At 33.5% G+C, this 144179-nt stretch overlaps 5 protein-coding genes across 8 annotated transcripts; 3 read left to right on the forward strand and 2 right to left on the reverse strand.

The window, feature by feature from the left end:
* Positions 1 to 22797: 22797 nt before the first annotated feature.
* Positions 22798 to 25377, reverse strand: LOC127717699 (toll-like receptor 4). The gene has a single exon (XM_052223455.1). The coding sequence runs from the start codon at positions 25375 to 25377 to the stop codon at positions 22798 to 22800; it is 2580 nt and encodes an 859-aa protein (XP_052079415.1).
* A 28082-nt stretch (positions 25378 to 53459) lies between these two features.
* On the reverse strand, positions 53460 to 66079 carry LOC127717702 (death-associated protein 1-like). The gene is made up of 4 exons (XM_052223462.1): positions 65929 to 66079; positions 59522 to 59624; positions 57907 to 57964; positions 53460 to 55510 (listed from the first exon to the last, which is right to left on the reverse strand). Exons 1-4 carry the CDS (start codon positions 65978 to 65980, stop codon positions 55394 to 55396), a joined length of 330 nt encoding a protein of 109 aa, XP_052079422.1. The 5' UTR covers positions 65981 to 66079; the 3' UTR covers positions 53460 to 55393.
* Positions 66080 to 66289: 210 nt separating this feature from the next.
* Positions 66290 to 84754, forward strand: LOC127717700 (pre-mRNA-splicing factor CWC25 homolog). 4 transcript variants are annotated; one of them, XM_052223457.1, is made up of 10 exons: positions 66299 to 66379; positions 67863 to 67987; positions 69175 to 69249; positions 70812 to 70924; positions 72160 to 72250; positions 76975 to 77044; positions 77949 to 78605; positions 81547 to 81674; positions 83066 to 83224; positions 84582 to 84754. In XM_052223457.1, the coding sequence occupies exons 3-10, from the start codon at positions 69200 to 69202 to the stop codon at positions 84697 to 84699; spliced, it is 1386 nt and encodes a 461-aa protein (XP_052079417.1). In that variant the 5' UTR covers positions 66299 to 66379; positions 67863 to 67987; positions 69175 to 69199; the 3' UTR covers positions 84700 to 84754. The 4 variants fall into 4 exon arrangements, with proteins under 4 accessions (XP_052079416.1, XP_052079417.1, XP_052079419.1 ...); XM_052223456.1 differs by lacking the exon at positions 67863 to 67987 and having other exon boundaries at positions 66290 to 66379; XM_052223459.1 differs by lacking the exon at positions 67863 to 67987 and having other exon boundaries at positions 66299 to 66480.
* An 8330-nt stretch (positions 84755 to 93084) lies between these two features.
* On the forward strand, positions 93085 to 101898 carry LOC127717701 (uncharacterized). The gene is made up of 5 exons (XM_052223461.1): positions 93085 to 93586; positions 95139 to 95267; positions 97459 to 97594; positions 99535 to 99777; positions 101007 to 101898. Exons 1-5 carry the CDS (start codon positions 93153 to 93155, stop codon positions 101181 to 101183), a joined length of 1119 nt encoding a protein of 372 aa, XP_052079421.1. The 5' UTR covers positions 93085 to 93152; the 3' UTR covers positions 101184 to 101898.
* Positions 101899 to 121880: 19982 nt separating this feature from the next.
* Positions 121881 to 143908, forward strand: LOC127719044 (cytochrome P450 3A4-like). The gene is made up of 14 exons (XM_052225104.1): positions 121881 to 121954; positions 126511 to 126607; positions 129735 to 129787; positions 130859 to 130955; positions 131683 to 131799; positions 133245 to 133333; positions 134896 to 135044; positions 135761 to 135888; positions 138213 to 138327; positions 139191 to 139348; positions 141004 to 141092; positions 141800 to 141937; positions 142372 to 142534; positions 143769 to 143908. The coding sequence occupies exons 1-14, from the start codon at positions 121881 to 121883 to the stop codon at positions 143841 to 143843; spliced, it is 1542 nt and encodes a 513-aa protein (XP_052081064.1). The 3' UTR covers positions 143844 to 143908.
* Positions 143909 to 144179: the final 271 nt, after the last annotated feature.

Below are 144179 nucleotides of genomic sequence, written 5' to 3' on the forward strand. Positions count from 1 at the left end.
ACAAACAGTCATTTTAAACTTAGAAACAAATGCAATTGTTCAATAGTGATGGGGACTTTTTTTTATTATTTAATCAATAAAATTGAGAATGGAAATGGGGAATGTGTCTAAGAGACAACAACCCAACCAAAGAGCAGAAAAACAGTCCAAAGCCACCAATGGGTCTTCGACACAGCGAGAAAATCCCACACATAGAGGCGGGCTTCAGCTGACTCCTAAACAAAAATGTGTACTAGTTCAGTGAAAATGGACATCACACTAAATGCTGTTTATAATTCGTGTCCATAAGAAACAAACCATTTTTTCACTCCGCTTTATTAAAAATCATCTATTTTGAGAAATTCAAATAAACACCAAATTGAATGCATTTTAAAAAAAAATTGAAACCCATTGACAACTTTAATTGTACAATGCGTAACACGAGGTCATTATAAGTAATATAACTTATATATATATATATAAATATAGGAAGATGTGGTATGAGTGCCAATGAGACAACTCTCCATCCAAGTTACAATTTATAAAAGTAAACCATTATAAGTCAAGGTACGGCATTCAACACGGGGCATTGGCTCACACCGAACAGCAATCTATAAAGGACCCCAAAAAATTACTAGTATAAAACCATTCAAACGGAAAAACCAACAGTCTAACAGTCTAATCTATATAAAAACGAGAAACGAGAAACACGTATGAACTACATAAACAGACGACAACTACTGTAATCAGATTCCTGACTAAGGACAGGTGCAAACATTTGCAGCGGGATTAAACGTTTTAATGGTACCAAACCTTCTCCCTTTTCTGAAACAATAGTATAACATCACAACATAGAAAAACACACTATAAAATATCAATTGGAAGGCTTAACTCAATCAAAAAACGTAAATTAACACACAATGAACGAATAAATTTGACATGTGACAACTGAATGCAAATACACAGTTAATAAAAAATTACATGGGATAAATAATTAAAGTCAAAAGGAAATAAACAGGTTTAAACAAAGTTAAAGTATGATATAACTGTGAAATGTCAAACAATTTTTAGAAAATCATCACTTTTGAAGAAACCTGCGTCATATTATACACGGATAAATGAAAATAATTTTGTTGTTAGGTATGCTTCTTCTTCTGTGTGTATAAAATCTTCCGTTTTGCAGACTTGATATAGGCACAACATGTAGTGGGGTTACATTATGTTTGTGTACAAATACCCTACCCCCTTTGCGTATCTAGACCGCATGTAATAAAATTAAAACGTACAATAAAAAATCTACATTTTTTAGATACGAACAGGATTACCACTGAATTGACAAAGAAAACAAACCCCAAATCTATGAAGGTATGGATGGGTGTTTACAGAATAGAGAACAATGGGCAAGAACATGTTAAGAATAGAGAAATATGGAATAACAAAATAAAGAATAGAGAATAATGAGGTGATAAAATATAAAGAATAGAGAATAATGGCCTAAGAAATTAAAGAATAAAAATAAAGGACCATCCATCCATACCCTCGTGTATTGACAACTTGATGCCTTTTGGTCTATTTGTTGTTCTGTCGTTGTGTTGCTGTCTTATTAACGTTTACACAACTTCTCCTTTTTATCATATCTACTTTATCGTTTGGAGTTCACATTCATAAAAAAAAAAAAAAACGGAACGGTTAACACGGGTTTGCTTTGCGGTATGGGTTTTGCTCATTGTTGAAGGCCGTACGTCGACCTATGGTTGCTTTTTTCTACGTCATTTAGTCTCTAGAGGAGAGTTGTCTTCGTTTGAAGAGTTGTTTTTCTGTTGAAGAGTTGTCTTTTTTGCAATCATATCACATCTTCTTGTTTATATATTTCGTAAAGAGATTTTATTCAAGTGTATGATTTACGAAAAAATATATATATTAATATTTGAGGTTCTGGATGGGGTAAAAATGCATAATAAAGGAAAAAGAAATATAACGAATAGAGAATAATGGCGTGTTGAAATATAAAGAATAGAACATAGAATTAAGGAGAAAAAATATAAAGAATAGAGAAAAAATGAACTAAAAGTTTCAAGAATACAGAAATGAAGGACCCCCCATCCAGGCCCTCATATATGTTTTATACGTGTAAGTTCAATAATAACACAATCAGTCGAAGTAAAATAATAATTATGGTTTTACTTACTTCGGTGAATTATGCGCATTTTTTTTTTGCGATAATGTCTTCCTCTTGAGTTCTCAGAAGAGCTGGATGTAATGCATACTTCAAACACGTAGCGTTTGCGTCGGCGTATGTCATACCTGACACAACTGGCAGATAGTTTACTATAAAATAAAATAAAGAAAATAAAGGTGTAATCTTAGGCACCGACCATTCATCTTTGGGAGGGGTACGCATCTTTTTTTTTTTTTATTTTTTTGGTTCTAAATTGGTTGAAAAAAATTAAGTAATAATTAGCCAATAAACACTTAAAAAGTGTACAAAACAACACCAATATTAAAAAAAGTAAACATTAAATGTAAATATCTATATATTTCGGATAACAGATATCCTTCATCAGTATGATTAGGATGTAAAATGAATCATATTAATCTATTCTGATTGAACTATAACAATCTTGAAAATTATACAATTAAAACCGAACACAGCAACGCTTGTACAATTCTAAAATTTCAAAAATGACGTAGGTTAGGTATTTACAACAGAGACTGCATAGATATGCTACTAACAAAAATAGTAATGTGCGATATGAACGGGTAAACTTCTAAAATTTCAGCAGTTTGCTAAAATTAAAATTTTAAAACAGGTTAAGTAATTGAACGTGGCTGCGTACTTAAACAACCCAAATGAATAACACCCTTCGATTTAAACTGGTTTGTTTCTAGAATTTTAGAGTTGACATAGGTTGAGGAATAACAACAGAGACTGCGTAGTTATATGAAATATGACCCAAATGAAAAGCAATGTATATATATATATATTGCCTTCGGGTTTATATGATCCGTTCATCCTATTTTGACTCCTCAAAATTCAAGAGCCTATCCTAAATTGAGGTAAATTGTATGGCTTTCCAAATACCGTTTCGATTCCTAACATCACTGAAGAGACATTAATTGTCGAAATCCGGATATGGTGTACAAAAACCTTTGCACCTTTTGTTTGCGGTATACCATCTTTTCCGCAAGTTTATTGTTTTCTGTTTAGTATTAAATTTATAATTAAGATCCATTTATTTTATCGGTGATCCGTTTATTTGGCAATCGCCAATGGCAGTCAGCAGGGTTTAAGAACATTTGTTGTTCGACCTGTTAGTCAAATGCGTTTTGTTAAAATATACTTTTTCACTTTTTTGGTCTTTTGGAAAATGTTGTTTGTGCTGTATTTAGACCCCTCTAACAAGTCCAATTTGGCCTTCACAACTGCTACCCCAGTATACGTCTGCGGTGCAGTGGTATTCCAGTTGGCGTAAGATACTTCCTCGGCCATGTTTTGCCAGACCAAGTTGGTCCCATTACCATACAATCCAATCCATATGTCGTTTGTAATAGTCCTAATATATAATGAAAATGATTTATAAACCAATCGTATTGACCTCGATTGTTTTAGGCCGTCACCTCATATTCCATATACGTATTCAGCGATAATTCAGAAGCAATGATTTCTAGTATGTACCTTTCGTAAATCAACTGACTGCAGTTAAAAGTGATTTGTTTTTTTGCGCCTGTCCCAAGTCAGGAACCTCTGGCTATTGTAAATCTAGTATGTTTTTTTTTTTAATTTCGGTTCATTTATATGTTTCGAAATCTAGTGTGAAGTCCATTTTCTATGAACTAGTATACATTTTTGTTTAGTGGTCAGCTAAAGCCGGTCTCCGGGTGCGTGATTTTCACGCAGTGTTGAAGACCCATTGGTGGCCATTGGCGGTTTTCTGCTCTTAGGTCGAGTTGCTGTTTCTTTGTCACATTCCCCGTTTCCATTATCAATTTTATTATTCCTCCACCTGTTCTTATGTCTTTTTGTCCCCCGCGTAACGAGTTGCGGGGGGACATGGAAAGACCGAGCGTCCGTCCGTCCGTCCGTCCTGTTAGCGCTCTCACAGGTACAATTCTTGCCAGATTTTTATAAAACTTTTACTATAGATTAATATCATCAATATCTCGGACAACTTCTATAATGGTAACCGGTAGACTTTTTTAAAAGAGTTATGCCCCTTGGAAATACCAAACTTTAGAAAATGGCATCGTTAGCGCTCTCACGGATACACTTTTTTTATGTGAGTTGAACAAAAATTCATTCACAAAAGGTTGTGTACTTTGAAATATTTAGCACCAGAACTAAGTAAAATATGTTGCAATGGTTTAGTCACGATTCTCCAACATTTGAAAAATCCAACTCACGTTTATCCAGCAAGTTTCAAACATTATATGGGCTTGGTGTTTATATAACAATTAAATTGTTGATTTTGGAAAGTATAGTGAGACCTGTTTATGATTTATAAAATAAATTTCATTGATAAAATTTTAATAATAAATATCAAATAATAAGCAAATTCAGAAAGAAAAAAAAAAAATAATGGGATGAAGTAAAATGGAAATTCGACATTAGTGTGAAGTGTATTGTATTGACAATTTGTTAATATACTCTATATATTTGTAAAGTACATGCATAACAAAAATCTTGTCGTTTCATTGTGTCCAACTTCAAAATTTGATGTAATGCTACTTAAGTTTCGCTATATAAATGCAATTTCCTGTCAAAATTCATATTTTCAGTACATGACTTAAATTGTATTTAAAAATATACTTTTTGTGTCTGATTTAAGGTCTACAACTGGTTGAATATTTGTCTATTAGTGCTTATATTGTTTATAAAACAAAAAGATTCTGCTGTTTGTATGATATGTGTCCTCTTTGATGCAAAAGATATATATATACTTTTCTAATTATTATATTATTAAAAGTTAGTTTGGTTGAATTATACTATTAATTTTCCCTCAACTTAAAACATTTTAAGATGTTTTAGAGTATTTGTCTATTAGTTAATAGTTAATGCATTAGATATATATACTTTTCTAATTTTGACTTTGACTTCTTTGGTATTATTATATAATTAAAAAGGTTCATTTAACCGGGATTTACTGTAACTCAATTTACAGGTACATTCCGTTAATCCCTAATGTAAAAAAATCACGTTTCTCCAACAAGAAATTCTTTACCTGTAATTAAAATTTCAAATGTTGGAGAAACGTGATCACTTCGTTGCAATATATATCGTTACCTACATGTCATATAGCTCATCCATGACACGGTTCATTGCCTCAGGATTATTTAACACAGCATGTTGTCCTCCTATATCCTGGCATTCTACTGAAGCGTCATAGAAGTTGTATAATCCAGAGAGAAAGCTAAAGGAAGGCTGAGCGGGAGCTGTAAATAATATTTTACCGTTTACTAATAATACAAATAATATTCGTCAAATAACTTTAATATCTGACAAATTATTATGTCATATTATTTCAATCTTTCGGCTGCTTTCAAACGAAATTATTCATTTAACCTTAGTTTTCTAAAATATAAGCCAACTAGTTTCGCACATTCTCTCGGCATTTAAAAAAACTTGATATTTCCGTAACATTTTGAGATAGTCCCGAAATTAAATTTATAACTTTACTACTATTCATACCATGCTGGTTTTTTTTTCTCTCTCCAATTAAACCAAACATATCAATTTATATATAATATTCTTTTTGGTTTATCTTTTCTTGAATTTCAAACGAGCAGTCATGAAATATGACACGAGTTTGTTAATTCAAACATATTTTGATCTAACCTTTCCATCAACTTTCATATCTCTGCGAGGATAAATTTCTTTAAAAAGTTATCTATAATACACCATTTTTCGTTGGTTGCTACAGTTTTTTACAGCCCTACCTTTGATTTTGAATGAAAGCGGGGGTTGCGAGTACTTTAGACTGGTTTAACCCTGTCACATGTCGTTGCTGTATCAACCCAAGCTACACGATCTGAGTTTGGTTTTTGTTGTTTATCTTGTTTGTATGTCTACTTTCTACGAGAAATTTTGTGCTGGTGTTTGGTGTTGTCTGATTTATTGTTGAATATTATCTAATACCCTTTTTAACCATTACACTATGTAAGAAATTAAGCCTTCGCAAAGTTTTTCAACAGACCCGCCTCTTCAAAAAGAAAGTTCTCGTTATGGTAAAAACTCACCCTCCCCCCTCTTCACAGAAAGGTCAGTGTTAAAATTTCCTGATCGACTCTTCCGTCCCCCACTCCCTCCCGTTGAAAAGGCCCCTTAACACTGTTACAATGTATATCGTATGTGTGATGTTTAATACTATTTCACCTTTTTTTCAAAAGATACTCGAACCTTTTAATTCATTACCTATGCACAATGAAATGTACGGATCCAAACCTTTCTTGATCGCCAAGTTGAAATAGCAGATAGTTCGTATTCGTATACAAAACATTCATACATTGGCTCATCAACTGTTTGCCAATTTGACCAATCGAGAAATCTCCATCACCCCATTGGCATTGAAGAGTAGGACATCCATACTCTTTCAGCGACTTCCTGAAATATTTCATCTAAAAAATTAAAAGATCTTTTTTTCATTTAGGAAATACTTAACTACATGTAAATGGACTTCATTTACAATACAATGCTTAAAATTTGAAAAAAGATCAAAATTGGACACGAATAATAATAAAATATTACCTGAACAAACGAACGGAATATAAATTTAATGTCTAATACTTTTGTGAGAGTTTGGTTTTCTGTCAGTCTATAGACTCACAAGAACCCGTGAGCCAATCTCGAATTGATATTGTGGTTGTTTTCTAACGGTTGGGCTTACCATCAAGTTACAGTTCGAGTTTTAGTTGATAAACTGCCGTATATAATCAGTACATTGCTGCAGTTTATAAAATTATAGTTAAATTATATTTTATGTGGTTCTTTTTCAAAAACTTAGGCACCGGCCATTCATCTTTTAAGAACGGTAGCAAGGTTTTATTTTCTTGGGGACAAACAGTTATTTTAAACTTAGAAACAAATGCAATTGTTCAATAGTGATGGGGATTTTTTTTTATTATTTAATCAATAAAATTGAGAATGGAAATGGGGAATGTGTCTAAGAGACAACAACCAAACCAAAGAGCAGAAAAACAGTCCAAAGCCACCAATGGGTCTTCGACACAGCGAGAAAATCCCACACATAGAGGCGGGCTTCAGCTGACTCCTAAACAAAAATGTGTACTAGTTCAGTGAAAATGGACATCACACTAAATGCTGTTTATAATTAGTGTCCATAAGAAACAAACCATTTTTTCACTTCGCTGTATTATAAATCATCTATTTTGAGAAATTTAAATAAACACCAAATTGAATGCATTTTTAAAAAAAATTGAAACCCATTGACAACTTTAATTGTAAAATGCGTAACACGAGGTCATTATAAGTAATACAACTTATATATATATATAGATATAGGAAGATGTGGTATGAGTGCCAATGAGACAACTCTCCATCCAAGTTACAATTTATAAAAGTAAACCATTATAAGTCAAGGTACGGCCTTCAACACTGGGCATTGGCTCACACCGAACAGCAAGCTATAAAGGACCCCAAAAAATTACTAATGTAAAACCATTCAAACGGAAAAACCAACGGTCTAATCTATATAAAAACGAGAAACGAGAAACACGTATGAACTACATAAACAGACGACAACTACTGTAATCAGATTCCTGACTAAGGACAGGTGCAAACATTTGCAGCGGGATTAAACGTTTTAATGGTACCAAACCTTCTCCCTTTTCTGAAACAATAGTATAACATCACAACATAGAAAAACACACTATAAAATATCAATTGGAAGGCTTAACTCAATCAAAAAACGTAAATTAACACACAATGAACGAATAAATTTGACATGTGACACCTGAATGCAAATAAACAGTTAATAAAAAATTACAAGGGATAAATAATTAAAATCAAAGGTAAATAAACAGGTTTAAACAAAGTTAAAGTATGATATAACTGTGAAATGTCAAACAATTTTTAGAAAATCATCACTTTTGAAGAAACCTGCGTCATATTATACACAGGTAAATGAAAATAATTTTGTTGTTAGGTATACCCTCTTCTTCTGTGTGTATAAAATCTTCCGTTTAGGAATAACCAAGAAATTTCTTTAATATCAATAAAACTAATCTAACACTTGGTACATATCGGGTGAATACCAACAATACAACTATATAATTAGTGCTAGACAAAACTTCCTGTACAGGTCCAAGAACAGCATCTAAGGAAAGATGAAATAATTTTGATGTTCATAGTACGAAGAAGTGAAAATTTGTAGTAATACTAAATAATCAAAGCTGGTATATAGACAAGATCCATGTTAACATTAAATAACAAAAAAGCATTACAAATAGTATCAACAGGTCAAATTAAAAAGAAAATACGATTTGGGAGTACTCGCAGTTATTGACAGCTAGTTAAAAGCCAAAACAATTAATAATAAAAAATCATGCATCAGAGACTAAAATCAACTAAAATACATCCCAGGGATTTAGTATTTTAACGTAATGAACAGTCAAAGAAGACATGACTTGTGCAATGCCAAAAATAAATGTATCGACAGGTACAACAATGTAGTAGGATAGTTAGGAGTGACTTCTTTATAGATAAAAAAGAACGTGTGTGTGTCTCACACCCCGTTTGAAAAGAAAATACAAAATTTAATTTAGTTATGTTTTAATTTGCTAATGACAACATCGATATTAGTGCCAATTTAAACTATATACAACATTGGCACGATAGCCCTTACTAATAAGTTTGTTCAAAGGTTTGATGAGTTAACACGGATCACATAATGATTTCCGCGCTTTAAGTACAATATTACCATAAAATTTAGGATGTGAAATACTATTTTTAATAAGTTTTCTACAGGTACAGCCAAATTTACTAATCAAATCTTTGTATCTATGAAAGAATTTAGTAAAAGTTTTAAGTAATTTATGGTAACGAAATCCCTGACTTAATAATTTACCAGTGATGCATTGATTACGTTCGTTAACATCTATGACATCACTACACACACGGGCTTACCGAACGAGTTGGGATATATAAACACCGTATGATGGAGCCAAAGGCAAATCGCCGTCTAAAAAAGGAAAATTAACAATAGGGAATGAAAAATCGTCTCTTTTGTCGTAAATTTTAGTATGGAGTTTCCCTTTAGAAATTGAAATGTCTAAATCTAAACAGGACAACTGCTGCTGTTTATGCTAGATTTAGCTAAAGTAAGTTCTTTTGGGTAAATTTCGGTAGTATATTTATAGTACTCTGGAAAATATCATCCAGATAACGGTCGGTATTTTTGAATGTATCAACCAAATGTAACAATGATGTGTCTTTACTGAGATTGGTCATAAACTGTGATTCATAGCAATACAGGAATAAATCTGCTATTAAAGGGGCGCAGTTAGTGCCCATAGGAATACCTACTAACTGACGATACACTTTATCGCCGAAACGTACATATATGTTATCTAGGTGTAACACCACTAATTCGGGCCCGGCCAGAAAGCACATACCAGAAAGTAGTACATATTTAACACAAAATAGTTCCTACGCATGAGTGTAACTTTAAAAATATGTAGAACATTTAGGTATTTTTGGTATCAAATGAAAGCTGAATGACTGGTGATCATTGTAGAACACTTTTCGACTTATAATTTTGAATATTAAAAAAACTGCACCAAATTTTTAAAAGAGGGTACATTTTGCCTGTTTGTCAGATCCGAAGTACCTGTTTTGGTACATCCGAAGTTCCGGGAATTAGTTCTTTCTTATATGCCATTAAAGGTATTTTGATTTTTTCTGTACAAGACACCATAAAGTGTTGCTTTGACATGCAATGATTGTCACTTTATTTGAACTTAAAGTAAAAGAGCTGTGCCTCCTTGAAATTGAGGAATTTAACATAGAAAGCAATGGGGCCATGAATTAGTGGTGTACTTCCTCTAGGCGAAAATTTAAAGCTTCAATCATATCCTCACATTTCCAGTAAGTGTATCGAGCATACTTTCCTTTTTCGTCACAGAAAAAGGCTTTAAACGAGTTACAGCAAATAAATTTACAATGTGATTTTTCGAAAGACCATTTTATTAAATATGAATACGCATGACCAAATAAACAAAACAATGTATGAAATAGATTAATCGGCGAAAAATAACTTGAAGATATTTATCTAACGCAGAAAAGCTATTTTTAATAGATAATATTGATTCTAAGTGATTACTCAAGTGAAATGATTAGAACATTTTTAACGTCAATACTAGAATTCGTACAGATGTGTTTATTAACATTTGTATTTGGCTAATAGTTATCGAACTAGAATATAAAGAAATCCTTTGTAATTCAAAATATTCAATTAACTTTTTATTAGATCTTTTTATTATCTTTTTGTCAAATGTCCATTCAAAGAAAATATTTAGAAATAAGCAAACTTTAATTTGTAAGGAATTACATACACATAACTGATGCAATAAGAATAAGAATAAGAATATTTATTGAATCCAATTAAAGGGCCCGTTTCCGAGCATATACATATATATATAGTATTAATTATACAGTAATCTTTAAGATATATTACATTAAAAAAAATGATTAAATAACTATACTCACTACCAGACGGTGTTTGAGAATAAATAAAATAGAATATTAACCCTCTCTAATACATAAAAATAAATAAACTACATCACTACTACATATATATTTAGTTAGTTACTGGAATGCAAATTTTCTCTTATTTCAAAACAAGTACTTATAAATCTTGACACTGACATAATAACATTTTCTGACTCACATGACATTAACCAAATAAATTGTTCATATTTTGAAATATAAGGGAAGTTTTTACATTGAATGAATGCTGCATTAAGAATAAAACTCCGTTCCTTTTCAAATGCAGTGCATTGCATTAGAAAATGAAACTCGTCGTCATCCTGCATATTTTTACACTGCCCACAAAAAAATTAACCGCCCAACGTGTTGTCATATGAAAACGTCAAAACAAATCACTACATACGTTTTTTTAACACGTCTGACCCCTAGATATTCAGACGTCATGTTGTCGGTGCTTTTGAACTAGTTATGACTTATTAAATACATTTAGATTTTTTTGTAAAGTATTAAAACACTTATTACTTCGGTAAAACATGGACTTATCTATTTTTGCACGTTTTTTTTTCTATGTTTTTTTCTTCTCTTCGTATTTCCATTATTCTTTTACTTTCTTTATGACACGAAATTTTAGGAATGAAGGCTAGTCCATAGCTTTGGTAATAAAACTAGTTTATGAAGTATCGTTCGAAGTATTCGTAATGAAGGCTTTTGAGTAGCTTTCGTGATGACACCAGTCCATTTTTTTACTTGGGATGCTCAGTCTAGAGCATTCGTGATGAGGTACAATCTAGATCAATCATGATGAAGGCTATATAGTCGAGATACATTTTGCAAGATCTTCGAATGCAGCAAAATCGATATGTTTGTGATTAATCATGATACATAGAGACCGATACCACTAATGATTGAAGTATAATCTTCGAGGATATGACATAAGCGGCCTGATCGTCATTCGACAATTGTTACAATGTTTTGAATATTCATGTCCTTTGTGTCAAATTAAACGTTTTTATTTCTTTGCTCTCAGGGAGATAATTCATATTTGCCGAGGGCATCAACAGGGGGAGTTACTACATTTCGACGGTGAACATTTTTCAAATAATTATCAATACGGCAAGACAAACTTGCATATTGTTCCACTACATATATATTTTTTTTCATTTACTGAAAATAAATCTTCAGGTACATGGAATTTCTTATATCTATTCTGTTTTGATTATCTCCTCCAAAAAATGAGCCTAAATCTTTACATTATTATTGCTGTGTATAAGCAGCATTGAAACGTTGCATAGACTGCGCTCTAAATCGCACAGATGTTGAGAGGGGAATATGCTGTTATGTTCAATGTTCAATGTTTACTTAGAAATATCCCCAAACAACATACCAACATATTGATTTTGTACCTTTTTCATCTAAAACTTACTGGTCAAGTAGGAACTGTTCAGCTGATTTATATAGTCCGATATTATCTATCTTAGCTAATTGCATACCAATACTTTTACAATAGTAAGTGGCACCATAATAATCCGATCTTATGTAATTAATTTAAAAATATGCTCCAAATCTGAAAAAATAGACGGATATTAAACACTTAATTAATTGAAGGTATTTTTAATAATGATATATAACCCCAAAAAAAATATAGGAAAAAAAAGAAAATCCCAGATGAGCAAGAAGGAATTTAAACTAAATAAACAAAACGTTTTAATCGTAAGAAAATAAAGCATATTTTTTAAGACATTTTCGGGAATTCTCGACAATCATTTTCTTTTCACCCACACCGATAGGTAAGAATATGATGTAATGTGTGTGATTGATTTTTTGATTGCATGATAGATGCTTGCTATTTGGCAATTATTTCGTGCATATTCGATAAAAGAGCAAATAATTAATGTGATACGTTGATTCCGCAAAGTATATCGACCGAGATAAAATCGCGGGAAATATGGACTAATTATAAACACTAGACAGATGTAGGTCCATGAATGATCATATGCTATTCCAATGTCAACACAAGGGTCTCATTCTTATTGAAAGAGAAAGCACAATTATGAATGTTAAAAAAAAAAGTTCCACGATATTGTTTTTTGTTTGCAATTTTATCTTAAAAGTAGTTTGTTTTACCCACAATTGAAAAGAGATACACATTTTCTCAAATTACCATCGGTTTATAAATGGATGACACAACATCCGGTTAAGATATGTATTCAAGATAGATGCTTGGTGTCTTGACGTTATTTAAGAATTGAATGCTTCTTTTTGTAACTTCATTGGGGTGTAAAAGCGTTGACCGCTTCATTCTAAAAATGTGCACACGGTCAACGCTTTTACAACCCTATGAAGTTACAAAAAGAAGCATTCAATACTTATAATTACATTTTTTAGCTAGGATCATGAAAACACGATTTTTATTAAGTTGTTATTTAATTTACCTGTGCACTTTATTGTGGGACCTCGTGTCATCATGAATGATAAATTTTATTGTGTAATGAAGTTGATTAAGGAATATTGCGAGATTGCAGTGTAGCCAATAAGAATAACGTATTATAATGAAACATACGTCTAATGAATTTATTGTAATATAAATAAGAAGACGTGATATCAACGCCAATGAGACAACTCCCCATCCAAGTCACAATGTATAAAAAGTTCGGCCTTCATCACGGAACCTTGGCTCACAGCGAACAGCAAGCTGTAAAGGGCCCCAAAATGACTACCCTTACAGAACTGAAATGTTTGCAGCAGGTCTGCAGCAGATTTGCTGCAGGTTTGATGCAAACAAAAAGCTTGCAGGAATCCATTGAATAATGTTTGCAGAAGTTTGCAGCTAGCTGCGAACCTCCTGCAAACATTGCAGTTTTTTGCTGCAAGCTTGCGGCAAGTTTGCAGAAACAATTATGTTTGCAGTAAGATCGCAGGAAAAACTAAAATATAAGGAATGTTCGCAGCTTGATTGCAGAAATCTTTGACAATTCTATATGTTTGCAAGAATTACATAGAATGACTGAGCATGCCTATTAGTAACTTCCTGGAAGATAACGATTTGAAATTTGAAAATGTTGATGGTATTTGAATCATGTAATAACTAAGTAATCAGGGAGTATTTTAGGTTGGAAATTAAAAGTTTAGTTTTTTTAAAAGACAACATTTGTAAGTACAAATTCTTTTCTTTGTACATGTGCAAACATATAAAAATCGTCTCCACAAATAACTGCATGAAGGTTTGAAAAACATTTTCAAACATGTTACACATATACAGTACTGTCAAATATATTTCGAGAGTATAACTTAATAGATATTATGTTTTTATAATTCAAGTTGAATTCTGTGACAATATTAATTAAATAGTTGTCTATATGCACACATTAAATCTAAAATAATTTGTTTTTTGTATTTTAAAATAGATAGTCATGCATGCAATATCATTTGAGCTAGTACTTAAACAACAAAGTAATACCATAATGTTAATATTTATTTCAGTAATTGTAATCTTTATCAAACTGAATTTAATTTAATTTAATTGTGATAATATTTGTGACAACTTTGTACTAATAACATAGAATCTTATGCTTGTGTTGACAGAGACTATATCTTATGATTTCAATATCCTTTCTGTTAGAAGTAAAGTCTTCTAAAGAATTTCCTGTTTTTCTGTGCTTTGGACCAATGCTAATGGTTGATTTTTACTGCAATACACGTTATCAAAAAGTAAAATCACAAAAATACTGAACTCCGAGGAAAATTCAAAACGGAAAGTCCCTAATCAAATGGCAAAATCAAATGATAAAACACATCAAACGAATGGACAACAACTGTCATATTCCTGACTTGGTACAGGCATTTTCAAATGTAGAAAATGGTGGATTGAACCTGGTTTTATAGCGCTAAACCTCTCACTTGTATGACAGTCGCATCAAATTCCATTATATTTACAACGATGCTTGAGCAAAAACAGAAATAATAGGTAACATTGTCAAAATATGGGTACAGCAGTCATCACTGTGTCACATTCTCAAAACAAACAAACATTTAACAAAGAAGCACATAAAGCATCTATCAAATTTAACAATGTTTGACGCCAGAAAATATAAACGTCCCACAGAAAGAAATATAAAATGATTTTGACGTTAAAAGTATTTTCAAAATTATAATTTCAAATGGGTAATGGTGGTATACAGGGTTGAAAATCAAAAGTTAGAACTTATTTCAGAAAAAGACCGAAATTTAAAATTATCCGGAAGTTCTTTTTTTAAGAATCCACTTGTGGTTTATACCACTACGCGAGTTTAAATTATTTTTGTCGTTCAAAGTATTTTCAAAAATATAATAGAACAATAACATAATGTTATTATAATAGAACAATAAAATAGTGGGATCTTTGATAGTACATAGCCACGTCATATGTACCAAAGAAACACATAAAGTCACACGTACAAAACACACCAGCAAAAATGAAAGATAATACAAACACATTGACGGGATGTTTAAGTACCGAGCCACGTCAAATGGATATCACAGAAAACACACCAAAAGTTCATTTATCAAGATTTTTTTACATGAATCTAAAAAGAAGTTGACTTCTAATGAACAGACATTCAGTTATTCAACTAGATTTTTAGGAATTTAAGGTGCTCTCAGAGGTAGGATCAATATCAGTGTACTCTATCATTATATATATAAAAGTATAACAAAGATACTGAACTCCAAAAAGGGAAAGGACATACAAACTGACAAATTCAAACGTTATCAACCAATGGAACGAGTGGAAAACAAATATCACCACATGCACCAGGAACTCACAAAGTCAAACGTTATCAACCAATGGAACGAGTGGAAAAAAAATATCACCACATGCACCAGGAACGCACAAAGTCAAACCGTTATCAACCAATGGAACGAGTGGAAAACAACTATCACCACATGCACCAGGAACTCACAAAGTCAAACGTTATCAACCAATGGAACGAGTGAAAAACAAATATCACCTCATGCACCAGGAACTCACAAAGTCAAACACATGATAGCGGAATGTATAAATACCCTGTCACTTCAAACCTCATACAAATAAAACAGAATAATAACACGAAGAAAACTGAAATGAAAACTGTAAAGTAAATAAACAGATACAACTTATGAATCTAACATATATCTAACAAAATATTTCATATTTTTGTGATTTAAATTAAATGAACAACGAAATGTTTTTTTGACGAAATAAGAAAGAAAGAAAAAGCCCATACGACTGACACAAATGGATACCTCGTTATACATGTATATAATTAACATTTTATATTGTTTTATTGAAATTTGTTGTTTTTTTGGAAATCATTTTAATAAGGAATGTATCTTCCTCGTATTGCTCGGTTTAGGCTTTGGATTTAAAATGTTTTGGTTATGAGCATCACTGAAGAGACATGAATTGTCGAAATGTGTATATGGTGCAGTAATATTGGTACTGTTTATATTATTACACATTTACGATAATAATCATTATTAACTTTTATGAGTAATTGTTAAATCATTTTATTACTTCATTAGTTAAAAATATTTTCCATAAAGATATGACATAAAAATGATTTTTTTTTTTAAAGTTTTAATTTTTTATAAGATATATTGAGAAGAAAATGATACAATGCTTAGTCTGTTTAAAAATGCATAATTTAAAAAAATGACGAAATGTAATTGTTATGCGAAATATGAAAAAGACACATATTTATACAGTAAAAAAAATGCATTTTAAAAATTATTCTCACCTGATATAAACAATAATTGACTCACTTTCGATAATCTAAAATAAATATTTGAATGTAGGACTATCTATTTAAAGGTGTAATATTGACGTAAAAAGTGAGGCTGTCAAAATGATATTAGAAAATCGATCAATCGTTTTTGGTCAGCACAGAGTAAACATATCACGTGACTGTTAACAACACCGACTGCGTAATTGAATAGTTCCCCGCTTACTTTATATATGCATTTTAAATTGTGAAATTATTTCTTGACAAATTGTTCTTTCACTGTAAAAGACAAAATAAAAATAATGAAAAGAGCATTTCTCGGCGAGAAAGTTTACGGACGCTATCACGAGTTGGTTGACCGTTATGGAATAACCGTTTCACAGATGATATCGGATATGTTCCTTATGTCGTAACTACAATACCCTCCCTTTTCACGAATGTGACTTACCGAATTAGACTATTTACCGGATTTGTAATAACATAAGCAACACGACGGGTGCCACATGTAGAGCAGGATCTGCTTACCCTTCCGGAGCACCTGAGATCACCCCCAGTTTTTGGTGGGGTTCGTGTTGCTTAGTCTTTATTTTTCTATGTTGTGTCATCTGTACTATTATTTGTCTGTTTGTCTTTTTATTTTTGAGCATGTCGTTGTCAGTTTGTTTTCGATCTATGAGTTTGACTGTCCCTCTGGTATCTTTCGGCCCTCTTTTTTTATTTTCAACAGACGTCAATTCCCTATAAAATAATGTTTATCTATATTTCCCTCATAGAAACCGTTAATTTATCGGATTCATTGTATCAAAAACCTACAAAGTTTCTCAGTATTTGTATTTATATCTTCATTTATCTGGGGTTAAGAATTAGGATGTATAGATTCGCAGCCACGTACGGTTAGAATGGGGACGTTAAATTTGATGTCTTGATATAGATAGTGCCATGATCTCTACACACGACGAACCCTAGCAACAACTCTTTGAGGGGTCCGTATGAGGTATGTTGCAAAGCTGAATTTCTGTCCCTGTCCAATATACTCTCATTTTTTAAAGGACTTCAAAATTCCCCGTCTATTACCATAGTCGACCTCCTTTTGCCGGACTACCTATAGTGTTTATGCTTTTTATTTTTAATTTGTTATCGTTCAATATATGCGTGAAATATATGCAACTAGATGCTTAACAAACAGGGACCAAATAGTCTTTAAATATCTAGGGAAATAAAACCAAAACACCACATGAGTGTTTTCCATTTCAGATTCATTGTCAGTTTCTATATATTTGCAGTCTTGGCGAGCTTTATCTATAAATGTTTAATTGAACAAATACCATACGTAATTAAATATGTCACGTTTGATACTGTTACAAAATGTAAAACGCAATGCCTGAGTAAGTATTTCCAGTAATTTTATCTAAAGAGTATTAAAGAGACGTTAGTACAAAGGACATTTATATAAGTTTCATCACCAAGACGGAACGCAATACGTGTCATTACGTAAGCAGTTTTGATTTTTCGTCATACAATCTTTTTTGACTTGCAACTAATCATTCTAATTTCCACATGTTCCATATTGTAAACTGTTTTACCTGTCAAAACTCATCAAAAATAGCAGGCTTATAATGTTAACACCTGACCGTTTGGTCATAAAACTTTCTACAGTATTCGGCGTACAACATTTGTGCTCGAAACATCAACTCCAGTGTTTCCATTGGTTGATGCTGGGTCTGAGTACCGAACATGTACTCGAAAGATGCATGACCGTGAGTTTCGTCTACGTAAGACTCATCTAGCGCTCGGATTTAAGATGTTGGATAGACAAATAAATCACGAAGTTGAAGATTACTGGAAATCAAATATTCTAAATTTATGCAAAATCTGGCGATCTATGCCCAAGATAAAAAAAATTTGACTACGTTATTAATTGATTTATTTGTTATTAAGAATAAATCTAAATAAAGATTCTACCACTGCATCGACTGTGATACGATATTTATCCACTCGAGACAGTTAAATTTTCAAATTTAAAACGCAAGGCTCGACGAGCGTTTCAAATATTTAAAATGTAACTGTCGAGAGTTGATAAATATCGTACTGCACGTGATTAGGTAGTGGAATCTGTTTCTCTAATGATTTTAAGACGGTATGCAAACAACCTGAATCCTTTTTTTTCGAATGACTTGCGAAAAGATGTGTTCTTTCTACGTGACGTCATCAGGCATATTCGTCTTTTTCCATGACGGCACAAAAGGAATTTTAGAGGAAAGCAAGAAAATTTGACGTCATAATCGAATTTCGACAAATGAAGAACTGAGATCAAACGAACCACATGTTGATTAAATATAGATTCTACCACTTAGTCGAGTGTGACACAATATGTATCCACCCGAGACAGTTAAATTTTCAAATTTAAAACTCGAAGCTCGCCGAGCGTTTTAAATATTTAAAACTTGACTGTCGAGAGTTGATAAATATCATTTTGCACGTGATGTGGTGGTGGAATCTGTTTCTTTAATGATTTTTAGACGATATGCAGTAAAATTCAATCTTTCCTTTCGAATGATCTGCAAAAAGATGTGTTCTTTCTACGTGTCGTCATCAGACATGGTCGCCTTTTTTCATGACGGCACAATAGTAATTTTAGAGGAAAGCAAGAAAATTTGACGTCATAATCGAATTTCGACAAATGAAGAACTGAGATCAAAAGAACCACATGTTGATTAAATATAGATTCTACCACTTAGTCGAGTGTGACACAATATTTATCCACCCGAGGCAGTTAAATTTTCAAATTTAAAACTCGAAGCTCGCCGAGCGTTTTAAATATTTAAAACCTAACTGTTGAGAGTGGATAAATATCGTTTTGCACAAGATTTGGTGGTGGAATCTGTTTCTCTAATGATGTTTAAACGAAATGCAGAAAAAATCAATCTTTCCTTTCGAATGATCTGCAAAAAGATGTGTTCTTTCTACGTGTCGTCATCAGACATGGTCGCCTTTTTTCATGACGGCACAATAGTAATTTTAGAGGAAAGCAAGAAAATTTGACGTCATAATCGAATTTCGACAAATGAAGAACTGAGATCAAAAGAACCACATGTTGATTAAATATAGATTCTACCACTTAGTCGAGTGTGACACAATATTAATCAACCCGACGCAGTTAAATTTTCAAATTTAAAACTCGAAGCTCGCCGAGCGTTTTAAATATTTAAAACCTAACTGTTGAGAGTGGATAAATATCGTTTTGCACAAGATTTGGTGGTGGAATCTGTTTCTCTAATGATGTTTAAACGAAATGCAGAAAAAATCAATCTTTCCTTTCGAATGATCTGCAAAAAGATGTGTTCTTTCTATGTGACGTCCTCAGGTATGATCGCCTTTTTTCATGACGTCACAATTGGAAGTTAAAAGGAAAGCAAGAAAATTTGACGTCATAATCGAATTTCGACCAATAAAGAACTGAGATAAAACGAATCACACATTGATTAAATAAAAATAATCAACAGGCCAGGAAAAGGATAAATTGAGTAAAAATTAGAGAAAGAGAAATACCTAATCAGTTATATTACAGATCCTGTGAAAAGAATGCCCACAATGTAATTAAAAGCAGCGTGCCAAATTACATCTAAGAGATTATTCCTCGCCAATGTAAACATAATTGCATAATGTGTGCAAATTAAATATAAATATACACGTCATTAGGACGTGAAACCAATTATAACAAAAAAAGGTAGATTAAATAAGGAAAAAAAAAACGACTACGAAATATAAAACTTAAAATTGAGAATGGAAATGGGAAATGTGTCTAAGAGACCACGACCCGACCATAGAGCAGACAACAGCCGAAGGCCCCCAATGGGTCTTCAATGCAGCGAGAAACTCCCGCACCCGGAGGCGTCCTTCAGCTGGCCCCTAAACAAGTGTATACTAGTTCAGTGATAATGGACGTCATACTAAACTCCAAATTATACACAGGAAACTAAAATTAAAAATGATACAAGACTAACAAAGGCCAGAGGCTCCTGACTTGGGACAGGCGCAAAAATGCGGCGGGGTTAAACATGTTTTTTGAGATCTCAACCCTCCCCCTATACCTCTAGCCAATGTAGTAAAAACAAACGCACAACAGTTCGCACAGTAAAACTCAGTATAAGAGAAGTCCGAGTCCGATGTCAGAATAGGAAACAAAAGAAAATAAACAAAATGACAATAACAACAGACTACTAGCAGTTACTGGCATGCCAGCTCCAGACCTCAATTAAACTGATTGAAAGATAATGTCTTCATCATATGAAAATCAGGCACAATCCCTCCTGTTAGGGGTTTAGTATTATACCGTCATAATATGAGAAGAACATAACCCGTGTCATGCCAACAACTGGTTTTAGAATAAATGTGTTTAATTCCGATGCAAAGACCCTATAAGTGAATCAATATTAAAGCCAAAATATGCAATCTTTAATGACCTGACAACAGTATCGTAACTATATCCCTTCTTAATAAGTCTGTTTAAAGGTTTTGTTAGCTTTTGAGGTGAATACTGACATTTTTGTGCTTTGTAAAGAATATTACCATAACAGATTGGATGTGAAATACCCGAACGTATAAGATGTCTGCATGTTGAGTTATATTTACGAATGATGTCCTTGTACCGATGATAAAATTTAGTAAATGTTATGACTAGTTTTTGATATCGAAAACCCTGGTGTAATAATTTTTCAGTAATACATAAATTTCTCTCGCTAAAATCTAATACGTTGTTACATACACGAGCGAATCGTACAAGTTGAGATATATAAACACCATAAGATGGTGACAAGGGAACGTCACCATCTAAAAATGGATAATTAACGATAGGAAATGAAAAATCATCTCTTTTATCATAAATTTTTGTATTAAGCTTCCCGTTAATGATATAGATATCAAGATCGAGGAAAGGACACTGGTCATTGTTAGTATTAGCTTTATTTAACGTTAGTTCAACAGGATAAATTTCTTTAGTATACATACTGAAGTCGTCATTATTGAGAGCCAATATATCATCCAAATATCTAAAAATATTGTTAAATTTTTGTATCAGATGTTGTTTCGATGGGTCTTTGCTGATTTTAGTCATAAATTGTAACTCATAACAATACAAAAACAGGTCCGCAATAAGTGGTGTACAGTTAGTCCCCATTGGAATTCCGATAACTTGACGATATACGGAATCTCCAAAGCGAACAAAAATGTTATCAAGTAAAAATTCAAGGGCAGATATAGTATCAAAGCATGTCCAATTGACATAGTTCTTTGCATGTTTATAGCTTTTTGGTGCACATGTAATATGTGACGTTCTCTTTTCCTCGTTTTTGATGTCGTCGAATAAGACTTATCATCTAGTTTTTACATATCCAGAAATCAACACCACTTTGCTTATTTGAATATTATCCCAATGAAATCGGATACGAGTCACGGAAATTATATTGAAATGATAGAGAATTTTGAAAAAAAAATGTCTGTTTTAAATATAATTTAAGTGATAGACAGGTTGCGGGGACAGAAAATAAATATACACAACAATATACACCATTTAAACGAAACATAATGACTGTCGTTGCAAAAAATCAAGGTTCCTGATCTATTTTAAAAATCGAAGCGAGAGGCTTTTAACATTGCAGTAATAAATACAGGCTAAAATGGCTGAAACGTCAAATTTGCAAACTTCGTGTTGAAAAATGGCTAACAAGGTAAATACAAAAACAGGTTGCGGGGATGAAACTTGAAACTTGAATGTCCAAAGAATAAGCAAGCCCAAACCTTGTATGTGTAGTCGTTGAACTCTAGGTTCCCACGTAAAGTTAAAATGCCCCAATTTCAAGAAGAATAAACTCACGAAAACACGAAAAATTCACTAAATTCGCGTTCAATGTTTTGATTTTGACCGCCTGACAACTTTACGGAAATATCAGACTGATTATAAACAAGAACTCTGTGACTGCAACTTATAATATCCGTGTTTTAAAGATTTTAATGATATCAAGCCAGTCCAGTTCAAACTATTATCACGTGGTACAATTCTCATTGACATATTATGAATATTAATTAGCAAAATTACTACTAATTTCTGGCTATGTAATATTATGATCAACATGACGGGTTACACATGTGGAGCAAAAATTCCTTAACATTCCGGAGCACGTAAAATAACCCCATGTTTGCTAGTATTTGTGTTGCTCGGTCTATTGTTTTCTATGTAGCTTTTTGTGGGCTTTCTTGTCGGTTTTTGTATTTTTCGTTCTCATGGAGTTTTTAATTTCCCCTTGGTGGTATCATCATTCTATTGTTTATATAGTTGAAAGGAATAAGATAAATCAATACATTTTATTTCAAGGCATTCACCAACTGGTCCCAAAAAACTGTATCTCCATATTCATCATTTGGATATTCTATATAAGACTTGGATTGAATCATTTCAAGCACATTCAGCGGAAGATCACATGAAGACATTTGTTCATAAAACATTAAGAAAAGCACGTTTTCGTTTCTTCGTTCGTATATGCTTTCCATCCGTGCCATGTTATATTCGAACATGCACCAGTATGATTTTAAAAAGTTATGAGACACTATTACTAGAGTTCTGCGACTGTTATGAATTGCGGATGTGATATTAGTAGCAATGTCATTTCCGGGCAGGAAATTTCTCTTGTGTAAGCATAATTGAATTCCGTTTTGAACTTCCAGTTTTTGTAGAAGCGTATTGTGAACAAACATTCGATCTTCATCTGCATAAGATACAAATGCGCCATACATGTAAGAATATTCTTCCTCGGTTTCCGAATGTAAGCTGCTGTACTTTACTTTCACGATGTAATATAAGTAACGAAGCTTCCACCGGTATCTGTAAAAGACTGCTACTACAATAAATATAATTAAAAGTAAAATTCCAGAAACTAAGGCTATTTCCAATGGTTCATATGATGAACAATGTTTTTTTAATATATCGTAAGTTTCCTTTAGATTGTGAAGAGCAGTGATTGTTCGATTCCATAACATGCACTTATACTTTTTTATATTCTTGAGACGGACATTGGTTGTTGTCATCCATTCAATAAACTTAATTGATATACAATTACACTCCATCATATTATCAGTCAAATCCACTGAAAAGTTGTGTTTTCTGGCTAAAGATTCCCATTGGAATGTAATAGGGTCACTGATGATTGTTATTCTGTTTCCACTCAAATCTAATTCCTTTAAATGCATCATGTGTGAAACACGAAAAGTTATACTTGTAAAAATATTTTCACTTAAATCAAGTTTTTGCAGATTTCTTTGTGATTTGAATATATTCTCTGGTAGATTTGGAATTCTATTATTAGATAGCACGAGCTCAATAAGTGATTCCAAATTATGAAAAATTTCACCATCGATGTCATCAGGAAGAACAATACCAAGTAAATTATTATGAAAGTTTAAATGCTCTAAGTTTTTAAAATCAGAACTAAAGAAGGATTTTGAAATATTGCTGCAGAAATTAGTAGACACATTTAGAATTTGTAGACTATCTACATTATAGATAGGGCCATTCAATGAATATAATATGTTATTACTAAAATCAACAGTTTCCAGCTTATTAGTTGAAAGCTTTAATGTTGGTACATCCATTCTTAGACTGGCTGAGCTGTAATTTATATGTTTTAAATTATTTGGAATCGGTATCACAGCAGGACTAAATAAATCTGGAATATCCCCTTTATTGAACTCGTCTATGGCATAACGGGAGGTGATCCCACTTCGATCCATATAACTAGGTTTGATAGCAGAGTCTTCTTTGCATGTGCATATTGAATCAGCAATACAGTTTTCGGGATGAAGGTCCGTTTTATGACGAAACAGATCTGAAACGTCTGCAGTTTCTAAATTGATAAGCAAAAATACATTGAATATATACGATCCAAACTTCAAAGGATTTCCTCTAAGGGACACAAACTTCAAAGATTTTGGAAAATAAGTCAATGCGGTTTTCTCTATAGTTTGTAAACGATTTCCATCGGCAAACGCATATTGAAGCGACGTGTTATGTAAACCCTTAATATGAGACGCTTTCAATACTGTGGTTAAATCAGAAATTTTGTGAAGATTGTTAACCTTTAATATTCTAATGTTTGAAAATTGTAAATCACTTGTTATATTTTTCAGTCCTTCAAATTTAATACACGTGTTATTCGACACGTCGAGATAATTTATATTTTTCAAAATCTTCAATGCTTCTTGATGAATTTGTTGAATCTTGCAGGTTGATATGTCTAAGTAGTGAACTTGGGAAATAAACTGGAAGGAATCGTTTTTCAAAATTGGCAGTGAACATTTTCCAGTTGACCCTGAAAGATCGAGCACTGCAAGTTTATGTAGTTTGCTATATTGTTTGCTCAGGAAGGGAATTCCATTTGATATGAAGTCAATATGTAAACTTTCAATTGAAACCAATTTCGAAATGTCCGGTTGATAGTTTTCGACGAAATTGTTTTTTAAGTTTAAATACTTCAAATTCTTTAATTGTGAAAACGTTTTGGCACCGAACGAATTATTTCCTTTTGACAGATCATTGCTTTGTAAGCTTAATTTTAGCAAATTCTGAAGACCGTTGAACGACATTTCTGTTAGTCTATGAATTCTGTTATGAGACAAGTCTAATTCTGTAAGGATTGTATTGTTAGAAAAGACACCATTTGGTATTTCATCAATGATGTTATGTTTAAGAATCAACTTTATAACATAACTAGGAACGGTTGGGATATTTTTTAGCTTTAAATGTGAGCAGTCGACATTCACAAAGTTTTTGTGATGTTCTAAGCTGCATCTACATCTTGGAAAAAAGCTGCATGGATGGTGCTGTATATTCCCGCATATTGTAGTTAATGTGTTGTAACAGATTATTACATATATGTATTTGCTTCTCATTGTGTATCTGCAATGAAATAGAGAAATCGTAGTATTAAATAGGGAAGCATGACATTACAAATCGAATTTTACAATTCTTTTCATACAACCACCAGATATTGATCTGATATGATATGATAGTATTTTTACTACTATCTCATAATCGACGGAAACAACTTGTTAAATCTTATCGTTAGAATGTGTTGCCATGATCTGTTAACTTTGAACTTTACGATTATAGTTTCAATTTTTGTTACCCTTTCGCAAAACATTTTAAAAAAAAATGAAAGACGCAGCATGTAAACATATGTCAGAATTGATTCAGCTTAACGTGATTGATGCAAAGAGTATTTTTAAAGATGATTAATCTTATTTAAAATATTCGTAACGAATGACGGAGTGCACTTATCCTTACTTTAGGATTGATAAAGGGGTGATCGTCACCCAATATAGTCCTTCAAATGGTTATATTAGAATGTGCACAATTACTACACAGACAAAATTACTAAGTAAGCGTCTTTTATCTGAAGATCAATATGTTCTCATCGTAACAAGGTTAAAACCTGGATATGGTGGAATGTCTATTAAAGTACAACCTCCAAGGTCGTTGCAACAGATAAAGATGGGATTAAAAGATAGTATCGTAAATAAAAAAAAACAATAAAGAATAACATTAGCTTTCAAACAAAATTCGCCTCTACTCTACACATGTAATATAATGTACAATTGTGGAAAACATGTATGTTTCGCCCTTTTAAGGGTGTAAATAAAAATGATGATGTCACATCATTGGAACGAAACAAAAATCAATTTACACACATTTTCTCTTTGCCTTTTGTTACTCGATCGTTACTAATAAGTCTTTTACAGACGAAACGCGCGTCTGGTGTATAAATTTAATCTTGGTATCTAGAATGCGTTTATTTACAACCATGGCGATGGTATCACTAGCCCGGTAGTCAGCACTTCCGTGTTGATAAGAATTATCATTGATATGGGCATAATCATACATTAATCGTTTCCAAAATTTGAACTTTTCGAAATACTAAGATTTTTTACCCCATGAATAACTTACCTTTAGTTAGCTATATTTGACAAAACCTTTCTGCATTTTGGGTCCGCAATGCTTTTCAACTTTATTTGGCCTTTTGTAGACGAAACGCGCATCGAGCTTATAAATTTTTATCGTGCTATCTAATGACGAGTTTATATAGCAACACGACTTTAAAGTGTATAATACTTTCGGAATTTTGGATCTTCAAAGCTCCTTAACATCCTACTTTATTTGGCCCTCTAAACTTTATTGAATCGAGCGTCACTGATGAGTTTTTTGTAAACGAAATGCGCGTCTAGCGTATACATCTTAATTATGTCATCTATGATGAGTTTATAATACTCAGCAACTCCAGGGCACAATCTATGTACGTCAAATATATATAGTTCTTGCATCATTACTTTGATGTGTCTGTAGGAGACTTGTCGCAAGACAAATATAACTGCCTTTCCAACATAACATTTTACCACGGACTGTATAAATTTAATACCTGTTTATTAAGATGACATTACTTGAAGACATTTCACAAATATGCAAGGTGTATTTTCCACTCGTACGGATGCGCCTTTACCATGTTTACTGTACAATGTCCAAAAGGTTGACCACTAAATAATCATTATGGCTGCACAGTATTAAAGGTCTATGATATTTCTTTTTTCCCAAATTTACTTCACTATATAATAAATCTGAAAACAGTTATATATTGTTATACGGCTTACCTGTCTATCAGCCGCTCCACCAATAATAACAAAATTTTGAGTACACTTTAAATCGTTTATCTTTACATTTCCAATCTTATTTGTCAATGCACCACTGGTTAGGATTAATATTATATGTTTGAAAATTTAACCTAATGGTTTTTGATATAAAAGCGTCTAAAAAGTAAGATAAACAAACTACGACTTAAATAGCATTACCGTCAATGGGACAAATATTTAGTACTTTGTTTTCTTAATGTCCAAATATAGGAAGCTGTTGAGGGAGGTAACAAGGAAGTTTTGATTAAAACATAACAAACATCCCGATTGCCAGCAGACAACAATCACATGGAAATTTACTGTATTTGCATCAGTTGGTACTGTTGGATTTCACGATAAAATGCCCTCTTAATTGCAACTGAATGATATTTCAATGATTACGAATCTAGGTCTTTCAAAAATGTTCTCACAAATCTATTATAAAAAAAAAAACTATTTAGGGATTTCACCATGCCAGTGTAACCTGACTGATGTACATTTGCGAGGTGTGGTTTGATTTTGTATTTACAATTTGCATGGCATTGACCATGTGACACATCTTTTACTTCACTGTATAAGACATAGACTGTATTCAATTCTTTTCAAATCCAGCAGTAAAGTAAAGTAAAACTTCTTTGGCGAATGTATCTTTAGAATAACACACTGAACATCAAAAACATCTTATAATTATAGAATTTCAGACAATGTAATTTGAGAAAAATTTAACAAAGTTCGAAGTACATGGTCACATTAAGATGAAGCAACCAAAGCTAATGAACGGACTTGATATGTGCCCTAAAACCCACTTGGCTGTCCAAATGAATAGTATGAACGGATAATGATATATATCTATTTACAGGCACGATGACATTGTCCTGGTGACCCCAACACCCATACAGGTATTCATATATATAGTAAGCATCAATAAAACAATCAAAGCCGTCAACATTATAATATTGTGTTATGTTTATAAAACAGGTTTTAATTATTCGAACCAATTAGGCTCTTCTACCATGAGGCAAAGATGGCTTCAGCTGTATTTGACACAACTTTTTGAGATTATTGGATCACAATGCTTTCAGCTTCGAGTTTGATTAAGCCTTCTTACTTTATTCATTTGAGCGCCAATGATAACTCTTATACATACAGAGAGTGGCATATGTCCAGTATTCAGCATTTTTTGTTGGCATGAAAAAACATTGATATGCTCATTATTTCTGAAAATCTTTGTTTATAACATTGACATTTAATCGAAACAATTAGGTTATTCCTTGTAGATAGATAAACAGGGGCATTCAAGCGAATGTTTTTTTTAATTTTGTTTGTCATGTGGTTAGAACTTCGGACTTGAATATGTCGTGGAGTACCTGTTGACCAGGGAAATCGTTTGAATTATTAAGTATAGGAAATTGAAAAAATCATATTTCATCCATCTTGACTAATAGTAAATTTCAAGGAAAACACCGAGGCAGGCATGATCTTGGTGGTCAGAAAAGCGACAAATATATTAATCCTGAAATACTCTAATGCCATTTAAGGTAATATCTGTGTGTTGTTTGTGAAGAAAGAGTACATTTTTTTTAAATTAACGCTAAGACATGGATTATGAACATTTCTTGGGTTATGAAGTAAATATTGTAAAGTTCTTGGTGTAAAGCGTAACATTTGAATCAAAATTACAATAATTGGATAGATGGTGCTGCATTGGCGATGGGTAAATGGTCTCCAGATCGTCACAACTTTAATTATCATAGAAATCCTACCATTATAAAAGAACGAATCACCGAAACAATTGTGTTTGCTCTAGTTTTTTTTTTTTTTAATTTTCATTTGTTCTCGGTTCTTGGAGCAGACATTTTCGAATTTATCAGTATTTGAGCTGGTGCGATAAAAATCGACCTTAAGCAAGTCCACGTTTACATGTGCATGTATAAGAATTTGATTGGCTTTTGAAAATTCAAATACAAAATGAAAATTAATTTTGGTGTATTCTGTACGGTTTTTATAACAACTCAATTTTCAAACAGTTACAGACTTTCCAACCCAAAATAGATTAACAGATGTACTGATATTCATTTGTATAATGTCGATTTCTATATGACGCTGCTCATTTAATGGTGAAATATTGTAAAAAATCGTTTCATAGAAAGTTGATACTTGAATCAAGTTTAAATGATATAATTTAAATTGAACAGATATCGTTTTAATAATTATAAGATCCCATAGGGGATCCACAAGGTCCAACCTTATGTGCCTTCAGGATTCCTATGTTCGACTTCATTTTTTTTCCGTATTAATCAAGTGTTAAATTATAAAATATAAAACTCATAAAAGAGCTTATAATTATGTACGCATTTCGTCTGCTAAAGCCTCATCGTGCAATAAATTTCGAAGTTAAAGAGCATTGAGATCACAAAATTCAGAAAAGTTTTTGCCAAATACAACTAGTGTTTTCTATTCCTAGGGTAGAAATCCTAAGTATTACGAACCTTCAAAGTTTAGTTGAAACAATTTATGAATATGTCAACACAAAGTAAACTATTTGGATGTATTTTTATATCTATTCAACCAATACGGAATTATTAATTTATTGTCACATCTTCCACTTTTTCAATAATATTATCCACATATATGACAATGTTGACAATGACATATTTTTTTGTTGATGTCTTTGTTTAATATACTATCGACTCACAAACTTTGTTGTCGACGTCTTTTTTTATATATATATATTTGTATATTTGTTTGAATTTTGAAGTCAGTTGTGTTGTATGTTTACCCCTGCTTGATCCGAAATATTGTCACATTATTCGTTTATGTCTGTTTGTGTTGCTCATCAAATTTTGTCAATATAACGGAACTCTAAACAACTGTCATACAAGTGGGAGGTTAAGCTAGCTATAAAATCAATCCAATCCACCATCTTCTTTTGAAAATGCCTGCACCAAGTCGGGAATATGCCAGTTGTTTATCACTCGTTCCGTTGATTGATAACGTTGGATTTTGACAGTTTTTATAGATTTCCCATTTTTGAATTTAACTTGGAGTTTAAGAAAACGGTCTTAGATTCGGCAAAACACGCTTTGTATTTTTCAATATGAACGAATAAGGACATATGTTACGATTGCAAATGAGACAACTATCATCCATAGACTAACCTTATGTGAATATAAGGAACTATAGGTCACCACAGCAAGCAAAACCATACAATATAGTAAAATGTAAATGGCACCAAAAGACAATTTTTTCAACAATTCAAAATAGAAAAGTACTTACATTTATTCACAAACAGTAAACGAAAAACAAATATGACACACACCAACAAAAAGTAAAATACCGAGCTCCGAGGAAAATTCAAAACGGAAAGTCCCTTATCAAATGTCAAAATCAAAAGCTCAAACACATCAAAACAACTGTCATATTCCTGATTTGTTACAGACTTTTTCTTTTGTAGAAAATGGTGGATTAAACCTTGTTTTATAGCTAGATAAACTTCTCACTTGTAATAAAGTCGCATAAAATTCCATTATATTGACAACAATGCGTGAACAAAAAAAACTAACAGACATAATAGGTAAAAATGTCAAAAATAGGGTTACATTAGTCAACATTGTGTTATAATCTTAATCACTATAAAAACAAACAAATATGTCAACAAAGAAAAACAAAAAGGAATATAGCCAAAGCACATTAGGAAAAACGAAAGCATGAATACAAAAATTTACCATAATACAATAACACAATGACGGGATGTATAAGTACCAAGCCACGTCAAATGGATAATACCAAAAAAATAGACTAAACAGTAAAAGTAATAATTTACAAAGACTTTTAAAAGAACACTATAACACGTAATTAAGATGATTAACAACGCCAGTACTTCAAGACCATCGTGTATTACTTGTGAAGTTGATACAGAAAATTTATCAACCAGGTCTTAGAATCTTCCGATGAACTTTTTTAGAAGACGTTCTTAGAAATAACCCTGGTTCATCAACTTCTTGCTCAGACACTGGAGACGTTTTGCAAGCTCTTGAATACCGAATGAGTTGGGAAATGTATATCCCATATGCAGGTGAAGTTGGTATACTGTTACTAAGGTGGTGGAAATTGATAATTGCAAAATCAAAATCGTCTCGTTTGTCATAGATTCAGGTACTAAGACGACCACTTATGTCAAATTCAAGGTATAAGTATAAAAATGAGGCGGAGGAAGCCGTGTCTGTTGTCTCTTTAATTTTTAGTTCTGGAGGATATATTAATGGAACCCAATCAGAAAAGTTTGGATTTTTAATGGAAAGAACATCATCAATATATCTGAATTGAAATTAAATGGTCTACCTTTTTTTATCTTCTTGTTTTTGGCTATGTCTGAAGGAACTCCGACTCATGAAAATAAGAAGAGGTTGACAAGAAGATTAGCACAGTTCATTCCTATACGAATGCCGACAATTTGTTGAAATAGTCTACCGCCAAATTCAACATATATGTTGTCAATAGGAAACTCCAGCATACTGATCACTTATTCTTCTGTGCAGCATGTTTTACCTTTTTGTTCATTATCAACAAAATATGCCATATGGTATCCAAAAGTAATACATTTATATCGTATGCTACCACTTTTATGTTTAAAAGCATTGTAAATAATGCCTTTTAGACGAATTTTCAATTTCACATTGGGAATGGTGGTAAACAGGATTGAAAAATCAAAAGTGTTGATAGAACTTATTTCAGAGAAAGATCGAGATTTAAAATTATCCAGAAGTTCTTTAGAGTTTTTGGGAATCCACATATGGTTAATACCATTACGCGAGTAAACAGTTTCACAGTATTTCAGAAGACCCTCTTTCACTGCGGACATAATTTTCGTCAATTTGAATGGCAATTCTTTCGTCGCACATGCAGATGAGACGGCAATGTACCGTTGTTTTTAACGTTTTGAAACGACAGCTACTGAATTACAGGTTATTGACTTGGGATTAACATACAAAAACAGAGATGGTGTTTAACATTTTTGCTCAACCTACATAACAGTTGTGTAACAGCTAAACATCAGAACTGACTGTACAAATCAGTTGGAAAAGACTTGACCAATCAGATCTGCACAAGGCACAAACACAACTTACATAAAAGATTGAAGACACAAAAAACGATACAAGACTACGCGCAGTCAACGAAAGTTAATCAAAGCGATATCACTACTTACATGTAGTAATAAATATATCAATTATGTTTTCCATAACTAAAGAATCAATAAGTAGACATCCAGCAGATTTCCTTTGAAAACTACATATTATTAAGCAATCTGAAAAATTCATGACAAATATTTAATGGAGACGTTTTTATAAATAATGACAGAATAACAACAGGCTCTGCCAAATTTCGAAATCAAATATATGTATCTATTAAGGAATTTAGTAAAGGTTTTAATTAATGTGTAACGAAATCATTGACTTGATAATTTACCAGGTAGATAAAGATTATTTATACAACGTAACTATATACACGGCCATATCGTAATAATTGGGAAATATACACACTGTAGGATAGGATCATCAATGTTCAAAAATAATATACTACAACAGAATCGAACGAAAAAAACGTCTCTATTCGTTACGGTAGTTTTCTAAATTGAATTATTTAATATTTTTCATGTCGGTGCCTTTTTTAGACGACTATACGGTATAGGTTTTTTATTGTTGAAGGCCGTACGGTTGCCTATAATTGCTTACATCCACTTCAATTAAATTTGGGTGGATAGTTGTCTCATTGGCGATCATACCACTTCTCCCTATTTTTTTTATATATTTTGTTCATAAACTTGTCTATGGAGTTTCCGTGAAAACTGTTATATTCAAATATGGAAACGAATAATAATTGCTCTTTGTATTCTATCAATTTACAGTCAGTATCATAACGTGAATTTCTACAGTTTGATTGGATAATTCTTGATTATTTAGAGCACAAATAAAATCCTGGTAACGGTAAGTGTTGTACTGTTTACAACTAGATGGAGTTTAGACAGGTCTTTACTGAGTTTGGTCATACATTTTGATTAATGTAATACACCAACATATCTGCTACCAACAAGGTGCAATTGTTGCCATAGGAATAACTACAATCTATCTACAAACGGTAGATGAAAATTACATAGATGTTGTCAAGAAAGAAAATTATTTACAGTGTTGATAATTTCATCGCAATCTAGTCAAAATATCTAGCATATTTAAATTTTTCATTATAGATGAATGCTTTATATGACATGCCAAAAATCAAAAAACAAAACAAAACATATGCAAAAAGATTAGTTGTAAAAAACTTACTAAAAACCATGATAAACCGATATTTGGTTGATTTTTTGCAGTGTAAGTAGACAATACTATTCTAGTATTTCGTCCTGGATGTGATTTAGGATGACATGTCGACTGAAAAACTCAATACAGATAATGAAACGGAGCCGTGAACATTTTCATTTTCCCTTTAATTGATAGAATTGCGACATTTCAATTTCTAATCTGTCTGCTTATACTTAGACTTGTTTTACGTTAAAAACACCGGAAGGCAAACTTCTGAAATTTTTATATAGATTTACAGGATGTCAGAGTATATCAAAAGTGTATTAAACAAATAGGTAAAATGATCAACTTATTTCTAATTGATTTTGCTTTTTGTTTATTCTCACGAATAAAATGTTCACTATTTTAGGTATTCAATATGACGGTTACATTTTTATATGACTACATTTTTAAAAAAAGATAAAAGATATGAAACGATTAATATCACATACGCACGCACAACACAAACAGAAAAATCACAGAGAATTAAAATAATTATCAAAATGAAGGACCAATGATACTAAACTCACTAAAAACTGAAAATGATGTCACAGTTTTTATGCATGCTCTTCGTCGCATACAACATCCATCCTTTTACCTGCAGTTTGTTTGCAGTTCTTTGTCATATTATGTGAGATTAGTGACATCGTGAAAAATGAACTGCAAGGATATTCCACAATCATAAATCTGCGTTGTTTATATCCATATTGTACTACCTTGGACATTATTTACTGAGCCAGAATTGAACAAGGTGTACAGTAAACATTGCGAACCACTGAATACAAACGCTACGCATAGTTGGTCCCTTAAACAATAATTAGCGCAACGAACATCGCTTTGGCACTGTGTTACGTGATATGGTTGATTAAGAGGTTTGGTATCTACGGCATCCAATTGAAAATATCGTTTTATATGACCTGAAACGAGAAAATTTCAAGAATTCAATAGAATTGTCTATCAAAAAAAAATATTATCATAAAATTATAAATTATTTGTGTTTTCTGGATGTGAAATCTTGTAGGTATTGAGTGTGTGTACAATATTTATGTAAACAACTACATTGTATTTATTTATGTTTTTCTTTGTATCTTATATAATTGTTGTAAATAAACATAACATATATGCCTATTGGCCTGTAATTTTGTTTGAAGTACAATCATATAAAATCAAAAAATATAATATTATGAATGTTGAATGTAAAGCCAAGACCTAGCGTGTTTGATGTTGCGTTAAACACCAAACATAATACAAATCTTAATGTTTAATTTTATGTATGCCTTTTTGTGCTTCTGGGTTACATTAACTTTGTTTGTTTTTATTGTGATTAAGATGATAACACAATGTTGACTGCTGTACCCATATTTTTAACATTTTTATCTATTGTGTCTGTTTGTTTTGTTCACACATCGTTGTCAATATAATGGAATTTGATGCGACTGTCATACAAGTGAGAGGTTTAGCTAGCTATAAAACCAGGTTCAATACCACCATTTTCTACATAAGGAAATGTCTGTACCAAGTCAGGAATATGACAGTTGCTATCCATTCGTTTGATGTGTTTGAGCTTTTGATTTTGTCATTTGATTAGGGACTTCCCTTTTTGAATTTTCCTCGGAGTTCAGTAGTTTTGTGATTTTACTTAAACTGCAACAAACTTAACATTACCAATTTTACTGCACCAGTTGTGCATTTTGTCAATACATGTCTCTTCATTAATGCACGAGGCCATAATTTTTAAAAATCCACCATCTAATAAATATATATTATTAATGTGTTTATGAACATTGACTGCACTAATTTTAATGCAACAGATCTGCTTTTAAAAACTAATTTCTCTGCAGTGATGCCAGACAGAGGCAGAAATATTTGTAATTTTCCACAACATTATACAATCGTTTGACCGATAATAGCTATGATTTAATCTTTCTAAACCCTCAATCAACAGCATTGAACATAATGGTACATGTTTATAAGGTCTTACATTTTAAATTTATATATTTAGTATGTTAATCTTATACCTGAGCTTAATGAAAGCGGATACCTGCCACCGATGTTTGTTGTAGTTTCTGCATAAACTTCGGTTGTCATGGTAACGTCACCAAACTGGTCAATATCATGGGATATTGGAAACATATTGTTTGTTGGATCTGTAAAAATATATTTTAGAACCAAATCAGAAGTACTTTAACAGTTTAAGTCATACACAACTTCAGGCGTATGAAAACTTGAAAATAAATTGCTGTATAAGATCGCCATATTCTTGCAATAGTCATGATATTTTAATAACAAAAAAAGGAGACGTGGTTTGATTTTCAATGAGTTAGCTATCCACCAGAGTCCAAATGAGGTAGATGTTAGCGAATAATGTTCACCGTACGGTCTTCGACAACGAGCAAACCCCAAACATATAGCCAGCTATAAAAGGCCCATTAATGACAAAATATGAAACAATTCAAACGAGAAGACATGAAAATGATAAAGTTATCTTACACTGACAAAGAAAATTGTAAAGTTTACTGCAGCCTGTTATATACCACTGGTGATAAAAAAGATAAGGTTATCTTACACTGACAAAGAAAATGGTATGGTATAGTGCAGCTTGTTGTATACCACTTGTATTCAGTGTTTCCACGTGTCTTCACACAATGGGATGTTGCCATGTTGTTAGGTTCACCGTTAGCTACCATCCAATCCGTAAACATTGCCGGTGTTCCATCATTCCAGGAGAAGTTAACTCCGTCTGTTGTTAACCCAATCCAGTAATCATCTGTCAGAAGGCTTCAAGATGAGTGTGAAAATATCATTAACGTATAATGTTGTATAAACCACTAAAGCTATTATTTTTCCTTTTTTTTCTTTGGAAAAATGATAATATATATATATATATATATATAATAATAATCAATAGGTTTGAACGTTGTTTTCAATTTAGACTTATAAATAATAATAAAGATAGACAAAAACTTACATTGAAATAAATAACCGTGTACCAACATGTTTGATACATGGTCTGTTGAATTGGGTGTGTTTTTTTTTAATCTTAGCAATTTCTGTTATTAATGTTCATGTAATGTTCGAGTTATTGTCTATATATTAAAATAATAGTTTTAGTAACGACGACATAGAAGGGGCGTCAAAAGAAACGGAAAACCTTGTCAAATAAATCATATATCGAATTTATGAGAAATACAATGTTACAGAGAAAGAAAAAAAAGCGAAATTATACTGTCGATTTGTTATCATTCGTGGGATACCAATTATCATGGATTTCGTTGGTACTGGTGAACCACGAAATTAAATGTTCAACGAACGACAAATTTTATATAGGCTTGTATGCAGACTTCGGCAAAACTTCGAAACTAAATATCCACGAATATGCAAGTTTTCCTTAATCAACGAAAATTGGTACCAACGGAAATAAATGAATCCACAGTAGTTTTAAAAAAGGAGGGGTAAGATTGATTGGTGATTGTTGCTTGCTTAACATCCATATGCAATTACTTCGGGCATATTCAACAAACAAGAGGAAAAACATAGCCAGCGACAATTAAAACCCATCAGTTGAAGAAACACAAGAGCTGAATTGAATCACCAACCAAATAAAGACGGAAAACGGTTTAAAATACACCACGGTGAACTACGTGTCAGCAACACGAACCTCGACAAAACCAATGATGACCTGAATAGGTGATCCATTCCATTAGTAAACGTTAACATCTACTCAAGACTATATTTAACATAAACGAATTGACAGTTGAATACACAGTGTCGTAGCACCAGTTTAGCAGTGTAGACATGTGCTTACAAATAATTTTATAAAACATTTTTTTTTCAATAAGAATTTTACTATAATCGTTCAGCTTCTTGCGTCATTACTGATGGATTTTTGACGTCATAGACTTAGTTAAAAACTAATTCTTTTTCATAATTTGGCAAAACTTATGACAGTTTTCTGAAAAAAATACCAGTGGCCCACAAACATGTTTGCTGAAATATTCTCTATATAACATATTCTTTACTTTTCAACCAAAATTTCAACGGGCGAGGGGTGACGACTCATTTTTAGAAAAACAGACTTAACTGATATCTATTTCTATTTCAGTCTAATATATCTATATATATGAGGCCGGTAAAAATTTTTAAAAATCTAGCAAAACATACATATTACAATCGAATTTTAAGAAAAACAGCATAACAATATAAAAAAAGAAGATGTGGTAGGGTTGCCAATGAGACAACTCTCCACAAGAGACCAAATGACACAGAAATGGACAACTATAGATCACCGTACAGCCGTAAACAATGAGTAAAACAGTGTAAAACAAATTAAACTAGAAAACTTACGGCCTTATTTATGTACAAAATAATGAACGAAAAACAAATATGATATACAGCAACAAACGACATCCACTGAATTACAGGCTCCTGACTTGGGACAGGAACATACAGAATGTGCCGGGGTTAAACTATTGTGAAGGTGCGCCAACCGTCCCCCTAACCAGTGGTGTAACAGTACAACATAATAACAAACTATAAAAATCAGTTGAAAAGGTATTAACGCATAAGATCGATACAGAGCAAATACAAAACAAAAACACAGTTCCGTTTATTGGGGTTCTTTGCTCTACTCCTTTGGGGTTGATTTCTTACCATTGATATCTCCGTTATAATGTTTCAAATATGTCCACTTTCAGATCGATTGGGACTTGTTTTTGTGTAGAAGAAGTATATTACGATATAAATGTGTTTTTATGTTAATTTGCGTTTACTCAATAACTCACTTTTTCATACAACCCAGACAAATTAGAAAAGAAAAGTTGTCTTTACAGCTTATGAAAATTCGAAATCACTTACTTTTGTGTTAAAAGCGCAGTTTTAACGATAATCGCCTCCTCTTGAGATCTCAAAAGCGCGGGCTGTAATGCGTATGTCTCACATTCAGATTTTGCAACTGCGTATGTCACACCCGTCAGTACAGGCATCAAGTTTACTATAAACAAAAGCCGAACATAAAATCATACTCTTAAAATGTTAATTCTATACATAAAAAGCACTCATACAACAGCCAGAAGAGCTTCGTTATTTGTTATTCATGTATAATATTTGTTTTGGAAAATTTATATTTTTATTTTTAGATTTTTATCCTCCTTTTTTCGTACTCTCTGTCTTTATTTTCTAATACAATCTAAACATTATATTGAACCTTGACATAAAGCATGGCTGGTTTGGTCCGTCATCGGTCGTTCTGTCCATTTGAAGTTCGGGTTGGTCATCACAACCGCTACATCCTTAAAAGTGTTTGGTGAAGATGTATCCCAGTTACTGTAAATCACTCCTTCTCCCATATTTTGCCAGACTAAGTTGATCCCATTACCATACAAACCAATCCATATGTCGTTTGATATAGATCTAATGATAATAAATTTCATAATCAATAGGTAAACACATAGATTTTGTCGAAATACTCATCTGGTACAGTAACATAGGTATCGATAAGGCTTTTTTTATCATCGGGTGAATGTCTCATTGACCTTATCCCATATTACGTTAATATGTTAATGTACTATGAACCTACCAAGAAATTATCCAAAAGGATTATGATAAAGACGCTAAATTAAATTGAGGAACTTATTACACTTGCGGAGCTTTATTACAAGAGTGGAATACTTTACAATGCATGCTATATTGATTAAGGATGTTCGATTGTTCTGTCGGCCATCTTAGTTCCATCATTTTGAGCTCAGCTTGTATTAGTGATTAAGTAGCATTATTCATAATGTTGTCGAGTAGCCACCGCTATTCTTTTCATAATTTTATCGTATACACTACAAACTTTATTCCCCTGCATTTTCTTAAGAAATGTCAACAATGAAACCATTATTGCACAAAACAAATGTGAAAATATAGAAAATATTTGTTTCTCGCTTTGTTTTTTACTGCTTATACATTAGTGGATACGACTAATCGGGAATATATAGAAGGACCAATACAAAACATCTACTATAGTTATTGAAATATTCTAAGTCTTTAAATGAAAAAAAAAATCTTATCGTTATTAAGGTACGGGAAATCATCAAAGAAATTGTCTATTCTCAGACACGATGCATTTTTTTGTTTCGATTGATGCGAGTTCTGAATTCGTCGTTCGTCTAAGTGCTACATGTATGCTTACTCAACTTGATTTATCAAAAAAATACAAAGTAACTTGGAATATGAGGAAGGATTAATGATATTTAAGCTATCCTTAAGATCTGCGGTCCTGGCTTACTACTAATAAGAGGATAGCAAGTCGGATTATAATGACGTGTATCCGTATATTCGGTGTTAGAACGATTCATTGATGGGTTAGAATCCTTTCTTGACCTTTGCCGAGGAAAACTTAAAATGTAACAATGAGAGGTTGTGACACTTTCCCATTTCAAATCGTTAAAAAAACAAAGAAATATAATTAAAAACAGCACATTTTAAATAAACCATTATGAAAAACCAGTATTGGACATCAAAATACGTCCACAGATTGGTCATTTTAAAACATGTGGACGGGATTTGCTTAGTTTTCTTTGTTGTGTTTTGTATACTTTTGTTTGTCTTTTGGTCGTTTTCTTTTTTTTACCATGGCGTTGTCAGTTTATTCTTCTGTAAATGTACTGTTTATAAAATGTTGAAATATTAAAAACACTAGGGTTTATCTATATCCAGGTATAGATTGTCAAACCCGTATTTTGTGTAACTTTTCGAAATTTCCGGTTTTTAATGCTCTTTTATTTGATAATATCGTATTTGATTTGGCTGTACAACTGTTTTGATTCATGGATCAATGACGAGTCTTACGAAGACAAATTATCAGCCTGGTATTTTCCTGAGTTTTTACATTATACTGACACATACATGCCATATAGCTCATTCGTTACGCGGTCCATTGTCTCGGGATTGTTCACCACAGCTAGTTGTCCTCCTATAGCCTGACATGCAACTGAAGCTTCATAGAAGTTGTACAATCCAGAGAGAAAGCTAAAGGAAGGCTGAGCTGGAGCTGTAAAAAAGCATAGTATATACTTACTAAGAAAGGATGTGCTCTTCGAGCTCCCAAAGAAAAATGTTGGCACAAGTTGGTCCCATTCTTATTCCCATAATAATATTGTCAATCTGTAACTAGTTTCATGGGGATATAAAAACGAAGAAATAACCGATGCTTTCTGAAAGCTCAGGAAAACACAGAAATGACCTTGTAAAGTATGGGACAATGTTTCATTTGTTGACCACACGAACTGGCGTCATATCAAAATTCGTCATTCCTGAAGATATTTTCATTGCCTCTTGTTATGGTTTACCACAAGATAAAAAACTCAAAATATATACTAGTTACATCTAAAGTGAGAAAACAAGAACCATTAAATGGTAGAAGGCAACCATTGGTAAGAAACAATTGTATGTGCTGTTAAGCCGTCAACACCAAAAACACTTTTATCAGCACATTAACAAAGCAGCGGCACGACGTCTACATTGTATATAATCTCTATATGTAAAATGGAAAACTATATTCACGTTCTCTCTTACAATCTGCATTATGTCGTTTAAACAGAAACAAAATTTAACACCTGATTAAACAATCATTGTTCTTTGAAAACAGTTAAAATTAAAGAAAGAAGCTGTCCAATTAAAGGCACCTCTTATGAACAAGACATTTTTGTGAAATATAAAAATTGGAACAAAATATTGAAAACAGAGAGAGATTTTTTAGTAACAAGGTGGACTCAATGAGAGAGATAAAAAACTATACTTCAAAGAGATAAATCTTAAACCAGCGTTGAAATTGTAGGGTATACTGCAAACATTTTACATCTTAAATCACTGCTGCACGCCTTATAAAGATAGTTTGTCTAGCAAAATACGGTGGGAATGTATATAGAATATTACAATTATTCTAAAACTCACTAGGGTGTTCACGATACTTCGGTATTAATATAGTTATGCATATTCTATTAAGTATTATCACTTATTAAGTTTTTCTCCTCCAATTAAATTTGCTTGAATTTCCCATTATAAGTTTCATAAGACATGCGTTGTCCGTGAACTAAGTAACTGTACAATTGGTGACCATAAGGGTAAGATTAAATTATAATATCACACAAAACGTTGATGATAGTAATTAATAAAATTCCTAAAAAATGTTTAAGAAACTTGATTCCTAACATCATTAATTAAAGCACAGTGACTTTGGTATTTTCTGCAGAAAACTCTCCACAGTACAATGCATCTTTATTTTGATAAATTAACAGAGCTTCGGTTGGTATGTGAAATTGAAAATCTTTACTAACATGCAGAGCGTCTATGGCTAGTAGTATAATTCTGGGAATGTACCTGTCATTGTTACAATTTTGTCCTCTGGACATATAAAGAACAGGACATCTATATTATTTTTTATTTTGGGGTCAAGGGCTTTTATAAAACACAAATTGTTATGTTTGAATAATATTAATTCCGACAAACTCCACTTATTCACATCTGCAGCATTTAGAAGCTCCGATTCTGTTAAATCCCTTCCATGCGCTTCATGGAACGCAAAAGTACAGATATGAGAGCAATAAAACTAACATATAGATTTTTTACAAACTCCAAAACTCAGTTACAGTTACTGAGTTCTGGTCACTCTTCTTTTTATTTACTGCTCTTTCGATCACCTGTTAAATTAGAAGTCGACAAAGATCAACTGTCTAAGAGTAGATCAATAATAAGATTATCCATGCAGGTTATGAATATGTTGGTTTGTTAGTGTAATGAAGTATACTATTACAATAGGTCATATTGGCAAATAGCCTCCTTATCCTTAAACTAAAAAATAACAAAAATAAATAAATAAATAAATAAATAAATAAATAAATAAATAAATAAATAAATAAATAAATAAATAAATAAATAAATAAATAAATGAATATTACCTATGCACAACGAAATGAATTCATCAAAACAGTCTCGTGTTCGCCAATTTGGGTAGCCACTGCTTTCATTTTCAAGTACTGCACATGCATTATCAGTCGGTTCCGAACTTGATCTCCAGTTTGACCAACCAAGTACTTCTCCATCACCCCATTGGCATGGAATACTGTGACATGTTACAGATATCCACACTCTCTCATCAATAAGCCTGAAATAATTGATATTAAAAGAAGAAATAGAAATTAAGAAATGTAAATACATGTAAAACATGCTCTTAATATGAAAATAGGAAGATATGTTATAATTGACAAGGAGACAACAAGTCACAATGACTAAAGATGAAAGATATTAGCAAACAGCAGAACAGAACGTGAATCAATCTGATCAAATTACAGATTTGTGTTCGCGCTTTGATACAAGGATGTAACACTGCTCCGTTCCACTTTCTGTTAAAAAAAAACATTTTGGGATCCTTTGGTCAATGAAACACACCTTTCAAAATTTTATGGCTGACATTGCATTGGGTGATATAATAATTGCCAGAACAGAAGTGCTGTCAGATTAATGTAAGCGAAGCGTGGACACAGGATCTGTATTGCAACCAGAGTGAGCGGGAACTGCCTTCACTTCTGCAGCATCTGAGCGCATCTCCGGTTATTTGATAGTGGTCATGTTATTAAATCTTCAATTTCCTGTGTTTTGTTTTCTAAATTATTTTTTTTCTCTCTTTTTCTTTCTTTTCCTTGTGATCATGATAGTGTTGTCTTTTTATCTTCGATTTATGGGTTTTAATGAACTACCAATACATAAAATGAGTTATGAAAATTTTCTGCTTAAGTAGAATTCAAATAAATGATTATTTATTATTGCATTTAATATTTGTTTATTATTAATATATGTCAACTTAGAACATGTAGAACATAAAAAGTAGAATAACAAAAATACCTAACTCCAAGGAAAATTCAAATCGGAAAGTACCTTATCAAACGGCAAAATCAAAAGCTCAAATGCGGCAAACGAATGGATAACAACTTCCATTAACCTGACTTGTTACAGGCATTTCCTTATGTAGAAAATGGTGGATCAAACCTGGTTTAATAGCTATCTAAACCTCTCACTTGTCTGACAGTCGCATAAAATTCAATTATATTGACAACAATGTGTGAAAAAAAAACCCAGATATAATAGGTAAAAATGTCAAAATAGGGGTACAGCAGTCAACATTGTGTTATAATCTTAACCACTATAAAAACAAACAAGTATATCAACAAAGAAAAACAAAATTCCCCTGTAATCATCGATATTCGAGTAACTTTATAATGGTACTGTTTACCATCTTTTTGTCATATTTTCCATCAAACAAAATATCAATACGTAAACAAACTTCAATTTAAAAGAAATTATTTGTAAATCATGAAGCGTAAAATAAATCAATATATTAATGTTCATTTATTTTTTCTCACTTTTCCTATATATTCACCTCCAAACTCTTGATGTTTTCGCACTAGCAATGATCTAATTATATTTGCATTTATTCTTTTGTACTTTTTTCAACCTGTTATTATTTTTTATCTGTTTGCACATGCTGAGACTCCATTTTTATGATTAGTTATCTCTGTACTTTCACGCTATTGACCTTTTAATCACCCTAAACATTTATAATGAAGGCATATCTAAAGCAGGCATGATGGGAGCTGTTTTAAAACTTTTGGGGTGAAGGCTAGTCTAATGACGTAAAACGGTATCAGATGCACGTTTGGTAAATAATGTCTCTCAACGATTATGGACACATTATTGCACATCCAAAATTTAATACAAACGTTGAAGTAATAAAATCACCGATAAGGACAAAAATATCTCAACCCCGGACTAAGTTTCAAACCTATGAGGGAGATACTGGGTTATGGTTTGAAATTAACAGTATGTATAGTTAATTGTTTGGTGTTTATTATTGTCACTGCAAAGTAAAAGTGGGTTGACGACAGAACACCTCTTTCTCTGCAGATGTCATAAAAACAATATCCTTATTTTCATGCCAGTACCTCAGTTTACTTTGATGATGGGGCTGTGGGACCGCTAACGAAGAACTGATATAACAGAAAATTACCGAAAGTAAAGCAAAACCTGAAAAAGGAATAAGAGTTATTCGTGATGGAGATACATCCCTGAATCTTAAATGATTTCGATGTTTTATCATCCAACATTTTATAAGAACAATATTCATAATCTTCATGAATTAATAAGCTCTTGGGTTGGTTATACAATCGGAGACTTACAGTATGCCAACAGAATCATAGAGTGGTAATAATAACATGGTTTCATGGCATTGCAAAGTGTCTGTGTTTCGACAAAAATGTATTTTCAGTGAAGCGCGAAACCAAAACATTTTAAAATGGGTATTCTATATATATTTTAGGAGCTTTTGATTCGATATAATTTCAGATTGACAATGTCTGATGAATTTATGAAACGGCTCGTTATTTATACATTTAGTAGCATTAGAAAATGCAAAATAAGCTATTGACTAACATGCTTAACGTTGTACCTATATCTAATTAATATGTTCATGAAATTAACTCGTTGTTTTCTTTGAAATGTTTTTTGTGTCAATGATGGAAATAAATTTATTCTTTATTTTTTGTATATGCCCTATGCTTTCAAACTAAGCAGCTACTATCAGTGGACAAAAATTCTATGAACCCTTTTAGAACATGGGTATGCTCACGATTTGTGTTGCTGAATATTTAGTTTTAAATGTAATATTTTAATGTATATATATATTGTACCTTTTTGACTTATAATTTATTGATCCGGGTTTCTTCTTATTTGTTTTTCTTTTCTTTTTATCGCCTAGATACTTGTTTAATTAAGACAAAGGTTATTTACCATTGTTTAAATCTCATAAATCGATTAAGAAGACAAATCAATTAAACAAACACACAACTGGGGAAAGGCATAAACTCCAAAAATGAACGTGACAGGAAAATCGTCTACGGTTATTACCTCAATCGACCGATTAAAGATCCGAAAAAGCACAGTTCTGTTCTGATTCACAACATAACTATTTGTAAATATATTTAATTTTTAGCAAATGAATTTTGATAGAAAATAAAATTGATAATGTGACCCCAAAAAATATGTTTTCCAGTCTAAGGTAAATATAACCTATTAAATAGGGTACAATTCAGAGTATCAAACAAAATCGCGATTATTGTCTGAAATAACCTTCAATAATTACACTTAAAACAAAAATTGTAAAGTCAAAAATTAAAAATGAGTATAAATAAATGTTACCTTGTTGATAAATATTCCGTATCAACTTCACAAATAATACACGATGGTCTTGAAGTATAGATTCTAGGTACTGACGTTGTTTGTCATCTTAATAACGTGTTATATTATTCTTTTATTTGTCTTTGTAAATAATTACTTTTACTGTTTAGTCTATTTTAGGTATTATCCATTTGACGTGGCTCGGTAATTGTACATCCGGTCATTGTATTATTGTGCTATAGTAAATTTTTGTATTCTTCCCTTTCTTTTTCGCTAATGTGCTTTGTCAATATGCCTTTTTGTTTTTCTTTGTTGGAATATTTGCTTGATTTTGTAGTGATTCATTTGACGTGGCTCAGTACTTGTACATCCCGTCATTGTGCTGTTGTGCTATGGTAATTTTTTTTATTCTTGTCTTTCGTTTTTGCTAATGTGCTTTGTCTATATGCCTTTTTGTTTGTCTTTGTTGACATATTTGCTTGTTTTTGTAGTGATTAAGATTATAACACAATGTTGACTGCTATACCCCTATTTTTGACATATTTACCTATTATGTCGGTTTGTTTTGTTCACACATCGTTGTCAATATAATTAAATTTTATGCGACTGTCATACAAGTGAGAGGTTTAGCTAGCTATAAAACCAGGTTGAATCCACCATTTTCTACATAAGAAAATGCCTGTACCAAGTCAGGAATATGACAGTTGTTATCCATTCGTTTGATGTGTTTGAGCTTTTGAATTTGCCATTTACTTAGGGACTTTCCGTTCAGAATTTTCCTCGGAGTTCGGTATTTTTGTAATTCTACTTTTTTCTTAGCATTGCAAAGAAAAGGTCTTAAATAAACTTATTCAAAGTATTACTTAAACAAAATGTATACCTACACAGTTGAAAATGTATCGACCGGTTTAATATCCCAATCATTAACTGTTCATAACTTATTTTCATGATAAAATTAACTGACAGATGACACGACAGTTTTATGTGTATCGAAAGTTCACCTCTCAATAAAATCGCGTAAATGATAGAACAATCTAACTATTTTGATATCTTTATCAAATTATATTTTATTTTATTTCTTTTTAAACATTCAAGGATGTATACATAGTCAGTTTATGGAATCCTGTTCTCCCAGCAAAGCAACTACGTACCACAGCTTATAGACTTTGTATCTACTTTTTCTAAAACAGAGGTAACCAGACATACAATTCGATAAATATAATCGTTTGGTTGAATATGAATTTTCTGGCGTCTACATTCAAGTTCATTCGTTTTTGTTTTGTTTTTGTTTCATTTAAAACTTACTGGCTGATGAGATATTGTTCAGCTGAATTATGCAGTCCGATATTATCTAACTTAGCCAGCTCCATACCAATACTTTTACAATTGTCATAGGCACCAGCTTGGCCGATATAATTATAATTTACACGAAAATATGCTGCAAATCCTGAAATCATTATATATGGTGATACACTGATGAAATTATTCTTTATTTGCTAACGACTTTAAAGCTGAGAAGTTAAAATCAACATGATAAAGTGAAAAAAAAAAACAAACATATGACTAACATAGATGACTCTTGTAATGTAAAAATGAAAAATGTAATGCAACCGAACGTAGTATTTTACATTACAACGTTAATAATCCATTTACTACAAAGCAAAGTTCAAAAGCAGACGATTTAATGTGCTCTTGACACTTTTTTTTACCATAAAATCAAGCCCTTCAACAAACTTTTGTGTATTCCCTTAGCACAAATTGTTCTATAAGTTTTAGGGTGATGCATTAAATTATAGAAGTTAAACTTTTTCTTGTTAATCAATAAATTCCAATTTGAATCATTGTGTTCCTCTTTTCCCAGCTTTGTACCCGTCCGGAGAACCTGAGATCATCCCCGATTTTGGTGGGGTTCGTGTGACTCAGTCTTTAGTTTTCTATGTTGTGTTCTATATACTGTTGTTTGTCTTTTGGTCTTTTCCTTTAACTATTTTTTCGCCATTGCGTTATCTTTATTTAGTTTATTTTCTACTTAAGAGTTTGAATGTCCATTTTGTATCTTTCACCTCTCTTTGTATCCTTTTGCTATTAAAACTTGTAAATGTATGGCTAATTTTCCACTAGACCCATCGAAATCAACTTGATAGATTTTTTCATCAATGCGTATTATCTCCCAAACATTTAGATTATTTTGTTAGTATACGATATGATTTATACACATTAACCCTCAGAGTCACAAATTTAGGGTTAAACTTGATCATTGTCCTTTACCGTTCTGACGGTAACCTTTATACCAAACATTATATCAAACTTTTCAACTGTTTATTTTCCCTTACTTGGTGATGATGTTCTGTTTAACATGTTCGTAGTGCATGTACATTTTTCAGCTTGCTTAATATGCGCCTTTTAGGTAAAAAGTGATATTAAATACACCATTGTTTAATGCTGTACTTAATATCACTTTTTCAAGTGACATTAACAATTAAAGAGGACTATCTAACTTTAAAGCTAATGATATTTTAGGGGAATGAATTTCAACGCCAAAAATATTATAGCATGTCAATGGACAGGAAATCCAGCAAATTCTACCAACGAATCGACAACAAACAAAAAAATCCTACATCAGAGTTAGAAAGTCTGGCGACCTTTAATGGATGTTCCGGGCAATCACATATCAACACCATTAAAAAGCCTGTTCAACCCTAAGATTCCTTATATCAGACACATTCTACAATACTGCCTAAAAATGTAGAAAACACGCATATATCTCTTTATACTAGTAAGATTTACCGTAGATACCAGGATTAGAATAGACTTTTTTCAGATGTTCTTTTTAAGTTTCCATAGCGTTTAACGTTTATATTCCAAATATTATTGTATGTATCTAAAGGTCGATAATAGTCCCGTTAATTTGGCCTGAATGTCGAAAATTGCTTTGGAAATGCAAAAGTTTGCTTTGATTGCATTATATGCACTAATTACCAATATGATTTTATTAAGCTTAAAATGACAGGCATGGTGGATGTATATTTTCTATTCTAAATTTTCTATTCTAAGGTTTACTTACCATTTATCATAATAATATGTAGAAACAAAATCCATGTTCTAAATAAGTTTACTGTGTCCATTACTGGAAACGAAAGTGGTTCGTTTGAAAATGACACTGGATACATGCCTTAAGAGAAAACATATTCAACATCACCGCATTGAAAGCATGTTCTTAACTTCCACCCGTCTATGGGGGAGTGAAAAAGTATAACAAAAATACCGAACTCCAAGATAAATTTAAAAACTGACAAAATCAAACGCTCGACTTTATCAACCAACGGAAAGAATGGAAAACAACTGTCATATTCTTGACCTGCTACAGGCATTTTTCGAATTTAATTAAAGGGAATCATTAACTAATTTGAGGCAGGCATAATAAAAGTTGATTTGATTCTATCAAATTATACATGTTATAAATTCATAAAAATATCGAGTGACAATTTGTAATTTATACTTACATAAATAATCAAACCATAGTAAGTATTGCATTAAAAATGAGAACGAAATCTGATGACATTTGGTTGGTATAAAAACTCATCAAAGATACCTAGCTGATAATCTGGTACCCAAGACACTGTAAGTAATATATACTGTTGTTCAAGGGTTATACTTGTATGAATAGTCTTACCTTTTATTAACAGTACTTGTTACCTTTAACAATAGTGATTAAAATGTACTATATATTTTGAATTACCAGTTATTTAAAGTGAGAATATGTACTGCCGTAAGAAAATACGGCTGACCAAATGATCAAGTAAATCAATTAGTCTTCATTGTGTAAACATCTCAATCGACTTTGTTACCAAATATTTGAATAATTCTACGTTCATATGTATTTTAGTATATGTATTACTAAGACAGCCATTCTGTTGACCTCTTGGCTTTATTCAAAATAACTTTTGTATAAGATATATTACCAATAGACAAAAACCCCATAAGTGTGCTTTTGAGGTTTCATGCAGCAACTTCGTGCTTTTTTAATACGGTATATTTAGTAAATTATGTTGTGTTTGTTACCTATTAAAATGTCATTAAAGAGTTAAGTACTTTTCCTTGTAAGAATCATGCAGGTTCCTGAGGATTCATGAACCCTCTTCAGATGTCTTTATATTTTGTTTGAAGAAGGTATGAAATTAAGTTTCTTGCATCTATAATTTTCTTTTTGCCCTTTGTGTGTTTGTTACCTAGTAAAATGTCATTTTAGAATTTCAATTTTGAAACTTTTTTTCCTATACAGATATATTTTACTTTTGTGTAGGATTAGTCGATCTACGGATTGTGATTGAAGTAAGGAAGGATTGTGATCTAAGAAACAGCTTTACAACCACAACCTTGTCATTTATAAAAATACGGAAATGTGGGATGATTGCTTGTGAGACAACTATACACCGAAGTACAAATGACATTGATGTAAGCAACTATAGAATTTCCATGTTCGCCCTTCAACAATGACAAAACCTATACAGTAAAGTCAACTTTATAAGACGCCTACATGACAAAATGTGAAACGATACAATCGAGTAAAACCAACGGCCTCCTTTATGACAAAACAATAAACAACCAAACATGACAGACACTGAATAATGCGTTAGGACAGGTACATACAGAATATGGCGAGGTTTAACATATTTTCAGAGCTTAACTCTCTCCCTTTCCTGGGTAAGTGGTGTAACAGCTAGCACAATGTTAGAACCGTGAACAAAAGCTCAAAATCAATCTTAAATAAAGAAAAGAAGTACCGATCTTAGATTACTCGCTATTACTGAAAACTAATAAATGATGTTTTTCTATACTAATATATCAATCACTTCAGCTCCCGCCGTTTTCGTGTAAAGAAGTCGTAAACAATCTGACACAGGCATGATCTTTTGCAATAAAAGATATAAATACATAGTATCGGCATGCAGGATTTCGAACCATAGGATTTTGTATCTGTATTATGTATAGCAATACATATTAAGGTATGTTGTAATCGGACACTTGTCAGAAGTTGTCGATGGTCGCATTTTAATGTTTTTCATTATTTGGAAAATTGGTTTTTAATGGCAGATCTTTGATTGCTCCTGCTAAATGTATTCCGAACTCTCATTTTCTACACAAGGAAATGCATGTACCAAGTCAGGAATATGACAGTTGTTTTCCATTCGTGAGATGTGTTTGAGCTTTTGATTTTGCCACTTTATAAAGGACTTTCCGTTTTGAATTTCCTTTGGAGTTCGGTATTTTTGTTATTTTACTTTTTTTTGACTGGGGAAGAGTAAGAGCATATTGTCAAGACATTTGTGTATTTTTTACCTTTTAATGATATGTGGTTATTTTTCAGTCGGTTGGGTATTAACCCATGAACGTATATATCCCATATCTCCTTTTGTTCATACTAAATAAACAAAATGTACGTTGTACGTTACTTTATAATATGTATGCATTTTTTCTACGTTTTTCGAATGTGTTTTTCACGAAAACGAGAGGCGAAATATACCAAAGGGATATTCAAACACACAAGTCTAAAACGGACTGACAATGGGAATTTTTCTAGTTGAGGTATTACCCTTCAAAAATCTTCATCCTCATTCTTTACCTGAAGAACAGTTCTTACTAATATATCACACCACCCTTTGCCGTTTCACTGTTACAAATGGAAAGAAAATTCCATTGTCCTGATCTATATCCATAAATTTATGTATGAGTACTATATATGAATAAGGATACATCCCGAATGCACATCCCATATGCGTTTGTACATCAACATGTGTACTGCATGTCGTCACTTACAAAGTCTCACTGACAAACTATCCATATAAAGACATTAGGAGTTTTAAATCTTGAAATTGATATTACAACAAAATGAATTTTTTTTTAATTTACTGATGGAAATGTCTTAAAACTAGAGGCTCTAAAGAGCCTGTGTCGCTCACTTGGGTCCTGTACATGTTAAACAAAGGACACTCTCATTGTAGACGAGAATAGAATTGATGATAAAAATCTCTTTTATGTTGATCTTGAATTGTTGATCGTTTTGTCTGTTTAATTTCTCTCTATCTCCTTAGTTTTTGCCTAAAATACAAAAGAGGGCAAAAAAATCCTAAAAACCAAACTGTTCAACTGGTCAGGAATTTGAACAAACTGCTGTAGAAAACCACAGTCAAGTCGTGAAAGTGCAAGGTGATAAAATTAAGCATGCTTACAATCCTATAAGGCTTTATTTCAACTTCAATGTTAGCATGTATAGAAATTTTATTGTTATTGTCATGCTAAAGGTGATAGGTAGTAATTTTGAATTGCTATAAAAATATCCAAACTAAGCTAAGGTGTTCTTGTTTGTATTGTTTTACACTAGTCTTTCTGGGGCCCTTAATAGCTTGCCAAGGCTCCATGTTGAAGGCCGTACTTTGACCTATAATTGTTTACATTTTACATATTGTGAATTGGATGGATAGTTGTCTCATTGGCACTCATATCACATCTAATTCGCTTCTTATTTATATGAAAATTTTTACCCCTGTTAGATTTTCTCTTTTTATTACGGTTTTCAAATTATAAGTCAAAAACTTGCATTTTACCCCTATGTTCTATTTTAAGCCATGTCAGCCATCTTTGTTGGCAGTGGGATCGTCGGAAACATGGAAACTAGACACCCTAATGATGATTGTGGCCAAGTTTGGTTAAATTTGGTCTATTAGTTTCAGAGGAGATTTTTGTAAAAGTTAACAGACGACGACGAGCAATGGACACCAAGTGATGAGATAAAAAAAATACTCAGCTATTTCCTTTCGTTAATGCCCTTTGGGAGAAATACATTCAAGTTCCTTTATTTTGAAGTTTTCCCGGTCCTTCAACTGAATAAAATTTTATTGAGTGTTCTGTTCAAACGCAAGAACTTTCCTTTGACTGTTCGAGATTGTTGTCATGCAGTCTGAAGTAAGTGACGTTCTTGATCTACAACATCCCATATGTGTTTGTACATCCAAATGTGTACTGCATGTCATCAATTACAACTTCCCACCAACAACCATTAATACTATAAATGGGACTCAAGAGGTCAGAGTTGATATTATATGCGACTGTCATACAAGTGAGAGGTTTAGCTAGCTATAAAACAAGGTTTAATCCACCACTTTCTTCATTAGGAAATGCCTGTACCAAGTCAGGAATATGACAGTTGTTTTCCATTCGTTTAATGAGTTTGAGCTATTGATTTTGCCATTTGATAAAGGGCTTTCAATTTGAATTTTCCTTGGAGTTTGGTTTTTTTGCTATTTTACCTTTTTTCATGACATGTATATTTGATTAACAGTATTGAGATGTTAACGTGTGAAATGTTTGCAGGTGGACCTTATCAAAAACTTCACAGCATATTCTTTGATGGGGCAACAATTAAATCAAGTATCATTAAAACTCTTATGTCAGAATATTACAGGATTGAATGATTTGGTTGACTGGTGTTTAAAGCTACAATTAGTACTATTGGCTATTTCATGGCAGTCATTTTATTTGTGGAGGAAGCCAGAGTTTCTGAAGAGAACCACCGACCTTAAGCAGGAAAACTGACAAGCCTAGTCAATTAATATTGGGGTCTAGCACACCCGCCACGTGCCAGGTTCAAACTCACAACCTTAGTGTTTACAGGCTGGTAAAACGGTAGTTTTCACATTATCAATATATAGGAAATAAATTTCTATAACTTGGCTGATCTATCATTTTTATCAAATAAACAACAAAATGTTTCTTTTTTTACTTTTATTGAAGAACTGAGCACTTTCTTGAATATTTTATGTTGTTCAATAAAGTCTACAACACTATGAATTTTTTAATAATTTTCATACTACCATATTTGCAAAAGGCAGTGTATCTTAACTTCCTTGTTTTGAAAATTTGGCTTGCGGTTTAAAATAAGGTACTGTTTTGTTCATAGTCTGTTCATATGTTCTATTATGGCAAAATCGATCATGATGTTTTTGTTTACTCTTTAGAAAATTAAATATAGCAATTGATATCTTTTATAAACATTTTGGGTTTACCATCTGTTATTTTTAACAAATTTCATTTACACAACCATATCAAACCATAGTATATCAAACAGATGGAATAATCTTTTGGACCCCTTCCATTGAGGGATGAACTCCTTTACTGCCATTGAGCAGTTAGTAACTATAGACATAGTATGAATATTCAATTTGACAACAATATATAATTAGATAATAAAGATTAAGAAAAGATACAAGTTGTATATAAAATGGGAACACCTTTTAAGTATATTGCATTTACAGTGTACCACATGTATCAAATACTATGATTAAAATTTTAACTGCTTTTACTATACAACACAGTTCTGATATCATTTGGACCAATTTCGTGAAAAATCATAAGTAAAAATACTGTTTCTTGGTGTGTTATTAAGTAACATGTATGTGTAAGATGTTTAGCAAATGTATAATCATTCCAGACATTCATTCCCTGAAATAAAATTTTGGCAGAAAAATATAAAACAATAGTTTTAAAGTAAACAATATCTGTGTGAATTAAATATCATTTATTTCTTAAAAAAATCCGCCATTGCATGATCGTGTGCATATGGTTTCTCTCAAATTTTTAATTGATGTGAAAGCTCCTCATTGAATGGTTTTGTTAATAAAGTGAATTTGAAATTTTGAAAACTACATGTGAAAAAGCATTAATACAAACACTCCAGGTTTTAATATATTATAAAAAAAACTGGATATACAAAGAAAGGCAACAAAAGCTCATAAAGAATCAATAAAGCAAACATAACAACCAAAAAGAAAAAAAGTATTCTTTTGCACCAAATCTGCGTAAAAAGATTAACATAAAAAAAAACTAACAATATGTATAATTGTAATGCATGATATATCTCTCTAATTAACACAAAAGAACAAAAAAGAATTATGCTCAACATTGTCTTTTCATTACTATTTAGAAAAATAAAATTTCATAAAAGGCAATTTTTCAAAAGTACGAAAGTGTCAATACATGTATATTTTTTCCAGCAAAGCAATAACCTTGTATATGAACACTCATAAAAATGATTTAGTTTATATCAAAAGTTTAATACATTAAAATGATTTAAACACACAATAATAAATGCTATTCGAAAATCATCTATTTCTTAAAAAGATATTAGATCATTATATAACTGTTTTTTATATAAGTATAGAACATTTAGAGGGAAAAAATCTGCTTAAAATTAGAATATTAGATTTTATACTTTTAAAAGAAGTACAAAATAGACTAAATAGTCACTATCAAAATTACTCAAAAAAGTTTTTTCTTTCAAATTCTTATACATTAAACCAACTTATTCTTGGGGATTCATTTGGTTGCATTGTTCTATTATTTGCTTTTTTCCATGATTTTCTAACTTTTTTGGTGTTTTCAAATACAAGAAAAGATCAACATATTAGTGACGAATTATATTTGCATTACTTTTCTATTTTGGAAAGTTTTGAAAAGTAGTTGGTTTACAGTAATAACATTATCCATAAGAGACAGTCTTCAAAGTTTCCCCATCACCATGACAACACAAATTGTTTTCTATCAACAAGTGTTCTTATCAAATCCTTAGTACTCATATCTTTTTTTTTCTATTTCTGTAATCATAAATATATCATTTTCTCTTCAATAAGTTTGTTTCTGTTAGTTCAATGCTTGTTTGGTTGATGTATGATCTGAGGTTTCTGATTTGGTCTGTTGTCGTGCGTTGGCAGTGGCTTATCATGATATGCCTTCACAGCTTCCGGTGGGAAATCTTTGTCTCCCTGAAATAGTAAAAATGTATAGCAGTGTTTAAGTGTTTCAACTAAGGAAGTACTGTTGTGTGGTATGTTTTTCTCTGAGTTTAAATTTCTCGACTTCAAAGGCCAAACAAAGGTTTTATTTTTTGTGATCTTCCTGTCTTTTCTGATCTTCCATGCTTAAAGACCAAACTAATGAGAGGGGATATTTTCACTATTTCATTTTAATTGTAGAGTCAGGGGAAAATAAACCCCTCGCGAAAAAATTTCCTATTCAAGGTAGATAGGGTGTCTTCCTCCATCTTGGATTTTGAAATACCAGAAGACAATCGGTCTAGATATTTAATAAAAGGTGCAAATTTTGAGAGTAGTAGGTAATTCATGTGTGAGAATTTTCATTTCAATATAGAAAATAACATATTTTATCATATTTATGGTTGTATATTACAAAAAAACAGAATACTTTTGTTTGATTCTATTTTTTCCAACTTTGCCACATAAGTGGAGGCAACTCAAATGTAAGGGCAGATAATTCAGATGAAGTTACTTTTACAATAGAATGTGTTAGGAATTTACCTATTTTATTATGTAGCAAGAAAACGGGTCCCGTGACCCTATTTTTTCTTTTTCTTATCTGAAAGCATATTATTAGAGCTATCTTCTCATATTTTATCTCAAAATTCTATGGTGTAGTTTTCGTTTTATGGCAGAAAATTGGGTTTTCCATGCATAATCTATACAAAATCTGTTAATTTTGCACAACCTGTAGCGTGAAAATAGGCCCCGTGACCCATTCTTTTTATTATTATTTTTTAAAAAGCATGATATAAACTACGTTTTGGCAAATTATTAAAGAAATCTATGGATTATAATTTAGACACCCCATCTACCTTAACAGTATAAACTAGACATCATTGAGATAGGAGCCATCTCTGTGGGCCCGCTGTAAATAACGTGTGGTAAAAAATTTGTATGGATAAGCTGATATAAAGCACTTTATTATGTTCTGACATTGAACTTTGACCTAGGAAGTTGTACAAACTGGTGTTGGTTAATAAACATGTCAAGTATAAAGTATGAAATTATAACGGTTCTCTAGATATAGAGCGGACACAATTTGTTACGGACGGACAGACTGATCACTATAGGGCGACCCGCCACTAGGCTGGGTCCTAATTATTCATATCAGAACAAGGTTTTATGGGGACAGGCCTAATTGCTAAGTATGCTTTTGTCCAATCACATTAATGTCTGCCATAATGATGTTACCATGATGTATAATATCATTTTTACTTTCTGTAAAGTGCTGTATTCTATAGGAAAATATGTTTCACCTGCCTTCTCAAATTAATATAAGTCCATATTTAAGTCTCAGAAACCCTAAATATCACTTTGATAAAAAAATTAAATTATAAGTGCACAACATCATATCTAGACTTGCTACATGTCCTTTCCTGATTTTATTTTTATTTTCAATTTTGCCCCTTTAACAATTTTACTGCTTTAACTAAGAGATTTCCATTATACTGACATCTGCAGAAGAAGGGACTTGTAAAGTTTGTCTGAGGCTTGACCAAACTTGACCAAACTGTTAATTTCAGAGTAATTAAGATTTCAAAAACTCTGGGTGTTGCGGTAAAGTGTGACACTGAAAAGAATGCTATAACTACAGCAGTTATCCCAAAGTGTGGCAACAACTATCCATAAAGTTAAGTTTCTTTTCAAACTAAATATTGTCAAAAATATATTAAATTTTTAGCCACTGTAGTGCTCTCAACAAGACTGAAACAAATTTCTGTTGTCTGTAATTCACAAACAGCTAAAATTTCTATCGAACCTGCAATGATTGATTGATTGATTGATTGTAGTTTACTTTATGTCAAGTGGCAAATATTTTATGCATGTTCAGGATAAAAACAAATTAACAATAAATACAATAGGTAGGTCCTGCAATAAGAGATGAAATAAAAAGTAATCTTTCAATGTTTTTATAGTTTTCACCAAATTTGGACATGCCATTAGCAACACAGCTGTTGCCACTAGTGGAGCAGGATCTGTTTAACCTTCTGGAGCATCTACAATCACTCTTGGTTTTAGGTTGGGTTGCTGCCGCTTAGTCTTTAGTTTTCTATGTATGTTTATGTGTTACTTTGTTTAAATGTGTATACATGTTTTTGTTTGAATGTACTTTAATCACTCTAATCATTTACTGTGCTTTATTATGTAATTTATTTGATTGTATAGCTCAAATTTTAAGCACCATGATATCTTATCTTGTTAAGTGTTTGTGGTTTGTTGTTTGTCTTTTGGGTTTGTCATGTTTATGCCATGGTAACTGTATTTTCAGGTTTTGTTAGCCATATGAGTTTTGATCGACACTTGTGGTATATTCTGTATAATTAGTTGTCATGGTTACTCACCTTACTTAAAGCACCAGATATTAGAACTGAAGTATGGTGTTTATCAGACTTTGGAGCACTGAAAAAAATAACTATCATATATTGACATGATTGATAATTTGTTAAAAGTTTTCATAATCATAAAATGAATCATAATTGACAGAATTATGCCATATTGTAAAAAGAATGTACCAGAGACATAATCAAAGTGCTTGTGAGCAATGATGGGTAAAGATTGCTTTCATTTTGTAGTTTTGTGAATTTTTAAATAAAACATTGAATTATATTTTTCTAGGCAAGTTAAAAATTTGAGTTGAGTTTATTATTCTTACTTTGTTTATGATTGTTACATTTGCAGTTAAACCTATTTTTAAAACAGATTCATACACCATGCATTACATATATGTAATTTTAATAAAAAAATGTTTTCTTGACAAGTCTGGTAATTCAAATACACAGCATATTGTAACTTAAATATCAAAGTAAAACATATCATCAATTAATTGCATGACATTGACTGAATTGGATCTAAATAACATGAATAAAGATCATGTCACTGCACTATTTTGTATGAACTATCAAAGATAAGTATCAACCTTGGAAGATATAGATATCTAGTCAGTACCATAGGGTTTTGATTGCATTTCATGCAACCTTTACCCAAAAATTGAAGTTTGAGCCATGTTTGTAGTATCTCTAAACATCTTCATGTTCATGATCTTCTACATTTCATCAGAATTTTTTACAGAATAATTTTGTAAAATTTTGTGTAAATGATTGTGACCAGTGTACTACATGTACTAGGGGATCATCAATGTACATTTTTTCAAATTTCGGCAGCTGATTTTACCCTTATAATGCTTTTATTTTACATGTTTAAGTCTAAGTAAAGGAGAAACCATTTGATTTTTAGGGGGGGGCTAGGATGAAAAATTTTGTCCTGCATTTTTTTTTAGGTGTAATCTCTGTCCTGCCTTTTTATTTTTATTTTTCACTCTATTTGGTCCTGCCTTTTTTTATTAGTTTATCCTGACTTTTTTTACATAAATTGTCATCCTGCCTTTTTATTTACTCAAAACTCCTGTCCTGCCTTTTTTTCAAATTTCATCCTAGCCCCCCATAAAAATCAATGGTAGCTCCCTAACAGCATCGAAGTTGGTTGGTCTGTATGAGAATAGGATATATATAATATTTTAAGTAGATACCCTTCATGACCTAAAGATGATTGTGACCAAATGATTCCTGATGTTAAGATATTTGCAATATTTAAAATGATAAGACTATTCATAATTGTTGCCAAACTATCTTGACTATGCAACAAATGTACATTGTAATTCTAAAAAGCAGTCTTTACAAAATCAAAATGAGTTTTCCCTTCATGAGTATAAAGCTTGTATTCATGATATTTGGATGTCACTAAATCTGTGATATCATTTTTTTTTTAAATAATTTTAAGGTGTCCAGAATTGAAACACTCTGATAAACATGATCAACATGATAAAAGTGGAATATTAATAAGTTTTTTTTCATACAGTCTTCTGAAGTACAGAAAATAACAGATAATATTTTCATGTTTTAAAGATTAAATCAAACATAGAGACATGTATACATGCATATCTAGAAATGGGATACTAACCTCTCTCCAAACTCTTCTATTTCCTCTTTTGTTGGAGGGGGTGTGGCACCTTCCACTTTTTCATTCTTCTGGTGGGTAACAACTCTCATACCACCTACTTTCACTGAAAAAAAAAGTAACTGATGATTACAAAATTTGCTCGTATTACAATGATTTTATACATTTGTTTAGCATGTTTAGAATTACAGTGTGTGTGTCAGGGAATAAAAGTTCCTTCATAATATAAGTTCCAAATGGAAACAATATTCTGGAATATTATTTCCACTGGAATAAATATTACAGTAAATGTTCCTAACGGAATAAATGGTATATATAGAATATTTGTTCCAACAGGAACAGATATCATTACATTGTTTATAACAAAGTTTCCAGTGGAACTTCTGTTAGGCGGAACAAATATACGTTGACAATCAGATATGCAGAAGGTGATTGTCAAAACTAACTATTGATTATTTATGGTGATTGTCAAAACTCACTCTTAATGATTTAAGGTGATTGTCAAAACTCAATCTTGATGATTGTTCATGTTGTTCAGTGATTCACTGTGAAACATGATTACTGCGAGTGATTGGAGGTTGCAAAAAGGATAAAACACATTTTTTCTAAGGTTATTGATGTGTAAACTCTGTAGATTAACTCACAAATTTAATAAAAGTACAGTTTGTGGAGACAGTGACCCAGTTTTTACATCAACAACCTCAAGAAAAATGTGTTTAATCCTTATAATTATCATGATTATAATTAAAAAAAATATTTATCTTTCAATTTTTATATCTTGGAAACCAAGGATAACATTCATGACATTCCTGTTTATTTTGCACGGATATATCACACTGAAGTTGATATAGTGTTTACAGTGTTCACAAAGGTTACAAAAATCAATTCTGCAATTTTCTATCTATGTTTTTAAAGCCAGAGAAAAACATTAATAGACGAATGACTGTCAAGTATTTGTAGATCATATAACATGTATAAGAACATGTTTAATGAACAACCCTTTCATACATTGTACATGTACATTACCTATAAAGTATAGAGATTTTCAAAAGTGAATCCCCCACAACACCAGAATGAGTAGGTAATACTTAAATTGAATTGTTATATATATAATTAACATGAACATTTCAACAACATGTCTATCATGTCTATTAGATTATAGTTTTATCTTTTTTATTCAAGTTTAAACAAATAATCTTAAAAGTGACATTGTCACTTTCCTCAAGTTGATTTTTTCAAATTGAAATTTAAAATATGATCAGAAACGTGTCATTTGTAAATGTGTGCCATTTTCATTGAACATGGTCATGATGGTTAAGACATTGATCAATTATAATATTTTTATTTGAACCACTTGCAGTCAGGGGTACTACTTGTACAAGTAATTTTTATTTACTTGAAGAAGTAAAAAAAAATATACTTATATAAGTAAATTTGTATGATACTTATACAAGTGAATTTTATTTACTTGTATAGGTAAAAAAATAATTGACGTAGTTATGTCCCTTAAACATTCAGATTTTTTTACTTATATAAGTGAAAAAGTCATCTTATCTTCATTTCTTAAATTTTTAGGATTTCTTTGCTCTAATAGAATTTTAATTTGTCTACCCATTGCAGATGTCTTTATTAATCATTTAATTGTAATTTCATGGACAATGAAAATCCCATTTGTCTGTTATCTTCAGAACACTGGTCATTTACAAGCCCCAAAGGAGCAATTTTTGAAGGCTTTGCGCAAATACTTAAGATCTTTGCGCAATCAGTTTCTTTGTTGAATTAATGAGATGAAACATTGAACTCTAATAAAAAATTATGAGCTAACCTGGGAAAAATCATTAAAAGCATGATTTTACATCTCAAAACTTGAGTATTTTGGTGGGATTGTAAAAAAAATTTACTTGTATAAGTAAATTTTTGAGAAAATTAAGGGGAGATTATTCAAACATTATAATTTACTTATATAAGTATATTTTTTTTTACTTCTTCAAGTAAATAAAAATTACTTGTACAAGTAGTACCCCTGACTGACTTGGAAACTATCCAATATTTGATCATATGGTGGAATACACATTTGGCAACTACATGTACTCCCCATGTGTGGGGGATGTGTCCAACAATTATCAAAACCAAAAGAGAAAACTATAATTCTTTTACAAACAATTGTTGTTTTTCCAGGGGAACGTCTGTTACAGTACGCACAGAGAGTTTGTAATCGCGAACTCTAATCACGGATTTCGGAGTGTAGCGGTGTCACACCGCGAATCACGGATTATACTCCCAATTTCCTCCAAAGATTCTCTCCCAACACCGCGTGGCTGTTAATTGGTTTATTGCCCATCGGATGTACTGAAAATTAATGACGCGTGACAACATAATCGGATTAGCCAGATTTATTACCTTTGTACATTTAATCGATCTTGATTGCACCTGTGTGCTTTAAAACACGGTATTAAAATTTCCTTTCTTTGACAGATAAAAATGTGACATTTTCATTCAAAATAAGATAATTATTCTTGTATGTATTTGCCCCATGTCATTGTCATTTGAAATAAAACGTACAAACGTATAAAAATACGAATAAAACACTTATTTTGTATTTTTATTATAGTCCGGTCAGGTCATAATTTTTGTTTTTTCCAACAAAGACGATTTTACTACAATTAGAATCTTTTATGACCTACTCAGTGAGCAATATCCGGTTCATTAATTGTTCAATATATAAATATCAACTGGCTTAAAACAAAATGATGTTTTTACGGTAATTTGTCCAATCTAAACCCAAGAGTTATTTTATCCGATCAACAAGTGAACTCTGTTACTTTCAATTTATTTTGCAATGTAAAATATTATGTTTCACTACCTCGGTAGATTACCGACTTGAAATATTTGAACTCAGAAAAGAAACTGTAAAGTGACAACTCTGTTGAACGAAGGGAAAACGTTTTGTATGCAATGTGCCCTGTATTCATAAAAACACAACACTGAGAGACATTCCCCGCCCAGACACAACACAATTATAATCACAACCTAATTTAATTATATGAAGAAAAAAAAATCATGTGTTGTTTATCTCTGTTATGATCTGTTATTGATCCTTTATTATTTAAAATAAAATTGGATGGGCGCAATCCGTATTTTACTGCTTGTTAAAAGTCCTTAGCGAAATAAAAAAAAGAAGTATTTCAACAATTAATACTTTAGAATATTTAAATGAAATTATATCGTGTTCTAGAAGAAAGAAATATGTGAAAAAAATGTGGATCGGATTTTTACGATCTACACATTTTCACAGAGGATCTCTACCAACGCCCAACAGGAACTGAAAGACATGCATCCTGTTTTCATCTACCATTTATGTATATTGTTGACCATGGACGAATAAATAATGTCCAGGTTTATGTCCTGTGTTGACTGAGAAACGTAAAATTAAAAGGCTGGTGTTCGTTTATTCAGAAAAGGATTATATTTTAGATTCCGGTTAATCAATTGTAAAAGGACCTTCTAGAGCCTCAATCTTAAGGCATACAAATGTCAATCATTCCAAAGCAAATTTAAACCTCGAATGAATTTTCACACGGTCATCCAGAAAGGTCACCTGAGTTTACTGTTACGTGATAATATTTCCCGCCAAATAAAAATCTCGTGGACAAAATTGATGTCACTATTTTTAGCATTCAATATTGTGAGCGAAGTCAAGTTCAAAGTTCAACGACGGACTGTTGATCACTGAGATGTGTATCGTCTTCCCACGGCAATTAATTTCTTTTAAAAAATTTTAAAATCACTGTCCTTTATACAAAACATAAGTTTACATTCATTGTGCGTAAATGAATATTATGCAACGACGAGTTGATGCAGCTATAGAAGTATTCCTGTTGTAGCCAAAATGTAATTATTTATCCTAAAGTAATGCCGTAGACTTATTAAGCATAACGAATGGTGAATAGTATTTTCTTTTTTACTTGCATATACAAATTTTGAGACACGTAATTTTCTTTAAACTGCTCACTTTTATATTCAGCGTTAGTTTCCGTTTATTTTTACGCAAGTATGTCTCTTTTCGTAAATAAAATAATTTACCGATGAACTTAAACAATGTCAAAATCAAGTATAGTTTTTGTTAGAAAACTTTAATGCAATTGAAAGAATTAACAACAACATTCTGCTTTTAAATCTTTAATTTAATTTCAAGCAATTATGTAATCGTAAAATGAAAATGGCGTGGACTTATTAGCATAACGAATAGTGAATAATATTTTCTTTTTTACTTGTATACAAAACTTTGAGACATGTAATTTTCCTTTAAACTGCCCACATTTATTCAGCGTAAGTCTCCGTTTATTTTTACACAAGTATATCTCTTTTGTAAATTAAATATTAATTTACTGACCAGAAAAAAAACGAGGTAAAAATCAAATATAGTTTTTTTTTAATAAAACTATTTTTAAATGTACAGTGTAATTGAAAGAATTAACAACAACTTTTTTACTTTTAAATCTTTTATTTGTTTCAAGCAATCAGAAATATAACCTGATTATCAATAGACAGGAAATACAATTGTTTAATTACATAAGTAATCTCACATACCTTGACTGTCGCGTGCCGGTATAGATCAGAAGGATTAGGGCAATTAATTACCTGGTGTGACACCGCGTCACACCGGACTGGGAGAGATGTCGCTAATACAATAAACAAAAGGTAGCGAATTTACGCGGAAGTCGGAGGGAATACTCCCAAATTTCTCCGAGAATTTAGGGAGGGATGTCGGAGTTTCCTGGTGTCACACTAAGAAAAAACTTGGTGTTCGGAGTTTGGGAAGCCTTTCGCGAAATTTGTACTGTAGGTGGAACAAATATACATTGACAACACATCTGTTTTTATCATGTTTATCAGGTTGGGGACAACCAGCTAAATTGGGGACAATCCAACTCGCCAAATGGGGAATAGTTCCCCAAATGAGTAACTATACCTCAAATGAAAGAAACTTTTCTAGTATTGAAAAAACATTTTTCTAATCCACATATTATACTTGAAATGGTACATATTCATGAAAATGCAGCAAATTTTCTAAAAGATGATTTGTCCTAACCTACAGTCAGAGGTACTACTTGTACAAGTAATCTTTATTTACTTGAAGAAGTAAATAAAATATACTTATATAAGTTAATTATAATGTTTAATAATCTCCCCTTAATTTTCTCAAAAATTTACTTGTATAAGTATTTTTTTTTACAATCCCTCAAAAATTCTCAAGTTTTGAGATGTAAAAACATGCCTTTAACAATTTTTCTCAGGTTAGCTCATAATATTTAATTAGAGTTCAATGTTTCATCTCATTAATTCAACAAAGAAACTGATTGCGCAAGGCCTTCAAAAATTGCCCCTTGGGGGCTTGTAAATGAGCAGTGTTCTGAAGATAACAGACAAATGGGATTTTCATTGTCCATGAAATTACACTTAAATGATTAGTAAAGACATCTGCAAAGGACAGGCAATCAAAAATTCTATTAGAACAAAGAAGTCCTGAGAATTCAAGAAAAGAAGATAGGATGACTTTTTTACTTGTATAAGTAAAAAAATCTGAATATCTAAAGGACATAACTAAGCCCAATTTTATTTACCTATACAAGTAAATAAAATACACTTGTATAAGTATCCTACAAATTTACTTATGTAAGTATATTAATATTTACTTCTTTAAGTAAATAAAAATTACTTGTACAAGTAGTACCCCTGACTGACCTATTTACTATGAACATGATGAATTTACAAGCCTATGAAAATAATGAAATCTTTAAAAACTTGACAGTTTTTTTAAGGCTACATCATGCATGTATATACTTTTTCAAAACTCAAAATTAAAGTATGGTTCTTTTGATGAAGTTCTTCTATTTCCTATAAATTTGTTCCATTAAAAGTAAAAAAGACTCATCTTGTTAGATGTTAATCAATTAAAATTTCAAAACTAATCATGCTAATCTGCTAATCTGCTAATCATGTTATAATTTGTTTAACCTATTATTATTTTACTTATATATTATGTTTGAAAAATTATATAGTAATTATTTTTGCTCCTTTTGGTTCCATGATTGGTAAATAAAGTATTTGTTTATTTGTTTGTTTGAGCACTACTTTATGAATGCTACACCTTAAAACTTTTGCAAATTCACAGGTTTGTTTGAACTGGCAGTAATTTTTGAAGGTGCAAACAAAGCCATTTTAGTCCACTTGTTTAATAAACCTAATTAATTTAACTATTGTATTCAGATGGAGTAAACACTGTACTTTGACTTCATAAAAAAATGTCATGAATGTTGCCATGTTCAACAGCTGTTTGTTTGCTGAGAACATTTTGAAATGGGTATTATGGATTACAAATCATGTAATTTTATATCCTCTGTTTATACCTGCAGGGGCATGACCACCCTTCAGTTCTGCATCTTGACTGGCGTCTGACATTTTTCTGCTTTCGAAAAAAAAACTGTTTACGAAGTATCAATACAAAAAGCGTGCAATATATGGCCTTGACCTTTGTTTACGTGGTTCAGATTAGGGCACGTTGTACATGCCACTAGTGTATGGTTATTTTTGGTTATGCCGAAAGCTAATTATCCTGGTTTAGTTTAAATTTTACTGCTTGTATTTGGTTTGTCGATTTTTCTCACAAAAATAGCTTTAATTCATATTCTTAAATTGAAAAATTGCATAGTTTAAGTAAGATCGGGTTTTGTCTTCCATACAAAATATATCCATTCGGATACCCTCGGATAGTTTCATCAGTTCCAAAGTTATACGAAAAACGGAACCAACACTATCAACTAAAAAAAAAAACATAGGCACAAAAGACACAAACAAAAAGTATAAACATATACTCAAATATTGGTAAAAAGTGGAACAGTGATGTTGACTAATATACACACTTAAGACTCTTAAAATTACTGAACTTCTGTTCTGCCACGGTAAAATTAGACAAAATACTTGTTTCTGCTTCAGCCAGTTAATGCCTTTAATTGCTACAAATTTATAGATACACTGATTATACTGCCATGGATTTGGTATTCATAATGAATCATCTACTTCCCCAAAAATATTTGAATTTCATCCAGCTTTGCCATCGAGACTGTTGAAGCCTTGACTGACGCAGTGACAGTGCTGATATGGCTCCCATTCACGTTGGCTCCCTTTCACAACGCACCCTACACGTTCGCACCCCGGATCCGTTCTCACCCTACACGTTCACACCCTTTTATTGGTTTTGTGTTGAATAATTTTTCAATTGTTTTTTGGTAAGTGTATGACTATAAATATTTATTTTGTTCATTGTTTCAAAATGAAGTGACTTTCTGAAAAGCAATTTTTGTGTTGAATAATTTTTTAATTGTGTTTTGGTTATTGTATTGCTATAAATAAGTTTTTTTTCATTATTTCAAAGTAAAGTGACGTTTTTTGTGTTAAATATTTTTAATTGTGTTTTGGTTAGTGTATTGCTATAATTTTTTTCCTTGTTTCAAAATAAAGGGACTTTCTAAAAAGGTTTTTTGTGTTGAATATTTTTTTTAATGTTAAGATACCAAACCGCTATTAAACTCAACAACGATAACATTTTGAATCTTCATTGTTTTTACTCATACCAAGCTAAATACATGCTAATTTACATCAAAGCTAGTCATGCCAGTTAAAACAACAATCACGATTTTCAAACACATAACAATAACACCCAAGTTTAGCTGTGTAAACACCATATCAACAGTAATCATACATAATCAACATATAATAATTATTCATCAAATCAAATTTAAAACAATACTTCATTTAAAAAAATTCCTGAATTTTTATTTATCATTTTATGAAAATAAAATATTTTGAAATAAACATCTAATTATTCATCAGGTTTTTTAATAAAAAAAAATGGTACTACGTGTAAGGTGCCAACGGACCCAGGGTGCGAACGTACCCGATGCCCTGATATGGAAGCAACTCGTACCATTGCAAACTAGTATCACTAAAGGTCAACTCATACCAATGTAAACTCATACCACTGCAGAATTGTATCATTGCGAACTCATACCACTGCAAACTAGTACTGTTGGGAACTAGTATCACTTCAAACTCGTACCATTAAAGATGTTTGCAATAGTACAAATTTACCATAATACGAGTTAGCAGTGGTACAAGTTTGCATTTAGTGGTATGAGTTGACATTGGTACGAGTTTGCAATGGTACGAGATAACTATAATTTGCTGATACAACCCTGTTCAAATATTTCTTGAGGTATTTAAAGACTTTTTGAATTTTTGCTGCGACTAATGTGGTTGATCCTATATTTCATTTTATTTTTAGCAATCAGTTGTTCTGTTTATCTTGTCACATAAATATGTTGTGTACATGGTGACTCCATCTGGGTTCTAATGTAAATGTGCAGCCTAGGTATTTTGCACTGTTGACTGATTAAAGAGTGTGACCATGTAAGTTGTATGAAGTTGTAATTGTGTCTTTTTCCTGCTGATGTTGAGCACATTGATTGTCCACTTGGATGATCATTTTCCATTTAGTTTCTCAAATACCGATATAAAAATAAAGAGATGAGGTATGATTGCCAATGAGACAACTATCCACCAGAGTTCAAATGAAGCAATTGTAGGCCTTCAACTATGAGAAAAACCCATACCATATAGTCTGTTGTAAAAGTTACTGACATGAAAAATGTGAAAACAAACAGCATTATTTACATATTAAACAAAACAATTTACGAAAAAAATGAATATGACAGACATGAACCAATGACAACCACTGAACCTCAGGCTCCTGACTTGTAGTCTTGGTGGTCCTAATGACCTCCAGGCTTAACAAATTTAGAAAATTTTCTTCAATTTTTTACATGACAGTCAGGGTTAATCACATACAAGTCGTGTTTATTTACTCGAAGATGTAAGTAATAGTTACTTGTAGAAGTAAACTTGTAGGATTTTAATATTTATTTCAAGATTTGAATAATCTCCACTTAATCATCACATGATCATGTTAATCTTCTCCAAAAATTTACTTATATACACGTAACAGGTAAATTGTTTTACAACCCCCTATATTCTCAAGTTACTCATGTTCATTGTTAGGGAGGTCAAAATATGCCTGTGCAATTTTTTGGTGTATGCTTATAATTTTTGATGAAAGTTCAACCTTTCATCTCAAGAACTAAACAAAGAAATTTACTCTGTTGTGATGTTAAGTGACTGTGCAAGGGCTTCAAAAATTGCTCCCTGGAGGCTTTTAGATGAACAGTGTTTTGGAAATGACAGACAAATGAGATTTTTTGTTCATGAAATTATACATTTATGAATACTTTAAGTCACAAGACAACTATTAATGACAGACAATTAAACACTCAATTACAACAACATGAACAATGTTATGAAGAGAAATTAAAGAAAACAAGAAAATATGACCTCTGTACATACTTGACATACATGACATATATATATAACTTTTTTTAAATCTGAATGCTTCAAGGGACATACATTTTTTTAACTCTACCTCCAAAATAATTCACCTGTACAAGTAAAAAAATAACACTTGTATAAGTATTACTGTATTACCCCAGACTGCACAATGATATCCTTTTATTTTTATCATATTTTATTTTTAAATCTTCCAGGATTGTAATCATACAGTAGAGAATTATGGATGCTGAAGAAAAGAAAAGGATTAAAGAGCTTATGAGAGATAAAGAGTAAGATACAATTGTCTTGTGCAGTTATCTTTGAAATATATAACATTATCTAACATTTGTTTGTATAGATTATATTATAATTAATATCATGTACAAACGTATGAGGGTCTGGATGAGAGGGTCATCATTGCTGTTTTCCTAAATATTTTAGGCTGTTTTTCTCTATTCTTTATATTTGTGTCAATTATTTCCTATTCTTTATAGTTAAGCACCCCATTATTTTCTATCCTTTATTTTTTTGCCCATTTTCACTATTGTTTATTTATTTACCCATTATTCTTTATTCTTTTAACCCCATCCAGACCCTCATATATTGCTGACATATATACATGATATAAGAAGATCTTGGGATCTACAGCAGAAAGCAGACAACGACAGTCAAACTCATTACCCTAAAAGAGACGAAATATAGTTAATAGGAATGTAATGATCTTTTGCCAGCCATTAACTTTAGGTGTAATACCACCAAATCATAGTACGTCACATCCGGTTGCATACGAAAATAGGTTGAAAAAAAATATTCCCTTGAATTTGACAGTTGTAGGTAATTGATCCTACATTTCATTGCAGTAAAACATTTCTGGGTCATAAACATATATCTTGGGTATTTCAAAGCACCATTATTTTTTTATTTTGGGTTTCTATAGAATATTTTGGAAACTTGAGGTTACATGGTTACTAAAGCTTGTACACAGGTTAAAAAAGGGGGAAAATTTGATTGGTTAACTTCCAGTGATGGTTATTTTCTTATATGCAATGAAATGTTATGTGAAATTTTTTCTATAGTACTGGACAGGATCAAACTTTACTCATGCCAAGTATTTCTTTATTTGAAACAAAGATGAATTCTGCACAATTTTTTGAAAAGTGCAAATTTAACAAAGACTAATAGGGGAAAATCAATGGTGGTATTACACCTTAAAAAGATATGTCATATGCCTAATTGGCTATGGTGGTCTAGGGCACTGGACACATGTGCAGGCCAAGTCGCCATGATGTTGCAAAAGACATAAAGCATGGGTTCAAATCCTGCTTACAGATTTCAATGACAGAAGAACTTTAGGCTTATTCAACCTATTAAAACTAAATATGTCAAGTGCATGTAATGGCCATCCAACATTAAAACATGGGAATAATAGCTAATACCTATAAACTTGTATGTAACAATCACCTTTTACCACACACACATTTTAATCACATCTAACCCGAGAGTATGATACATATTACAAATTTACATAATCTCCTCCAGGACTTGAATTTGGGAACTCTGTGTTACAAGGCAGCGCTTTAATCAACTGAACTTAAGAAATACTTCCCTAGCTCAACTACTTACTGCTTGCTGAGTATCTACTGCATATACTAAGGGTAGCAATCCTGTCACACTTTCCCCACCACAAGAGTCATCGTACCATTATGACTCTCAATAACACATACCCTGGCTAGAAAATATTTAAGAGGGTTGCTCCCCATCAAATTTAGTATATATATATATATTAGTTGACAGTATTCAAAGTTTAAAATCGTTATTACCATGAAATAATTAACTTGTTTTTTTTTTATAGTAAAACAGAAGAAAAGTTACAATGGATGTACAAGGGAGACAAGCCAGAAATGGAAGAATATTTACTTGGAAAAAGAATTGACAGACACATTGAACAAGATGATAAACCTCCTGGTTAGGATGCACACATTTTATTTAGAAATTTTTGTTTCCTGTCTAATTTAGATTCATTTATACTTGTGGGTAACAATTTTCATGGATTGAGGACAAATCTTATTTTTGTGGATATTCGAATTCATGATTTTTCCAAAGTCTGCACACAAGAATATAGACAATTTTTAGTTTGTTGAATATTTAAATTTGTGTATATGAACTCCCATTATAGAAGGAGTGATATTAGATACTCTTGAATGACTAACAATTCCTGCTTTGCATAAGACATCCATCATATTACCCAGTCAAAGTCAGTTATGTGTCTTTCTAATCCGAGATCAGGAAACACCTAAAAAACTTACCTTTAACTGTTTGTGAGAAGCTAACATGTTTATTAACAAAAGAAAAGACAGACGGGTATTATTTTTAAGGCAAGTAGGCTGTATAATCAACTTATATTCACAGCTGATTTATTTTTGCATCTTTCATTAGTCATGTTAGTAGAAATATAATGTGAATATAAGTAGTCTCACGTTTGTTAAACTTATTTCTTTTCTTATATGAACAGACAAAGTTATAAAAAATCATGAATATAATTTTAAAATTGGCTGAAAAGGTCTACAAGTGAAAATAAGTGGTTACAATATCAAGCAAGTAAATCCAGATAACGGCTTACATTCAATTCTAACAAACATTGATCCATGTAAAGGGGGCGTGGTCATGTGTATGGAAGATCTTAAATAGAAAATGATTTCACAATAATAACAAATTTTTATAGGCTTGAATGGTGTAGCACTACGGATTTGTTCTTATTATGACCAATAGTTCAAGCATGAAACATGAATAAATGTAAACCAACTTATTTTGTGGATACTTTATTTTTGCATTCAACCCTTTCTTGTGCGACCTTAAGCTTGCAGCTATCTAGTTTCTTGATTTTCTAGCTTTATTGATGCATTTATATTAGAAGAAACAAGTTTGACAAATTTATGGGGATTTATATTTGCATTATTTTCGACTCCCAAAAATTGGCAAAAATAGATAGTTGCCAAAATCAGTTGGTTTACAGTAATAGATTAAACTGGTAAACATAAGCTTTTTGTACAGAATTAACAATTAAACACACACCTTAATCACAAAAGTAATAAATTAATGCAGTAAATGATTTGAACATCATTGTATAAATATTGAGGAGGGTTATCACTGGCAGTATCTCACATTTACTATTGTTAATATTATTATTATTTTATTTTCAGATGATGTTGCAATATTTGCCGAGCGTATACAGGCGAACATTGCCTTGGACATGGCTGCCAAGGCAAGAGAAGATCCATTATTTGCAATCAGGTCAGTAAAAAACTGTTCAAGGCTAAATGCAAATGTACATAATTGTAATCTTTATAAGGCCACCATTAAAAAATTCCTTGTTTGATGTTGCCTACCCATATCTTGTAGGATTGGGTAGGTAGGTTGAGAATTTATTATTTTTTGGCCAACAACATAAGTTACATGTTTTAGACAACAACGTAAGAGCAGGAAAAAATCTTTGAAAAAAAAAATTTGAAACAATTTGTCATAAAATTTTTGGGGTAGGCTGGTTTTTTAGATGGGTAGGTATGCATCATTAAACATTTTAAATTTTATTTTTGGCCTTATGAATAGTGGTAAATATCAGTAGTTTTGAATGTATTTAACTATCTGTTTCCCATCAGAAGATGCTTCTTAATGTGAAACAATAGCTTCAGGGGAGATAACTGTGAACATAAGGAAAAGCCTTCAATGTCATGCTGCTTCCAGTTTTGTTTAGGACGAGGTCTTAATAAGGGAATCTAATGGCAGGTATTCAATTTTTGTCAATAGAACATAACTCAAGGTATCAATTCTGATAATTTACAAAAGAAATGCTGTGTAGTTTACAAATGAATTAAATTAAGAAACATATTTTCATGCCATGCTCTATGCTCAATTTAACATGGGTAGACATTTTATTAGCTCACCTAGCCCAAAGGGCCAAGTGAGCTTTTCTCATCACTTGGCGTCCGTCGTCCGTCGTCCGTAAACTTTTACAAAAATCTTCTCCTCTGAAACTACTGGGCCAAATTTAACCAAACTTGGCCAATATCATCATTAGGGTATCTAGTTTAAAAAATGTGTCCGGTGACCCGGCCAACTAACCAAGGTGGCCGCCATGGCTAAAAATAGAATTTAGGGATAAAATGTAGATTTTGGCTTATATCTCTGAAACCAAAGCATTGAGAGCAAATCTGACAAAGGGTAAAAATGTTTATTAGCTCAAGATCTATCTGCCCTGAAATTTTCAGATGAATCGGACAACCCGTTGTTAGGTTGCTGCCCCTGAATTAGTAATTTTAAGGAAATTTTGCCTTATTTGGTTATTATCTTGAATATTATTATAGATAGAGATAAACTGTAAACAGCAATAATGTTCAGCAAAGTAAGTTCTACAAATAAGTCAACATGACCAAAATGGTCAGTTGACCCCTTAAGGAGTTATTGCTCTTTTATAGTCAATTTTTAACAATTTTTCGTAAATTTTTGTTATCTTTTACAAAAATCTTCTCCTCTGAAACTACTAAGATGAATTTAACTAAAGTTGTAAACAATCATCATTAGGGTATGTAGTTTAAAAATTGTGTTTGATGACCCCGCCCTCAAACCAAGATGGCTGACATGGCTAATAATAGTACATAGGGTAAAATGCAGTTTTTGGCTCATATATCTAAACCCAAAGCATTTCTAGCAAATTTTTCAAAAACAAAATTGTTCATTAGGTCAAGATCTATCTGCCCTTAAATTTTCAGACCATTCAGGCAACCCGTTGTTGGGTTGCTGCCCCTGAATTGGTAATTTTTAGAAATTTTTTCAGCTTTTGGTTATTATCTTGAATATTATTATAGATAGAGATAAACTGTAAAGAGCAATAATGTACAGCAAAGTAAGACCTACAAATAAGTCACATGACCAAAATGGTCAATTGACCCCTTAAGGAGTTATTGCCCTTTATAATAAATTTTTAACAATTTTCATAAATTTTGTAAATTTTTACAAAATAATTTCCACTGAAACTACAGGGCCAAGTTCATTATAGATAGAGATAATTGTAAGCATCAAGAATGTTCAGTAAAGTAAGATCTACAAACACATTACCATCAGCAAAACACAATTTTGTCATGAATCCACCTGTGTCCTTTGTTTACTTCTACTTCTACCAGTTAGTGACCACCGTCATCATGTTGACTATTCTGTCACTTTTGGGTGTGCGCAAATATAATTTTGATTAAAGTAACAAACAAAAAAGGTGCTATACAAATATTTAACAGTGGGGATTAAAAACAAGGGCTTTTGATTTATTTGTTTGTCAGGAGCCTCTTGAACGATTCAAGGCTGCTGACAGATATAACTGAGGAGGGTAAGGCATTCCAATTCCTGATGGTCCTCGGGTAGAATGACTCTTTCCTTGTTGTCGTGTTACATTGTGGGATCTGAAAAGAGTTTGTGCCCATATTTCTTGAGATCCTGTCCGGTGGAACGAGTTTGTTGCTTGCTGCAACGTTGACCTCCTGATTGTTGATCTTATACAGCATTGATAGTTGTGCGCTTCTCCTTCTATCTTCAAGTGGTGTCCACTTTAGTTGTTCCAACATATCAGTAACGGATGATCTGTTACTGTACCGATTTGTTACATATCTGGCCGATCTCCTTTGTACCATTTCTAACTTGTGTTTATCTTTTTGGAGGTATGGATCCCATAGAGAGCTGGTAAGTATTTTGCAGATGTTACGTGCTCCAAAGTGTGGCTATGTAAACGGTAATCCTTTATAATAGGTGTTCTGTTCTTTGTTACTGATAATAACTGACATTTATCTGGATGGAATTGCATCATCCATTTTTCTTCCCAGACAGCCAACTTGTCTAAATCTTCCTGGAGGGTATTATCATCTGATGTTACTGTGATGTATGCAATGGTGTCATCTGCAAATAGCCTCACAGTTGATTTAATATTTTCTGGCATGTCGTTTATATAGAAGAGGAAGAGGCTGGGTCCTAGCACAGATCCTTGTGGTACCCCAGACTCTACATCGATGGAGTCAGATGTTTCCCCTTCTATTAGTACTCGTTGGGTTCTCTCAGATAGGAAGCTTTTAATCCAGTCGTTTGTTTTTCCTCTTATTCCATAGTGTTGAAGTTTGTGTGTTAGTAGACTATGGCCGACCTTGTCAAATGCCTTCGAAAAGTCCATGATTAGGCAGTCTGTTTGTTGGCCACTATCAAGGTTTTTGGTGATGTCGTCGATGAATTCTATCAGCTGGGTTTCACATGATAGTTTCTTCCGAAATCCATGTTGAAGGTCATACAGGATGTTGTTTTTATCTGCATGGCACATGATATGGCTGGTTACTATGTGCTCCATTATCTTACAACATATACAGGTTAATGATATTGGTCTGTAGTTGATTGGTTCAAACTTTTTTCCTTTTTTGAAAACTGGACAAACGTTTGCTGTTTTCCATAATGATGGTACCACTCCTGTGTCATATGATCTCTGAAAGACAAGTTGGAGTATTGGAGCTATTTCATTGGCTAGTTCTTTAAGGATCATAGGTGAGATGTTATCTGGACCCGCAGCTTTATGGGGGTTTAAACCATTTAATATGCACATAGACCAAGGTGAGCGACACAGGCTCTTTAGAGCCTCTAGTTTGTCAATATCTTTATATCAAGGGTAAGCAAGGTATAAAATGTTGACAAATATAATTTCTACCCGTGTTGAAAATGTTTAAATGAGCATAGAGAATGGCATGATAGAATTATTTTAATTCTTATATGAAAAGTTAGAACTTTTGTACTTTGATTCTGTCCTATATTAAAGATATGTTCAAAAGGCAGCCATTTTGAATTGATAAAGCACGAATGTTCTAGAAAACAATTGTTTCAAAATTGAAAAATGAATTGAAACTGGTCAACTTACTTTTAAAATGAATTTATTTAATTTGATAGTGAGCAACACTAACAAAAATGTCCATTTTGATCTCTGGCACTGTTCCAAATACAATTGATGTTGCAATTTTAAGTGTGACGTCAGGCACGTGTGGTACATGTTCTATTGGAATTAGAATATGACTTTGTTTACATAGCAAAAGAAAAGCGTCATATTAGAAGGAGAAAAATTTAATATATTTTCTTAGTTGTTGCATTTACAAAATTTACACTACACATGGAATTATCTATAAAATGACTTACTTGTATGCAAATATTAGGTGACAATTTTTTATGCTTATTATCATAGTTCTCTTTAAAATGGGCACTCAATTTTTACATGGAGAAACTTATATTTATATCACTACATAATTTGCTTATAGAAAAAAGTATGATGCTGACATTTTCATGCACATGAAATATGTTTCTGGAATAACTTTTATCTGATACACTCAAAAACAAAACAGCTAAAACTGCTAAAGTATAACTCTGTCTGAAGGATTTGCAACCTAAGTTGAAAACTGGAAATTAAAAAACTAAATGTACAATTAAAATCATGGCAGTACTGAACCCCTGGCTACTTGATGGATAGTACCCTCAAAGACAGATAGTCCATCAGCAGTTGTACAGATCCAGTGGAAGAAAAAACCTGTATCCCTCTGATTTTCATGCACATGACGCGTTGCAAAAGACACATTCATCAGACACATGGAACCAAAAGACATTTTCTTTAAAACTTTTTTCTTGAAGTTTAAATGGAAAACTTTCCATGTACATTGATAAGAATTATAAGGTCAATTTAGATCTACAATTAGAATGTCTGCCTGATGTGTCTGTAAAATCAGAAATTTTTGCAATGTGCCTATAATAAGAAAATTCCAACTAGATAGGTTTTGTAAAAAGGAAAAGCTCGCATTTTTAATTTTGAAAGCATCATTTCAAATTTATGCAACATTTCTTTAAATCCTTATTATAAATCTCCAGTTGTTATCCATTGTTCAACATCACAAAAAAATAGATGCAAAGATTTATGAATTTACAGTATTGACTATAAATGATTATGTCCTTTTCAGGAAAAAAGAAGAAGATGTGAAGAGAAAACTTTTAGACAATCCAATGAAAATGAAAAGATTACAGAAACAGGTATGATTGTTTTTTATTATAAATTATATTGTGGTTAATCTTTTAAACTTCCAAATTTTCCCCTCTATATCCCCACATTGAAGAATCATTTAACTGAGACAGCATTTGATATTTTAACACTACTAATTTTATGATTTGTGTAACTGTTTTTCCCAAAATAAATTATATACTGTAAACCAACTAATTTTCGCGAGCGATTTATTTTCGCGTCTTTCGCAAGTAGAAAAATAACGCTAATATAATTTGTCGCAAATATGTAATTCTTGGATCTTTCCACATTTAACTACATCAAGCAAATTTGAAAATCGCGAAATTAAGTCGTTGCGAAGTGGGCTAGTAAGGGCTAAATGCGAAATAAAGTATCCACGAAAATAAGTTGGTTTACAGTATTGGCCAATTTACTTTCAAATCATTATCACTGCCTTGAGTGCGGGAGGTCGTTGGTTAAAATTGGTATTTGCTGCTTCTCCGTTAAGCACATGGCATTAAGGAGTAAGAGCAAAGACTGGTCGGCTTGGAATCAGAATAATGTGTCCAGGTAAGGTAACATTTCTTCCTGGGGACTGTTAACTTGTGAACTAGCATGTAAAAAATCCAGCTCAGGTAGTCGGTCAGTACAAAGCAGGGTTAATATTCATATTACATTACATGTAACATGTTCTCATCCAGAATATGCATCTTAATTTGCCGCTGGACGTTAAGCATCCATCATTATCATTATCAATTATGGCTATTTATAACTTTGCACTTTATTTTATTGAAAATTTTATTTTGGTTTATTTAACATCGGCACATTCATTATATTCTCCAAATATACCAAAATACAATGTATGACTACAACAAAAATATCCCAACTTTACGGTAATATTTTAGATTTCTAATTGTACATGTCCTGTTTTGTAAGCTTGAAGATAGAAAGAAGAAATCTAAAAAGAAAGAACAATCAGATTCTGATGATGAACTGATCAGCATGTATCTATCAATTCTCAGTCAAAAAGAGAAGTCTCACAAGAAGAAGAAAAAGCATAAGAAAAAGAGCAGTGAGGATTCAGAAGAAGATGATTCTTCATCAAGACATTCTAAGAAACACAAACATAAGCACAGCAAGGACCATGATCACTATGAAAGAAAACACAGACATGATTCAGATTCAGAGGAACATTTTGACAAAAGAATGAAGATCAAAGAAGAAAAATATCAAAATTCAAAAAGTGATAAAAAAGACATTAGAAGAATGGACAAAGATAGAAAATCAGAAAGCAGGAAACATAGACATGATTCTTTATCAGATGATGACCGTCATCATAAAAGAAAACACAGACATGACTCTTCTGATGAAGATTCCTCAAGACTTTCTCATCATGGTCATAACAAAGCTGAAAAGCACAAAGAAAGTTATAATCATGAAAAACTTGCAAAACACAATGAATTAAGCCACAGACAAAAAGATAATATAGATAGACATAAAAGAGAACCAGAAAAAGATCCAGTCAGAAAGCGACATGATTCTGATTCAGAAGAGGAGAAAGTTGTTCCTGTTGCTAGAAAATATGGACTTATTGTAAGTTATTTTAGCCAAACAGCTCATCATTCCATAGTAACCTTGGCATTTAATAGTGTCTGTGTCAACTGTTAGTTCCCAAGTACTGGAAAAATGTGAAAAATAGTGTTAATTAAATAGGTTGGCATACCTAATAATTCTATTTGTGGGTTGCTTATACATTAATCAGAAATATATGACGTGATCAGGTTATTCATTGAGGGTGGTAAAGGGTTATTTTCGTGCAATGTTTTTGGCCTTTTTATTTTACATGTTTTCGTGTTTTGATGTTTTATTTCTTGTTTTCTCGTGTTTGGTTCGATGTGCGTACTTCATGTTTCCCCTCATTTATTTTCTGTGTTTCTTGTTGGTGCTCTTAATTTCTCGTGCTTGTCCCGCATTACAATTTTGATTAAAAAATAAACCTGGACTAATTTAAAGAAAGTGTGTTCAGTATAATACCTTCTGAAACTTGTGTAATCTAATAGAACTTGATGTATATTGTTACACATCTACTTTTGCATTTTTTGTGTATATTTTTGGTATGTAATCAAATTACTATGAATAATAATTTTTTTCAAATCAGATGCAAGTAGCGGACGCTAAAAGGTGACCACAAAGTCTTCATGTCCATTAATAATAGCTGCATGATCTCTAAGAACGGCTGAGTAATAACTCCTGGTACTTTTTTCCTTAATATTTACCATGTTATTTCTCATGCTTCGTTTTCCAGATTTTTATTTTTTCGTGCAACGTTTTTGCGATTTTTATTTAACGTGTTTCTGTGTTCAGTACCCCCCTTTACCCCCTCTTCATCTTGCAGCCAATAAAAAATCAGTATCTGTATGAATTAAACTCCTAATGTAAATATTTATAAAAAAAAACTTCTGAAAAAGTATACTGTAAAAATTAAGTAAATTAGTTGTAAGGTATTTAATGATGAGACAGCAATCAAACAACACAATATAACAATACATGTATATTCAAAATAGAAGCTGCTAGAATTATTACTGGACTATAGGTCTGTGTAATTCATGAAGACATTAACCATGTAAACTTTACAGTGAATTTTAGGATTAGAATCTCTTGAGAATAGATTAACCTTCAGAAGGAAAACTGACAATCCTAGTCAATTAAAATTGGAGTCGAGCTCACCTGCAATATGGGGGATTCAAACTCACAACCTCAGTGTTGACAGGCTAGAGATACAGTACTGACTACTTAGACCACTTGACCACCAAGGCCCCTTGAGAAAAGAAGACACAAACATAAGCTTATACTGTTTATAACATATTAAATTGGATAACACATGCATAATTATATGAGTTAATCCAGCTGTATTTTCCCAGCCTAAACCTACACTTTGAGGAATAAAAATAATACTTTAATAGTTTCATTCCTTTCACTATAAGGCTTTGGTATAATCTTCCTCTAAGTATAAAAGAATCCACAAGTTTATGTATATTTAAAAGTAGACTACTAGACAAATTCTTCAGGACTGATCAAATATTAAAACCCTTCAATTATGGGATAGATAAATATAATATCAGTCATTGTCAACTCAGAAATAATGCTAGCAACCTAAAATCTCATTGATTAATCAATGTTTATTTTTATGCCCCCGCCGTAGCGGTGGGGGCATTAAGTTTTACCCTTGTCCGTCTGTACGTACGTACGTACGTACGTCCGTACGTCCCAAAATTGGTTTCCGTTCTCTAACTTGAGTTTGCCTCAGCCAAATGTTATGAAACTTATACACAATGCTTATTACCACAAAACACAGATCAAGTTTGAGTTTTGGTGGCGTCACTTTAACCGTTCTAGAGTTATGTCCCTTTATAAATGGAAAAATTGCAAAATTTTTAGTTTCCATCCTCTAACTTAAGTTTGCCTCAACCAAATGTTATGAAACTTATACACAATGCTTATTACCACAAAACACAGATCAAGTTTGAATTTTGGTGGCGTCACTTTAACGGTTCTAGAGTTATGCCCCTTTATAAATGGTAAAATTGCAAAATTTTTATTTCCTTCTAAATATAAAGTATTTTTTAAAATTGGAGTTATCTTCCTTTGTCCATGATTATAGTTGAATCAACTGCAATCAATGCTTTATACAATTGCAATGTTTAATTTTGACATCCACTGATAAAACACAGATCAAGTTGAATTTGGGTAGTGTCACTTAAACCATTATTGAGTTATGCTATACACAATATTCATTACCACAAAACTAAGATCAAGTACAAATTTTTTGTTTCCATTTTCTAACTTTAGTTTGCCTCAACCAAATCTTATGAAACTTATACACAATGCTTATTACTACATGATACAGATTAAGTACGAAATTTGGTGGCGACACTTTTACCATTCTTGTGTTAAGTCCCTTTATTATCATAAAAATTGCTGAATTTTTTAGTTTGTCTCCACCAAATGTTATAAAACTTATACACAACTGTTCTAGAGTTATGCGTGTTTACAAATAGAAAAATTGCTGCATTTTAGTTTCTGTTCTCTACTTAAGTTAGCCTCAACCAAATGTTATGAGACTTACACACAATGCTTATTTCCACAAAACTCAGATCAAGTTCAAATTTGGGTAGCGTCACTTTTACCGTTCTTCAGTTATGTCCCTTTATAACTATATAATATGCAAGCGGGGGCATCATCTGTGTCCACATGTGGACACTATCCACATTTATTTCTCATATTTTCACACACATGTATCCCTGCCTTTCTTTAACTGTAAATTCAGAAGCTATTGCAATTGTTTTTATTATTGTGAAAGGTATGTGACATGATATGTTTCACAAAAATGAAATTTGAATTTCGATGGAAATGTTTGTGTGCATCATTTCCTGAAATTGCAATAAGTAATCTCTCATGTCTGTCCATTGTTCAAAGATGGCAATAATAATAACTGCATGCAAAAATTTCTAATGGGTAATAAATATAATTTTAGAAATTGAAGCCAACTCCAGATGATGAAGGAGCTAGAAGAAAGAGATCAAGGTCTCCAAGGAAACACAGATCTAGATCGCCAGTGCAAAAGCTCAAATCTACATACAATAAGGCTGATTATAAACCAAGGTATGTTTACTCCATAACTCTTCACTGGGCAGAGTTCTCAAAAAGTGGTGGTCTGAAAGTTTTGACCACCAAATTTTGTATAGAACTGACACAATTTTGGCATTTGCACACAGAAATAGAATAGCGGGGACCAGTAGATTTTCTTCAAGGACCAACAAGGAAAAAAAGATTTTTGAGAACTCTGTCTGGGATATTGGTATAAACTCTGACTTGGATATTGGTATAAACTCTGACTGGGATATTACCAATACTTAGATATTGGTATAAACTACCAAGGAAAAAAAGATTTTTGAGAACTCTGTCTGGGATATTGGTATAAACTCTGACTTGGATATTGGTATAAACTCTGACTGGGATATTACTCTGACTTAGATATTGGTATAAACTCTGACTGGGATATTGGTATAAACTCTGACTGGGATATTGGTATAAACTCTGACTGAGATATTGGTATAAACACTGACTGGGATATTGGTATACACTCTGACTTGGATATTGGTATAAACTCTGATCCAATTGGTTATTTATTGGGACAGTAGAATTTCCTGTTTCAGAATCTAAAGAGTTGTGGAAAATTGTATTTTTTGTACATAAACATCATAATAAAGTTCAACCATTGGTTAGATATCCATGATTGTTTCTGATGTTGTTGTCCAATTAAGATGTTATTGTGTACACTGTGGGAAACATTACACAGAATTTTTTCTTGGGGGGAGGGGGTCAATTTTTTTCCTCAAGATTTAAGAAGTTATCAATTTTCAAAAAAATATATTGGGGGTCACAATTTATTTTGCTAATTCTTTGTAAATAGTCTGAAAACAGATTTACTAAGTATTGTGCAACAGCACAGTGTAATGCACAACAGCAAGAAATCTTCAATTGAATATAAATTCAAATCATATAACCAATTTCAAGTTCTTTGACTACATTTATTCTGTGTCAGAAACCTATAATGTGTCAAATATTTAATTACAATCCAAATTCAGACCTGTATCAAGCTTGAATATTGTGTCCATTTTTGCCCCAACTGTTCAGTGTTGGACCTCTGTGGTTGTATCCAGCTGAGCTCGGCGAAGCAGTTTATTGGTATTTGATATAACACAGCTGCCTTTGACTGCATCTCAGACCAATACGGCTAACTTTGCCAATAACTAAGCCAATATGAAAAGCAATACACAATAACATTAATATTCAAATCATGTTTATTTCATATAGTTGCTGCATTTTTGTCTTAATCAAAAAAATAAAGTCAAAGAGAGAACAACAAAAAAATGAAAAAAAGACACATAACAGTCTACAAAACATGATCATCACTAACCTAGAAACAGTGTTGGAAGTGTTGTTTTTTTTATCACAGTGATGCATGACCTAATTTTTTTATTTATGTTTAGAAAACTTACAGAAGAAGAAAAAAAGAAAAAATTAGAGGAGATGATGGATAATGCTAAATGGAGAGAAGACAATAGGACAATGAATGTGAAGAGATATACTGAAGAAGAGAAAAGAGAAAAACAAGAGAGATTAAAATCTCATGAATCAGGCTTCTTAAAGTGAGCTTTATGATATATTACTAATACCTGAATTTCACTATTGATCGTCATAAATGTTGATTACATATTGCACAGTAGATGAACCAGTCAAAGCAAAGGGTGGTTTAATTGGATTTACACCTGAATTTAATTTCAAACTATTTAAACCCCTAGTACAAAAGTAAATACCAGGAAAACATTCTTATATCTTGTCATTTTAACTATGGTGGATAGCTGTCTCATTGACAATAGCATTATCATACCACATCTCCACATTTTTACAAATATTGGTTGATTGAATTTTGAATGGACAGTAAAATAAATACCAGTCCCTACCTAGTCAATTATTGTTTTAAAACTGTTGTAAGTCATACACTTTTTTAAGTCAATATTAGCGATGTTAAATGTTCTCTTTTCTTATATTAACAATTAAGATAATAAATGGAGAACCCCTTTTTGAAATAGATTGAACATTTTGGAAATAAATAACAGCTTTTGAGACTTAATCTCCCACAGCTTTTACTTGCACTTCACTCTTCAATGTCTTGGGTTATGTTTTACGTATGAAAATCACTCATGAAATACTAGCTGACATAACGTGATATAACATAGAGTAAGCATACATCTAGTAGGGAGACTCCCAACAGAATTAGTCAACTACGTTTTTCCGTTTGAATGGTTTTACACTAGTAATTTTTTGGGGCCCTTCATAGCTTGCTGTTTTCGATATGAGCCAATGCTATGTGTTGAAGGCCGTACTTTGACCTATAATTGTTTACTTTTATAAATTGTAACTTGGATGGAGACTTATCTCATTGGCACTCATACCACATCTTCCTATATCTATATACAATAAGATAACTTGGTGATGCATCAGGAATTTGTTTGTACTGTCATGTTATTGTCTCTTTGACCCCATTGTTAATTTAGTTATATATAGGGGACAATATAATATAACTTCTGCAAACCAAACTGTGGTAACTCTGACAGACATTACATACTTCAAGGAATTTGAATAAGATATTATAATACTTCATGAATCTGGTGTTTGAAACACTTTTTCTGAATTTACCTTCTCAGGAACACTGAAACTCAAATATTGCTTGTTTGAATTGTTTCACATTTTGTCATGTCATGGGCATGGCCTTTTAATATCTGAATATAAGGTATTGACTTTGCTCATTATTGAAGGCGGTAAAGTGACCCATAGTTGCTTACATCCACATCATTTATAGTCTATGATAGTTGTCACATATACAATAATACCACATCTCCTTATTTTTTTTCAATTAAATCAAAATATTTCTCTTTGCTTTGTATGTGTATATTATAACTGTTGTTTGATAAATTTAATTAACACTTTTGTTTTATGTTCCAGTTCAATGATGTCCAGTCATGCAGAACAGAGTTCAGTAGAAGATAGAATCAAACGAAACAGATATAATTTACAAAGGACAAAAGCAGATTTGGACAAAAATTTCTTGAAGAAACAGTAAAAATGAAGTTTTTATTTTATCCCAATGAATATGTAATAAATGTAAATATATATAATAGTTTCAGTTTAGTTTATTCACAACTTATAGAGACACAGGATGATTTGGAATTTGACATATTGTATTAACGTCTGTCTATTGTTAAAGATTGTATCAGCCTTTATTAGCTCACCAGGCCGAAAGGCCAAGTAAGCTTTTCTCATCACTTGGAGCCGATCGTTGTCATTGTCCGTCATCGATAACTTTTACAGAAATCTTCTCCTCTGAAACTATTGGGCCAAATTCAACCAAACTTGACCACAATCATCATTAGGGTATCTAGTTTTAAGATGTGTCCGATGACCCTGCCAGCGCCAATCAAAATGGCCAACATGGTTAAAAAAAAAGAACATAGGTGTGAAAAGCAAGTTTTGTATATTATCCTGGAAACCACTGTGAAAAGAGAAAATCTGAAATGGCAGAAATGTTCTAAATGTTATCTATCTGCTGTCCATCTATGTCAAAACTGTCAGAGTTATTGCCTAGAAATGTCAAAATTTACCATTTTTTTCATATTTGCTGATTATTTTGAAGACTTTAGAAAGAATCTTTATTACTGAAAAGTGATATGCAAGACAAGATCTACAAATAAGTCTAATGGCTGAAATTATCAGAGGACTCCTTATTGGAATAATTGCTCTATGATGAAGATCTTTACAAATTTTGTGCCTAATATCTTTAATAGATAGATGGAAACTTTAAATAGCCGAAATGATCAATATGACAATATCTACAAATAAGTTAACATAATCGAAATTGTCAGTAGATTCCTTATTGAAGTTATTGCCCTTTAATGACAACATTTCCCATTTTTTAGCGTTTTTGCCTAGGATCTTGATGACTATAATAGATAGATAGAAACTTTAGACATTAAAAACAATCAGCAAGACAAGATCTACAAATAAGCCACATTCCTGGAATCTTCAATCAACTCATTATTGGAGTTATTGTCCTTTAAGGATGATTTTTATCATTTTGTTTTAGTTTTTGCCTATTATCTTGAAAAGTATAATAGATACAAATGTAGATAGAATCTTTAAAAAGCAAAAAAGATCAACAGGACAAAATCTACAAATATGTCAACATGACTGAAATTGTCAGTTAGCTCTTAATAGAGATATTCCCCTATGATGATGATTTTTATTTAAAAAAGTGGCCGTTGTTGAAGATGCAGGTGAGCAACACATGCCCTTTAGAGTCTCTAGTTTTATTTGTCATTTTGTGGTTGTCTCATTAATATACCTCATATCTCCTTTATCATACAATTTGACATAGTCCAAAATATGTAGACCTACAATTTTTTTCATTTTTTTTCAACCCTTTCTCTCTTTTTCTGAGCATTTTGTTATAGCAAAGGCATGAGACATTCTAAGACCATAATAGAGAGTGTGGATAGGGGTTAACAGAATAGAGAATAATGGGCAAAAAATAGAGAAAAATGGACTAAAAAAATAAAGAATAGAATATAATGAGGTGCTAAAATATAAAGAATAGAGAATAATGGGCAAAAAGTATAAAGAATAGAGAAAAATGGCCTTAAAAAATAAAGAATACAGAAATGAAGGAGCCCATCCAGACCCTCATGATAAAGTAAGGAAGTAAGTAATCTTTATCTCATCTATTGTCTTGTTTCCATATTCTAGTACCTGTACATTCAATCTATCTCTTTAACAAACTGATAATAAAATAACAAAATCAAGCATAGAAGAGCAGTAGATACAAATACAATACCAACAAGCAATAAATAGCTTTAAGCATATGATAACATCACAGACAAAGCACATACAATATATAAAGAACATAGCAGCTTATTGATATAAAACACCTACAAGCAATACAAGCAGAATCAATAGACAAAGAACATACAATATATAAAGAACATATCAGCTTATTCATATAAAAAACCTACAAGCAATACAAGCAGAATCAATAGACAAAGTACCTACAATATATTAAGAGGATGGTAGCTCATTCATTTATAAAGCCTATGAGCAATAAAAGCAGAATACATAAACCAGTATATGAATATAGACAAAGCACATAATATATAATGTACATAGAAGAATATTCATATTAAACCCATACAAGCAATACAAGCAGAAGGGTGATCGAATGTTGGCACCTGTTCAAACGTTTAAACCCGCTGCATTTGTTTGCACCTGTCCTAAGTCAGGAACCTGTTTCAGTGGTTATCGTTTGTTGATGTGGTTCTTAAGTGTTTCTCGTTTCTGTTTTTTTATATAGATTAGACCGTTGGTTTTCCTGTTTGAATTGTTTTACACTAGTCATTTTGGGGCCCTTTATAGCTTGCTGTTTGGTGTGAGCCAAGACTCCTTGTTGAAGGCCGTACTTTGACCTATAATTGTTTACTTTTTACACATTGTGACTTGGATAGAGAGTTGTCTCATTGGCACTCATACCTCATCTTCTTATTTCTATAGAATATATCAATAAAGACAAAGCACATACACTACATAAAGAATATATAGTTCATATAAAACACATACAAGCAATAAAAAGCAGAAGATATCAACACGGACAAAGCAATGAAAAAATAAAGCCCTTCTAGAATGACAATCATATGAGTGTAAGAAGCTACAGCACTGTTTTCGCTTAAGCAAAATTAAAGAAGAGGGCTATTTGTTATAGTGAAAGACAGCAAATTATTATATATCAAGGATGAAAAACAAAAAATATAAATAAAGCTAAAAGCACAGCAGGCTTCAATGTTTTCTTACTCTCTTAAGAGATGCAAAAAGAAGAAGCATTCACACAATATTGTTTATAGTACATATTTACTAATTCAATACAAGATGACCATCTTGAATTGACGTGATAAAACTTGTGCAAATGTCATTTCCATATTCTGCCAAATTGTTTCTGTTTCACAAATTAATAAATAAATTTGGTGTATTTACTGTCTTCTGATTGGTTAAAAGTATTACCTTTATTTTCAATGTTGGTAATTTTTATGGCGACACGCCCACTCTGACGTTGTGTATTCATACGCCAACATGTGTGTACGTTGTTATTGTTAATATAAACAATATAAAAAGCTCTTTGAGCCTTATTTTTTATAGAAATTTATTTATAATGAATGGCTATTATTTATTTTGAATTTATTGAACCATAAAATTAATTCGCGGATTATTCAATGTGAAGAGTCCAAAATTAATTTTATGGTTCAATAAATTCAAAATAAATAATAGCCATTCATTAAATATACTGTTTTCCCATTCTATAAAAGTTTAATCAGAATATGTGATTCTGGTACAGGCACTTATCACCCTACAGTATTTTTACACAAAAAAATAATAGTGAGTAAGAAAAAAAACCAATACTTTTCCTGAAACCTTTGTTATATTGAATTGGAAAATAAAAATATATGCGTAGTAAGCCTAATTTATTCAAAAGAGATGTAGGACTGCAACTTTGAGCCTGCGATGTATATTTCATCATGAATTCCCTCTCCCCATGTAGTATATTTAAGTAAGGAATACTTTTTTGCAAGACCTAAACTTAAAACTGAGAGGGAATAAAGCTTAGCTGTAGGAAACACATATTTGGCCCCAAAAAAAGACAGTTACCATGTCAGACTTCAACTTTTAGTTTATTTTGTTGCTTTCCCTGTTGGTGCCAAATTTAGGGAGCTACCAATTGATTTTTAGGGGGGGGGGGGGGGGAGGGGGTAGGATGAAATTTGAAAAAAGGCAGGACAGGAGTTTTGAGTTAAAAAAAGGCAGGATGAGCAACTTGGCAAAAAAAGGCAGGATGACAATTTATGTAAAAAAAAGTCAGGATAAACTAATGAAAAAAAGGCAGGACCGAATAGAGTGAAAAATTAAAAGGCAGGACAGAGATTTCAACTAAAAAAATGCAGGACAAAATTTTACATTCTACATTCCAGCCCCCCACCCCACTTAAAAACAAATGGAAGCTCCCTTAGATGTTTTGATGGATAAAAATTTAAGCAGCTTCTTTCAAGTCTTGAAGTGATGGGACTGCAATTATAATTGGGCCTTTGTTTTTACCATTTTCTTTAATGTCCTGTCCAAATAACCAATAGAGACGTACCTCTTAGTACAATTTGTATGTTTTAGCCTGATGTAGATAAAATCTGTGTTATAGGAAACTTGGAAAACATATACAAATTAGTGCAAAAACGCCTCTAATGACGGGCTGCAACTTTGAGCCTCAGGTTGCTTTCACTGGAGGTGTGTGCCCAACCAACAAAGTTATATTTACCACAAAAGGAACATTTTTAAATAAAGACAAATGTTGGCAGACGCTTTACCATAAGGAATGGAAATTAGAAATAGAAGCTGACCTTAAAGTTATGTGGGACTGCAACTTTTAGCTTGAGGAGTTACTTTTTTCAAATGTGTCCCTACCAGGTTCTATAAGGTGAGACATACCTGTCAGCAGGATCTTTCTTTTACACCAGGTTCTGAAAAGAAACCCTTACAGAAAGAACTTCGAAAGGCTTATTAGACAGCGATGTTGGAGGGCAAGGTTAGGCTTATGGTGTGGCTTTTACCAGGGTTGTTCCAAAGAAATACCTCCTGGAGCTAAACCTTTAGGTAATATCTGGGACATAATATAGTATAATAGTCCCAGGTAATATCTTGGAATTTTAAACACAAATGGGCAAACGTTTTGCCATATGCAATTTGAAAAAAATACAATTTGATCTAAAACCTTTGCCAGATTCATACTTGGGCATGTGATGTGATTTTTGCAGCAGTTGCCCAACCAGGACATTAGGAAGGATGCAGCTCTATCCAGCACCTACAACTTAATCTGTTTGAATAAAAGCTTTGCAAAATAAAAGCTGGAGATAAGTTGCCGAAAATAAAACTTACACTAGACTACAACTTAGGTTATATTGAAGTTTTCACATCAATATATGTCATTGTTTCAAGCCTTATACAACATAATACGCCATAATATTAATTGCAAGCCGTAGTTTACAGAATTGAGAATAATGGCCAAACAGAATAAAGGAATAGAGAAATAATTAGCAAAACATAATAAATAGAGAATAATGGGGTGCAAAAGTATAAAGAATAATTGTGGAAAATTAAAAAAATCGGCAATTACAACACTGATTACAGAAATGAACGATGTACAGAATAAAGAAATCATGTAGTAATATTAGACAGATTTAATAGTAAAATATTTTCCATGAGAATTTTTTACAGAATTATTATACTTTATTTTGAAAGATACAGAAAAATTACCCCCCCCCCCCCTTTCCAAAAACATATCTTAGAAAGCAAATAAGCCCCCTCCCCCCCCCCCCCCCAAAAAAAAAAAAAAAAACAACAACACAAAAACAAAAACAAATCCAGACCTCATGTAAAGGTGAGGCAGATTTGAAATGGAAAAGGGAAACAATGAATATAATTAAATAAATGAATAGCTAAAATCAACCAAAATTCAACTTGTCTGACGGAGTATCCTCGGGGACTAGCAGTCCATGGCCAGTGGTATCGACACAGCGCTAGAATATAAAAATAACTCTTTATACATTTCAATTTTGGCGCGTCAGAATCACCTTTCCGGATTTACCTTCAATCACCAGGCAGGGCAGAACGCTTTCGAAAGTAAAAAAAAAAGTATAAGTCAATGACTTACGAAAATATTTGAATACTTGAGGATGTATATGATACTAGAGGCTCTAAAGAGCCTGTGATGCTCACCTAGGTCTATGTGCATAATAAACAATGGACTCTCTCCAACTTTGTAGACAAGAAAAGAGTTCATGAGGAAAATTTCTTTTTTATTGATCTTGTATTGCTGATCATTTTGTCTGTTTAGTTTCTCTCTATCTTCTTTAGTTTTTTCTCAAAACACAAAAGACCTAGGGTTAAAAAAATCCCCATTTAAGGGCAATCACTCCCATAAAGAGTGAAAGTCTACTAACTATATCGACAAAATTTGACTTGTTTGTGGATCTTGCCTTGCTGATCATTTTTGTTATTTAAAGTCTCTATTTATCTATTACAATTCTTATCATATAAGGCAAAATGCAAAAAAAAAAACATAAAAATCGTCATGAAAAGGCAAAAACTCCAATAAAGAGACTCCGAGTTGGTTGTAGACCTTTTCTTCCGGCTCATTTTTGCTTATTTAAGTTAAAAAAACTTTCCATCTATCTATTATAATGTTTAAGATTAAGGCAAAACACAATAAATGGAAAAATTGTCATCAAAGGGCAATAAATCTAATTAGGAGTCGACTGACGATTTCAACCATGCATACTTTTTCGTAGATTTTGCTGATCATTTTTGCAACTTAAAAAATTTTCTCTATCAATTATAGTTTTCAAGATAAAAGGCAACAATGAAAAAAATGGTAAAATTTGTCATTTAAGGGCAATAACTCCTATAAGAAGTCGCTTGACAGTTTTGACGCCAATGAACAATTGGTAGATCTCAACATTCTGAACATTTTTACCCTGTCAGAATTTCTTTTTATAACAGTTTTCAAACTGATAGAAATAACATGCATTTTACCCCTATGTTCTACGTCTAGCCATGTCGGCCATCTTGGTTGACGGGCGGGGTCATCAGACACATTTTTGTTTAAACTAGATACCCCAATAATGATTGTGGCCAAGTTTGGTTAAATTTGACCTAGTAGTGTCAGAGGAGAAGATTTTTGTAAAAGTTAACGACGACGGATGACGACGGAAGACGGACGAGAAGTGATGAGAAAAGCTCAATTGGCCCTTTGGGGCAGTTGAGCAAAAAAGGGGACCTAAAACAAATAGTCAAAATCTACCCATGTTCATATTTGCCTCAGGAAGTCGGAACATTAATTGTCTTATAATTTCTTAAATTATCGAAGATGCATATGTTTATGTAACAGGTACGTAAATCTCCGATCCCAATGATTTTTATGTAATTTTGCAAGCAACCAGAGCATGTGGAACTGCATATGAACATCGAAAAAACATAATTAACTTTTATAATCATGATAGGAATTATAGCAAGTTGCGTATTCTGTAGAAACTTGGACTATATTATATCCCAGGTAGAAAGAAGTATAATTGTCTTTTCTCAAAAACCGGTCCTACGAATTTCTTTAAAACAAGTATGTCATTGACATACTTTTCGTTTTATTGATTAGGACATTATAGGGAGTCGCCGAGTACATTTTTGTGTATAAATCATTTCAAGTATCAATCAAAGCACTGACGTAGTAGCTAACAAGGATAAGCCCGGCCAAGATCTGATGGCTGACAAATAAATAATACAGAATTCTACCTCCCTGAAAACTGCTAGAAGTAACTTGCAGTTGTTTTCTTACGACCTTTAAAAAATAGAGAAAAATGGACAAAAAAATAATAAATAGAGAATAATGAGGTGCTAAAATATAAAGAATAGACAATAATGGACAAAGAGTATAAGTCTTGGAATAGAGAAAAATGGCAATTTTTTTGTAAAGAATACAGAAATAAAGGACCCCTTTCAAGACTCTCATACATGAAATAGAGCCGAATGGCATTTCTATTTACAAATTAGTATACTTTAAAAAAAAAAATAACTGTTGCCCATGTTCATTCAAATTTTGTCCCGTGGAGAGACGGTAAAATAACTTTGATGTAATGATTTTATTTTAACGTCATGTCAAAACTGTGTTCACGGTGTTTGTCTTTGTTGTTTCGCGTCCGCTGACTGTTTTTTTCTTCGGATCTCGTCACGAGGTATACCCAGCCCAGTAGTCAACATTCGTGTAATGAAATTAAAGATCATTCATGCAGTCATGTTCTGTAAAGTTAAGTAAATGTCTGTTTCTGCTTTTTATTGCTTAGTCTCGTTAATGTGGAGGTGCAACACTTTTTTTAATGATTCAAGTGTGGGTATGGATTGAAAGAATTGTTTCACGAAAAAAAAATCCTTAAAAAAATCATTTATAGGTTTCAAATTTTCGCTTTAAGAAATCCGTGCGACTTCAATAATGTTCAATAAACTAGGTAAGTCAGGGATTGAATTTTTCTAACCATAAAGAAATATGAATGACAAGCATGAAAAGTAGTTCTATGAGGATCAATCATGATTTGGTAAAAAAAAATCACCAAAATGTGTGTTGCGTTTCTAAAGTCCGTCAGTATATATATTGTTCTAGACGCCCAGATCATAGACATAATCTCGTTCAAAATAAAAATAACAGAGCTGATTTACCAAAAATATGGATACAGTTTGCTATAAAAACAATTAAAAACAAGAATTATTTTGTGACTAGCCGCTGTTTTGTATACCACCTCTCTGGAGAAAGGGCTACGTATGTTGGAGGGATTTTCATCAACACAATAACAACTATACGAAACTCTTGCGTGTCTTTCCCCAGGACTGTGAGTCACCAATTCCGATTTTGCTGCAGAATAAAACCAAAAATTTAAATTGTAACAAATGTCCGGGATTCAAAGGACAATAAAACGACCCAAGCCAGATATTGGTTCATCAGAATCATCTTCAGATGATAGTGAAATTGACAAATTTATTCTTATAATTAAATCAACCACAAATGACCGAAAACATAGCATTAAAGCAAGGGACAAAATGTGTATCAGACCATTTGTTTCTAGATGGACGACACAAACAGTTGAAAGAAACCTTAACATCTTTTACAAACACTTAGTCAGTGGTACAGACGTGCTCCATAGGGGTGGTATAGCAATTGCATTAACAGACATACAAAATCAGTTCATGGAATACTTGAAGAGTGTTCTACATTTTTCTGAGAATCTTGATGGATTTAGGCTCTATGCTTCTAGAATAAAACTACAGTTGACAGATGTAAAGCAGGAATTGTTGAGGTCTGGTGCATTCAAAAGTAATCAGATGTATGTAATTAATCTTAAACATCCAAACTTAATAGCTCATATTTTAATTTCTTATATGTAGACATGATAGGGTTGGTCTTTTGATAATGCAATTTAAAAACTGTATCACCCAATTACATAAAAAAATAGTGGGTAAAAACCCCAATTTGTGAATTCTTATCTGGAGCTCTGTAATTGAAAAGTAAAGACCATATAAGAAAATATACAATGAAATACAGACAATGTAAATCCGGAAAAAGTATTGCTGGATCCGGAAGCGTTTTTTTTTTTTTAATTTTGATTCTCAACTTAACATCACTAATGCACATAAAAATGTGAAAAAACATGACAATAGGATTACATTTTACGTTATTTAAATGATTTTATTGTTTTATTGTGTAACATTACCGTTTTTCTTAAGGATTAGTGGTCTTTTTGAGTGTTCAGTGATGTTCGGCGGTGTGCGGTGGTGTTCAGTGGTGAAAAGACCCACCCGACATGATAGAGCATCTACCATACATTTGCCATTTATATATAGGATCCAATTGACACAATTGAGGAAGAGTTACTTCCCTTTTGTCGCCATGTTGGAGGTCTAATTATTTTGTATTGGAATGTCATTTATACATCTTATATATATGCAGCATCAAGAAATGTTTTGCAAGATCATGAAGATAGTCGATTTATTAAATATCCAAATTTGAGAATACTAAACTTAGAGAATTTATTCATTTGGATTATGTCAAATGACGACAAAAGCTTTATTACATCTTTATGCAAATACCTGAACATAAGTTTTGTAACACATGAAACTAGAAAACTAAGAATGGGAAAATAAATTTACCAAATTGACACACCTAACTGCAGGTTTTTAGTGACATTATATAGATTGGAGTTATCTTTCTTTCACCCAGCTGGCTCTCTCTCAAATTGTTTATCTTTACACAAGTTATATAAATCATAAAATAATGTTTAATGAATGTTTTTGTCTAAAATGAATGTATACATGTTTGTCTCTTTATTATTTTCTTGTTTGTAATTGATATGCCTTTAAAGGCATGTAAGGGCCCTTTAATTAGGAAATAAAATGATTTGATTCAAATGCACAAATTCCTTCATAAATCATCCAAATTCAACTTGTGATACTGACCACTAGAATTTTCCAAAAGTCACATACATGTACATCATGTACATGATGTACATGAACAAAGAATTTTTTTATGTCTGAAAAAATTTCAACTTCTTTTGGCCTAAATGCTTGATTCATCACTATCATGACTATGATGTAGTAAGGATCTTTTATCAGACTTGTGTGCACGGAATTTGGTTAGTCAATTGAGAAAATCAACAGTTTACCCAATCTAATTAAAATTAAATCCTTTAATTGCTCCCCTTCTGATATGTCCCGCATCAAGGATATATCAGAACAGAAGCAATTAAAGGATTTAATTTTAATTAGATTGTATTAAAACCTGCAGCATTAATATCATGATTATTAAAGAATCAAATTCAAATCAATTATTATATATGTACACTGATCCTCTATTATGTTGAATGTTGTTTATTTTTTCAGGTCTCTGCAGTACTTCATACAGCTTTTGGAAAATCTCTGTGACAAAGCTTCCATGGAAGAGCCAGAATATGGTACACTTTTTACAGAGCTAGTGTCACGTTTTGCTGAAGTTTGTTTATTGATGCCATAGTAGGTCTTATTTATATAGGTAGAGGTATAGGTGTAGGGTTGAGATCTCACAATACATGTTTTACTCCGCTGCATTTTTGCGCCTGTCCAAAGTAAGGAGCCCCTGGCCTTTATTAGTCTTTGACCTATAATGGTTCACTTTTACAAATTGTGACTTGGATGGAGAGTTGTCTCATTGGCACTCATACCACATCTTCTTATATCTATTGTATGTTTTTTTAATTTTAGTTCATTTATATGTTTTGGAGTTTGGTGTGACGTCCATTTTCATTGAACTAGTACACATTTTGTTTAGGGGCCAGCTGAAGCCTGCCTCCGGGTGCGGGATTTTCTCGCTGTGTTGAATACCCATTGGTGGTCTTCAGCTATTTTCTGCTCTTTGGTTGGGTTGTTGCATTTGTCTCTTTGACACATTCCCCATTTCCATTCTCAATTTTATTTTTAGATAAACATGATAAAGCATGAAAAAAACTTTAAGGAATGATACAGACATGACAGAATTGAGTAAAACGGAAATATCCTCAGGAAATACAAATGTCCATCTAATCAAAGTTTTTGATGATTCATACCTGCCAATTTTTGAAATCTCCATTGGGGATTTTAAGTGCAAGAATTTATAATTCTTCTCTTATAATGTAATTATAAGTTTTATTAATCATGTTAATCTATTATGATATTATTTGAATGAGTACATGTATGTATGTGCTTAAATACCATTTCAACTCATTTGAATGCCTGTTTTGAGGTGTTCAGCTTATTTAATAAAGAATTTCAAAATTCAGGTAAACACCTCTCATTGGCATGATTGGGGAAATCCACAAGAAATCGTGAAAGTTGGCAGGTTTTGATTGATGTGTTAAGACCTTTCAAAATCCCAATTATGTTTCACATATATTTTTATCTGGAATAAAATAATGAATAAAACAACATACATATTATTTTGTTCAAAATTTTACAATGTTCGTTTGCTCTCGACAAAGTCCTGGAGGTGAGACATAGGTGTGCTTTTTTTGTGGCGTCATCATTTTGTTTAAGTTCATGATCATGTCAGTGGGGAATTACTAATGGTAAGTTAATGATATTAGGTATGTAGTTGTATAAGCATGAACTCATATGACATGTATGCTGTAGAGGAACATAAAGAAAATCAGAATAATTTTTTCTGCATAAGTATATACGTAATATATGAAATTAAGTACTTGACAGTTCAGCATTGTTTTGAATTTCTTTTTTAAACAATACATTTGTTGTTTTTTGTAGACTGTTGTTTGTCTTATTTTTGTAATTTGCCACGATGTTGCCCATTTGTCTTTGACTTATGAGTTTGAATATCCCTTTGGTATCTTCTGCGTCTCTCCTTTGGAACAAATCTTGAAGTACAGTTGGGGGGGGGGGGGATATAACCAGCACATTTTTTGTGAAACATTTAAAAAATCATGCCACGCTTCCTCTTAATTGTTTAAACTTAAAGGACCCTCTTGGAATTAAAATAAGTGGAAAGGCTTTCATGAAAGGTTATCCTTGGAAGGATACATGTATCAACTTGTAAGGACATTTTACTTTTTAGCCTTGACATACTAACTTACTTGTTACATTTTGATTATTAATATTTTTTAAACTGCACTAAGTCATGTAAGTCTTGTATATTTATAGTTTATTTATAGTTAATATTGGTTCCTAAATGAAATTTTACCTTTAACTTTTAAGATCCAGGGCTTAACTAGACAAAAATGTAAAGTTCTGAATATATGTATAAAAATAAGGAGATTTGGTATGATTGCCAATGAGCATAATGAGACAACTATCCACCAAAGTTCAAATGACATGGATGTAAGCAATTATAAATCACTAAATGGTTTTCAACAATGAGAAAAATCTGTATCAGATAGTCAGCTATAAAAGCTCCCCCCCCCCCCAATAAAAAAACTTCTGAAATAATTCAAATGAGAAAACCAACAATCTAGTGTCCATAAAGAACTAGTATTCTACATTCATTTCAACTCTCATCTCAACAGTTACCTTCTAATTCATATACTGAAACAATTATGAAATATTCTTACTTTAACTCTGAAAAAAAAATTTAAAAAATGAAAAAAAAAAAATCATTTTTTTAATTTATTTAATAATTGGATATTTTATACATGTTATATGCTTTATATAAATGGTTGTAATTTTCACTTTTGCATTTCAGCAATCATCCAGAAAGATCTTGTTGGGAGGATTTCTTAGGAAGACCAGGATTCAATCTGACATCCACTCCAGATCTTCGTTTCTACAGATATGGCTTTGATCATTCTAAATCAAGGTCGTCCTTTTGTGTAGTTCAGGTACTTGTACAACAATTTTGATAATTAGCCAATCACTGATTTGTATTTCTGCAGTGATGTTCTGCCATAAAGTTGTTTGTCACATAAAAATCAAATAAAATGCTGTATTTTCACATTTATTTTCCAGTAAATGTGAAGTTTTGTTAATTGTAATATATTTGAAGTGTAAAAAAACATAATTATAATAATCAAAGGCGTATTTATAAAAAAATGAACTAAACTTTAAAACATCTATATTTAGACCCTGATACTGACATTATGAGAAATCACCAATCACCCCAAAACTATTTACCCTAAAAGATATTTTGCTACAAGCATGACAAGATGTCTAATACCAAGATGTTAATTAATGAGAGTAAAATATATTTTAAGGTAAGGCAATTGGCTCATAATTAATTTGACCAAAAACTGTGTACTATACAAGATTTTTTTAAGGTCAAAAATATCAATTTTAAACATGTTTATGATGTCATCACAACTGACTGTTTTTTAACTTAATTTCCAGATAATATCACCATATTTATTTATTAGTAGAACTAACATAATTTTAAACAGACTAAAGAATTAAACTTTTTTGACAATTTCCTAAATTGTTGGTTTTAAAGGTATTTTTCTGACTAAATTGAAAACAATTATTCTTTTTGATATATTGTAAGTTTTACTGTTTCTATAATATACGAGAGGAGGTGAAATGGGGGTGCTTATTTCCCAAAGCCCGCTTTTTTGTAATTTTTTCCCACTCCCAATTTTTTTCCTTCTTTTTTCCAGATCCCACTATTTTAACCCCCTATTTCCCACATCCCCACTATTATTACCCCCTATATCCCCCTCCTACTATGATGCAAAGCATAACACTTAAAAAAATTACATTTAAATTATGCATTTGAGACTATGTCCAATTTTAAATGACACAAGAACTATAAAAACTCTATCCACATGAGAATAAATTTGAATAATTTTACATCATTGTGTAGTAATTTGTGTTAAACGAAACATATAAATTTATTTATAATGATGCACTTATAATTTCTGATTAAAAAAATCCAGAGAAATTATCCAGCATTTATGACAAAGTAAATGGTTATACCTTCGTAAATACTCTGATATGACACATAATCTAAATCAAGAGGAAACTAAAGGAAATATTTCAGCTTTTATATTTATCTCTTTTTTTGTCCCGTCTGTTCTGTCTTGTTAGCGCCCTGATATGTACAATACTTGCCAGATTTTTTTAGAAATTATATCATAGGTTTCTATCAGCAATCTCTCAGACAATTTTTAAAATCAGTGCCAATCAATTATTTCTGAATGAGTTATGCCTCTTGGAAATATAAAATATATGGAAAATTGCATTATTTGTAAGCACTCTCTTGTGTACAATTCTCGCCAGATTCAGTAGGTAAATTATGTAAAAAATCAAGACTTGCATCAAAAATATCCCAATATGCGAGACAATGGCGTCATTTTTCCTTAGAGCTTTCAGCTCTTTGATTACTGACCAGAGTTTATAGTGCATGTTTTAACACTTACATAATCTATCTTACTAAAGAAAAAAATTACTGTAAATTCAAAAGGTCTTGCAATGTTTTTATAATCATGATAATTGTGACATGATAGGTTTTGCAATGTTTTTATATCATGATAGGTTTTGCAATGTTTTTATGAGAATAATAATTGTGACATGATAGGTTTTGCAAAAGCATGACAAATCAAATCTTGTATCTTTACTTTTGATACTTTGATTTTTTATGCAGCATTTTCTGAAATCTAAAATTTTTGTCCATTGTTCAACACTCACAATATAAAATGGTTACAAAATTTTCTGAATTTATAGTAATTTTTGTTTTGGATCTCCGGGAAATATAGGAGAAAAAGTCTCATTTCATAGAAAAAAAATTAAGAAACCACAATTATTTATTGTAACAATAAATCTATTTCAGACCAATAATATGCCAAAAGACACTACAGAACCTTGTAGAAAAAAGCAAAAGAAAAAATTTGATTCAGAGTCTGAAACCTCAGGTGATGATGATATTCAATATTCCAGAACATCACTGGAAGATAGATTGAAAGGCAGACATGCTGGAGCACTGTTAGTTGACTTGCATACTATTGTAAAGGAGAAACATGATGACACTTGCATAGAATACTCAATGCCAGGAATGTTAGTTGATGGAACAAGGGTAAATATATTTGTTACATTTTGTGCTATACAAGCCTTATTTGAACTAATGTTGGACTGTTACACCATCATTCCAAGTTACCGGTGGCTTGAGCGCTCAAAAACATGTTTTTTACCCCACTACATTCTATATGTGTCTTTCCCAAGTCAGGAGTCTGTATTCAGTGGTTGTTGTTGGTTGCTGTCTGTCAATTGTTCGCCTATAGTGATCAGTCTGTCCGTCCGTCTGTACGTCCGTAACAAATATTGTTTCCGCTCTATATCTAGAGAACTGTTATAAATTCATACTTTATACTTGACATGTATATTAACCAACACCAGAGGGTGTGTCATGATGTTTGTACAACTTCCTAGGTCAAAGTTCAAGGTCAGTGGGACCCACAGAGATGGCTCCCATCTCAATGATGTCTAGTTTGAATTGTTTCACATTTTAACATGTCAGGGCCTTTTATAGCTGACTATATGGTAAGGTTTTGCTCATTATTGAATGTCATACTGAGTCTGAGACCTATATTTGCTTACATCCATGTCATTCAGACTCTGGTGCTTAATTGTTTCATTTACAATCATTTGGTGCTTCTGTAATGTTTTTAATATATATGATCATCCTCTATATTTTTCTCAATCAACATTTAAATAAATACTCCTTGATAATTACAGGTTCTTTAAAAATCTATTTCTAATGTGTAATACAAAACCCAGTATAACACAAATAAAAATATTCCATTTTATAACTATCTTATTTCATGACTGGATTTTTTTCTTTGTTTCTTTGTATTTCTATCCATATGACTGAATGTCAATTTCTATATCGTAATATTTATAAATTAAATTTTGACTTGTTTGGGTATTTCCTTTTGCATGACCATTGTTGAAGACCGCATAATGACCAATCATACATAAATGCTTGTCTATGAGTGTCTGGATGGTGGGTATATCATTTCTGTGTTCTTTAATTTTTCAAGCCATTATTTTCAATTCTTTATTTTTTTGTCCAGTATACATGTACACTATCCTTTATATTTAAGCACCCCTGAGCATTCTTTATTCTGCATTTTTTTGGTCCATTGTTTCTCTATTCTTTGATTTTTGGTCGTTTATTCTCTATTTTTTTAACCATTATTTTCTATTTTGTAAATCCTTTCCGTGAATTTAACTGTATGGTTTTGTTGCAGCGTGTCGCATTGAAATTAACCCTATTTTTTAATTTTTTATTTCTTCTCATTTTAGGTTTGTTTAACAATGTTGGTTATATCAAAAGACCATTATGAGAAACTTAAAGTTGGTCAAGAACTGACCAAAGATGATGCAGCAACAATATACTACAGTACCTTTTATGACATTTTATTGCAATCTCAACGTAATGATCTCATTGAGTTATTTTTATGTCTAAATAATATGACTTAACATTGAGAGTTGTATGCAAGCATTTCATGTTATTAATCTGCTGATAAAAGATCTGTGAAAAATACTTATAAAAGCTGCTGATAAAAGATCTATGAAAAATACAGATAAAAGCTGCTGATAAAAGATCTGTGAAAGCTGCAGATAAAAGATCTGGGGAAAGCTGTCGATAAAATCTGCCGATAAAAATCTGGGGAAAGCTGTTAATAAAAAATCTGTAAAAGCATGCCATGAATTTAACTATTTCAGTCAGGATGCTTCATTTGTGAATTTGTGTGAAACATAAAGTTAGACATACTGTGTAGGAAAATGGTTAAAGGAATAATATTTGATTTGACATTTAAAAAATATTGAGAAACAGAGTATTCAATTACTGTGGATGCATCTACTTTCTTGGCTAACAATTTTCATTGATTGAGGTAAAATGGTATTTTCACGAATATTTGATTTTGTAATATTGCTCAAAGTTTGTTTACAATTCTATAGTCAATTTATACTTCCTAGTACACTTAAATTAGTGGTTTTCCATTACTCATGAAATCACCAAAAATTAGTAACCCACGAAAAAAATTTATTCCACAGTAATGCTTTACCCAAATTATTAGGGTATACTAGTAATCAAATTACATGTGTAGTATTTTTTACAATGAAAAATCACTGTCACACCGAAATGATTATGGCATTGTCATTTTCGTTTTAGGTTTTCAATGCTCTTCAACTTCATTTTTTATTTGGCCATTTAACTGTTTTGATTCGAGCGTCACTGACGAGTCTTATGAAGAGGAAACATGTGTCTGGCCTACAAAATTTAATTTGGTATCTATGATGAGTTTATTGTTTACATTTCCCTCAATAACCATTTATTGTAAATCTCATCTAATCTATTGGATTTAGAGAGGGACTTAGAGAAGCTGACAACATCATTGCAATGAACAAAAAACAACAGTATAAAAACACTTCATAAAAACTAAAGATTGAGCAACATGGAGATTATTGTAAAGAACTGCAGTCACTTTCGAGACACGACACTTGAAGAGTGTCTCCTTTATTTTCAAAATTATGAATTGTCTGTCTCTTAAATACAAATTATATGTATTGCTGATCTTCACCAGAATGCCTTCAACATGAAACAAAAGCAAAAACCTCTGCTCACTGAATGTTCAAGAAGAAGGCTCCTGTCATCAGTTTGAGTGGAATTTGTTGTCAACATTAAAATGCTGTGAAATGATAATACTTATACAATTTCTTACCACCAAAAATTTACGAATATATATATATACATTTATAAACAAGACTAAATTGAAAACAACGTTCAAACCTATGATTGTGTTGGATAAAAATCACAATTTTTATACGTGTCCATGCAAAATAAATTCTTGGTAGAGGGGTCTAAATAAAGCACAAACAAAATTTTCAAAAAAGACCAAAACCGTGAAAAAGTATATTTTAACAAAACGCATTTGACTAGCAGGTCGAACAACGAATGTTCCTAAACCCTGCTGACTGCCATGGCGACTGCCAAATAAACAGATCACCAGATGTAACAAAATGGATCTTAATTATTAATTTGATACTAAACAGAAAACAATAAACTTGCGGAAAAGATGGTATACCGCAAACATGAGGTGCAAAAATTTGTACACCATATCTGGATTTCGACAATTAATGTCTCTTCAGTGATGTTAGGAATAGAAACGGTATTTGGAAGGCCATATAATTTACCTCAATTTAGGATTTACTCTTGAACTTTGAAGAGTTGAAATAGGACGAACGGATTATATAAACCTGAAGGCAAATATAATACAAACCCAAACGAAAAAATATAAACAAGACTATATATATAATTGGGAAAAATTCGGTTGATTATTTAAGGAATCACTGGAGCGGGTTCCCTCTTGTGGCAGTCAGTGGGCCCCCTTTATGAAAATTTCTGGATCCGCCACTGCAGTATGAATGAGTGCCAGTATCAAATGCATGACTATATATTCAGCTATAACAGCACACACTTAGCACCAGAAGCTTTACGAGTTGATGTACAAATGTATTCCTTTAAAACATCCAAGCAACCAACAAGTAGCGACATATATGGTTAATGCATAGACATTTTACAAGTCCGACTCCTAAAGTTATATCCTGTCAGTCCCACTTTTAAAATCCTTAAGTCGCATCTCCTTTGATGTGTATAAATTATACATTAAAGAAGGCACAAGAAAAAAAATCAAAACAACTAACTCGAGATCATTGTATAGTCACTTTTTTTTTCAAAAGTCTCATCTCCCAACTGTGATTGTCGTTGGACGTTTTCTATAAGTGCAGATCTCGTCTTATCAGAGTTGAAATTGTGGAAATTAATCGGGAATTTTCTTCTTCTAAATGTATGTCCTTATTCAAACAAAAAATTCTCTGAAACTGACATTATCAAGATGCTTGATTTCTTGATTGACAACATATTGGTTACGTTTGGAGGAAGTGTTTTTCAACAGACTGTCGGAATTCCAATGGGAACCAATTGTGCCCCTCTTCTTGCCGACTTGTTTCTTTATTATTATGAGGCTGACTTCATACAGGAACTTCTTAGGAAGAAAGATAAGAAGTTAGCAATATCCTTTAACTTTACGTTCCGCTATATAGATGATGTTCTCTCACTAAATAATACAAAATTTGGTGACTATGTTGAACGAATCTATCCCATCGAACTAGAGATAAAGGATACTACAGATACAGTTAAGTCTGCCTCATATCTTGACTTGCATCTAGAAATTGACAATGAGGGTCGGTTGAAAACAAATCTTAACGACAAAAGAGATGATATATTCCCAATTGTGAACGTTCCATTTCTATGTAGCAACATTCCAGCAGCGCCTGCATACGGAGTATATATCTCCCAATTGATACGATATTCCCGTGCTGGTATTTCCTATCATGATTTCCTTGATAGAGGATTGCTGCTCACAAGGAAGCTATTAAACCAAGAGTTCCAAATGGTGAAGTTGAAATCATCCCTTCGTAAATTTTACGGACGCCATCACGAGTTGGTTGACCGTTATGGAATAATCGTTTCACAGATGATATCGGATATGTTCCTTATGTCGTAACTACAATACCCTTCCCTTTTCACGAATGTGACCTACCGAATTAGACTATTTACCGGATTTGTAATAACATAAGCAACACGACGGGTGCCACATGTGGAGCAGGATCTGCTTATCCTTCCGGAGCACCTGAGATAACCCCCCGTTTTTGGTGGGATTCGTGTTAGCTTAGTCTTTAGTTTTCTATGTTGTGTCATCTGTACTATTATTTGTCTGTTTGTCTTTTTATTTTTGGCCATGCCGGGCGTTGTCAGTTTGTTTTCGATCTATGAGTTTGTTTGACTGTCCCTCTGGTATCTTTCGTCCCTCTTTTCCAATTATGGAACACCTCCTCAACGGATATTATCCAGATGGGGAGTTAATTAAAACTTAAATAGTATGCACTAAAAGTTTTCCACAAATAGCTAAAAAAAATTTTTAGATTCACTGTACATGGATAAAATCTAATATATTTAAGGACTGATAAAAAAAAATACGCAATAAAAAGGTAAAAATATCTAGGCCTTGTCAATATGTATTTTAAGATTTACTGTACACAACTAAAATCTAAAAATATAGGGTGCTTTATACAATGGAAAGCAGGACACCCCTGCCTCTACCTTTACACATATGTACATAGTGTTCATATCATATCTTTCCTTATTACACTGATTGTATTATCTATATATTTAGCGAGACAGTTATTATTTTCCTTGTAATTTCCATACACGCTGAGAATGGAGTCTATAACACATGTCCGTAGCTAATCTGAATTTTGTCCAATTCGGCCCTATTTCTAAGCTTTGGCAGCAGAAAAGAACTGTCGACATTAAGTCGAATTTTAATTTTAAGGTGAGTTGTCTGCTTGGATAGAACGGGAAAGGGCGACAGAGTTTCATTTTTCATCAGTGTCTTCGCGTACCCGCATGCGGGTACGAATAGTCAAATTGCCATTCATAGGCTACGCGTACCCACATCCGGTTTTATAATAAAATGCCATCGGATCAGGAATGAAACGTGAAATATATACGAAAATTATCGATAATATGGGGATTTCGTGTAGAACGAGTGAAGAGTATGAAAAATAATATTTTCAAATTGTATTTATTAGATAATGATACATGATAAACATTGCAAATTAAATGCACACTGATGGAAAATGAAACTGTACAGTCCCTGTAATAGTAAAACATGATAAAAATTAATACTATTATAAAATGTAAATGCAAATTTAAAGAATAAAATTTAACTGATTTTGAAAAATACCCATATGAGATTTAAAAATAATCTTTTAGTAAAATGTAAAACAGAAACTGAAATTTTAAAATATCTTATTAAAACAACTAACATTAAAGCTTGGGTGTCTATATAAAATTTAAAGAAGCAAGTAATAAACATATGGCAAAATCAAAGGTACTTTATTCAAATGATTTGCACCACGTGACTTTGTCCCTTTTGATCAAATTACCTCCCTTAGCTTAAGATTGAAAATATAATTTATTTTAGATTTGCGGATAATCACGTCCTTTTCCGTCATGTATCTAAAACTAATGTATCTTTAAAAACTTCCTTTGGCGGATATTTACAAAAAATGCTGTGTAATTCTAAGGGAAAATGCTTAAAATTTGACTTTTTACGAAATGGGAAGGTTGAAATCATCATTTTTTAAAAGAATTTGGCCGAAAACTTAAGAAAGCAGGTAAGTTAAAAGTTATTTAACTTTAAAATTCAACCTACAAGGTGTTTCCCTATATGCGAACATATCATGAACAATATCTTCTTGCATATGTATTTCTGTTTTGAATCTTGCTATTTTACGATTTTCCGTCATTTTATATGATCTTATATAGCAATTATACTATGACTACGCTTCCGATTTTTAAACTAAAAAGGCCGAAAGATTTCAGAGTAGACAATGTCCATTTGTACACGGACAGAAGTGTTGTGATCCCGAGTAAATATATGAACTTACCCAAGACGTTTCTTGGCGTTGATCACTTGGATGGCTTTCTGGTAGAATTTCGTTACTGTCGTCTTGACTTTGGTTTACCGGAAAGAGAGAGAAGGCATCATGGGATCGGGCAACTTCCGGCAGGGTCTGGCTTAGTACCAACGAATACCACACTCCCCCCAGCTTTATATTTTTGTTGTACGTTTTAGAATTTAGTGATTCTTTGCCAAATTGTCCAAAATAATAACTGAATTTTCCAGGTGGGCCCCCTCCGATGAGAGGGGCCCAGATTAGACAAAGGTACTAGTTATATCTGTATTTGGGGCTGCTAAATTAAGTTAACCCTGTTGGTATGTACAGCCAGCCCCTTACCCCTTCCAGCAACGATCCCCGTCCCCTCAACCCCTTGGTGATGCCCCCTTGATTAGGATGGGGCTAGTAAGTTATTAAAATAAACTTAAAAATAAACTTAAAAATAACCGTCCTCTCTGGACAAGTTTTAACAGATATTTACACATATATACACAACTGCTTACAATGACTAAAAATATATACACAACTGCTTCCCCTACCTACACCCTATAAAGAGCCCGTGCATTGCTGGTGGTGGCCTCCAGCAATGCCCAAAGGGTGTCCCCTGACCTAAAGACCAATAGTCCCATTGCCACCTCGGCAATATACTGGGAGTGCCCATAGCTGTGGTTGGGCACCCATGACGGCCTGAAATAGGGGGCATCACTCTCTAATAGTATCCTTTCCAGGGGGAGGGACGACACCACTTGCCCTTGTTCTTGGTCGAACCGGATTACCTCCCCCGTAAACCCGAAATAGACATTGGGGAAGGCATCCCTCCACCGCCTTGCTTCCTGCATGCCCCCGTCAAAACAATGAAGGTGAATCCTCTGCTGAGGGGCCACCCTCTCCCGGACTGTGGTGAGGACTTTTAGGTGCGCCTCCGCACTATGGCGATCCTCGGGAGCCCCTCTAATGTGGAGAATGAGGGGAACCTCTGGCCTCCCCTTGCACAGGTTCAGGACCCACCTTAGGGTGCTAACTTGCCTTTGAAGAGGTGGGTCCCGCTGGCTTTGGTCCAACCCAACTTCTCCAATGGCCCTCACCCCAGGCAACCCCACCAGCTGTTCCATCTTGCCAAATGAACTATCGTCCAGCTGATGGGCCTTTTTGGGGTGAACTCCTATAGCCGTGACCCAGGGTGATCCTCTAGGGGGTTCCTGCAATGCCCATGCAGATGGCCATGTCCCTGGGTCACAATAGACCATAACCCCTCCCACTAGGTCCACTGGGTTTCTGGGGGGGGGGGGGGGGGGGTGGGAAGGCGCATCTCGATGAACCGTTGCCGGTCCATCCTTCCGTTCATCCTCCATTGCCTCCACCCCCGGTCCAAATGGAAGTGGGAGTCGAATGCAGGTGGTGTGGGGCCTCTAACTGCACTCAGGTTCTCCACAAATATTTTTTTCACTGGAGGGGAGTCGGAGGGGGACCTCAAAGGATCTATTCCCCCCTCTGCCTGTCCTAGCTGGCCTGCTGGGGACCCTGTGGCTGCCCTGGGTCCTTGCAACCTAAACATTCCCCTGAATGCCTCTGCCCTATCTCCCAACTCTCCCATTGTGGCTGCCTGGACCCTCCAGTCAATGAGGGCTCCAGGTGAGTTAACCGGCGCTGTCGAAAAGTATGGGGGAACTGGTCGTCCCCCTTCCAGGCATACTTCTTCCATCTGGCCCTGGACTGCCTGCCCAATGATGTGGGGTCGGGTTATTGCCAGCCTATTAATGTGGGTAACCAAATCCTCTAGGTCCCCACCCACTAGCATCCAGGCCTGTGCTTGTAGCGCTGCTACCCTGATTGGTGCGAGGGAAGCTCTTGATGGATGATTCTCCGAATACTTCAGCCACATGTTCCAGCATCACATGTGGCTGAATATCCAATGCCCTTATGGGGCAACCCTGGATGGGGCACTGCTGTAGGGTGGGGAGGTGGCTCTCCCTTGGTGGTGTAGGTCCTTGGGGTGTCCTCTGGCCTGACACCCCAGTCTCCCTCGGCTGGTAGTCTGGTTGGGGTGTCCTCTGACTTGACACCCCAGTCTCCCTGGCTTGGTGGTTTCCTTGGGGTGTCCTCTGGCCTGACACCCCAGTCTCCCTCCGCTGGTAGTCTGATCGGGGTGTCCTTTGACTTGACACCCCAGTCTCCCGTGCTTGATGTTTTTCTTGAGGTGTCTCATAGCCTGACACCCCAGTCTTTCTCCCTGTGTAGTAGTTCAGGGGTGTCCTCTGTCCTGACACCCCTGTCACCTTGGACGTATAGCCACGTTGGGGTGTCCCTTGCCACGACACCCCTCCTCCCCGGAATGAGCTCTGTGCAGACACCCCTGCTCCATCCCTGGCTCCGGACTGGGGTGCCCGCCTCTCTTGGGCCTCTCTAAGGGCTCTCTGCAGTCTGGCCATTTCTCCTGCCTGGCGTTCTTTCTGCTTATTCCTCCTCCTCTTCCTCTCCTGTGTAGTTTCCTTACTACCCTGAAAACCCCTACCCAGTTGAGGCGCGCTGTGAGCATCCCGGTCGGCTGGAATGCCCACAGGGGTGTCCCTAGCCATCGGGACAGCGGCCCCTGGAGTGCTCCTGGAAACGGAACAGCGGCTCCTTCCTCCACTGGGGTCCCTAACTGTACCCTCCCTACTGCCTGACCGAGCCCTTCCCCGGGAACTGCGGCTCCCATCCCTGGTGTTCCTGACTGCCCCAGAACCCCACTCTAGACTTGTGTCTCCAGCCTTTGGGGAGGAGTCCCGGTGGTCCCCAGAGATGGCTTTTCCTGGAACCTCAGCTTCCCCCCCTTGGACCTTGGGCTCTCCCTGGTTTGGGATACCCCTTTCAACTGAGGGGACCCTATTTTGGTGTCGTCCCCTGGGGCTTACCTCTCTCTCTTCTTTCTTTTCCTCGGCAGCCCAACTCCTCTTCGGGCTGCCCCCAGTGCTATCATCATCACTGGACATCTGTCTTCTCTGCAAATACAAAAAAATTCAACATTGTGAGGCCCAACTTACTTTACTCAGGTGTGTAAATAGTTGCCTTCATATGTACAATCTCTTAAAACTATTTACAATGACTAAAAAAAATCTTATGTACAACAGCATTATTACAGCAATCTATTCTGAACCCTTCCTACGGGCTGACCTTCGCGGTCCAGTAGGGTTCAGACTAGCTTGCGGTGGATCTGGTCTATTTATTTTTGTCTTACAACCAGAGCATACATAGTCCTGGTTTTCCCACTCTTCAGCTTCCCGTGGAGAGATTCCCACGCACCTACCATGGTACCACTCATCGCACTTGTCACAGGAGATCATAAACTCTCCCGTATAAGGTCCTCGACAAATGCAGTACAGTGCCCCAGTACTTCCCGTGGAGGCATTTGTTTTCCTGCCCTCAGTTGATTGTAGGGTAGGGGGCACTAGGTCCACCCCGACAGCACCTTGAACGCTATCTTGTGAAGGGGTTGCTGGGTTATTAAGTTGCATTGCTTGGGCCACCCCTCCCTTTTGAAGCTCTACTATTGCCCGATTTACCCATGCTGGTAGCTCCCTATCCCTACACAGCTTTAAACGGTCGTGGTTTACCGTGGTGAGAGCTTTCTTCATTTTTACCTTATACAGGTAAGGGGAAATCCTTTCAAGGATGACCCCTGGTCCCCTCCACATAGGGCTTAGCTTCTTGCACTTACCTGGCAGTGAAGCTGTGTCCAGCTTATAGATAACGTCCCCTACCTTGTACTGACGGGCAACTACCCTGAGATCGTAAGCTTGCTTAGCTCTAAGTTGGGAGGTCTTGAGGTTTGCCCTCGCAACCTCATGGGCAGACTGTATGGCCTCTTCCAAGTCACCCACATAACCTGCCAGGTCTGGAGGTGGCCCTGTTTTTGGTGGCCTGAACATTAACTCAGCAGGGAGGTTTACCTCTCTGCCCAACATGAGGCGATTGGGGGTAAACCCGGTGGATCGATTCACTGATGCCCTAATTGCCCCCGCTAATTGGGGAATGTGTAAGTCCCAAGTTTTCTGATTGGTCCCCACAAAACACCTGATGGAGGCCAGGAGGGTGCGATTAAATCTCTCCACCTGGCCATTAGCAGAAGGGCGATATGGGGTGGTCCGAGCCTTGTGGATGTGGAGCAGCTCACAAACTGATTGGAAGAGTAAACTCTCAAAATTTCGTCCCTGGTCTGTAAATATTTCGTATGGATACCCAAACCTACAGAAAAAATCGTTAACAGCCACCCTTGCCGTGACTTCAGCCGTCTGAGAGGGGAGGGGGATACACTCCACCCACTTGCTGAATTGATCTACAATCATGAGCAGGTGTTCATTTGCTCTATCTGACTTTGGTAGGGGCCCTACAAAATCGAGGTGCACTCTCTCCATAGGAGCCCCAGCATGAAACATTGTCATTGGGCACCTTGCAGTCTTATTCGGTTTCTTGCTCTGGTTACATGGCGAACAACTTGCTACATATCCCTCCAAGTCCTTTTTAAGCCCATGCCAGTAGTAAAACTGTTTTACTCTTTCTTGGGTTCTAGTCATGCCCTGGTGCCCAGCTGAGGGGATGTCATGGCATAATTCCATAATGTCCCTCCTCCATTCTCGGGGCACCAGCAACCTGTTTCCCTCTCCATCTTTTGCATGATACATTATCATTCCCCGTCCATCCCTACTGAACCGTTCCTTGATTGTCCAGTAAAATTTTGCTGGTTGGCTACTCCGGAACAGGTCCCCCTGAGCAGGTTGACAACTGTTATCGTCAAGCCACTCAGTGAGCCACTTAAATTCAGGGTCTTTGCTCTGTGCGTCACAAATTTGTTCAACAGAATATTTCCCTAACACCACCCCAAGCCCATCCTGGACAACCCGGATGGAACATTCTGGGTCGTCTGGGACTATCACCACATCTCTACCTACAGTGGCCACTGTCACCCGTGATATGCAAATACCCTCATCAGCTGTTTTTGGATCGACAACGGGTATTTCATCTAAAAACCCAACCTCTGCAGGATCTTGGCCAGTTACCAGTATTTCGTTTACAGATCGTCCCCCCACACCTGTTCCTTTGGATGCCGATGGGATCACATCATCCACATCGGTCATACATTTAGACCACTGTGTTTGAGCCCTTGCACAGTATGGACAACCCCCACATGGCAGGGTTGCCAGGTTGACATCGATTTTTAAGTCCTGACATGGAGAGTCAATAGGCATTCTGGACAGGGCATCCGCGTTTATGTGCTTGGAGCCCGCCCTATGTCGCACCTCCATGTGATATTGGCTCAACTCCTCGAGCCACCTGGCCAGCTGCCCTTGAGGCTGCTTAAAGCGAAGCAGCCAGGTGAGACTACTGTGGTCTGTGCGGACTACAAAATTCCTTCCCAGCAAGTAGTGCCGGAACTGTCTGGTGAAGCGTACTACTGCCAGGAGCTCCTTCCGGGTAGTGCAGTACCGCCTTTGCTCTGGAGTTAGAGTAAAACTGGCATAGCAAACTACCCTTTCCTCGCCGTTTTGTATTTGGGACAAAACTGCCCCTAGTGCATAGTCTGAGGCATCTGTGTCTAGGATAAATGGATCAGAGGTATTTGGTAGGGCCAGTAGGGGTGCAGAGGTGAGAGCCTCCCGCAATTTATCAAATGCCTCCTGCTGTGTTTCCCCCCATGTGAAAGACCTTTTGCCTGTAACATCTTCAAGGGGGCCTGCGATTTTAGAATACCCCTCAATGAAAGCCCGGTGATAGTTGGCGAACCCCAGAAAACGTTCTACCGATTTAGTATTGTGAGGGGTTGGCCATTTCTTCACATCCTCTATATAGCCGGGGCCAATATTCATACCCTGCCTGCTCACTACTCTGCCAAGGAATTCTACCTGTTCTTGAAACAGTTCACATTTCTTTGGCTTGAGCTTGAGGCCGTATTCCCTAAAGCGCTGTAAGACTGCCCTCAGGTTGGCCAGATGAGAAGCTATATCTTTTCCCAGAACCAAAATGTCATCCAGAAAGGCCAACACTATATCCCAGGTTAACCCCCTTAGAACCAAGCTTATGACCCTGGCATAAGTAGCTGGGGCATTACAGAGCCCAAATGCCATCCTGGCAAACTCAAAAAGGCCGTATTTTGAAATAAATGCGGTTTTAGACCTATCCTCCTTCTTGATTTTCACTTGCCAATACGCTGAGTTAGCGTCCAGCTTAGAGTACCATCGATTCCCTGCAAGGGTATCCAGGCACTCTTCTACTAAAGCTAACGGGAACACATCTTTTACACAGGTCGAGTTCAGGGATCTATAGTCAATGCACCACCTGACCCCCCCCCCCCCCCCCCCCCCCCCCCATCCCTCTTTCTTACCAGTACCGGGGCAGAGCACCATTCAGAAACTGAGGGCTGAATGACCCCTGCCTCCAACATTTTCTTTAAGTGGGCCTCCTCTTCCTGAGCAAACCCGATAGGGGTTCTTCTCATTCGTTGCTTTATCGGAGGGTGTCCCGCGGTGTCAATTTGATGCTCAATGGCTGAAAAGTTCCCTAAATCAAACTCACTTGCTGCAAAGACATCCCCGTATTCCCTTAACAGAGATGCCAAAGCTTCTTGCTCTTGGCTTCCCAGTAGTGCCTTGGAGCGATCAAAGAGGTCCCTGAGATGCTCTGGGACTCCCTGGTCCGACTCTGTTGAGCCAGTACCCACCCCTGTACCTACTACTCGTACCTTTGTGGGGACCTCTATGGGCTCCACCTCTACTGCCTGGGCAATTAATTCCCCCTGATGCACATGTACATGCTTATCTGAAGTATTTATCAGACACACTACTGGTTGGCTCCCCCCTGCATGTAAAGTGCGGGGAACCAAACGACCAGAGTGACTGCCTGCCTCGACAATGTAACTTGGCATTTCGCAGTTGACCTGACAGCTGAGCTTCATCACTGAATTGGGCGGCACCGTAATTTTATTACGTATTGTCACATTAGCTACCCTGGGTGCCTGCCCATAGTCATGGGTATGACCTCGTCCCCTACCCGCAGCTGTCCATCGGACATTTGTAAGTCGATACAATGTGCCCTTAATAAGTCAAAACCCAACAGCATGTCGTCCTCTATAGGGGCCACGTACAGATTTGTCTGTATAAGCTTGGAACCCAGTTCCAAATTCACGGGCCCGACAACATACCCGTTCATTTGCATCCCCTTTCCTGCTGTATTCATGATGACTTCCCTGAGGATGGGTGGGACAGATTTTAGGGACCTGTATACCTCTTCTGATATAAGGGTCACTTCTGCCGCAGTGTCCACTACGGCAAACAAACTCTGCCCCTGAACTTTAATGGGTACCCTAAATACCGTTCCGGAACGGAGCTGACAGACAGTGACTATCTCACAATCGTTCTCCTCATCCACTAATGTGGTGTCTGCTTCCCCCTCTGAAGAGGAGGCCCCACTGTTATGGGTTTCCTCATTATTTTCTAGGTCATTATCAATGGTTCTTACCGCCCTGAGAGGGCTATGGCCTTCAGTGGAGTCCCAGTTACCCTGGGGTTCTCCATAACTGGCCATAGTTACTGCTGCCGGGCTTGTATCTTCGCGTTCAAACCATAAGCTCCCTGGTATTTCTCCCCTCTCCTCACCCCCAGGGTCCCCCTGATCTTTGGTAAGCACTGACTGAACAATAGGGCGTCCAAATTTGATTTGTTCTCCAGAGTCTAGATGAAGAACCCCCATAAAGAACTTGCCGGGCAGGACTCCAGCCTGGTTACCCGGGCATAATATAGCCCTACTGGGTGCCCAAAAGAACTCGTAACCCTCGGCCTTAGCCCTTGGTACATCTATCATTATCTGTACTTCCAAATGAGGCTTGAAGGTGGGGGGTACCTCACTCCATAGATGAATGTGCTGCCTATTCATCCGTCTCAATCCTTCCTCTTCTATATCCCCCCAGGCAAGCATGGTTGTGTAGTGGTAGGCATGGGCAACAGTGTTTTCCTCTACTGAGGGCATACCAAAAGATCCCACTTCAATGGAATGCCCCTGGTTTGCCTTTATTTTCCACCAACCATGATCTTGGTCCCTCTCTAAACGTTTGTCCACGTCTACCCCAACCAAACGGGTGAGCTCCTTAAGGGTGTACCCCGACAACCCTGGGTGCCTAGACAGGAGCTCATCAACATACACAAATCCCCCAGGGAGAACCTTGAGTCCCCATTTACTGGCACCATGCCGCAACACATATATCAGTGTTTTTGACAAGTGACGGTCAACTCCATGGTCTTGAATGACTTCCTCCTCTGAATCGGAGGAAGCATTCTCCTTATCCTCTAATGGGCACTCAGACGCTAGGTTATTTACAGACTCTGGGTCCTGGGTGCCCTCCACTTCCGACTCTGTGTCCAGGGTGCCCTCCCCTCCAGACTCTAATGATAACACTCCCTCTGCCTCTTGTATTTTTATGGGCATTACCTCTTTCCCCTGACAAACTGATTCTGGACCATGATATCCCAAGGTCACTTCCCCCACATTTTGATCCCTAAACTGCACATCTGTTGACAGGCCAAACTCTATTTTTGGGGGCTTGCTCTGACCTGTGGAGCTGCCCCGTTGGAGTTTAACGAATTTGGTGTTGTACGAGTTTGGTCAGCAAAAGTGACAGTTCTCTCTTTAGACCGCAGATCTGGGCACTCATTTCGAATATGCCCAGGCTTATAGCAGTGATAACATACACTTTCCCGCCCAGACCCTCGATATGGGGATGGGCTTCTTGATTGTGACCTTCCCCTAAATTTTGGGCAGTCCCGTTTGAAATGTCCTCTCTCCCCACAGAGGAAACATTCTCCTGTTGCTGGCCGTCCGCCCGGTGAGGGGCTTCTTGCCAGAGGGCGAGTGAGGAGTTTCCTAAATTGGTCCATCATGTCATCCAATTTTTCATGCACTTGACCCAACTTATTTTCAAATTTTTTATTGGTCTTTTCCAATTCACTTTTCCAAGTACTCGCTGGGGCCCTCTCAGGGGCCATAGTAGCCCTTAACTGCGGTACCTGGTACTCGTGGAACACCTCTGGGTGGTCGTCATACCGGCCACCCATTACCTGCCTAACCTCACGCCTAGTTGGCTTCCCATATATTGCCTGGGTATTGTGCTGGAATAGCCGTATTTTATCTACGGCCTCCTCTATGCTTTGGGGCTGGAGATTTGAGACTTGCACCCCCAACTCTTTACCCTGGCACAGCCGCATTACGGCCTGCTCATACATATAGTCATCAGGGAGGTTTCTAAAGGCCCTGGTGGCCAAGGACAACGCCCGATCAGCCCAGTCCTCGAGAGACTCCTCAGGGGCTTGCCGGGCATTGTTGAACTGGACCCGGGCGGTCTCAGGGAGTGCCTTGAAACCAAAGCGCTTGTGGAGCTTCTCCACAAGCTCCTTATAACTCACCTCCCTGTCTCTTTCCGTTATGAGGGCATAATACTCGCTGGCCTTCCCCTCAAGGCACCAGCAAAGTTGGTCTTTACATTCCTGCGGACCCCATTCACAAACCTCTGCGTACCTTGCAAATTTTGTGAAAAAGGCCTGCCAGTTGCCCTTCCCGTCATACTTAATATTTTTTGGGGCATTGCTAACTTTAGAGACTGCACCTAAAGTTGCTCGTGCCCCACCTCTGCTGTCAGGTCCCCTTATGTTTTCCCTGGGCCTATCCTCATTGTGTGGCATTGGGTAAGCATGTTGCCCGTAGCTCCCCCCGGTGGTGACCCCTTGTGGGGGCACCGGTGTATACCCTTGGTTGTACGGATTATGGGATTGCCTATCCCCATAGGCACAGGCAGGGGTCCGCCTTTGGTCCTCACCCCTGTTGTCTTGCCACTTGCCATACCTACTGCGGGGTGTTTCATACTGTCCCCCACCAGTGTGAGCTGGTTGGGTACAGGGTGCTGACCCCTGACCTGCATAGTTGCTCGTGTGACCCATGGGGTATGAAGGTGCGCCCCTTTTGGTTGGGACGGTTTTGTCCCATGCACTGGCTTCCCCTGGCCAGTGCTGTTTGGTCTTAATACTACTCCCTTGATGTTGGGGATTACCTTGGTTCGGGTCACCCATCATGGGTTGACTCGACTCATTTTTTGTAATTTGTTGCCTGTATCCCCCATCCCAATTTTCGGGGGTCTTAGGTCTAGCTCCAGCATCCCCGGGATATGGGCTACACTCAAGAAAGGCAGAGTCCATCTGACTGGGCCCATCCCAGGGCCCAGGACTTTGCCCCTGATGCCATGCCTCTTGGTTAAATGCTGATGGGACATGTACCCGTGATGGGGTGCTTTGTGAGGCAACGTGTCCCCCATCTACTAGTGTGTTAACCCTGTTCAGCATTTCATTATGCCTGCCTTGGGCCTCAGGTGGTGGCCCACTATTTTGGCCACCCCCATTTTGATTGAAGTCAAGTCTGGACAAGAGGGCCATTGTCACTCGTAGATGGGAAATTGTGGCTAGGTCTGACTCAGTCACAAAGCCCTTGCCCTCCCTTATGTCCATAATTTGCTCCCCAGTTTTAATTCCTATACCTGGGAGCTGAAGTAACTCTTGAAAGCTACAAGTGTTTATGTTTATAATGGACATTGTAACTGTAAACAATTAACACTGATTTTCAACAAAGTTTATTTATTTATCAATAAACAACAACAACCAACACTTTTAATAATACAGATGTTTTTATTTTATTTTATTTTATTGAATAACAAATACTTCCGCTATGGGTAACCCGTCCTTCTGGTCTGCGGTTAGTAGCGGAAGCGAACAGAACAATAATACGACTGGTAACCCGTCCTTCTGGTCTGCAGTTATCAGAGGTAAACAGAACAATAACAACACGACTGGTTCCCCGTTCCTCCCAGGTCACGTGATCCAAGTCGTCTTGAAAATACAAAAAAACAACAAATACTCAATACTACGCAAAAAACAGGGGTTCTACCGCGCTGCAAAACCCCTTTGATGTTATGTAATATGCTCTCCCAGAGTATTACACAACAAAAAACGATCGGCAAAGGTTTCCCCCGAATCCTTTACCGCGGGAAATTCTGTTGAAGCGAACCTCAAGCGAACGCCTCAACTCACAAAATGAGCCCTAAATTGCAAATCACCACGCAAATTAGTGCTCGCAGCGCCAATGTTGTGATCCCGAGTAAATATATGAACTTACCCAAGACGTTTCTTGGCGTTAATCACTTGGATGGCTTTCTGGTAGAATTTCGTTACTGTCGTCTTGACTTTGGTTTACCGGAAAGAGAGAGAAGGCATCATGGGATCGGGCAACTTCCGGCAGGGTCTGGCTTATTACCAACGAATACCACAGAAGCATAAAAACATGTACAATTAACCTTTATGCGAACAAATTGTTCATTCGAGATAGGTATTGGCATATTGGCATTTTTATTTAAGGGGCTTATATAATCCTATTGCAATGGCTGCCGTCATGATAAGGCAAAATGGCCGCTATGCAAATTGCAAATTACCCCAAATTTTGCCATATGATTAATGTCAAATTAAACCAATTATAAAAGATTCATGAAACTAATTAAGACTTATTAAATATATATATTAAAATATACATATCCAATATGATTGTTTTGGCACATATTTCAACCCTGCACATTTCGAATGTTGCCAGTCGAAACAACAATCACAGGCCAAAGAGTCCTGATCATGTAGGTTTTTTTTGACATTTGATACATATCCATTTGCATGATTCTCTCTTCTTTCGTCTTCCCCACGTGTATATCACTCTCTTCCATTTTAAGAATATTTATTTACTGAGAAAAACTGTTCACTTACCTATATATAAATATTTATAAAAATTCTAAGTAGTTTTAATCAATTTATTCACTAATTGCGACAAATTCCGTATATATTTCACGTTTCATTCCCGATCCGATGGCATTTTATTATAAAACTGGATGTGGGTACGCGTAGCCTATGAAAAAATCAAAACATGGCCGAAAAAAACCCACCGACCTAACCATCCTATTTTGAAGTTACCCTCATCCTGAGTTAGAAATTGTAGGTGTTTCATTTCTGCTTGTCTGGTAATTCGAGAAATCTCTAGATACATTTTGGTTAGAATGATAGCAAATTATTTAGTTAGCTCCCCCTAATTGTTTATTTCTAGTGCATTTCAACCAAATTATATCTTGAATTACCAGAACAGGAAAAGGAAACGAATGTTATATTCGTGCACCTTTATAAATTTTGAACATATATTAATGTCAACTAGAGTGGGTTTTTGTTCGTCATGTTTTCACCACTGCCTGATTCTTAGGCAGATTGGCATTTAATGTAGATTTAAACATTTTACGTCTGCAACGTTAACTGCAGAGAAAATTTGCTTTTTTCATCACCTTAAATTTTCAAATGGTCATTGCTTAATATGTAGTATTATACACAGAGAACAAAAGTGTTTTACCACTAACAATAGTCCATATACACATTTAAAAAAAACTTATCCTTAAGTAATTTCTGATTTAAAGGAATTGTTTACCAGTAAATATAGAATAACTGCAGATAATAGCAATGATTTTCAAATATTTGTATGATACTTTTAAATAAAGTACTCTTGAAGGATATATTTTAATAAATGCACGCAAAATTTATGGGTGCATTTCATGTAAAGGGATCAATAACAATAATGACTTCTCAACAATGATACGTCAAAACAAATATAAAACAAATTTCAAAACCTTAACACAATTATGAGTTTAAAAATAAAACAAAGTCATCAAGATTGTACATTAAATAAATTTTTGACATTTATTTTAACATGTGGTTTTACATGAAATATATGGGGGTTTACAGAATAGAGAATAATGGACCAAAACTATACAAAAACGCGCCAACAAAATAAAACATATAGAAATAAATAGGTAAACAAAAATAGAGAATAATGGGGTGCTAAAACATAGAGAATAGAGAATAAGGTACAAAAAGTATAAAGAATAGAGAAAAGTTACCTAAAAAATTAAAGAATACAGAAATGAAGGACCCCCATCCAGCCCCTTATATTCAGCAGACTTTTTAAGTGTAAAACATTTCTGACTTCTGACTGATGTAGTTGTGCATGAAATATTGATAGTCTGTATTTGTCATAATCCAATGTCTTAATTCATTGGCTAAATAACCGAGCACTAAGAACGGCGTGTGTTGGAGGGAAAAAACATAATATAAAAAAAAAAAAAAAAAAAAAAACACAAATGGTGATACCCTTTCTCTTTCCAGATGCCTTGTTTGATTTTCTTCTGACATGTTTTTTTTTAAATCAACGTTCTCTTATTTTTCTTTCTAGATTGGAAGCAAACTGCTTACTCACTAACCTTCTGAAACATTTTTTTAAAGAAATTTAGAATCAAACAATTTACTTAAACAAACACGCTCCCGTCTAACACGTAATATTGAAAGCCTTTCGTTTTCTTAACATTTTACTTTCAGCAATTTTATATTTGTACAATTTTCTTTGTGTAATGTAAGGCAGTGGGAGTATAGAAAAAACACGATTAAATATAGAACTGAACTTACACAAAAGAGAGAAGGGATACCATAGGAATATTAAAACTAATGAGTAAAAAACAAACTGACAATGCCATGGCAAAAAACGAAAAACGATTAAAAGACAAACAGCGATATATAAACCCAACATAGAAAACTAAAGACTTGGCAACACTAACCGCATAAGAAAAACCGTGGGTGATCTCCGGTACCCCGAAAGGGTAAGCAGATCCTGCTCCACGTGTGGCATCCATAAGAAAGGTATATGTATACCGATATATTTTAAACTTTGATGGTTGGACAATCTATAGAGTGGATACGTGCTGTAGTTGACGGAGTTGTTTTGTAGAATACACTATGTAAAAGAAAAATGTTGAGTCTTAAGTTCCAATGAATATGTCTGTGAATTATCAATGTTTAGTGCTTGATAGTAGATCAAGATGGAATACACTGACTTCAAAAGATTTGGCTACGATACAAATGTATTCAACATGAGGTTTATCAAAATTATCCAACTGATCAGAACTATTTAAACATATATATTGAGATACACTAGTTTTGACGGTTCTGAGTCGTACCTGTATGACCATGAGGCTGTATCAAATGAAAAGAAATTAAATTTAAAAAAAGTTTATTTATGTTAAATCCATTCGTAGTAGTAAACATAGCAATTAGTCAAGCTACGCCTACTCGAATTATTTGAACTGATCATGTCGTGATTTATGCTGATACAGCATATGATATTTTTTTTGCATGGGTGATGGTGTGAATAAAAGTATATAGTATATAAATCAATTCAATTTTCATTATATATATTCAAAACACTGTAAAATATTTAACAGTTGGCTTTTGATCACATTTTTAAGTTGTTCATAGGTCTTTGATTTTTGGACACTGTATGCTTAAGGAACAACCAATTAACTTCAAAAGGAAGGGTATGTGCTTTTATTTATTAGTTTAAAAGTTGTTTTTCAACAGATGGTCACATTCTAAATTTTTTTCTCAACAGCAATCAAGCCAAATCATTGTTTTATAGCAAGTCGAACCAGAATTATTTTTTCAAGGAACAGAAAGTAAAAGGTGTAATCCCAAATATTTCCCCCATAGTTTGATAAAACCAAATATTTGTTTTGGCCAGTGCTGCAGCAGATTATTCATTTTTCTTCCCCATGAAATCAAATTTTTTTCTTTTTTTTTCTTTAAAAACAACACCCTTTTAATTTAAATATTGATGTTTTTTTTCATATTTGTGCTTATATTTTATATAACAAGAAAAAAACATACTGTAATACAAATTGCTGATAATAAGAATAATTTCAATTTATTTTTTGATGCTGACTTCAGCGGTTCAAATATAACAGAAAGCAAAAAAAAAAAAAAAAAAGAATACTGTTAATCCAAATTGCCGATGATAAGAATAATGGCAATTCATTTCTGACCATATAAAGAAATGAGAGAATTTCAAATTACTTTTGATATTCATGTTGATTAAGTCGATTTCAGTATAAAAATCAAACATGCTTTTATTCTATATGTGGCCGAAACTTTGTTTACCCTAGGACCGACATATCCTGATCAAGAAAAAAAAAGGAAATGTTTAAATCTAAAAAAAAAATATATTTTAACCCGCCTTATTTTTATTTGCGTGTTCCATGTCAGGCGCATCGTCAGGAGTTGTCGTATGTCTTATCTTGATAAGATTTGGTAACCCTTCCGGAGCACATGAGATCGCCACCAGTTTTTGGTGGGGTTCGTGTTGCTCAATCTTTAGTTTTCCATATGTTGTGTTTTGTGTGCTGTTGTTTGTCTGTTTGTCTTCTTTTTTAGCCATGGCGTTGTCAGTTTATTTTCGACTTATGAGTTTGAATGTCCTTTTGGTATCTTTCGCCTCTCATTTGATGCGTTTCTTTATTTGGAAAATTTGGTTTTAATGGCAGATCTTAGTGTGTTTCTGTTATTCTATTCCAATCTTTCTAGACCATAAAGCTATTCATATTACCTATACATTGTTAAAGGTTTTATTACTGGTTAGATATCTTTTGATTATTTAGTACTGTGACGATTACGCGAAATCTTCTTTTGATTATATTGCCTTTTTTTCTATTTTAGTTACAAGGACGTTGGCATGGAGATACTAGGTTTGACAGACATACCTGTGCCGATCCTTGTGCTTACTTTGTTGTTTTTCTCACTTTATTTGTAAGTATATATTTTATTCTGTTATAATGTAGGGTTATTGCACCAATAGTGACGAAACGTGTCCCGAGCAGTATATCATATTGCACTAGCTTATGATTAGAGAGATTGCCGAGTAGTTACGATTGATGTCTGGAATAACATTAATCAAATGATGCTTAAGTCGAGACGAAAACTTTAAAATTTACCAAAGATCTCCCATTATGAGATCCGTGCGTGGTTGAATTGTTTCGCTGGAATCCCGCATCGTGTTGAACTAAACGCACATATCCTTTTATTCACATTCAAGCTCAACCAATGTATAAGTCACAATAACTTAATTAGTGTTATCAAATTTTGTATAATAATACCTTTAGGGGTATTGGTTAATGTTTTACACTACTACTTATAGGTTAGACAATACTTGGTCATGTTTTATGAATTGTAAAGCCCGAGGCGTAGCCGAGGGTTTTAAATGTTCATTAAACATGACCAAGTATTGTCTGACCAATTTAGAACATATTCACACCTTCGATTGACATAACACAATTAGCCTCTCATTGTTATAATCAAATTTTGATATCAACTCACTTGAAATGTTAACATGGTTAGTAAAAGGGATGTAAAACATTTTAATTAATGGAATGAAAGAGCAATGGGATAGTTTTGTGATAACAAAAAAGGATAAATTATTCCAAAATGGAGATGTCTTCTGCTTCAGGTACAATTTAATCTTATATATCGAGAATTCCTTTATTTAAAAACGCACACAATGTTATATAAATCAGCTTTTCTAAAATTGTATAATTTTTAATTATGAAAAAAAAAATTTAATCAATGAATTTTCATTTACAATCGTTTCAACATCAGATGCTTGTTTTTTTTATTGATGAATACATTGGGTTTTTTTTTCAAAAACTTTCTTTTATTTTTTATCAACAATCATTTATTCTCAAAACATTGATTTTAAGGTCTCGTATAAAATCAGATCATGGAAGTAATATTGAAAGGAATAACTACAACGCCAGTTCAAAGGTTTCATCTGCGTTACCGCCCATCTTTCGATAACTCGTTAATTGGTTTAATATATGGCATGGTAATTGACTCTCGGCATGTGATCGATCAAATCACTAACACTTTTCGGTCGTTTTCGTGTTCACGGAAAATTACGAACAGACAAGTTGTTGTCGTATATACATGCGAAGTAACCCGAATAGTCCACTCGTTACATTCCGCTGATGTACGCTGCCGAATAGAGTAATTCGTTCAATTTTGGTTTTGGTCTAATTTTCCTATTTCTGTTTATTTCGATCTTAAAAACTGGAGAACATGGGTGGATCGTTTTCAATCTTAATATTTACAGACAGTTAAGACGCCATTTCTTAAAAATTTAAGAATATGATTGTACAAAAAATATGTTTGGACCCCCTTTTATTAAATATGAATAATCCAAGTCATGCGGGTATACCAGTCAATTAAAATATTCACAAACGTTTCTATTCTTTAAACTAATTCGTATAAATGAATTTGCGGTAAGGCAGATAGGGTCAAGCTCATTTTGTCTGTTTGTTTTTATTTTCGCTGTAGCGTGTTATATATTAACTGTATTAAAACACTTTTTAAAAATAGATATTAACGAACTTATTATCCCGATTTTAGTTGTCCATTTTCAATAATGTAATCAATGACATTTATTACATATATACAGAAATTTAAAATACTTGAAAGTTAATATCTTTTTTTAAATCTCGATAAACTTTGCACATTTCAACAGTAAAAAAATCTATGTCTTCATTTGTCTTCGTTATTTTGTTAAACATCATGTGAAACCTAATCGCTTCGTCGGTATAACCTGTTTTACTCGGGATCCGCTTTCAATCGGAAAATACTTTTAGATCAGTTTAAAACGAACTGTAAATAGCAAAAATATGCAAAAATAAATACAATGTTCCATGTTTAACTGCTGTAGTGTAAACAATTCTCGTCCGTTTTACAAGTTTTTTACATCATTCGATTTCTTTTTGAAGGTAAAGGTTTTATATGATACAGCGCCACCTTCTTAATTAATAAACTAGGATTTCACACAGGTGCTTTATAATTACCGTACTCGATAAAATCAAGTGACTGATAAGAAATTCCAGATGCCATTTTACAACCGCGGTATCACAGATAGTAACCAAAGGGGTCTTGCCACTGAGACTATAATTGGATAAAATCATATGACTTTAGTACAGAGCTCTGCAGGCCATAAATACATGCTAATTAGTCGTTGTTATTCCTCTCAATATTACTTCCATCATCAGATTAAATAGGTCATGTATTTTACCCACACCTTTACCCCCTTTTCAATTTCTTTTTTTTGGGAGGGGGGGGGGGGAGGGTCTATATATGTACCATTAAATAACATTCACAATGTTAATATCTCAACTTAAAATGTTTTTATAGTTTTATGGTTCTATTCTCCTGATTTCATTTGGAATAATTACTAGACAACCATCAGTACTCATGAATTTTGTTTTGCTCTTTTTCTTTGGAAATTGCCTTGGGGGATACTACACTTCGTTAGAGCAGTTTTTAAGAGTTCACTTTCATAATTACTCTACAATGAAAAGTCATTCATGTAAAGCATTTTATAGTGCATGGAAAGAAAGCCATGTACTATGAAAAAGTGAAGGGAAAATACTATTTTCCATTGGACGAGAATGGGTGAGTATGTTCCAATAGTTCCCAACAGTATGTAGCTTAGGAATATGAAAAAAACCCAGAAAAAGTCAATTGAGGTATTGAACAGCCAAATTAGCAATTAGCTGATTGTTGAAGATGTTTTTCTCAAGTTGCACGCTCTCCGTGCAAAACACATGCAAATATCGCTAATGATGTAAGCAATCTTTCCTTTTTAAAATCCATGGAATTACTCTAAGTATTTCTTAATGGTTGGTATGTCTTATAGCATATTTGTCTCTATGATCCCCATTTGATGATTCCTAAGAGTTTCTATTAATAATTCATTTAGTGAAGGTCATCAAACGCAGCACAAAAGACTTGTTTTGCATTGACTTATACTCTCTGGTCAGTTGTCATCCGGTTTCGTTTTGTTAGCTATACATGTTGCTAGCCTTCGTGTTCTAGCCATTTTGCCAGGTTTTGTGTGCAAACCATGATACCAGCGTTCATTTTCTTTCCACTTTGCCGGGGTTTTTATGTTTGATACCAACGTTGTCAGGTTTCGTTGCTATCCCTGTTGTCAGGGTTTGTTACTATCCATGTTGTAAGTGTTCCTTTTTCACTCGTATTGCTAGGGTTATTTTGCTACCCATCATGGGTTTCATAGTTTTTGAGTTGGAAGTGATGGATGCAGTTTGCATAGAGATCAACTCGAAATTCGGATCAAAACTATCTTTATCTTACAAATTGTATGTCATTATAGTTTTCATTTAGATTGAACTTTATGTAGAAAAATGGTTACCGAATACTTAACCGTATTATTTTTTAATCCAAACCAGTCTACAATGCATACCTTATCTCATTTTGTTTATAAACGGCCGGTAACCCTTAAATTAATTACAGTCAACAAGTTAGACCCCGGTATGTTGGTTTTACACTTATTTATTGTTAAGTATAAATTATAATTATGCCAGTCGAACGCTCATACTATATCTCATTGTATTCATTGAATGAAAGAAAAATAAATTTATATTAAGAATTTAAGAATTTTAAATAACGGCCAGTAACCTTCAAAATAAGTGAAATCAAATCTATATAAGTCGTTTAATCATCAACCTGTTAATAGTTAAGGGTAAATGGAGCGAGGAATACTTTATAACTTAAACAGAGTTTCAAATTCAATTTTTTATCATTTTTACTAGACAGTATAAAACATACTATATATATCTTTTTTTTCTTTTAAGAAAGGTTAAATGTATAAATAAGAAAATTAGAATGAATAAAACCAGGAGGATCAAGAGGGGTCAGCTGTGTCCCTTAAATTCCATGACATTTAAACAATAATTTTATCATTCCGATTGAAGTACATTTCCTGTGTTCCGCTTAACTTACAAGGATCTAACAACACCCTGTTTTACCTTATGTTCTGGTACTTATTACATCAACCAATGAAATTTCAGTCTTCAGAAAGTTGAAGTTGTGTAACATAACGACAAAACAAGAGGATTCCAAAAAGTTTCTTACACAGAAAGTAGAACAGAGCGTTGTCATTTCATTGCAAGCAAAGCTTTGGTACATGATTTGTATTTTAATCAGATTGTAATTTGATGCAAAAGAAATCTGACATTTGCAGACCCAAAATCCTTTAACAATTCAATTTCTTGTTGGAGAATGATTCCAAGAAATCAGACATTTTGTTTAGCGTAAATATACAGTAAGGGAATATGTTTTGGCAAAAACAAAAATATCATGGAACTTTTGATACAATTAACACTGTCTAAAATATACAATTTGCCAATAACAAACTGGTTTTTATTGTTTAATTGTACAAATCTTAGATTGTAACAATTCTTTTTAGTTGAGACAACGACTAATTTCCTTTTGAGACAGTGATTGAGATATTATATATTTTTTAGATACACCGCATGGAAGCATTCGTTATGGAGAAGGTTGGGGTATCCAGGACCGATACCATTTCCTTTTCTTGGTAACCTTAAAGACATGGCCCTTAAGGTAATACTGTAATGGTGGATTGCTTGATTGATTAATTGATTGATCGTTGGTGTTTTAACGCCTCTTTCAGCTTTATTGGTTATAGTGGCCGTTTTTATTGGTTTAAGAACCCGGAGTGTCCGGGCAGAACCGCTGACCTTCGGGAGGAAACTCAATTATATTCTATTAAGATTGGACTGTAATGGTGGAACGTACACACTTCTACAGCTAAATCAAATGTAAAATGCAGCTGAAAATAACTCATAATATCGAATACAGTAAAACTTAGTCTTTTTTTTCACTTTTCAAGCAATTACAATTATTGAGTGTGATATTTAACTTGTTAATGAGTTAACTGATATTGTTCCAAAACTGAAACCGCCTAGCTGGTCCCGTTGAAGCGTGCTTGCCTCGGGTGTAGGAGGTAGTGATTTTGATCCCTGGCCCAGCCAAACCAAATACTTTTAAATTAGAACCACTAGTAAACCAATTTTGAACTGAACAGCTCTTAAAAGACTAACCAATAAATTTTTAAGTCATGTTCAGTCTTTCAGACTTACTCACTGTGGTTAATTAAGCACTGTTCAGACAATTCGCTTGCAGTCAAATAAGGTCTGTTCATATTATGTTCAGACTATTTATTGGCTGTTTTTTACCTGTAATATTAACACAACACCATACGGAATTGTCTGATGAAGTAATGAACAATACTGGATTGACTGCAAGCAAAATGTCTGAACAGTACTGAATTTACTGCAAGAAAAAAATATTAGAAATAAAAAAATCTTAACAAGACTTAAGGTTTTAAATTTCAGACTTTTCAGTTGATGTTGATATCAAAATTACCGTTTAAGATTTAAATTCAGTTACTAGTGTATTTAGTTGGTCTGGGTTGTGTGGCTAATCTTCCTGTGGACTGGTATATTGTGAAATCACACTTTAACAATTCGGCTTAGCGTGTCGGTCTAGAACAAAGCAGGGTTTATATTTATATCACATCAACATGTGCTAGTTCTTAATATGCATTTAATTTGCCACCGGACGTTAAAAACCCAACCATCCATCCATCCGAAAATTGAGTTGATACGAATATCTGTAATACATATACCATGACCGATATACCTTGCCGATTTACAACATATACATTGAAAAGAATTTAATATAAATCCAAATTAAAAAAACGGAAAGCTTAAATAATATCATAATGATATAAGATTCATAATGAAGTGTCGGATATACGAAGGTATGGATGGGATTTACTAAATGAAGCATAATGGGCAAATAAGAATACGAACAGGGCAAAACATGTAAAGAATAAAGAACGATCGGGTGCTAAAACATAAATAATAGAGAATAACCACTGATACTAAAATTTAACAATACTTTTAGATATTTGGATGATATATTGGCTCTCAATAATGACGACTTCAGTATTTATACTAAAGAAATTTATCCTATTGAACTTACTTAAATAAAGCTAATACTAACAATGACCACTATCCTTTCCCCGATCTTGATATCTTTATCATTAACGGGAAGTTTAATACAAAAATTTATGATAAAAGAGATGATTTTTCATTTCCTATCGTTAATTATCCATTTTTAGATGGTGACGTTCCCTTGTCACCATCTTATGGTGTTTATATATCTCAACTTGTACGATTCGCTCGTGTATGTAACAACGTATTAGATTTTAGCGAGAGAAATTTATGTATTACTGAAAAATTATTACACCAGGGTTTTCGATATCATAAACTAGTCAAAACATTTACTAAATTTTATCATCGGTATAAGGACATCATTCGTAAATATAACTCAACATGCAGATATCTTATACGTTCGGGTATTTCACATCCAATCTTTTATGGTAATATTCTTTACAAAGCACAAAAATGTCAGTATTCACCTCAAAAGCTAACAAAACCTTTAAAAGGACTTATTAAGAAGGGATATAGTTACGATACTGTTGACAGATCATTAAAGATTACATATTTTGGCTTTAATATTGATTCTCTTATAGGGTCTTTGCATCGGAATTAAACATATTTATTCTAAAACCAGTTGTTGGCATGACACGGGTTATGTTCTTCTCATATATTTTATGATGGTATATAATACATATAATACTAAACCCCTAACAGGAGGGATTGTGCCTGATATTCATATGATGAAGACATAATCTTTCAATCAGTTTAATTGAGGTCTGGAGCTGGCATGTCAGTAACTGCTAGTAGTTTGTTGTTATTTATGTATTATTGTCATTTTGTTTATTTTCTTTTGTTTCCTATTCTGACTCGAACTTCTCTTAAACTGAGTTTTACTGTGCGTACTGTTGTACGTTTGTTTTTCTACATTGGCTAGAGGTATAGGGGGAGGGTAGAGATCTCAAAAAACATGTTTAACCCCGCCGCATTTTTGCGCCTGTCCCAAGTCAGGCGCCTCTGGCCTTTGCTAGTCTTGTATCATTTTTAATTTTAGTTTCTTGTATATAATTTGGAGTTTAGTATAACGTCAATAACACTGAACTAGTATACATATTTGTTTAGGGGCCAGCTGAAGGACGCCTCAGGGTGCGGGAGTTCCTCTCTGCATTGAAGACCCATTGGTGGCCTTCGGCTGTTGTCTGCTCTATGGTCGGGTTGTTGGCTCTTTGACACATTCCCCATTTCCATTCTCAATTTTAATGATATGCAAAAAATGGAATAAAAAATTAAAGGATACAGAAAATGAAGATCCCTATCCGTGCCTCATATATGCATGATATTACTAATACTAGTAATTCTTCCTCTTACTCACCTTCATTGATTTTCTTTTCACCTTAACTGGTTTAATATAATTCAGTGGTTGTCGTTTGTTGCTGTATATCATATTTGTATTTTTATCATTGTTTGTTTACATATATGTATATTTCAGGGATCTTGAAAAATATACACATACATATCTATATTCATATACCTCTTCAATGTGATTATTCCTTAAGTACCATTTTTTATTCAGTCAAACTTTATCGCATGTGAACCTCAACCATCTATCTGCCTTTTCGGAATGCACCTTGAATTTCACCAAGTACCCTTTATCGTCAATATAACTAATATAAATATCACTACTCTATGAATTAATAAAAAATGTAGCTGTCATTTTTTTGCAGGGAGTTAGCAAGAATGACCAAGACTTAGTTCCAAAGTATGGTTGTGTTGTAGGGTAAGTGATTACACATTATGGATTTTTTAAATCATCGAAATTATTTTGCGACACAAAGCGTTTAAAAATACAATTGAATATTCAATACCTGATTATAAATCCACAACAAAAGTTATTGTTCCGGACTGTCCGACAGATATGCTAGCGGGGTCTATTTTAAAAACATTTCATGGTAGAGGCAATTAACTCCGGATGTCCTTGCTTAAAAAAAGTGAAACGAGCATGGTGTATTGCGCATGATCTGACAGCAAGTTTCATTTGTAAAGTGCATTACACACTTATGGCAAAACTAGGATTGCAAAAGGTGATTACGCAATGATTATTCATAAAAACTGCAGTACATCAAAACCATCAAAACTTGCTCTTTCCATATAGACAGGGATAAAGTTTGTCCTACCTATCTGTTAAATCCCTGTTCCATTTGAAAAAAAAGAAGCATGGTCGGTAATTTGAAAATTGCGTACAATAGAATATCTTCGTCGAATCTTAACGATAAATTTGTCTCTTTATATTGACATCGATGAAGTTAAGTTATATTATTTGGCTCAAGTCAATTATTATATCTGTTTTCGGCTGTTGCGTCTTAAATTGAATAGATAGCTGCCAAGGCTCTTTTTGCCTTATATAAAAAGCAAGTTTGCTTCTTTAATAAATAAACCCTGATATGCTAACTTCGGATTAAGCAGAGTAATAAATTTAGTGTTGTAAGTTCAAAATTTTTCTGATGGAATATTACAGTATTGTACTCACTTATGATCTTAAGAAGTATTTTTTGTGGTTTTTAGAAATTTAAAGACATCGTAAGTTTTTATAGGTAAAATGTATTTGCTGAATAGAATATATGTAAGATTTACATGCATATATAACAGGATTCATCTGATTTTGACTTGACTTTGACTTGCATTGACCAAGTCAGCTTTTATGTTACATGTAATTAAACCTTAATTGTTCGCATGGATTAATCCGTTACAATTTTATTTCTGTGCATAGTTACACCTTTTGTAGAAAAGATACACGACTAAGCTTCAATTTTTTTACAATATGTGTCAGTGTACTGCTTGTGTATTTTAGCATATATAATGGCACAATCCCTGTACTATTAGTTACGGATCCAGATTTAATCAAAGAAATATTCATCAGAGAATCCCAGACATTTACGAATCGTGTAGTGAGTATTGGCCAATGGGAGTCGAAGGTGCAAGGTTATATCTTATTGTCAGTAATGTTTTAAAACCGTTCGATGGTCGTTATTAATTATATACAATAACTTGTCTTACAGCTACATTTTTCTATTGTGTTTTTACTTTTTATGAAACATGGCCTAGAAAGGCGAAGGATGGTTGGGGTTGTGCGCAAATAAAACTGTTTTTATCCAAACACAACAAAGTCAGGCTATGTACACCATGTGTAATCCATCATAATTTGTCTTAATGTGAAAGTTTATTTTTGTATTGTCCAAAAATAACCAGTAATTCGTTATTCTAATTTTTGTAGTATAAAGTAAAATAACAAAAATACCGAACTCCAAAGGAAATTCAAAACGAAAAGTCCTTTATAAAATGGCAAAATCAAAAGCTTAAACACATATAAAGAATGGAAAACAACTGTCATATTCCAGACTTTGTACAGGCATTTCCTTATGTAGAAAATGGTGGATAAGTGGAAAAAATCTGGTTTTATAGCTAGCTAAACCTCTCACTTGTATGACAGTCGCATCAAATTCCATCATATTCACCGTTCGTTTAAGTTCCTAGGATCTTACCTAGATAGCAAAACATATGCACTATTCATTGATATTAATAAAGAACAAAGAGTAAAATAAACTTTTATATCAATTCTGCTGCATGTTGCGAATTTACATGTACATATACATGTTGAAACGAAAATAATTATAGGTTATTTTTCCTGTCGATGAAGTGCTCGACAGCATGATTTCTGTCTCGGAAGATGAACACTGGAAATTCATAAGAAGCATAATGCAACCAACATATACTTCAGGAAAGCTGAAAAATGTATGTTTAAAATAAGTGTTAATCAAAGTGTTTCATGCAATTATCGTTTCGAATTTTATTTTTGTCTTGGATATCTATTTAAATTCAGAGCCTTTATTTCGTAGATTTTGATAGTATAGTTTTGGTTTATCCAAATGGATTTTCCATGGTCAAATATTACTTTTCAATCAATAAATGCCTACTCTATAATACAAGTATATATCGAATGTCTCATTAATAGAGAATGATTACATAACAAAGTAAGAATATCCGTACTTTTCCGAACTTTTCTTTGCCAAAAGCGGCTTTATACTCTTGCAAATGACTTTTAATTTGATCTAAAACACCAAATGAAACACTATAGTGGGCCTTTGTGGCCGAATGGTATAAGTAGTTAGTCTACTGTATCACTAGCCTGTCAACACTAAGGTTGTGAGTTTGAACCCTGCACGTGGCAGGTGCGTTCGACTCCCAATCTTAACTGACTTCGATTGTCAGTTCGCCTGACGAAGGTCAGTGTTTCTCTCCGGGCACTCTGCACTACAGCTAAACACCAGCAATCAATCAATCTTTACACAGTCTTGGATGTCTTAACTTGACAGAACTGTAAAGCTTATCGAGATGAGATTGAAGTAAATTAAGAAGCGTTAACAGACTACATCTACTTAATCTGAAATTTGGTGGATAGTTGTCTCATTGGCAATCATACCACATCTTCTTATTTTTATATTTATTGCAGCTGATAGTCTTTTTGCCAATTCCGTTATTGACCCTGTTATGAGAGATCTAATATTTGAGTTGCTTCACGTAGGACGGAAAGAAATTTTCGTTGGCAATAAAGAGCTAGCGAAATTGCAAAATGTATCTGTGTGGAATGTGTGTAATCTTTTAAGTTTTTCAATTTTTTCATTCCATTGAATCTTTTGTTAAGCTAATAGCTTTTGATAAAAATAATTATTTTTATTAAAACTTTGTTAACACACCTATATACTGTTAACCAACTTATGTTCGCACATACTTTATTTCGTGTTTATTCCTTCACAGTCGACTCCGCCGCGAATTATTTTCACGATTCTCTAACTTTCGTCACCTATTTACATAACGAAGGACATACATTTTAGGTATTTGCGACGATTTATATACACGTCATTGTCCTACTCGCGAACGTCGCGAAATTAAATCGATCGCGAAAATTAGTTGGTTTACAGTATCACTTTCAATTTATTATGCCTTGCATGGGCAGCAGCTGATTTTGTCCGTTATAGAACCAGTCTACAATTGGCAAAGAGAAACAACCGGAGTTAAAAGTGCGTGATAACACAATAAAATCAAATCGGTATTTGGCAAATATAGTATTGCCATTTAGATTTAAACAAAAATAACTAATACTTTCTTAAGTCGACTGTAAATTACTTCATTTTTGAAACAAACGTTCATGATATAAATCAATTTCATATATTTAACAGATTCTACCAACAGTACAGAAGTCTTGTGATGACCTTGTAAATATAATTGCGCAGGGAGTTAGAGGTGGTGACGTCATAGAAGTTAAAAAGTGGGTTTATCGTTTGTCTTCTGTCTTAATATTCTGAATACAGCTTGTTTATTTTTCTTATGATTTCTTAAAGAATTTAAAAATAAATTTATTCTAAATACTTGTATGAAAGATGTAAATATATGTCAACTGGTCGCGAATGGTTTCTTTCCATTTTATACAAAAACATTTTATATCTGCTTTTCAGACCAATATTTAATTTCGGTTGCAAAGTTGAATTTGTAATAATGTATAAGCACACCCATACATTAGACTTATAGTCAGAAGATAAATATAAGTATCAGTAATTTATCGATGTTCAAATCTCTTAATCTAACCTATTACGAAGATACAAATCAAGGTAACAAACACACACTGGGAATTGAATGAACGTCCAAAAGGAGCGAATCCGGTGTCATCAACAGGGTATGCATCTCATACTAGGCATGCATACCAGACCAGGCGAATCAACACTCAGACGAAATATCACAATCGGGATTATGACAAATTCGGTTAAATTACAGATCTGTTGAGACGATTAAAGTCATTCTTCCTTATGGCTATTTTGAAACTGTTTTTTTATGTGCAAGGAACACACCCCACCACTGATAAAAAAAAAACTGTATGGTGTGAACATCCACGAGATTTTAAATTTTGAAGAAGAACAAAAACAACGATTTGCTATATTACGTGTTTGCGAAAAGTTATATGCAAAAGTATCTTTACCACAAAATTTGAAGACTGACTTGTATCTGAAACTACAAAATGGCAAAAATCTTAAGTGGTAGGCCATTTATGTATTGCAATAAACATGAACTTTCTAAATCGGAAAACGTATATACTTCAAGATTTGTGAGGATTACAACTAAAACATAAAAAAAAAATTAAGCACAACAACGTACCAGTATAAAACAAAATTTGACGAACAATCTACAAATTTAAACAACATCGCATCACAATGTAGTAAACAAAAATCAGATTGGTGTAAAGTTGATTTACTATTCATCCATATGCAATCGTTGTGCAGGAAGACTTGCCAAAATGGAAATAACAATTAACCTAATAATTCGACTAGTTATGAGCAGAAGTACAGACCATACATTTGAATTGAACCCATTGGTTTTACTTAAAAAAAAGTGAAGTTCCAAAACTTTAGACTATTAGACATTATTAACCATAGTAACCTTATTCAAGTTCCACATTACTTTACAGGTAGCCGAATTAATTACTATTAATTAATATAGCCATATAATGGAGTTCCCAATTCCTTATATTGCAACATATTTATCCTTGGTCATTACCTTTGTCATAAAGGTTGTAAATTGTTCTTTTCAAGTTATCAAATTAGCAGACTGATAGTGTTAGCTGAAGACTTGAAGTATAAACCAAAATATAGAAAGACAGAGACAAATTGGAAAGGGATGTGTTGTTTTGGCTCTTGAAGTCGGACAAACAATCATGTAACAATTCATGTTGAACATGCCAAGTGTTTACTATGAATTTTAATACTCGTCAAATAAATGAATGTTGCATCTGAACTCTTGGTCCTGAAATGATTACTCTTCAGTTTTTTCTATTTGTAGAATTTGCGGTGGATTTACGATGGATGTGATTTGTAGCACAGCTTTTGGTCTTAACACGAACTCGCTCAAAGAACCCGACAACGATTTTGTGGCCTACTCACAAGGGATACTTACGTCTGATCTTGTTAGGCCATACCTTCTCACATGTAGTAAGTTATAGCCTATTCTTGATAAAGTATATGTTTATTTCATTATTTTTACATTGTTCGAATTGGATGCTCACATATTAAATATGATTTGAGTCTTTCTCCTGACGTACCCTACTTTAACAGCCATTGCCTGGGTCTAACTAATACCTTACAGTCAATTGATTTTTATCATATGTCTATCTTACACAAAATCAACTTTATATCTGAAACTATTCAGATAGAAAACGTTTTAAAATATGTTTATCTTTAAAAACCAAATGAAATGCCATCTCTTAACATTTTTCTAAATATTTTTAGAAATGGTTAGTTTGGGGGCCGGGACTTTATGTGTTGGGTATTGAGTTTCTAATCGAAACATGGAGACATTTTGTTTTGTCATTTTCATGAGTTTTCATTGATAGAAACTTTAGATTTACTTCTTGTAACCTCTGTAATATTACCAAAAAAAACCCAACACTTCATAAATTTCATCCGTCCAAAGCGCTTTGTTTTTGGATTGACCCTATAAGTCAAGGATGTATCCGAAGAACCGAAACAGTTGAAGAGCTATACGACAAAAAAGGACCTAAAATGATAGCCAAATTCTAAGGTCAACTTTGCCTGAGAAAGATGAAACCTTAGTTTCTTTATAATTTTACAATTTATATACGGACAATTTAAGAAAGGTTTGTACAGCTGCGTCATTTACGTGATCAGACAATTTCTCTTTTTTAAAGTGGTATTTCCGTTTTTGAAGAATGTGATGGGATACCTTTTCAAGGTCCCAAAATTTGGACGAGGTGTTGAAGAGTTTTTCAGAAACGTGGTGTCCCAGATTATGGCGGAGAGAAAGATAAACAATAATGTACGTAAGAATGGAAGATTAAATCGTTAAGTATATTTTATATCAAAAAAAAATATTTTATATGACGATAACAACACCGATGTGACCGTAATCAAACAACAAATATATAGAAAAATATACTTGTGGGCGTTATTATAAAATGTATAACTAAGCCTTAATTCCATACGTTTGGTAGACATGAACCGAATATTCGTTTTTTATACATAATTGATATATATATATATATATATATATATATATATGTTATTTTATTGCATATATTAATATATACCGGATTTAACGTAAAATTATAGGTTTCATAACGAGTGAGAATTGGATATCGCTTTATTTGCTAACACATTGTTGAAATATAATGTAATTTTATGCGACTGTCATACAATGAGAGGTTTAGCTAGTTATAAATCCAGGTTTAATCCACCATCTTCTAAACAAAGAAATGCCTGGCATATAACAGGTGTGTTTACATTCGTTTGCTGTGTTTGAACTAAGTCATTTGATTTTGCCATTTGTTAAGGGACTTTCCGTTTTAGATTTTCCTTGGAGCTCGGTATTTTTGTTATTTTACTTTTTGATATTAACTCGAGTTATTCAATTTCAATATGATAATAAACGAGCCATCGGCGAGTTTATGATTACTTTTTAAATTAAATAACGAGAGTTGATATCAAGCTATATCCAGTTCTCACGAGTTAATAAACCTATTATGGCCAACGCTCTCATTGTGTCAAATTGAAATTCTGCGAATCATTGAAATAGTCTTTTGCACATACCAGTACTATGTCATTGGTACTGTTTCGGCGTCAAACTTGAATATCAAACATTTTAAAACTTTTTGCACGCTTCAGAATGTAATAAGATTTGACAAAAACGAAGATTTTCAAGTACAAAATGTGAGTGTTTTGTATATTATTGAAGTAATGTCCGTTGCAATTGACGGAAAGTACATCGTCGTCTTAACCTTTGGGAGTCATCAATGGCCTAACGAATACCCAACGGAATGTGTCGTTATATCGTTTCATGATGCTGTATAAGCCAATCAAATTACCGCAGTTTTCGTATCACTTGTTTGTATTACGCTACGTGCAGTGTGATACGAAAAAATATCTCTTCATGCAAGAAAATGATAACAGGCCACAACCATAAGAGAATAGCAATTTCCAAATTTGAAGTAAGTTTTTAAAACTTAATGTTATTTTTATACTGTATAAATATCCAAATGTCAATCCAGAAAACAAAACGACACAACAATGTAGTCAGTCACTAATGACGTGAATTTATAATGAGATTATGCTTTTAGAAAGAAACAAATAATATGGATTTATTAACGAAAAGGAAAGGGTGAGTTTATGGTTTTCTTTTAACCATTTGTATATGTTCATTAAAGCATCGGCCCCGTCTGGCAGGCTATATTTGTCTGCAACGATATTTGACATTCTGAAGATTTTGTATTTACGTTAATTATATGCTAGGGCTATTTTATGATATTGATTGTTAGTTTCTGTATTTGACCCATAAGGTTTCAACTAATTAACGCACATTTGAATTTTGGCCTTTTCTATTAATAATTTGTAGATGTTGAAATTAACCGTAAGTGAATATCAGTGTCACAGATGACCACGGACATGTTCAAATCGTTGTAACCATTCTTTCGTCCTGGTTTCCTCAATTGTTACATCTCCGTATGAGATTTGAAATCGAATTTGTTTACATCAAGCAATAAGACGGTTGCCACACATACCACATGTGGAATATCTGCAAACTTTTCCACAGCACATGGGATTTACCATGCCCCCCCCTCCCCCCCCCCCCCCCCCCCCCCCCCCTCACAAAAAAAACCCTATCTATCTCTTTTCGACTGATGAGTTTTGATTTGGTATCATCCGCCTCTTTGTTCGAGCCATCAGTTTTTAAATGGTATTTTGTTTTTAATATTATTTATTGTTAACGAACGACTTGATAAACGTTGATGTTTTTGCTTTTAAAAGTAACTCGGCTCTTTTTGTTGTGTTAAAATTGCATAATGAAATAAAGCACATGCTCACAACTAACAACTAACGTAAAATGATATACATGCTATAGCAGAACACATATTTACTAGTGACAAAATACAAAGACAAATGCTACAGCAACACAAATATTATGATGCTACAGTGTAGTCACAAAAATTGTAACTGTAAGGAAAAGTATCAATATCGTTGCATTTTTGAAAATTAAAGACTAAGCAAAACTATGCATTTCAATATTTTGTAACCAAAACGAAGTATTGTTAATCATAATTTTTTTTAATTTTTTACAATAAACACTTTTTTTGTGTATTTTTTCAGATCAATTTTCGAGACTTTATTCAGTCAATGATAACAGCTCAAAACGTCAAACCTAAAAGCAGTGCACTGCAAACAGATAACGGAGAAGAGATTTTCTCTGCATATAAGAATAAAGGTAGTATTCAAACAGTCAATACATGTCGCTCAAATGGTTTATTTGGGTAAATGCGTTGTGGATAATCATTTCAATTGTTTTGGGATCGACCGTAAAATTTCTTGTTATTATCCCTGCTTATTTTTTTTTAATTAGTGCCAAATGTGAGAGTTTGAGCTTGATATATTACATTATCAATTTTATATTATCGAATAACGTATGCTACCCTTTCGATCAATGATTATGGTTTTTTTTCCGTTTATTACTGTGTTATTGACAAACATCGTGTTAACATCTTCTCTCGACTGGCTGGTGGTTTTTGATACGAACAGAAGGAAATCTGGGTTATTCGTCAATCAATTCCTATGGTAAAAACAGTTGCTCCTGAAGGATAATAAGTTTCTGCTCTACTATTGGTGACTGTGCAAATAAATGTATGAGATGCATTGGACTGTGTCTCAGTTGAACTTTAGTCACGATAATCCTGTTTGAATTCGGTTGTTGCACCATAGCAGCCTCCAATGATTCTTTGTTGTTTTCGTATATGTCAACTGCTCTCTGTGTGTTTAACCTCAGCCGTTAGACATTGTTTAATGTTTTCATTGATAAATGGTGTGTTATTTCTAGTTTTACATATTGATTATTATCATTAGTATACGAACATGTATTATCTCGATTACTTCTACTACTAGAGATTTACAATAAGTGTATAAGTCCGACCCGACTCCGAGTACAACTGCGAAAAATACGGGGGCGATCTCAAAATACTAAAAAACATTACATATTTTTATTATTCATTATAATAGTGTTATTGAATATACTATATATTTATGGTAATAAACTGACAACATTGACTTTGTTTTGTGCAATATATATTTTTATAGGAATGACTGAAAATGAAATAGTAATGAATTCGATGATTTTCTTTGGAGCTGGGTATGATCTTACATCTAATACGCTAATGTTTGCTGTCTATGAACTAGCCTTACATACAGAAATACAGGAGAAACTATTTGAAGAAATAAATAATGAAATAGGAAAGGTAAGAAGTCATTACATGAATGGATTTAGTTTTTCCGACGGAATTCTACTTATTTGTAATTTTTAAAAAGTTTTGTAGAATTAGTTTTACTTTTATAAAAATAGAAAATCTAATCATACACAAAAAAGTTTACAAAAGACAACCCTAACAATGGCATTACAAGTAGTTAAGATTGATTCAATTCACAATTATCTCATGCATACAAACTTTCAGCTACTTTCGATTTATTATCTTTACTAATGGATTATAACGATGCTTATTTTCTCAATTCACTCTGTTCAACCAAAAATAAATCATTTATGTACTCTTGGCTTCTACTTTTCTAAAGACATCCTAAAACCAACCACGAAAAATAATACGTATGTCTCAAATACTTGCAATGAAATTATTTCTGTATTAATAAAGACAAACACCATTATAGAGACTGCCAGGTGCGATGACCATCTTTAAAATTTATTATACACATAAAACACAACAAGACAAATGTCCTCAATAGTATTCACCACAAATGGCATCAGTTCATTCAAATAACATACAATCTACAAAAGAGAAGCGCATACTTAAAATATGAACACTACATATATAATGCACGAACTGTTATACTGAAGATTAATCATCCTATACACAAATACGTATTACTCGTGAAATGGCCTCCGCCCTTGTCGATTACTTTTTTCGTGCACGCACGACTTTAAATACTAACGGAACTTCTTATTCTATTTTTATTACAATTAGCCCGCTTCCTATACTCGAATTCATATGCCTGTCGTACATAGATATATAGCTTTACGTTTGATAAGAGGGTAATTAGCTTTTGATTATTGAGCGAGTTCTTTGAAATCAACAAAATTGAGAATGGAAACGGGGAATGCGTCAAAGAGACAACAACCCGACCAAAGAGTAGAAAAAGCCCAATAAATGTAAAATGTTGATAAGTTCGATGTCATTCAAATTGTTCGAAGAATCCATGTTATAAGAAATCACTTAGCCTAATTTATGTATGTCATAATTCAGCAATTTTTAAGTCAGGTGATATAGCCCGGTAAACATCTTATGTAACTGTAGGCGTCAATTTTGTTTTTTGGTCTGTGCTTCCGTCCGTTTGTCCATTCGTTAAAATAATAGGTTAAGGTAGTTAATCATTGAGTTGTGGTCTCGTCAATTTGAGACTTAGTACATATGATCATTATAAAAATACTATTTTGAATTTATATACAAAATTACGGGTTTCAACCTGATTGTATGGATCACTAAACAAAGAAATGTCATAACGTGAAATAAGTACATTCTCAGATTTTGATGTTTTGGGTTAATGAAGTTAACCAAAAAGTGTTCACACGAATTAGAAACTTAAATAGTACACAATGTTCATTGTAAGACGATGTTTTAAAAACAATTGCCAAAAATATCATATTGAAGAAGTAAAATAACAGAAATACCGAACTCAATTTCAAATTCAAAACGGAAACTCCCTTAAGAAATGACAAAACCAATAGCTCAAACACATCAAACGAACGGAAAACAACTGTCATATTCCTGACCGATTACACGGTTAACTGAGGATCAACATATGATATTGTGGAAGGGTCATAATGTTCTATAGACACATATTCTTGTTGATTCAATTTCCTTATCTTTTTTATCCCGTTTTTTAGGAGGCACCACCATATGAATCTCTTTCAAGCTTACAATACCTCGATATGTTCTTGTCCGAAGTTCTCCGTCTTCATGCAGCTTTTCACAGGTAAAAGCACAAATTAGTTATGCAAATCCACGCTAAGATGTAGAATATCTATATATAATGAATTTTAGGTGTTAATCATATATTGTTCATAGGTAAAATGTAAGTACCCAACTACAAGGGTTTCATTTAAATGATATTTGTTGATTAATATATATACATGCAGATACAGCTGAAAGATGACATAAGACCCAGGTACATAACGGACAAATTCAATTTTGTTTGTTTTATGAAATTATTGAAACATTCGAACAAACCTTAACCTGACGAAGAGAGGTTGTTGTCAATATGTGAACTATTGACTATTACTAAGGAGAGAATCCTTACACTACACAATACCTTTTGTTTTTGAAGAACAATTAACCATTTTGGACCATCTTCTTAACAGCTTTTTCATATAATTTCATATTCACTGGTTCACATTCATAATTGTCAAAGAACATTTCCAATTGAATTTGAAGTAACAATCCAACAATCAAGTCATGCAATCATTAACAAATCAATATACTAGTATGTGGTGTTTTGTGAGAGTTCAATGTTAAAAAAAAAAGAGAACAAGTAGTCCACACAAGACTATACAGAAATGTAAACATTGCGCAGCACGAACCTATTTAAATATTAAAGGGGATTATGTGAGATACGAGATTTAATTTCAAGATGAACTTACTTGTAATACATGTATATTACACAACACATAACCTTCTTTATAGGATCAACCGACATACAAAGAATGATATAACAGTTAATGGCATGTTTATACCTAAAGGAACAGACGTTACGATACCAATATCTGCCCTTCACAGGATTTCACAGTACTGGCCAGACCCAGACAAATTTGATCCTCAAAGGTATCATTTACTAAAATGTTCACACTTGTATTAGATGTATTTCACTATATGCATTTTCTATCTTGTTTATTAAAAAAAAAAGGCTTAATATAGAGGCATCATGTAAAAGTTTATGTATAATTCATTCAAAATACGTTCTTCAATCTGTTGGAACAACCATGGTTGTCTGCTGCTAGCGTACTCGTCTCAAGCCGAAAAATGGTTTTATGCACTTATAGAAGGGAAAACAAAAAATGCAATTACAAAAAGCTAATAATTAGATAAATAAACAAATGAAAATATACATAAATGATTGATTAAATGAAAAGATAAGACTAAAAAAAAAAAAAAACACCATTAAGGAAAAAACTAAAGCACAAACAAAACGAAATAACGAACGCAAAAAAAAAAAAAAGAAAAGTGTTGAATGCATGGTCTTATTGGTATTTATATAGGTTCACACAAGAAAACAAAGCGAAGAGACCAATGTATAGCTACTTACCTTTCGGACTTGGACCACGTGTTTGTGTAGGAATGAGATTAGTTGTCATGGAAACAAAGATGGCCCTCATAGCAATGATACAGAATTTTAAATATTTCTCATGTTCCAAAACGGAGGTAGGTGCATACATAAATTCATTAAAGAGAGCCATCCTCGAATTTGATATAGCTAACGTTAATGATGTAGGCTCGTGACATCATACATCATCATCTCTCGACAGAGAAAAACCTATATCACACGAGTAGTGTGATATTAAAAATTATCACACAAAAAATATTAAGCCAAATTTTAGAAAATAACGATAATAAATATGCAATGCACGAAGAGAGAAGTATTAGGAACAGAGAACACACACTACATACATAATCATTTCTATATTGAATACAGTCAAACTCGACGCTGCAACATTCATAATTTCCTGATTTGGGACTATGGGTAGTAATTGTTAAAATTTCCTTTCCCGTTTCATAAACGGGTGTACATGTTTTCTCAAACAGCATGCAACATTAGAAGTGACAGAAGTTTACGCATGTTCATATCTTTTTTGTTCATTGAGAACATACAAATCAAGGTAAAACCACAACCAGGAGAAATCGCAGGAGCAGCAAACAAATAGGACAGAATTTGTCGAAAGCGTATACACATTTCATTAAAAAGCAAGAACCAGCCGCCATGCGAAACCAACACTCAGTCAAATTGCTCGAAAGTGAAAAGAACACAACGTCATGAAAACATAAGGTATCTCCATCGAGTGCCCGTTTGAGATACCCGTATAAAAGAGGGACGAAAGATACAAGAGGGACAGTCAAACTCATAGATAGAAAACAAACTGACAACGCCATGGCTAAAAACTAAAAAGACAAACAGACAAATAATAGTACAGATGACACAACATAGAAAACTAAAGACTAAGCAACACGAACCCCACCAAAAACTGGGAGTGATCTCAAGATAATTGTTCGTGTAAAATATATGTTCAAAGAATGTTAGCTTTCTATACATTCGATACTAATTGGTTGCTGATAGAGAATAATGAGCAAAATAGATAAAGAAGAGAGAAAAATGATCTAAACAACTCAAGAATAAAGAATTGCGGGATTCCCATCCAGACTCTCATATGTGTGTTTATTTGCATGTAAGCCAATTTTAAAGCATAACGAAACTAGTCATTTTGGGACCTTTTATAGCTTGCTGTTCGGTGTGCATGAGCCAAGGCTCCGTGTTGAAGGCCGTACTTTGATCTATCATTGTTTACTTTTTACACATTGTGACTTGGATGGAGAGTTGTCTCATTGGCAATCATACCACATCTTATTTCTATTTACAAAAATGTCAATTACTTTATAACAGATACCAATACCACTGGAAAAGGGACTTCTGGCAAGACCACTGAATGGAGTATATCTTAGAGTAGAGAAAAGATAGAGTTATAAAACAACGAGAATGTTAGCACTTCTTATCTATTGTATCTTTTTTATCATACAAGTGCATAGTGAATAATTTATTATATGAGTCTTATTATTGATTTATCTAATCATATTTTGTCTTGAAAATGCTGTTCCCGTTTAGATATTTCTTGTCCGAAATGGTGTTTTAGCGTTGATATTAGTATATGTATATATATTGCATTGTATATATAAGAAGAATATGTTTTGTTTATTTTAACTTCAGTTTATATCTTTATTTGTTGATCACAATTTAAAAGTTTTAAATCTTGAATATCTATACCTCCAAACTAAAAAAAAATCAAATCTTGTATTC

The sequence above is a fragment of the Mytilus californianus genome, unplaced genomic scaffold (assembly GCF_021869535.1).
Source record: "Mytilus californianus isolate M0D057914Y unplaced genomic scaffold, xbMytCali1.0.p SCAF_10, whole genome shotgun sequence".
Taxonomy (NCBI): domain Eukaryota; kingdom Metazoa; phylum Mollusca; class Bivalvia; order Mytilida; family Mytilidae; genus Mytilus; species Mytilus californianus.

Bases quoted from the DNA above. Each gene is read 5' to 3' on its own strand.
- LOC127717699 (XM_052223455.1), bottom strand. From the start codon at position 25,377: ATGAGAAGCAAATACATATATGTAATAATCTGTTACAACACATTAACT.
- LOC127717702 (XM_052223462.1), bottom strand. From the start codon at position 65,980: ATGTCAGACGCCAGTCAAGATGCAGAACTGAAGGGTGGTCATGCCCCT. The intron at 59,625-65,928 runs GTATAAACAGAG...TTTTTTTTTCAG, and splicing joins GGGTGGTCATGCCCCTGCAG to TGAAAGTAGGTGGTATGAGA. The intron at 55,511-57,906 runs GTGAGTAACCAT...TTACTATTTCAG, and splicing joins TATCTGGTGCTTTAAGTAAG to GGAGACAAAGATTTCCCACC.
- LOC127717700 (XM_052223456.1), top strand. From the start codon at position 69,200: ATGGATGCTGAAGAAAAGAAAAGGATTAAAGAGCTTATGAGAGATAAA. The intron at 78,606-81,546 runs GTAAGTTATTTT...ATATAATTTTAG, and splicing joins CTAGAAAATATGGACTTATT to AAATTGAAGCCAACTCCAGA. The intron at 81,675-83,065 runs GTATGTTTACTC...ATTTATGTTTAG, and splicing joins AAGGCTGATTATAAACCAAG to AAAACTTACAGAAGAAGAAA.
- LOC127717701 (XM_052223461.1), top strand. From the start codon at position 93,153: ATGTCCGGGATTCAAAGGACAATAAAACGACCCAAGCCAGATATTGGT. The intron at 93,587-95,138 runs GTATGTAATTAA...TTATTTTTTCAG, and splicing joins GCATTCAAAAGTAATCAGAT to GTCTCTGCAGTACTTCATAC. The intron at 97,595-99,534 runs GTACTTGTACAA...AATCTATTTCAG, and splicing joins CGTCCTTTTGTGTAGTTCAG to ACCAATAATATGCCAAAAGA.
- LOC127719044 (XM_052225104.1), top strand. From the start codon at position 121,881: ATGGAGATACTAGGTTTGACAGACATACCTGTGCCGATCCTTGTGCTT. The intron at 129,788-130,858 runs GTAAGTGATTAC...TGTGTATTTTAG, and splicing joins AAGTATGGTTGTGTTGTAGG to CATATATAATGGCACAATCC. The intron at 131,800-133,244 runs GTATGTTTAAAA...TATATTTAACAG, and splicing joins CTTCAGGAAAGCTGAAAAAT to ATTCTACCAACAGTACAGAA.